Source organism: Teleopsis dalmanni, chromosome X (genome assembly GCF_002237135.1).
Source record: "Teleopsis dalmanni isolate 2A chromosome X, ASM223713v2, whole genome shotgun sequence".
Taxonomy (NCBI): Eukaryota; Metazoa; Arthropoda; class Insecta; order Diptera; family Diopsidae; genus Teleopsis; species Teleopsis dalmanni.
Genome location: NC_051848.1, coordinates 13,051,391 through 13,180,723, shown reverse-complemented (window position 1 = coordinate 13,180,723; position 129,333 = coordinate 13,051,391). Strand labels below are relative to the sequence as shown.

General features: G+C 32.9%; 6 protein-coding genes across 11 annotated transcripts; 3 read left to right on the top strand and 3 right to left on the bottom strand.

The window, feature by feature from the left end:
- Positions 1-868: 868 nt before the first annotated feature.
- Positions 869-2,521, bottom strand: LOC119689586 (probable ribosome production factor 1). The gene has a single exon (XM_038104453.1). The coding sequence runs from the start codon at positions 2,432-2,434 to the stop codon at positions 929-931; it is 1,506 nt and encodes a 501-aa protein (XP_037960381.1). The 5' UTR covers positions 2,435-2,521; the 3' UTR covers positions 869-928.
- Positions 2,522-11,287: 8,766 nt separating this feature from the next.
- Positions 11,288-22,327, bottom strand: LOC119687201 (multiple epidermal growth factor-like domains protein 8). Its single transcript, XM_038101454.1, has 7 exons — positions 21,650-22,327; positions 21,347-21,580; positions 20,736-21,279; positions 20,470-20,683; positions 19,035-20,415; positions 14,129-18,968; positions 11,288-14,004 (listed from the first exon to the last, which is right to left on the bottom strand). Exons 1-7 carry the CDS (start codon positions 22,070-22,072, stop codon positions 12,917-12,919), a joined length of 8,724 nt encoding a protein of 2,907 aa, XP_037957382.1. The 5' UTR covers positions 22,073-22,327; the 3' UTR covers positions 11,288-12,916.
- Positions 22,328-27,472: 5,145 nt separating this feature from the next.
- LOC119662266 (medium-chain acyl-CoA ligase ACSF2, mitochondrial) lies at positions 27,473-30,320 on the top strand. The gene is made up of 4 exons (XM_038071858.1): positions 27,473-27,947; positions 28,526-29,824; positions 29,880-30,021; positions 30,078-30,320. The coding sequence occupies exons 1-4, from the start codon at positions 27,838-27,840 to the stop codon at positions 30,297-30,299; spliced, it is 1,773 nt and encodes a 590-aa protein (XP_037927786.1). The 5' UTR covers positions 27,473-27,837; the 3' UTR covers positions 30,300-30,320.
- Positions 30,321-36,731: 6,411 nt separating this feature from the next.
- LOC119688100 (serine/threonine-protein phosphatase 6 regulatory ankyrin repeat subunit B) lies at positions 36,732-84,165 on the top strand. 3 transcript variants are annotated; one of them, XM_038102746.1, is made up of 17 exons: positions 36,732-37,118; positions 44,147-44,248; positions 53,198-53,299; positions 57,259-57,375; positions 64,675-64,767; positions 66,060-66,273; positions 66,330-66,625; positions 66,721-67,023; positions 67,090-68,517; positions 68,575-69,111; positions 69,169-69,375; positions 70,062-70,755; positions 71,284-71,376; positions 77,101-77,327; positions 82,604-82,732; positions 83,382-83,490; positions 83,834-84,165. In XM_038102746.1, exons 1-17 carry the CDS (start codon positions 36,732-36,734, stop codon positions 84,094-84,096), a joined length of 5,301 nt encoding a protein of 1,766 aa, XP_037958674.1. In that variant the 3' UTR covers positions 84,097-84,165. The 3 variants fall into 3 exon arrangements, with proteins under 3 accessions (XP_037958674.1, XP_037958676.1, XP_037958675.1); XM_038102748.1 differs by lacking the exon at positions 77,101-77,327 and adding an exon at positions 76,372-76,583; XM_038102747.1 differs by lacking the exon at positions 71,284-71,376.
- Positions 84,166-87,663: 3,498 nt separating this feature from the next.
- LOC119689579 lies at positions 87,664-89,041 on the top strand. The gene is made up of 2 exons (XM_038104440.1): positions 87,664-87,757; positions 87,849-89,041. The coding sequence occupies exons 1-2, from the start codon at positions 87,704-87,706 to the stop codon at positions 89,016-89,018; spliced, it is 1,224 nt and encodes a 407-aa protein (XP_037960368.1). The 5' UTR covers positions 87,664-87,703; the 3' UTR covers positions 89,019-89,041.
- Positions 89,042-126,249: 37,208 nt separating this feature from the next.
- On the bottom strand, positions 126,250-128,168 carry LOC119662375. 4 transcript variants are annotated; one of them, XM_038071978.1, is made up of 4 exons: positions 127,737-128,168; positions 127,265-127,685; positions 126,902-127,207; positions 126,250-126,826 (listed from the first exon to the last, which is right to left on the bottom strand). In XM_038071978.1, exons 1-4 carry the CDS (start codon positions 128,086-128,088, stop codon positions 126,289-126,291), a joined length of 1,617 nt encoding a protein of 538 aa, XP_037927906.1. In that variant the 5' UTR covers positions 128,089-128,168; the 3' UTR covers positions 126,250-126,288. The 4 variants fall into 4 exon arrangements, with proteins under 4 accessions (XP_037927906.1, XP_037927909.1, XP_037927905.1 ...); XM_038071981.1 differs by having other exon boundaries at positions 126,902-127,685; positions 127,737-127,931; positions 128,029-128,149; XM_038071977.1 differs by having other exon boundaries at positions 126,902-127,685.
- Between the last annotated feature and the right edge of the window lie 1,165 nt (positions 128,169-129,333).

The following is a 129,333-nucleotide window of genomic DNA, read 5'->3' as shown; positions in this document are numbered from 1 at the left end:
TCACACGTATTCGAAACTGTATACTTAGCAGATCTACGTAAATGGTCTATAATAGAAGCAGATTTGAAAAGTTGGATAATGCTTTTAGGAAATTTGAACATTCGACATCTAAGTCGTATATTCTTCGCAGTTGGCTGCAATGCATCATTAACATATACAATGAGATTTTACAGCAGCTTTTTTAAGCATGTTCTGCGAAATAGGGAAAATCAACAGGTAGTGTATAACAAATTAAATTTTACTTGGAACGCAGAATTATTAAAAAGAAGATTCTCTGCGTAAATCTAGCGTATTTCTCTAACTAGTGCATTTTATGTACTTTGGCAGTAAATTATATTTATGCTGCAAATCCAGTAAATTATAAGCTGTGTTTATATGTGAACTGTCATTAGTTTCCTTAGGCATTTTATTATATTAGGCTTTTTAGTGATAGAGTTTAAACACTAATTTATTTTAGATTCACGTACTAACCAAAGTGAAAATTTGGCAACAAGGATATCTAAGGAAACCTTACGGTACATATACATATGTACAGGTGTACATAATATGGATATTAGCGTATTTTGAAAAGAAATAGGATAAATACTTGATTTGTGTGTGTGTAAGTTTTTTATATATATTATGTTATCACAAATATAATCTACATTTAATTATTAAATTATATAGCTGCAATGAAAATTGTTCTCGAAATCTCTGATTTAGTTTTAAATGGATAGTCGGTGTTATCGTTGGGTTTAATTAAATTTGTACTTAATGTAACCGATTTCTATAAACTAAAATTCAATATGAAGGAACAGGTATTTTAAAGAATGCTATAAATCAGAAGCTCAAATATTGAAAGTAATTTAAAATATAGACAATATTTTTATAGCGAATACTTAAATAAAGTTAATTTTATTATAAAACAATCTGTAATAACAATCTGTAATTATAAAAAGAAACGACGTCTGGATTCCATAGCGTGCCGTTTGTTTGTTATAATCCACGTGTAATCACCTGTCTTACTATCAAACGTGCCCTCCTGCATCGAACGTAATTTCAGTGTGAAACGTGGTCCCAATTCGCGAAGCTTAACGCGTTTACCTTCTTTTGAGAACTCGTAGCGATGGTGTCTGAAGAATATGTAATCGCGTTGATTGTGAAAAGTGACAGCACGACGACCTTTAAATTCGGGATCATGATGAAATAAGGCACCCAACATCCGGCCAACCGATAAACCTAGACGAGTAGTGAAATTGTTGAGTATAACTTCGGGTCTATGTTTGGTGATCTCCTTATGATTACGTTTGATGTCACTCGTTAATTTAACATTTGACAGTTTAAAGTGTGCTGTAGGACCGTTGGGTAGATGTATTACCAAAAGACCATTGGGCTTGCGTCTATCTTCATTAATAATAACAACATCGGTATACGCTTCACGTGTAGCGCTTTTGCAAATGTTCTTCACCGAAGATCGATTCCGCACCTTTACTAAAGCATTTGGGAATATGCGTGATAATTCCAAGCCAAATTTACGCGTTTTTGTCACAGGATTGTCAGCAAATGTAATCAATACTTTTGGCTCATAAGTGCCTTCGTAATACGAACTAAAGTCGTCAAGTTCAAGCTCTTTGCGTAATTCCTCATTGTCAGATTCGGCCAACTCGGTAATCTGAGTTTGATCCTTTTCACGTAAGCTTTCAATAGTGTGTCCTGGATTTGCAGGTAAACCAGCTTTACGTCGTGCACGGCGCTCTTGCATTTTCTTTTTATGTTTCTCTTTCTTCATTTTACGATATAAAGCCATCCGCAAATCTTTATTACGCATTAAACTCAAAGGATTTACAACTGGCATGCGGACTTGAGGTGGCTTATCAGTTTCATCATTTTCATCATCATCGTCATCATCAATCTCACTATCGTCTTGGGTACCTTGCACATTTATTTTAGCTGTTTGCAGAAGTTTTCGTTGCTTTTTTGGTTTGTCGTCGGTATCTAAATCGCTGTCACTTTCATCACTATCGACGTCATCTGCATCACTATCGACATCATCTCCAGCATTATCGACTTCATTTGCTTCCATGTCGTCCTGCTCTGAATCACTGTCGTCACCCGATTCACTAAGTGCTGCTTGCATGCTCTTATAAGTTTTTGTTTTAGTTTTCTGGTCTTTGTTAGATGCTACTTGATCTTCCTCTATTTCATCATCACTATTATCGCTACTATTGGCTTCTTCAACGGCTTCTCTTTTGCTTGATTTAATACTTTGTTTGCTGGAATTCGGTTCTGCTTTGCGCTTTTTTTGCTCTGACTTGTTATTCGATTCTTTTGGATACTCCTCTGCATCGGTATAGCTAGAATCGGAATCATTCTTAGCTTCATCATACTCCTCTGCGTCCTCATATACAGAATCACTATCTGAACCCTTAACAGGGTTTTTATTTTTCGCTTTCATACCTTCAACAATTTTCTAATCTACTCAACTTAAAAACTCTTCCGCAGAGCGCAAGCAAAACTAAAACCGCACGTGTTGATGTTTTTATTTTGACAGCTCAAATGCGAAGGCAGTGCTGCCAGCGTTCTTAACGCAAAAAGTATTTGTTGTAACAGAATTTTTTCATTTTAATTCCTTTTCATTTGCTTGGCGGTTTGTTAGGAAAACTTGGCAATATTTAAAAATTTCTTTACATTAGGTTTATTTTATATATACATATATATATATATATATATATATATATATATATATATATATATTTAACATGTATAAAGTGATTGACACAATAAAGTTATTGTTGAGCATTTTGGCCGTGTGCTAGTGCGAGTAAATTGAAATTTCCAAGGGTTTTTTGCACTGCATTTATGTTAATATTTATTTATTTATTGAACTTATTTATTATTTTTGGTACAAAGTTTTTAAATTTATTTATTTATTTATTAAACATCTTATAAAATATTCACAATGGTAATACCTAATTAATCTAATTTACTCTACTCGAAATTCTGGTAAATACGTTGCCATACCGACATAATTTACTATTTCCCACAATTTACCTTCAATTTACTTAACCTTTATGTGCTCGGTAGTCTACATTTGTAGCATTTTGTGCGAAAAAGTCTTATAAAAACGAATTTTGCACAACGACAGGGTGCGAGATTTTTAGTAGTTTCCTAAAAATCAATTTTAAGTTAATTTTAAACTTAACAACATCAAAACAATAATTTATTTAAGCCCTAGACCCAACTTTTCAAAATGATCACCTCCTGGCCGGTAGTCTACATTTGTAGTCACCATATAATTTATATGAAAATTCATATTAAATATCTATGTAGCTCAATATTTTTTAGTTCCAACATGCAGAAACATGTTCCTTTGTAATTTATTTTATTCTCTGTTTACTTGTACATACTTGTGCTGCATATTTGTACTTATATGCATGATTTTATGGTTTAGATCGCAATAGTAGGAGGATTAGGAAGCGCAGTTCATACTGCTGTAATCAATTTTCTGCTTATGCTCCATCTGATTACAGTGTAATGCTTTCGATCCGCTTTCGATTGGTAAATTTGGTAATGAAATAGTTTATTTGAAACATAGAGCAGTAAAATAAAATGAGAATATTGGAAAATATGATTGAACGTGCTTCAACTCGGCCACTATGAGTTGTTAAACAGTAAGTGTGTTTGCAGTTTTTCCTTTTTTTTGAAGTGGCTTATGAAAAAAGAATGGCGACAATATATTGACAAATTACTGAGCGAGATTGATGAGGAGGAAGAGGAGGACTAGTTTTTAGCGATGAATGGTTTGATGATCATGTACCGCTTGACCATCATACATGTTCCAGCTCAAGCAATGTTTTTGTTGGTGCTGTAAGTGTTGCGATTGGTTTCTATTCTAAAGAATCTGACGCCGAGAATGAAATGATACTTGGTGATTCAGAAATATGAGCAAGAATAAGGTATATTATTCGAAATAAATTTTGATTATGTGATGAATGTCAAAGAGACATCGGTCGTTATGCAGCATCTTGATACATTTGTGTCAAGAGATAATACTGTCTGGTTCAAAACTATACCTAATCAAGTAGGTAACACTACTGCTCACAATGTGTTTCATGACACTACTGTTGGTCCAATTCGAGCGACTAAAGGTCTAATTTTGTACACCGTATTCGATACTTGAATAAATTTTGAGAGGAACAAACTAAAAAGCCAGGAAAACTTTTCAAATAGGGAATGAAAAAAACCCTAATGCAAAGGAGAGAATGTGGAATACTGTAACCGGCATGAAATCATAATCGTTAATTGAGCTTCTAGTGCTAGGTGGTGTAACCAAATCAAGCGACGAGGATACGAATATGTTGTGGAGTAAGGAAGCAGTTTGTTATTACCGTGCAACAATGTAAAAACCCATTTCAAAGAAATTTTACATTTTATTCGGTTTGACATTCACCGTACTAGAGCTGACTTGTTATTGATAAGGCTGCTCTCATCTCTGAATTGTAGGCTGAGATGAATAGCCATCTCCGTATGTACTACCAATCTTCCGGAGAAGTAACAGTAAATAAGCATCTATTTACATATCGTGATAGACTAGATTTACCCATTATATTCCATCCAAAAGTTTGGTTCGCTTGTGATGCGAAGTCGTTTTATCCTCTCAATAGTGAGGTTTATACTGGAAAGAACTCAAATGCAAATCAGGCAACTATTGTGGAAGAGATTAACATTTGAAAGAGAAAAACTACGCGAAATATTTGCAGTTGGTGCATAAAAATCAGTGTGTGACGTACAAACAGTCACATATTCTTTGGGTGAATGTTGTTCCTTAAAAGCTACTTAAAACCTTTTTTACCCAAATTTTGTATAATAATTTTCATAATAAATATGTACAATTGTCTGTAAAAGTAAAATAATCTGCCTAAAAGTGTTTTTTTAATATGTTGGTCTAGATTTCTTCATAACATACTTGCTTGCTACAAATGTAGACTTCCGACCGGCAACGTAGGAAAAATATCCCGAGCACATAAAGGTTAAACTCGCACATGCCATGCTTAGATAAACCTAGACTCCTAGGTACTAAGCCTCCTGCTTATATCTCTCTCTGATTATTGGAAAGAAGTTTCCACATTGTCATTGAAATTTTCTCCATTCATTCCTAAGAGTTAGTTTTAGTGGGTTAAAGTCTCACACTGTGACTGTTGATGCTTTCTACCTACCACTCAAAAAAAACCAGTATTTTTTTTCAATAGGACAATGCAGACTAAATAGAATAGATCTGTTCTACGAGGTATTCGTAGTAAGACTCATGTAAAACACAAGTAAAGTACAAACTAAGAGCGAAACACAAATAAAGTGCCGAATTACGCTCTTTACACAGATTTTCATGGAACAGCTTTGTGTAAAGTCTGGTTAGAACATCATTGCCGCGCAAATAAGCAACACCAAAATTTAAATTTTAACAAAAACAGCTGATTCATACATTAACACAAATTTTACTTGAAATAAAATGTACGAGTAAAGTCTGTGTAACACTTTCAAATTTCGACAGGGATGTTACGCTCTCTCAGATGCTTTCATTTACTTGAATATTTGCTGGTGGAACGTACTTGTGTATACACAGTGTTACTCGAAATTACTATGAGTAGCTCGTGGAATAGACCTAATATAAAAATTTTGTATATTATGGATAGAGATGATGCATAATATAGCAATTTTCAGCTATATTCTTAATATTGGCATGGCGAATTTATTTCTCGAAATGCCTTAAACTTCAAATAATATAAATCAGTCTAATTGGTTTAAAACTGAATTTAGTATTTTTATTCTTCAATGAAAAACTGAAAAAAGAAACAACTTATTTAGTGTACGAACTTATTCACAGTTACGAAATTTAAACGATGGCAATAGCGGACTGCAATATGTTATATGTATGTATACTCCTATATGTATGCATATAAATATGTGTGAGTACAGCACAGGTATTCGTCGTAATGTCCAATATTTTGCAAATGAGTCTAGTTTTTTGTTTAAGCCACGGATATGGACATAAATAAGTGTAGTAAGCGTGACATCATTGCTGCAATCCAAAACGAAATCGCAGAGATAGGTTTGACGTTGAATAAACTACTTGCAGAACCGTACATCAACCAGACTACCATATGCTCAGGAAATTCATATACCTTGGTACCGCCAAATATAATAATAAAAGTCTGGAATCAATGGCGCAACTAAGAACCTAAAAACCGAACTGCAAAAAATTATTTATTTTTAATGTATATTTATTCCATAAGTAATTAATTTATAAAATTAAAAAATATTTCCAATCTATATAATTCACATAATAATATAATACTGAGGAATTGAATTTAAAATTGAATATAATATTTTAGTTATGAATTATACAAATATGTAGCAGAAAAATAAATATACTCGCTTAATACTCGCTAAATTTATATAACTTACTTACTTTATTGAAATCCATAACTGTACATAGCTTTGCCATGCCTGTGCGTTGCCAATAGATGATATTACTATATCTTTTGTAAACAATTTGAATGTTGAATTCAAAATTTGCGCTCTATGGATCACTTATTCTAGCTGTGCTTTTGTATGGTATAGAGGCATATGGACGCTATGCTTCATCAAACAATGATGAAGTGCACTGGAAGTATTAAAGAGGAAACTTCTTCATAAGGCTATTAGTTCTATACTAGTGCCTAGAGACTACCGCAATCAAATGAACTATACAATCTGTACCGTGTCTTTGACATTATTTACGGAGTTAACATTCAGCTGTTTTGCTGGTTAGGTTAGGTCACGAGGATAGTGACGATTTTTCAGCGAAAAATCAAGTAGAAGCAGCAGTCGAAACAAGAAGACGTGGGCGAAGATTAATTGGTTAGTATCCACGGCTCTGCTGTCTTTTTCATAGTATCGGGGCGGTGGTTGACATTTTACTGAAAACAATGTTTGACGCAGCAGTCAGAGAAGGAAGACGTAGACGATGATTGTGTGTTTGGCTGTGTGATTAATAAGACTGCTTGATTTATTTGAGTGAAGTAGATGCGTAAAGAGTAAAGGCGCCTGCAGGTGAGTGCTGCAACAGGGCGGAACCCGGCAATGGCTTGTTAGAACAAATAATATTCCAGAAATATTTAGATTGAAAACAAAAACGATTTATTTATAAAATAATAATAATATACTTGAATTTTGATCTTTATTTCAGTTCACTCTTTTATAATTTTACTAATTAATCTTATAGTTGTTTTTTTTTACAAATCCAATATACGTTTAAGTTCGATTTAACGAATTTATCAATATCAAATGCACTGGCAAATTTAACTAATACAGTTTGTTCTTAATTTATTTTAATATTTAATATTTTACTATGTAGCTTTTGGTAAAAATTTCACTTGTATATTTTTTTTTTTATATTTTTACAATCAATGTTGTAATAATTGGAGTACTCAGACGTGCTCGATAACACTATAAAATATTATTAAGATTTGTTTTTGTAAAAATTATCAGGTCTGATAACTTTTGGTGATTTCTGGAGAACATTAACTAATTTTTATTATTTTACAAAAAGTAAAGAAAGCAAATGTATTTATGTATTTTTTTTACTTTTTTTTAAAGTTTTTCAATTTTTCCTAGAAATAATTGAAAAATTACGTACAGATGTTTATCATGTTATCACATTTTGGGTTAACGGGTTAACGGGTTAACGAGTTATCGAGTGAGACGTCTGAATATTCCTAACATCTTAATTTCAGTACATTTTTTTTTTGTTTTTTAATTTTATGAAACATTAAAATTGATATAACTAAACACTAATAACACCAAAAACATATACATTTTAATTAACAAAAAAAAAAAAAAAAATTTACAACAAATCATAACATTACTAAATAAATTTCTAGTAGAAATACGATGAACGTTTAAAAACACAACCATTGAATTACATTTTGTCTTTTTAAAGAATTTTGTAGTAAAATTATGTAGTAGAATTATGTAGTAAATGTGCTAGGATATCAGTGATATCAATGACAGGATACATATTCGCATGCATTGCAGATAGCAGATGACAGATAACAGAGTAGAGTACAAACTACAGAGTACATACAGATTAGAGTATAGAGTACAGAGTATGGAATTTGTAAACTATTCGATAATTTCGCATTAATAAAGTGTTAAATTAACTAGTGATATGTTAAGAGCAAACTATAAATACAATAGAAAATAATCACTAATAAGTTATTTAATTTGAATATATAAAAAACAAAAAAAAAATACAATTAACTAATATTTGAGATACATTTTGGTTTTAGATTATTTTTCAATATTCGCTCGTTTATATAAATATACATGACACCTTAAAAATAGGATTTATAACAACATTTGAAAATAATATAATCTTGAGCAAATTTTTACTAAACTTATTTATCTAAACACAGTTTTCAATATCCTTATAGATTCTAGTAAAATTTCGGTTTTTTTTCTTTTTTTTTATATACAAAAAATTTTACAAAAGTGGGTAGTAGTAGTTGTTTGATAAATACAATATAAAAAAATTATATTCAATATTCATAAATCAACCTGCTACTTTTATAATATATATTAAAATGATGTCGTTAAAGGACCTCAACTATATATATTGCAAAAATTGCAACTCACACAAGTTACGCGTAAAAACGTTTTAATTTTAAAAATTTTATTTCATTTACAAAATTTATTTAAGTTTTTTTAATAAGAACACAATTCATAAAAACTAAGTTCGGAACGCACAAGCAACACTGACACAGTGATAACGGTAGAAGATAGATTGCACTATTCATATCGATACCCAAAAATAATGCAATCTATGGAAGAATTCAATGACAATATATATACACATACAAATTATAACAGAAGTGTGAGAAGAATACATGGTATTAGGATAAATTGTTGTTGTTAGCAACTCGACTGATTAAGTGTAAGGTGGGTGTGAGAAGACATCCTTCTTCTCTTGCGAATGTTGAACCTAACCTGGGGGTCCACAGATAAAAAAATCTTGCTACCATTGTGGGGAGGACGGAACTATAAACATTAAATTAAAAATTGTTTGTGTGTATTTGAACATGAAAACAGATGGACATATTAATCGGGTGAGGCCATTAAACAATAAGGTAATGCTTTAATAACGTGTTCAATTTTGTGTATGCACATGGAAATAAAAAAGAATGGGGTCTGGATCAGTGATTTTCAATGTTTTTTGACCAAAAACCACAATGACATTTTTGTTTTTAAAATAGACCACACAGTTTAAGAATAATAAACTGTTTGATTATTTTAATATAAAGCATATTAAAACATTTCTGGTATATGGTAAGGGCATATAGATACATTATATAGGCTATAATATAAGTATATAATTACTTGGAAAATTTTCAGTGGAGAAACTAAAACTTATTTATTCGTACCTGTTAAATTTGATTCACGTACTATTTTTAATAATCTCGCAGACCACCGGTTGGGAATTACTGGTCTAGATAAAAGAACCTTTAAAACTCAATGTAGCAAACACAAAAATTAAGGGGCTCAAATTAAGATTCAAATTTATTTGTCGACATGAAAACAGATTGAAAACGTTATGCAGTTTAGGATACAGTTGGAAGAATCTTATCATCTAAATAAATTAAGGTATAGATGGAAAAATTTTAATACCTTAATGTAGCGGAGAAATAAATCAATAGACCTCAAATATGGATGTGTACAAATGAACAACGTTATGAGAAAACTCGTGATCACTGTAGATTTGAACAACTCAGCTGAGTTTAATGAGTAAATAGTGCATATGTCATTGATCATGGTTTTAAAAACAGTAGGGAATACAAAGAAATGAAATTGCAGATCAGCGATCAACGACACATGAAATAATGATATCTTTAAAACACATAACCAAAATAATTTTTTAAGATTAACAGAACATATATGAAATGTTATAGTTGACTATGAAAAATTTATATTAACATGACCAGACTACCTGAATAGAGTCCTATCGCTAGAAGTGATGTTCTGCTTAGACAGAAGAACCAGCCAAATTTACTAATGCAATTTCCTATGCCATCGGGCACTCAACTGACCTTTGGATCCGCCTCATAGAAGTGTTTAAGTTTCTCCTCTTTGATCTTGATTGACTTAAGTTAAATTTCATACATTTACCAATCAATTCTCACTCTTAAATAATCACCTCTCCTCTCACACAACCAATTACCTATCCACATCCTAACTTATGTATTCGTCTTGTTATTCCTTTCATGTTATCATGATCCTTTACAGATCCTTGCGGGCTACAAAAACAACAACTAATACAGTTTGAGTAAATGTTTGGGGTATCGCAAACGTTTGAAGTATGTATGTAGAAAGTGACTATTTTTTAATATAAATCGATGTATATATATATGTCATTTAGTTTTTAATTAACTATATTGCTATGTGTTATAATTATTTAATCTCTTGTAAAACGAAAGGTATAGATAATATCTACAGTATGCCGAAGTGCTAGTTGGGGAGTTCCGAAGTTATGTTTTTTATTCTTTATAAAGATGTAATTTAAAAATCGATTACTCAAAATAAAAAACCCTTTCAAAATATTCACTTAAACTTTTTAAATTCAATGCACATTTGTATACGACCATATAGAACCCTGTTTAGTTCTAATATACGTATCAATATATTAATAGTATTATGATTACAATAAGAAAGGTTTGCTTTTTATATGTATGTTGACATGTATGTATATATATAAACTGCACTGGTAAAGTAATACTACGGGTTTAATTGTACAACAGATTCACTCAAAATTCATAATTACATAAAATTTTTACAAAATTGACGTTTTCACATTTTATACGAGTAAATATTGCGTTCGTTTTTCTGTTTATGGTATATACTATGTATAAAAGTTATAAAATATTACGTATATTAATACTTAAATATATGCAAGTGTATAAGTGTAGCTTTGTTTATAGTTATTGTATTTAATTCCTTAGGTTTCTTTTGGTTTAGGTTTCTTCAATTGTATTGAACTTAATGGGAATTGATCTATTGACTTTTTGGATAAACACATACAAATATGACTAATAAATATACGAGTATCTATATACATTATGTATTTTTGTAAATAATTCGAACTATTTTTTTTTTCTTATAATTTAATAATATATATGTATACATATACATATATATATATATATGTATATTTATGTATTATAATAAGTAAGCATTTAATTTTCTAATGAATATTTAAGTAAATATTCGTGACTTTGTTTCTTTGTTTAATAAAAGGTAAATGGTAAATGGTAAAAGGTAAAAGTAAAAATAAAAGATTTGTTCGCTTTGCTAAAAATGAGTTATATTGACTTGGGTTTACTTCACAACATTTACTATGCTCTATGTTTCTCAGATATTAAATTATCGTATAAATAAGAATTTGTTCTATAAATTTCAACAAGTTTATAAACTAAAGAAGTAATATTTTTGTAAAACAGTATAAAGTCTTGAGAGGTTCTTCTTCTATAAGTACATGTTTTCCAATAAAAGAGTATCTAAGTAAGTAGAAAATTTTCGAAATATCTAAAATAATTTACACTAGTGCTTCAAGATTTTCGACAATTACAATGCTTAATTCAGATTTAATTTTTAGGCAAATGATTCAATATACAATCTCTCTCAGAAAAATCATTTATATCGATGTCGATTAAAAAGGATCAGAAATGGGAGCTGCAGACGCGTTATTCCAACTACCTTTAAATAGATCAACGCAAATAGAGTGATTGTACTATTAACAGTTCCATTACCATTAGATAACGTTAAAGTCTATTACCATTAATAGATTAGAAGATTTTTAAGTTTATGTGTTATTGTATTTTAAATTGACTAAGTGATATAAAATATATGATAGTATAGATACAAAACATGAAGCATTTGTAGCTATAGTACAAATGAAGAAATAATCACGTTTTTATGTGTGGGGCCGTATTAAAATATTTGTTAAAATTTTTTTTTCTAAAAATCTAAAATTATTGAAATCACATTGTGCAGGTACCCTCAATCAAATGAAGGTGTTAGGACTGCAGTGGGTTTAAAAAAAAGCCTAACTACTACTGTCATTAACAATCACTTAACAATAAATTTTAAGAATTACTGGATACTACTATACTACTATACTACTACTACTATACTTTGTGAACTTGTTAAAAAATACATAAAAATAGTTTTTGAGCAATTTTTTTTTAAGCGAGTGTAGGTTGAAAAATTCGAACTCAACCAAACAGTCTGAGTCAAAAGCGTTTAAGTACATATATTTATAACAGTTTCCATGATCACTTGGAATGATAATTAACAGTCGATAAATGCGTAAGTATAAAAACATTTGTGATCACATTACATACATGTACATAAGATTCGAGACATGGGTCAATTACATACCTAATTACATAACTAGCTATTAAGTACCGATTATTGGTTCCTATCTTAAAACAATCAAATGAAACCGTTATATCTACCAAAAACAAAAACAAAAACAAAAACAAAAACAAAAACAAAAATATAAATAAAAATATAAATAAAAATATAAACAAAAACAGAAACAAAAGCATAGTAAATGTCTATGTTTCGCCTGCTAGTCATATCAGACGCAATTAGTTTAATGTACACATAAAGAATTCAAAAGATTCACTTTCGCGAATTCGAATTTGCTCTCACATGAGAGAGCTTGCCTGATCTATTCACCCCAACTACGTCAATTCCTTAAATATATTAAGTTTTACATTTTCCTAGTTACTTACTTAAAATTAAGTATTTGTTCTTGCAATTCGAGTTAAAGTTTTTAAGTTATTGAGTTTTTTGTTTTGTGTGTTTTCGTAAAATTAATTATATTCACTATATGTATATTCACTTACGTTGGCTGATTGCCGGTGTTTAGAGCTGGGTTGGCTCGTTGTGCACGCATGAAATTCCTAGCATTCAATGGGAATTGTCTTGGATATGATATTAAAGCTGATCCTAAAGCTAAGCTTAGTGGTGCTCTATGACGTCCAGGCAAACTTACAAATACAGTGCTGACGGCAGCTAAATTATCGTAAGTTGGTTCAATAGCTATGAGTAGAACCTCTGGTAATTGTGAGGCACCGGCGTATGTCAAATGTCTCGATCTAGCACCAGTTGCGCTGCGTACGGAACGTGTCGATGGTGCTGGTTGTGGACTGTCTACATCTAAGGATCCAGTTGTTAGAAATACACGTGCAAATGGTCGTTTAGCGAGATGTAACATTTCAACTACATGTTGTCGACGTGCACGTCTCAAGTCTGCGGCCTGTTTTACTTTCCAGACAACGACACAAACAGCTAAGAAGAGGAAAAAACATGAGAAAAATACAGAAAAGAACACGAATAAATCAATGTGTAATTGATCTTGACGGAAAACCACTGATCCATAGCTGGGATCGGGACCTGAGCTGGCTCGTAAAGCAATAAAAAATCTTGTAGCGCTCAGATTATGTGCATTTTGTGGCAAAGTTAACACCAAACGATTTTTTAGACCAAATAAACGCAACAGCGTGTTACATTGATTCAAAGTTACATGTGTGCTTAAATCTTTTGCGTGTTTATCCTTAACAAAGAAACTGTGTCCACCATGGCTTTTGCACTCCTGTAGATGTGGTACGTAGAAACTGTTACGTTTGTCAGACATAATATGCTTAGCAAGAGTAATATTATCGGCTCTAGGCATTGCTATATTCAATGGATGAGCGCGTTTTACTTTTGGACCCCAATTGTAACGATTGTCTAAAAATATTTCATGGAATCCTGTGGTATCATTTGTCTCAACAATGAACGAGTCGTCTTGTGGTGACATGAAAACATCTAGTTCGCCTTGAGTTACATCGATTGTTATGCGTATGTCAACATTCATAAAACGTGGTTGAATGACAAAGAAGACGGTTTGGCCTGGTTTAAGTGCAGCCTGTTTTGCCTTACATTCCTCTGCAAAAACGATTAAATTTAATCTGTACTTAATAAAAGCATAAGCAGTGAGTAAAGAAAATTTAATAAACAAAAGATTTCAATTTACTTTAAATACACATTTTTAACATTTTCCAATACATACCAATAGGTTTTGCGTCAAAACACATTCTTGATTCAACTGTTATTTGCTTGTAGCACTGATGGCCTTCAATTGGATTACCTGCATACGAGTCGCGACATTTTGAACACTGAACACTCCAACAAAGTTGTGCTGAGTTTTTGCCTCCGCCCGCAGTACACGTAGCGTCACTTTCGGTGTTATTACCACAGTTACATTTTTCTCCTGTTACTGGATCACAGATATTTCCATGGCCATGACATTGACAGGGGCGGCATTCTCTATGATGGTCTTCACTGCCACGAAAATATCCAGATATACATGTATCGCAGCGCTCTCCTGCCGTGCTGTTCGCACAACGCAAACAGGTGGCGTTACTTTGTGGACCTTCGGTAAGAACAGTCTCAAGATCACTACGAGTCATATTAAATAGAGCTGGGTCAGAATAGGGTGCGACACATACATCCGTATGACCATTGCAGTACTCCAAACATGGCACACAATCTCGACCTTCTCTGGGATCACCAACGAATAATGGTTGACATTTTTCACATTGTTTTCCCATAGTATTATTGTGACATTTTTTGCATTCATCTAATCGATCTGGACCTGCGCAATTAGAGTGACCGTTACAAAGACATTGTATGCTGCAATTCGCACCAACGTATCCAAAATCGCATTCACATTCATGTGGTTTAATACATTTACCACGTACGCAGCCCTGATTGCAAACTGGCATACATGTACCATTCTCATCACGATAACCATCACTGCATATGCACTTGTAGCCAACAGGAGAGTCAATGCAAAGTTCAGATATTGGATTACAGTTATGATGTCCGTTTTCACATTCATTCTCTGGAGGGCACTTCACGTAATTCCAAGATACAACATCAGCTGGAGTTAACTGAGTATCGTTACGCCATGACTGATAAATTAAATCACAGGTGGATCCAGATGGATATTCTTGTTTGTTTTCCAGCGAGCCTTCTGTACAAATACCATCGCCATTAAAATCCTCGCGTGCACACCAACCACAATGAGCATGTTCCAAACAAGTAGAACACTGATCGTAGACGTGACAAGGTTCGGGGCAATGGTTTGTTTCATTACTTTCAAGTACTAAGCCACATACTCCACCGGCGCATAAAAGAGGTTGCGCTTTTTGGGAAAGACAAGTATTTAGCATAGTTGACCACTTGCAATCTTTTGGATTTTCTTCATCTATACTTAAGCATGTTGAGCAATTTTTAAAAATGTTGCATGGTGGAGGACATTGACCAACAACTCGGTACTGGTTCTTTTCAACCAATTCTTTAGAAATACATTCAATTATTCCTAATTCGTTTTGTGCCCATTCGCAGTTTTCATTTGTGATGCAAGTTTCGCAAGATAGTGTATGGCATTGTGGTTGTGGACATAAGTTAAGTAAACCAACGCTCACTTCTTTTCTACACCAAGCACTTGCCCTTTCGCAATCAACTCCAGCGGGTACACATCTCCCTTTAATGCCACATTCGTCACACCACTGACATACTGGTGTCGTCTCTATATGTGTTGGCCAGGACGCGAGGCAAGAACTACATGTAGAAAATGTCGAGCAATTTCTTCGTGACATCCATACATCATCACATGCTGCGCCACCATTGAATATTGTACTAATAGTGCCGTTGTTATTTTCACAGACCCCAGTTCTACTTTGTGAAAAACAGTATGATGTTGAACTTTGTTTGCCTGAGACGGTACAAAAGCTACAGCCCATAAATGTACGACATAAATGTTTAGCAGAGCTCCATAACTGACATATGTCAATGGGTAAATTAATGCGAGTTACATGGCTTTGAGAAGCACTTCCATCCCAACCTCCAATCACATAAATAGCTTCACTTTCGTGATCAATAGATATCGCTTCTGCATAAGTAGACTGCTGTAAGTTTCCAATTATGTTTACATCCTCTGTTAAGCGTATCCACTGGTTACAGTCATATATGTAAGCTATTAATACATCACTTGCATTGTATGGATTAGTTCGACCACCATATATGATCATATAATTTTCCGTAGTCACTGCTGAATGAAAATATCGAGCACGCGGCAATAACGCATCTGGTCGATTCAGATCGTTAAACGTAGGCAATTCAGTCCATGTCATTTTTTGCAAGTTCAACGCATAAAGTTTGTTCTGAGGCTCAGTGAAGTAACCGCCAAATATATACATTATGTGTGATTCTGCATGAAAGACTGCGCTGTGGCCATACAAAACCGGCATACGAACACCAAGTGCTAACAACTGCTCCCAACGGGATGTTTCTAAATTAAACTCCCAAAGTTCCAACGGACGTGATTTATTAAGCGTCATTCCTCCAATTAATATCAATGACTCTCGCTCATTATATCTGATTTGCGTTAGAGTATGTCCAGCAAGAGCTGGAGGCCTCTCATGGCTTGAATTGAACTCTTTTTCACTCCAGCGCTGATTTTGAATGGAAAATTGCCAAAAATCGTCTAACAGCTCATTTGAAGAACGTTGACTCTTTTCAGTTGAAACAGTGATACCACCAAATATAAAAATGATTTGCTTTTTTAAATATATTTCTGAAGCATGGAAGTAACGACCAAGAGGCATTTTATCATCAGGTGTGGACTCTACAGTCACTTGTATCCAAGTACCATTTTTAGTATCGAACTGCCGGAAATCATTTAAAGGACCATGCGATGGAGAATATCCTCCAAACATCCAAAGCGATCCACGTCTATCAGCATTAACCGAGTGACCAAAACGAGGTATAGTTTTACGGAGATGCTCGTACGACTCGCTAAGCAGTAAGGTATTAAATAGTTCAGTTACAATGAGATGATTCGTTTTCATAAGAGTACCACAATCGGGCCCAGCATAGCTTCCATTGCATATGCAACGTCCGTAATCAGTGTCGCAGTATCCTTGCATGCGCTTTGCATTACAGTTTTTGGGGCAAATTTCAATTTCACAATTAGGGCCAACATAACCGGAGGGGCACACACAGCGCTGCTGTTCATCACAAATATGTGGATGTATACAAGTTCTTTCAGCACAATTCTTAACCGAATACAAAGCATTAAACCCGAAGTTTTTACGATCCCCTCCTTGCTTGTAGTATACAGTTACATGGTTTGAACGTGCTTCTATGATTCGAGATGATGTATATGGAGAACATACAACTGAAATTAATTGATTCTGTTGAGTAGCGCCAGTGAGATCAGGTAAACTATCATATACATATACGGCATTCTCGTCACAATCCATGGAAAGACTGGGCCATTCAAATTCTAATTGTAACAACGACTTTTCAGCTTGGTGAGTTTTAGGTGAAAGAATCCATAAACATTCACGCACTTCCAAACTTGAAGCACCCCATGGACTCTTATATGATTGATATGAACCAATTGCACTACGTCCAATATCTGATAAAATACCACGCGATTCGCATTGAAAGTAACACTGGCCGCCATCACGCGGATCTCCGTAATAACCTTGACCACATTGATCACACTTAAGTCCTACTGTATTATCTTTGCAGTAACATTCGCCATTGCTTACATTACATATACCAGAATCTTGATTTCCATGACCATTGCATTCACAGGGATGACATCCTTCCGGAGAGGTTGCATTTCCATAGCTGCCTTGACGACAACGTTCGCAGCGCTCACCTTCTGTCCATGCCTGACACTGGTCACACTTCCCTACACGATCTGTGCATGTTGAGTGATTGTTGCAACCGCAATTAATAGAACAATCATTTCCAGTCCATCCCAAATCGCATTTACATATATACTTAGGGTCATCTGAGCAGTAACCATGTACACAAGTTTCATAGCAAGTGCGAATGCATGACAAACGTCCATCACCTACGTAACCGCGACGACAATGACAGTTAAAGGACCCATGGGTGTTAGTACATTTAGCTTCTTTATGACAATCATGTAACTTCAGACCACATTCATCGACATCAGGACATTGTGCGTATGCCCATTCAGCGTCGTGCACAGTGCTATTCAGCGCTAAAGAGCAATTTCCAAAAGGACTGCTGAAATCACCCTGCATACAAATACCTTCAATTGGTTTTTCACGATCAAAACACCATCCACAGCTTAACGTACGTAAGCAAACAGAACAATTGCGATATTGCGCACAAGATTTACATTGTTGCTGAGGTTGAGGTGTTATATTTCCGATATTTCTGATTGTAAGACCATATTCAGCACGAAGGGCATCATCTGCATTTTGGGGTACATGATGTGTGACAGCTTGGTCTAACCATTCTCGACACATGCCAAACTGATATTCACTTGTATATACTGCAAAGCTAAAACATTGTGAACTTGCCTCGCACCAAACGCAACGTCCCTTTTCATTCAAACAATCGTAACAACTGTTACGCATGCGACAGGGTATTGGACAACTTTTGACATTACGTACACTGTTTTCAGATTTGCCAATGCGGGCGCAACGAGCATCTTCAGTCCACCATTCACATAGACCGGAACTGACGCACTCTTCACAAGAAACATAGTTGGAGCAATTCGCGCATTGACTAGGTTGATTTATTAGGTATTCCCAATATCCTGGATTTGATTTACCTGCACAAACTTCTGTTTCATTAACAGATTTATCAACACAAGTAGAAGTGGCACCACACCAGCCACATGTTGCATCAGTTAAACATAATAGACAATTTGAATATTGCCCACAATTTCCAGAAAAGTAAGGCTCGAGATATTCAAAGGTAAAAGCATTCAAATTGCCATGATATAAGTGCTGCAACTCCATTTTCGTTTTTTGATATGTGTTGTATATGGTGTTGAGTCCTATTCGCCGCTTCGCCTAAATTGGATGGAATACATTAAATTGAGTTACTTTGAGTATGAAAAGAAAAATAGTTTAATTTACCTGAAAATCTATGAGAAATGGATGCTCAGTGCTTGGTATTTCGACATTACTGCAAAATGATTGATTTGTAGATTGGCTTACTAATTCTTTCAGGTTGTCTAAGCTTTTTCCTAATCCAGCACGTAACACAGCAGATGAGTAACTAGTACAGACTTGTATTTCAGACGGCTCTTCCCAACTTTTTTGTGGTCGTACAAATCCCAAAAGTCTGGCTAACATTTCCCCTTCTAATTTTTGTTCAAACTGCGTTGTTGGAGTTGGAGAAGAAAAGTCAACCATTGTTGCATTTACGATTCCAACAAAATCTGGCATTGTCAAATTGACAGGATAATGATATTTTATATATGTAAGGCCAGGACGTCGATCATGATTTGTACATTGTGAAGGATGCCGAATTTCAGTGCCTTTCTCGCCCCACCAACCAGGACTGTGAGAAGGCGTATCTTCACCACAAATACCATAATTATCATCACGATGATGGCACTTTGCATTTTGCACGCACCAAGTACACTGGTTCAATCCTAGTTTGCTTGCCACTGAAAAGTTGTCTTCACCTTTACTCCATTGAGTGCCATGCACTAAACACGAATGACAATCACCTAGCGAGGGACATATTCCTGGACAGCGTGTAGTTTGTAGGTTTGTTGTACAATTGGCACCAATTGTCCGTCCATAACAACTGCTGTCTGCGGAGCACCAACCACATTCTGGGTTTGACAGACAGGCGGTATGTGAGGAATGTAAGCGACAAGACATTTCAGGATTATATCCTTGGTTCTGAACTCGTAAAACCTGTGGCAACTCATAAGCAAATAAGTCAGAATTAACATTGCCGTGATATCCACCAGCTATAAGCAGCGTGTTATTTCTTCTTAGTGCAGCAGCATGTGCAAACACACCTTGTTTTTTAGGATATAAACTATCATCGGCTGACACAACTTGGTTTATCCATATGTTACAGCTCAAGTGGTACCAATACATTTGATTGTCATAGCAAATTTCATCTTTATTATGACGGTGTGTATAGCCACCAAACACTATCATATAATTACCGGATATTGTAGCTGTATGAAAGGCACGTTCACGTGGTATATTTGTATCACGTAATGCTGTGCGGGGATATAAAATTTCAGTCCAATGTAGTTTGTCAAGTTGAAAGGAAAAAATGCGATCTGATAATTTTGAAAAACGAGCTAAACTTGTCATGATGCCACCAAATACAATTAATGAATTTGTAGCCTTATAATAAACAGTGGTGTGTGCAGCAAGTCTTACATCAAGTGATTTACCGCCTCGTGGATGCACCAGCTCCCATTCACATTCCTCTGCAATAGTTTTCGTCATTTCTGTTTTGTTTGATACTAACTGAATACGATAAATACTGAAAGAAAAGGTATTGGAGAAATAAAAGAAAACAAAATTTCATTAAATTTACTTGGATGAAAACTCTCCTGTTTCTAGGCTTCCGCCAAATAAGTATAAATAGTTATCTGCAAGCGTGATTGTGTGTCGTGCAACTGGCGGAGGTTTTAGTTTTGACGCAGCCGCTAATTGTTTCCATTTTCCACCACTCTCTGTGCTATTATAAAACCACAGGTCATTATAGAAATTACCATTTGCATGCTTTCCACCAAACAACACAAAACCACCTAAAAAGTTCTTTTAAATAAGTTATTTTTTGTTTTTGTTTAATTAAATTACCAGGCACATTTTCAGCTGCATGTCCATAGCGTCCCGAAGGTTTGTTATCAGTCACTTCCTCTAATATATCTTCTAAATATTCGGATAGTTCCTCTACTGTTGAATTCAAATTAACTTTTATTAATTGAGAAGAGCGAGTACGGCGCTGGTGTATATTAGATTCGGCTAGAGTATATAAAATATTTCTAAAGAAAGAAACATCACTATTTAATCCCCATAATTTTGCTTCGTCTTCGTTTTTATGCTGTAGAACGGCTTTAAGTAACGTCTGATCTATTTTTGGAGGATGATAAAAATGTCGGCGAGACTGTAGTGGTATACCCCATTCATCCTCCCATTGACTAGTGGAAAAACGATAAACTTGGAGTGTGTTTATAACGTTGTTTAAATCATAGCCACCGAAAATATATAATGAATCTTCTTCCTCAAGGTATATGGCAGTATGTGCAGCTCGCGCAGTCATACCCTCAGCATCCGTTGCCAACCAACGCCAACTGCTTCCATGTGGGTTGATAAATAAATCACACAATCTGCCACTATATCCCTGTGGAGTATATTTTAGTAGAAGTTCACTTATTTTATATAAAAATTTAATATGTCTTATAAAATACCTTTTCACAATGACAAATGCCTTTTATACATTTGCCACGTCCCTGCGATTCACCACATTTGTTTGGACATGCTTCATCTTCGCAATCTGGGCCAACCCATTCACCGTGGCAAACGCACTGATGACCCACACATTTACCATGGTTATGACAATTATTTAAGCAATTCGATATGTAATAGGAAGCACGGAATCCGTCGAGCACATAATTTGTGTCACTGTACATTAATATTAACATCTTAAATAAAAAAATGAATATAAATTAAGCTTGCTACAAATTAGTATTCAGCAAATGAACAAAACTTACACTTCCACTATGCGCAACCAAGCGTTGTGGTTGCGTCCTCCCACTAAAACTGCCCAAAAGTGTTGAATTAAATGAATCTCCATCATAAACATATATATAATCGTATGAACATTCCGTGCCCATACTGTGAAAAGTTAATGTAATATATTGACTGTCATTCCTTGCCTTTATTAACCATTCGCAGTGCGAATCCTGCGTATAATTGAAGCCGGCAGGTCCATCACTTATTTCGCCATACGGATCTGTAAATACTTTTCGACTTCGATCACAGGGAGCTGGAAAATGTAATTGTGGAGCTGTAGGTTTAAGCGTTATACGCTCAGCGTATATAGTTTTAGGTAAGTAGCAGCAACATGCCCACACGCAGAGCAGCACAAGTGACCCAGTTGTTATTTTAAAAACTTTTTGTTCACACACAAACATTTGCTTTTAGGTTTTTAAATATTATTTCTATAACTAAAGATGTTTTCAACATTTAACTACAAATATATTACACATAAACGCTTTTATCTTCATCGTATCCAGTTTTTCCATCGATGTTGCTAATAAATGCTGTGACCCTAAAAACTGTTTACTTTTATTTCCGCCCTTTTCATTTGGTAAAACGCTAATATTGCACTTAAATTATATTTATTACACTTATTACGAGTTAAACTCTTATCATTTATAATACAATTCTCATTTTATGTGGTTATTATATTTTCTCAGTGTCTGTCAAACAAGTATATTAAAAAATTTCCACTCTGTACTATTATTTTGCAGAAAAACAGCATAAATAAGCTGCTTCTTATTTGACAGCTGCAGTTAATCTCAATGTGCAATTCACAATAAGTTTTTTGGAGGTTTTTTCGAGTATTTTTCAAGTAAAAAGTGGGATCTGATATCACCATATTTTCGCTGAAAAAAACTACACTCAATCACAAAAATGCTCATAAGTATATTAGATGTTATAGACGTCTAATATTAGACGGCGGATTCGAAGGGTGGCAAAAAACAATAAGTTTCTTTCTAAGGTCGCTAAGTAAATAATTGGCATAAAGCATCTGTCAAATGTTATGTTTCCCAAAGAGTAAATCTTATACGGCGTTTACATTGGCCGAAAATGGCTCATTTTGGTCAAAAATCGAAAATGAGTATCGAATGGCTCATTCTTGCATATAATATTTCAAGCACAAAAATGAGCAATTTTCTCACATTCTGTATGAATGACGTTCGAATGCATTCCACATACGTTCCAAATGCAAAGGAATCCATTGAACATACCCTAAATGAAAGCTCTTCATGGCATTTTGACATTTTGAAAAAGCTGTTTTGACATATTTACAAAAAAACGTAAAAAAATGTTTGGTGGTTGCATTTTCTTTAAAACGATGCACCAATTTTTGGAACTTCTACTTCCCAAAAATAAATAAATCGAATCTAGAAACAAGTTTTCAGTTTATATTGTAAGGTTTGAAGGCATATTTAACCTTCATGCAACATTTTTTTGGCACAGGCCAAAAATCAAATCAACATGCAAGTTGAAAAATTAGATGTTGAAATGAGAACAAATGAAATAGAACGAATGTAAACACTTTCAAATGGCTCATTCAAAATGAGCCATTTTCGGCCAATGTAAACGCCGTATTACATATGTGCACAAAATGCAAGCAAACTACATTTTGTATAAAAATAAATAATTAATATAAAATTGAAAATTAAAATGTAAATAATATATAAGCAATGTTCTGAACATTAAGTATTAATTTTATTTTAATTACCTTTGTCGTATATGTTTCTGAAGGTTGCAGTAATATTTTGTTTTGTCTCGTTTAAGGTTATCACAATATCAATACACAATCATAACGGGCCTATTTGATGGCAGCTCTGGAAAAATTGGAAATTTTTGACTTTTTTTATTTGATACCTGACAGGTTTATTTATGCAAATACACATATTTGCAAAACTCATAAATTTAAAGTTGCGAATTTTTAAAACTAAAAAAAATAAGTAAAAAAATAATAACTACAAAATATGAATATTAACTACACGAAATACGAATAATTAACTAAAACACATGACACCAGTAAACTGGAAATTTTATACGGACTTCCAAAAATCATTCACGATAGACGAGTTTTTAGTCTTGATAATTAAACCATTTAAGCTGCTTATAAGTAAAGCGATTTCAAACAAGTTGGACAAAATAAGCTAGCAGTGTTGTTATTTCATATAATTATTAAAATAAGCGGTTGTTTTCTTTTGCGATATGCTTACAAAGAAAAAAGGTCTACTATTGAAAATTACAAATTTGATCCAACTTGATTTTATTCAAATTATAACAATCTAATTTTAAGCTGTTGGATTATTGTATGATAATGGATTGTAATTTCAACGAAGCAAATAAATGGTATTCTTTGTGGTTTTGATTTGGCTTGAGCTTCAAACTAGAATTTAATCAAAAATAGGTAATACAAATACGTAAAAAATATTCACTATCATCTGTACCCAAAACAATGATATCTTCTTGACGTATGAATTAACATGCTCAAGTTCAACTCTAAATTATGCATTAAACTCAAGTAAAGTTAGACAAGCAGCAATATACGTATTTCATGTGAAGTTAAGAGTTTGGATGAGTTTCTTATAAAGGTATATTTTATTCCGTATATTTTGATTCCGTATAAATAGAATATACATGATTATGAATCGATTCAGTGACTGAATCTCTGGTTCAGTTAGTACTATGTTTACTGCGATTTACGATCGTTTCTCTGATTTCATATTTCACACAAAACATGATATACATATGTATGGTAGAATAATAGCTCTTGGTTTAGACTGCACTGAACATATAAACCAAATGTAAAATATGTAATTTGGATCAATATCTAATAATATGGCGTGTAATTCGAACGTAGCAAACGATTCAGTAAATTGATTAGGAATAATTCGTAAGTTTCGGCTTATAAATATGGAATCATACTTATTTTCAAATCTTATAATATTACTGTAAAAGATGCTTTACGTCTTTAAGCGATAATCGAAAGAACCATTATTTTTGCTGGAATTAAAGTTGGAATCGAAGCCATTCATATGGAACGAACAATTTCGGTTTAAAATTTTATTTGTAACTTTGTTATTTGGTAAATATTTGCGTTCTAACGTTATAATTATTAAATTAGGATGTTGTAGTGTTTAATGGAAATATAAGAAACGAATAGACATTTGAATTATTTTTATAGATACTTGGAATACAATAATTCTTTTAAGAATTTTTATTCATGAATATACAATTTATGGCAACACATTTTTATTAGTAAATATTTTTATTAGTTATTGTATACGAAAGCAAGCTAAGTGTTTAATTAAAATATATTATATTATTCAGAATATGTCTTTGCTTCTAATAAAATATGTTGTAATATTACTTATTTATGATATAATAATATATTTGTTATATTTTAAAACACGTACAATATGTGTTTATGTAGTTATGAATTAAAGGTTTGTGTCTTCGCTGACAATCAGGATTGTGTATAAAATAACTTTAACTTTGATATACATATATGGTATAATAATATATTTTAACAACAAAATAATTTCAAATATAAATTTTGTGTTCAATGTATATTTTGTATTTCACAAGTAATATATAAAAATAAATTAAATAATTTTAGTTTATAATGACAGTTGAATCTTTAACTTAAATCGTTACTAAAGAACCTGTTTATTGGATAAAATTATACCAGCAGATTGGACTGACAGACTGATGAGGAACTGAATATGATTTCAAGTAAGAAATTTTCATATGGACAATAATTTTTTACATGTAATTTATTACCTACAGGCAGTGTATGCGGTCTGCCTATAGGTAGAATGCAACAAGTAGGCTTATGTTTCCGCTTTTGCGCACATCGTTTTTGGGGTAAATTTAACCCTGAAGTGCAATAATATTAACATAAACTATGCTTATGTATATACAAATAAATAAATTAAAAATAATTATTTAGAAATTCGTATAAGAGAAATTTTATATTGCATATATATTTGGTAATGCATATAATACGATAATAAAAGTTCACTCTGCACATTTCATTAATTTTTTATATATATTTTCACAAATAATAATTATCGTACTATGGTACCTTGGGGGAACGTTGTGAGACCCGTTGGCTGACTGTGTGATCGTGTTGCGCCGTGTTGTGCAGAATCTGTTGTTTCCTATACTGAATTCACTTGAGTGTTTTGTTTGTAATTTTAGCTGTCAAAAATTTTCATTTTGCATTGAAAGCAACAACAATTGACAGCTAATATCACAAACTGACAGCTAAAATTACAACCAAAGGTCTCGCTTGAATTGAGTGTTACTTAAAAAAGTTGGCTGATTTGAGCCACTCTATAAACTGTCTACTAAAATTTATAAAAAACTTCAGAAAAAGATTGACTCCAGAAATAAATAAACTGTACTGACAGACATGTTTTGATGTAATTGTTCAGTTAATTACAAATATGTATATATGTACATTTTGTTCCATTGGAATTCCAAAATTTTTTTGAACAGTATTCAATTATGAGAACCATACCACACACTTTTTATGTAAGGAAAGCATTTGAATAAGATAAAAAACTTGTTCATTTTTAAAACGATTTTTTAGGACGTGTGTTAGTTAGGCTAAGTTGCGTTCTAAGTGAGGGAAATTCTAAGTTGTGCCGATAATGTAGTGATGTTTCGATACGTGTTGATAAATGGCTAAATGTGTGCAGTGCAAAAAATCCCAAGAAAAGTCCCATTTGGTTTAGAATCAACAGCCTAACTCGCACACGTCCTTACATAGCAGAATCTTTTTGTATATAAGCATCTTCGATGAGAAAGCAATTTTAGAGAAACAAAATGGAGATACAACTAAAAAAGTGACATGGAAAGATACAAATATTTGTTAGGGTCATGTTATACAGAGAATTATACGACGAATGATAACGGTAATTTTACGTATTTTTCATGTTGGTACTATTTTGTAGCAATCATTATGGTACAAATGATTTCCTTCAGGTCAAGGGGATGTTTACTCGTTTTTTTTTAATTTTATATAACTTTTTTTTACATTTTCATGTTGCTGACTTAAATTTCGTTTAACTTTAGTTTTTTTAAAACTTACTAAAGAACTTGTTGCAAGCCTTACTGTCGCCAGTTTTCTTTTTATCTGGGCTTTACCTCACCATTTTCCAAATTTTACTATTTTAACTTTTGAATAATCTTTATTTTATAATTATAACGCTTTTCTTTAATCGTCTTTTCCTTTTATAATTTTTTCCTGTTTGATCTCCTTCACCTCTTCTTAGCATTGCAGCTCCACCTCTTTGCCATTCTTTTTCGTCCTACCATTTTTATTAAGTATTTTTTGTTTCATATATGACTAAACCTTTCTTCATGATCTTTTGTTTCCTTTCATCATTATTTTCTTTAATCACTTTTTTTAGTCACCTTTACACACCTTTGCAGCACTAACGGTATATGATTCCATTTGCTTGTAATTTTTTTATTTATTTGAATTTTATGGTCAGTTTTTTTTCTTCATCCACTCTTTACGTATATTTTTGTAGTTTTCTTTACTTTATCAATTTCACCTTTTGTTACTTTTTTTTTCTAATTATCTTTCAACTTTGTTGTCTTTCTCCATACCTTGTTTTTACTACCCTTTTAATTGATTACTATTTCCACTATCGCTCTTTTTACTATTTCTGCCCACCACTCTCTTCTTCTTTCTAATTTCTCATTTTCTTATACCAACACAATTCAAAATTGTAAATCTTCAGAAGATTTGAATGCGGTGTTTGCATTCAAAGTCCAACAATTCCGAAGTTCTCAAGCTCCAGTACGTGTGCGAAGTACGCATGAATGGTGCCTAATACTAAGTGCTTATCAAGAGAATGAAAAGTAGTTCGTCGTTTGGTAAATATAAGCAATTAAAAAATTTGTATAGCAATTATTATACACAAAGTCGGACATAAAAACTCACCAGAACTCACACAGAGCGCTCACCAGAACTGTAGGCGCTGGTGCTCAGAGTTTTGCTCAAACTTGGGTCTGCTTGTGTTTTGATTATGGAACGCAACTAGAATACTAAAGACGCGTGTTCTAATCGGACTTGATGAAGCACTGATCTATTTGTTGCTTTTTGAAGTAGTGAATAAATTATAATTTTTAAATGTTGAAAACATCGCTGGTGACAAGATTTGTGTTTCAAGATAGTAAATATGCAGGAAAACATAAACAAATACTTTTTAAACTGCCAAATAATGCAGATTCAAGAAAAAAGTATGTAAAATTAAATTGTATACAAAACACTCATAAATACATAAATGTATATGATATGTAAATATATATGTATATATGCAATTATATAAAAAAATTTATATAAAATATCGCTTTTGTATTATTGTCAGCTATAATATAAGAGCTATAATATAATAGCGGTCGGTATTCACTCTGTCTTCCAAACTCATTGCAAGGTGCACGAAATGCACAGATTGCGCGATCTGTTTCTTGCAATTGCCTACAATTTTGTTATACCTAAACCCATGTATATATGTATGCTTGCAATTTAACAAAAATTAAAAAAAAGCTGTTTTGGCAGCTGTTGTTTCCCATGTGGATGTGGTGTGCTGCAAAAACAGCTGTTGTATTTTGTTGTTGCAATTCTGCAACAGAGGTATTTTTACACACTTGTAATTTTAGTAAAGCACTCTTGCATTTCGTGCACCTTGCAAAGATTTTGCAAGACAGAGTAAATACCTCTAATATATATAGGTTGCTGACTTTGAATCATATTATACCTATATATGATGTGATTAAAAAAAAAAATAATATTGGTCTAATGCGTAATACCGTTTCAGTTATAGTCAACGAGCTTATGTTCAGAACATTGGTAAGGAGCCATTGATCTATAGAAATTTGGGTGAGCAAATTTATAGAGCTGCGGAAAAATATGGCAATAGGCCAGCGGTAATTTCTTGTTATGAACATCAGACGCTGAGTTTTATTGACGTCACTAGAGAAGCTGAGAATTTAGCTGTTAAATTAAAGGATTTAGGGCTGAATAGAGGTGATCACTTGGCAATTTGGGCACCCAATACCATCCAATGGTACATCACCTTTCTTGCAGCAGGCTTATCTGGTTTGCCTTTGGTATGCATGAATCCAGCTCTTCAAGCACCAGAAGTCGAGTACGCGCTGAGAAAGGCAAAGGTTAAAGCTATAATAACAATGGATTCATGTGGTAAACAAAATTTTTATGACATATTAAAAACAGTGTTATCAAAAGAAAATTTGATTGAAAAGCAAATAAAATCGGAAAAATTTCCTTTATTGAGAAATGTACTGGTGAAATACGAAAAATCTCTGGAAGACTTCATTAGCTTTGCAGAATTATTAGCTCAACCAATTAATATAAAAGAATTTGAAAATTTAAATAAACTCGTAAAGGAGATTTCCCCTGATTCTATTTGTAATATACAGTTCACCTCTGGCACCACAGGGCAGGCGAAAGCTACACTACTTTCACACTTTAGTCATGTTAATGTTGGGCATCTATTCGGACAGGCCCTCAGTATGCACGAAGGACACAAACGAATTTGTTTAACCGTGCCATTATTTCATGCATTCGGATTAGGCATACTTACAGGTTCTTTAGATTATGGAGCCACTCTTATAATGCCGAGTCCAACATTTAATGGAGCTGCAGCAATAGATGCCATTGAAAAAGAAAGCTGCAATGTAGTGGTGGGTACTCCAACAATGTTTGTTGATATGTTGGAGAAGCAACAGGACATGCAGAGATCTATGAAAAGTTTAGAACTGGCTTTAGTAGGTGGTGCAGCTTGTTCACCAGAAGTGTTTTTAAACGTTAAGACAGTTTTTAGTTTAAAGAGGATGCGTATAGGATATGGTTTGTCAGAGGCAACAGGGGCTATATTTGCACAAGATGACACAGATAGTTTAGAATCAGCAGTATTATCTGTTGGCAAACTTTTTGAGCACGGTGAAGCGAAAGTAATCAATGCGGAAGGGCAAACAGTCGCATATGGGGAGTCTGGCGAATTGTGTGTGCGTGGTTTCTTTACTATGCTTGGATACTTGGATGATGAGGTTAAGACTAGAGAGATATTATCGTCTGATGGTTGGCTTAGAACTGGGTAGAAATGTGAAATTAAAAATTCAAAATATATTTTACATTTTTAATACTTTCAGTGACGAATTTGTAATGGAACCAACAGCTGTTGGTCGCATTATGGGACGCAAGAAAGATATAATCATTCGTGGTGGCGAAAATATATTTCCAAAGGAAATTGAAGACTTCTTGGATACACATGACGATATACTTGAAGCACAAGTACGGAATAATTTTATTATTTGTTCCATCACTATATATCTTTTCTGCTTGCTTAGATTATTGGTGTACCAGATAAACGAATGGGTGAGGAAATTTGTGCATTTTTACGTTTAAGACCCGGTGTAGCAATTCTCACAGTAGACGATATAAAACAATTTTGTAAAGGTAAAATAGCCCATTTTAAGATCCCCAAATATGTTCAAGTCGTAGATGATTTTCCCAAAACCACTTCGGGCAAAATACAAAAGTTTAAGTTGTCCAGCATGTTTAATGTATAAGAATTATTAAAAATACAAAAATGCAAGTAATTAAGTAATTAAACAAAAATAATTTAAAATTAAAATCTTTTAAATATAAATAGAAAACAATCTTTTTTGTTTGTAGTCAAATTTCTAAAAATACTGATAAAAGGGTTTATAATTTTGTGATCCTCGACACGATTACAGTAAGACACTCAAGACTTATTGTACGTGTACTCGATTTTTATAAGTTAATAATCTTTATTGTAGTGTAACAAAAACAAATGAATTATATTATTTAATTATAGTGTACGAGGGCTATAATGTAAGTCAACAAAATGAATAAAGTTTTTAGTTTAGAGAGCAAAGTTTTTATAAAATTGGAGAGCTTAGGTCCATCATTTAATTAGTATCAGACGCTTCGAAATCAGATATATAAAATAAGAAAAAGTAAGATTTGAGTTTACCAAAGTTTGAATAACAATACACGTAGTTATAAAGAACTTACTACCAAAAGCTTTTATAATAAATATGTGAGTTTACGTATTTATATACTGTCCAATAGGTGTCCGAAATATATGTTATAATTTATTAGATATATATACACTCATATCAATAATAATGTATTTCTTCATGTATTGCACGGGTCATGGCTAGTGCTAGTGCTAGTACACAGTTACTATATTCAGAGTATTTCAATCTATATACATTATCGATAAAGCAATGTTGGTATCAATACATTCATATTCGAAACAAATTATTCTTAATACTGAACCTCGTCGAAGGGTATTGCGTTCTCATACTAAGCAGAGTTTAGCAGAGGGTACTCCGCATAGAATACTCTCTGCGAACATGGTGGAAATCTACACGGACGGGTCTGAACTAAACGATAGAGTGCGAAGTGCAATACTCGTATTTTCTAACAAATTGGATCATAGCTTTTCGTTTCGATTGCCTGATCATTGCAGTGTCTCTCAGAGTTCTGAGTCTTATATAATTATAAAGCAATTAAATCTTTGATAGACGTTACAGCTGCTTATTTTGTAGTTCGAATTTGTCGAACTTCTCTGAATGAGTTATCTGGTTTTGTTGATGTTAAACTTATATGAATGCCTGGGCACAGAGTTATCTCGGGCCACTATAAAGCAGACGAACTTATCAAAGAACCCATGCTGCTCTACAATATTCACTTTCTGAAATATGGTATTGCAACGGTTAACCTCACACTGAAACATAAATACATAGGGTTGACAAAACTCACCTGATCCCAATTGAACATAATTTGTACTAGCCACTTCTTAAAGGAACGCTGTTCGTGCATTATGAATTTGAGACTTCAAAGGTGATTCTTCAGGTCTGGCATACGGTTGGTGTCTTGTCCGTGATAACACAACAGGCCATTACTTATACTTAAGTGAGTTTTGGTGCACAATTTTCTCACTCTAACTTAATCTAATATTTTTGTTTTTATTTTAAAAATTTGTTTTAACTCCTTCTATCAAACCAAAAATTAAATAGATATTTCATGTGCGAGTCAATTATATCACAGTTTCCGTATACTTTTTGAGCAGAACGTATGTCAAAAAATCTGATTAATATAATTTTTAGTGGCTTTAGTTTTGTCCACAAATAAATTTAGTGAAATAAGATCAACAAATCAATTTTCTTGTGACAATGTAAACCTGTGATATTAATTCCAATGATTATATCAAATTCTGAAGAAATCAATTTCCATTTGAATAGCAATCAAAATTTTGTAGATATATTACAAAAGCTTGCCATGTAACAATTAGACATATACAAAAACATACCGCAGAGTATATAGAAACATAGACAATAGATAGACAAACAAATGGATAGACAATAAAATGAATAGACAAAAATATTGCATGATCGAATTTTCTCGTCAAACTTATAAAGAAGTTATGAAGAAGTATACTCGTATACTTTATATAGTAATCGATATATGCAAAATGTATTTTTATTCTACAACAAGTAATTTCGAAAAAATAGATATATTCTATGTACTCGTATGATGGGCTCAAAATTATACTTAAATACAAAGCGCATTGCGAGGTGTACTTGAAGGTGAAAATGACTATAACTAGGCACTGCAATTATTCAAAATAAAGTTAATTATTCTTTGTATGAATTTTTATTTAACATAAAAAAAAATGTTAATATGTATTAGTTTAAATTGCATTTCCAAGTTTTTCATTCAATAAAACAGAAAGTCAACAGCTTTTGCGTCTTAAATAATGAAGCACATCCAATAAATCTGATCTAAAGTTAAGAACAATTTCAAGTTTGAGTTATGATCACAAAACAGGAACTAATCAATTATAAATACCTATCTATTAAGATAATATATATATAGATAATAGTGTAAGATTTATGTACTCATATTTATTAATATAACAACAATAAAGAGATTTTTGGAAGAGTATTGAACTACAACAACAAAAATTCATTATATATTATTTTAATTAATTGAAGTTTTGGCTGACCATACAGCTGTTTCGAGTATTGCCAAATACCCACAATCAGTGGTCTTGGAAATAATTCTTATATTTAATTTTTGGTAAACATTTTTTTTGAGAGTGCAAGTATCAGGAATCGAACTCGTGCCCTGCCAAATTTGAAGCTCAGAGTCAACACTCCTTAACCAACTGACCTAATGCCGTACTTTTTTATGTTCGCACATTTTTCTGAAGTTTTATGAATTTGCTGTGAAAGTTTTATTAACAAATTCACTTGCTCTGTTTATATTAGAACGAACTCATAAACCAGCTGTAGAATAATTAAATTAATTAATCATTCTTTTATTTTTAATTATTAAATTTCTATACTATTTAATTTCTACATTATTTATTGCATGAGTTTATTTCTTTCTTTGTGTATAGAACCTAATCTAGGAACGTAATACTGAGAAAGTCATGCTAAAGTTACTCCATGGGTCGTATGAGCGAGACCAATATTTTGTGAATACAAGTTGTATTATATTTAATATATATATATATTTTAATTAAGAAATTCATATTCAATTACATTTTTGTATAAGTTAAGAACTCACAGCAACTACAGGTATAATCATCTGTCGATTAGAGGCTGACTTATAATTTGAGTATTTGATTTAATTATTTTTAGCTCCTTTCAGATATTTAGATAATATTAATTTACTAGCAGTCATTTTTAAATTTTTCCAAAATCATTTGCTTATTAAGTGATATAATACTGATATGATATAATCAAAAAAAAAACAAAAATGTTCGTATGAGCCAAGCATACTAAAAATTATTGCAACCGTCAGATTGTAAAGAAAATCCAAGTTATTGAGCAAAATGGAAAACGAATAAAAGCTAACCGCGATATACTTGTCGGATAACAAAATAAAAAAACTAATAGCATATACCAAGAAGTGGAATATTCTTTTTATTAAAGTTTAAAAAGATACATTTGAGTCCATCAGGTTTTAAAGTGATTTGAAATTTAGAGTATTTTGAAATTACGCTCAATGTATTTTGATTATCGATTGCAGTCCGTTTTTGTGTATTGGTTGCACATTCTCAGTAATGGTCCTTTTGTTTGTCGATCGAGTGATTAAGACGTGCTATATATTAAGAAGGTTAGAGTCGATTTATTATATGACAATGTTCGTGTCAATAAAGTGTTGAATTAAAACAGAACTTAGTTCAGCGAAGCATTCTAATACTATGTCCCAATCACAAGTTTATGAATGGAATAAACACTTTCAGAAAGGTGGAGAAAACGTTGAAGATGACTTAAGATCTGCACCTGTTAGGATGTTTATCAATTATAATAAGTCTGACTAAATAAAGTTGCTCAGATTATGCTTGCTAATAGAGCAATTATCATTATTGGGGCTCCTGGATCGGAAATGGTATACGTTTTATGTAAAGCGATCATTACAAATGTGCTTTTTTTATTAAAAAAAAACTTAATTAAACAATCATGATCTAAAATACTGAATATATGCTATATATATATGTGAATATTGTCTTGTAAATCGTTTTAATGAAGATTTGGTTCGTTAAGCTCTCCTCTTTGTTACGTGTCTGAAACCTTATGTTTTGCTATACTCAATTGAGATTGTAAAGTATTTTCTGAGAGTTAATTTCAAGTTATATATTTTCACATATAATGTTTTTAAAAATAAATAAAGTAAATAAACTAATAAATCGCTTTTTATTAAACAGTTGAGCTCGTGAGCTCTCGGCTCGTGAGACCTCATGAGCAGCTCTTCAATATGAGCAACTTGAAGGATCACGCTGGTGAGCAGCTTTTCAATATGAGCCAATTTTGGGCTCACGCTCATGAGCCAATTTTGGGCTCACATAAGAATTGGCTCTTGGTCGTGAGCCTGAGCTGCTCATGAGTGAGCAAATACGAACCCTGGTTTTATTACAAGTAGAAACTAAACAACACATTATATTCAGAAATGATAAAATCAAATGGCAATCGTGATCGTGCATTTTGACTCAACTGAACTTCTTTGTCTGGGGTCGTGGTAACATAAGCTCTATGCTTATAAGTCCATAACATAACACAATTATGTGCGCTATTATTCAGCCTGATATAGGCTGAATTCTGTCATAAAGATATGAAAATCAAATTGTGACATTTGTTTTCTATCAAATATTTCTATATCATACCATATTTATGATATATAAAACAAAATGCGTCATAAAAAAATATTAAAATTATGTGTTATTATGAAGGCAAATATTGGATTTAGTTGAATCACCCTATATTTGAGAAACTTTCAGGCAATTAATAATTGTTATCGTACAATAAAATTAAGATGTGACCAGTGCTGGTATTAAAGCAGTTGTCCTTCAGTAGGTTTCACCAATTTATTCGGTATATATTTTTATTTGCTCTTATGTAACTGCCGATACTCTGCTTGAGAGATTTGAGATATTTTAAGGCAATACATACTTGTATTCATACAGCAAGAGTAAGATGTGACCATCTCTAGTATTGAAGTGGTTGTCCTTCAGTAGGTTTCATCAGTTTCTTGGTTATGTAATATATACTGGCTCTTAAGTAACTGATTTTTGAGATTTTCAGACAATAAATACTTGTATTCATACAGCAAGAGTAGGATGTGACCATCACTAGTACTGAAGTGGTTGTCCTTCAGTAGGTCTCATCAGTTTATTGGCTATATAATCATGTTTTCTCTCAAGCAACTGCGGTTACACATCTTCCAATCAAGTCTTAAAGGCTGTTTAAAGTTTATTCAAATATATATTTATCATATTAAATTTTGACATGCCATATACGTAACCCCCGTACCCCCACAAATGAGTGTTGTGGAAATCAACAATTGTAAACAAAACAAGAATATTATATGGAATGTATGTGCTCGTGCTTATGATGTCTCTAGCAAAAGCGCGCCAAAATTAGGCGTCTTTGGTTGCGCAGGTTTTCGTTAGGTTGCCAAGGTGTCCTTCCGGTCACATGGCTGAAGAGCGGAATGAAATACGCTAAGTAGTATAAGTGAAGTTTTGCTAGCTAAGTATAAGACGAGGTGAAACTACTATAAATTTCTGCACTTTAAATCAGAAACTCGCAGACATTCGCCGATTACGGTTGGACTTAAATGTGGGCAAAACAATTGTAATATTTTGATTTGATTAATTAACAAAATTTAAATAATTCGAAGGAAACTAAACTAATGTGATTAAGAAAATTTTCTCAAAAAAAAAGAAAATTTCCAAAAAAAAAAGAAGATATTTTCACATTTACAAAAAGATAAATATAAAAATAAATAAATTTATTGTGCATTCCCAATACAATCAGAAAATTATATATGTAATTGGTTGAAAAAATTGCAAATAATTTAATTGTTGGTTTTTATATACATTTGTGAAATAAATAGTCTTGTGCCAATGAAATTATGTACTATTGGTGAAAAACTTCTTTGAAAAATATTTCAAAATTCTAAGAAAAAAATTGCTAATTTTATGGTTGTGTCAAAAATGCTGCAGAAAATTGCATAAATCGGAGAGTGCAAATGTTCGATGATTGCATGGTCCGAAGTCCCGTGAAAAATTTCTACGGCAAAGTGGCAAAGTGCAATTTAAAATATTTTGCAAAATTGTTAATTGCCAGGTTTTAAAACATTTAAATTTAGAGAAAATTGAGACTTTTATTTGAATTCCGCAAGTAGTGGATTTTCAACCGAAATCGCATATGAAGTTCTCGAGCTTGTTGTGTAACCAAGTGTGGTGCCTTGTGATGATTGTCTGCTGATTTTGCTATCGAAAATGCATTCGACTTTGTGACACAAAATTGAAAATTTGAATAAAAAACAATTTATAGGGCACTATAATGTAAATACATACAAAATGGCTATGTTAGTGGTTAAACTATTAAGTAAAAATAATGCCTTGCGTATATCAATAAAAATTCGAAGTCAAATCCTATAATTACATATAAAACACAATGTCACAGCCAGGGAAACGTGGTGGACGTGGCGGTGCTGGGGGGATTGGCCGCAAAACGCCATCAACGGTTTCCGGTAGCGCTGCTAATAATACACCAGATGACTCTGCTACGCCCAGTGAACGTGCCACACCTGCGAGTAAAGCAGACTCTGATCCGAAGGATGATAGTTCTAGCAATGGTGACAAAAAGGAAGCTGAAGGTTTTCCAGCACCTAAGCCACCAAGTGCTGGTGCTTCAATACGTGAAATTGCCAATAAAGTTTTGGCACTTGCAATGAAAAGTGAATGGACACCTTTGGAAGCAGAATTAAAAAAATTAGAAAAATATGTTGCTAATGCTGGTGAAGATGGAAATCACATACCATTGGCAGGTGTTCACGATACGGTATGTAGTTAGTATAATATATAACAATTTAAAGTGACACATTATAAAATTCAGTAGATTTTAACAATATGTTAGTAGGAAACTAGAAGTAGTAGGAAGAAATAAATTGCTATTCTGAAAATATGCGGGTGATTACAATTTTCTTGAATAAAATCTATTATTCGTTCATAAAAAAAACGAAATTGACATCAATATTTACTCTTTTTGTTAAAACGAGAAGCTTTACATACAAAATATAAATCGGTGTTCAACAAATGAACCCCACTAAAGTGATGTGGTATCTATTACTTAGGTGAGACTTTTTAGACAACTGTAAAAAGCAAAAAGCTTGGTAGACTTTCTACAGGACAACACTTACTTACTAACTTACATATAAAGATATATATTATTGCATTATACTTATTATATGTCAGGCTATAGCAACCCGATATTGAGTTTTGGTGTGACGCAGTACACTGAGGCCACCAACGGCCTCTGTGGTGTGCACGCCTGCTATTGTCTCATACTTCAAGCGCCGTTAGTGATTTCGTAACTTGATCACTCAATCGGAAACATAACCATTCCCTATTTATTTCGTCTAACTAATAGGAATAACAGAATATGTATTACAGGCTGTGTGATCTCGAATAATAATAAATATTTATTATGTTAGTGAAGAGTGGTTTTACTCGAGCCCTCTGTTAGGCTCAACAGGTTATATTAACATCAAATTTTTCGTATTTTATTATACACTTCAACAGTTTTCACATATTTGATTTTCATTGTATAGATCAAAAGGTAAAAACCTTTATCTGTATAATATATTTTTTTTGTGCACTTATATATCGTCCATGATCATGACAAACATTGTAAAAGTAGGAATCAGCTTGTCTTGGAACAGTGTGTATACCGCGATCTAAGAGATCACTTGTGCTAATTTACTACATCAACGCTTTATCAATGATTGAGGAAAAAAATTCAATATTTGGCTTGTTACATATTTTCATCAGTTTCGAGTTTCATTAAAGAATTATGTTTTCTTTCAGTATTTATACTACATTATTTAAATACTATTTTTTTTAATAAAAATAATGCTGAAATAGAATAAAAAAAAGTAAGAAAAAAAATTTTAGCACATTTCGAATAATTTTGGGATTATCAGAGCAATAATAGGTTATGATTAATAATTCAGACCTGTAGTTTCATTTAAATAAAAGATTTTTAAAAATTTATTGCCTATAGCTGGACCCAGAGTAAGAGAACGAGAACTCTTTATAGAGGTTTATAAAATCTAACGGATATAGAATCAGCGTATATGTACAATGTATGCTTTTCTCGAAATATAATACAAAAATGTGAAAATAACAGTAATAATTGTGAGATGTGTTTTTATAGCTGTGGTTTATGCGTTTATTCTAAAAAAAGCAAAGCAAGTTCCCTGTTTTTGCTACTACATTAACTCAGTGGTATAATGCGTGAGTCTGCGTTTAAAATTCAATAAGGTTCAATATCTTATAAAGACTCCAAAATATAATTTCAAAGACAACTGATAATTGATATTTGGCAATACCTGAACATGCAGGCGAAAAGATAGGTCCTTTTTAAAAAGGGTCTTCTTTATAACTAGAAAGCCAATTGTTTTAATAATGATTGTCTGTCTGTAGACAGCATGTAGCATGTAGACAGATGCTATCTGATTGTCTATTTGTCTGCATATGGGTCATTCTTTTATAAATCGGACCAATTTTGGCAAAAAATTACCTCATCAAATGCAATGTAGTTGAAATTTTTTTAATCAACTCCTTTTATAAAATAGGAAGACACGTATTTCGGGATAAAATTTTGAATTTTTTTTGCTAAGAGTTAGAGACCCATGGTGTTTTGACAATTCGATTTGTAGAAATTTTTTTCTTATATTGATGAATTAAAAAATTGAGAAATCTGCAGGACATAAATACCTACCTACATTTTTTTCGTGAAGTGTTTTTCTGCACCTATTGAAAAAATTTTTGTCAATAATATATTTTTCGAATTGGGAATAGAGAAGTGATATTTTAACGTGCCCTTAACTGATGTAGCTGCTTAAACGCGGTGTTTCTTATTTTCTTTAGATTCGTAGTCGTTTAGTGTTAAAAAATGGCACACTTTAATTGGTAAACATTCCTTAGCCCAGTTAAATAGCTCCTTCGGTGTTTGGATTGGGTTATGTATTCGTTGAAGACTTGCTCTTGCAGCATTCCTCTTTAAGGTTCCATCTAAGTCGTTGCATGATCATTTGGAAAAGTTTTATTCTGTGTTAACTGTGATCAGTTAAATTAATTAAATTTTTTTTTATTTTTATATTGTGAACCCGATCCATCGGGAAAAAAATAATTTTTCATTTTAATTTGATAGTATATATTTTGGGAATAAATGAACGGCAGTTGTGTTATGTTCACATTATACATAATCATATCATTCAGGGATATCTGACTGACATCATCAGTCAGAGATGCAGATAAAGTTATTTATATATAATTATTTTCATTATTTTCATATCTCATTTTCATCACTATATCTATAAACGAATTTGTCTAAACCCTCTTTACGTCTATTAGATATGTCAAAGCTTTTAATGTGTCTCTGTCTTGATGAACCCATTATTTGTATGTAATAAATTTAATGTTATTGTCGTCAAAGATCGGATTCAAATGGTTGAGTTTGAAAATAGTATCCAGCTCCTTCAGATATCTTAGAATGAACCATTTTTGCATATGTGTCCTTTTTGCATACATTTTCATGGATCATAGCTTTTTTTCCTAGGCATTACTTGACTGTTTTCATCACATTCGTAAAAGTTTGAAACTGCATCTTTTCCTGAAGGATTTACTTTAAGTAGAGTAATCATATCCTTCGTTTCATGTGGGAATTTTTCCTATAGTTGTTTAAAATTGATGCGGGTCATCTTCTTTATCGTTATCGCTATTGTTGGAGTCATTGGGATTTAAAAATAGAGATGATAAAATAAATATTGATTACTAAAGGATGTTTTGATTTTTTTTTTATATACCTGGAAATTTTTTACACAGAAGATATAGCTAGAAAAAAACTTGTGAGCAAATATTAATTAATTAATTAATTAAATAATTTGTGAATAATTATCTATATGCAACAATATGGATATAAAAATCATCATAAAATGCAAATAATAAATAAATTTTTAATCTGTAAAATTTATTTTTTATTGTATTTTGCATTTATAAAATTTATTATTTTTGATAAAAAAAAATACAAAAGATTTTGGCGGCAATCAGAACTAACTGTTTGCTTTATACTTGTATTGCATAGTTTATTTATAACATATGCCCGTGTATTTGTATTTACAAAACCAAAAGTATCTATAAACAAATTCTTATTCTCTAGATAGAATATAGTAAATATAGTGTATTTGCAAAGTTATAGCGTTTAATATGCCAATAAAAAAATCGAAGGTTTAATTTACTATAAAAATGAAAATAAAAATAAAAAAGTTATAAAAAAACAGTGGAAGGAAAGTAAAGTTTTGTTGTAGTTACAAAATCAGGGGAAGTCAATGCGAGTATTAATAAAAAATAATAAAAATCAAATATCTATAAAGGGTTGTATGTACTCAAGTCTTGAGATACGGATATTCTGTTCCACACAGCACGAAATAAAAATTAAAATAATTTTAGCTTCAATTATTGGTGGATTCTCTCTACAAAAATTCCATCATTCCATCATTCCATCACAATTGTAATTCAATATCTCGTAAATAAATAAATATCTCGTATATGTAAATATACATATATATTTATGTATATACATATAAATATATATATAGAAGGTATATAGGTATATATATATATATGCATGAAATTGCAGACTAATAAACAATTTGGTGTGTTTACTAAATAAATAGATGGATAGCTTGGTTTTGCCTGGTAGAAGTTCTCAAGTACTCGCTATGTGACAAAGTAATGAGGGGTAGGCATGTAACAGTTACTAATAGTAACTGAAGCAAACTACTTTCGTCTGGAGTTTGTTATTTTTAGACCTTTCTGTGCTACAACTTGTTTTTATTTTATTTTGAGTCTATTATATTCAATACGCTCCATTAAATTGTTTTGGGATTCCAATTTGAATTCATGAAGGTAAGCAATGTGTGACTGATTTTGCATATCATACTGCAAAATGCATTGAAATGCTCGGTTTTTGTTGCATTTGTAAACAAAATAATATAATACTCTAACAAAAGTGTATATGCATTGATATTAGTTTCTGTATAAATAACTTTCATGTATAAGACAATGAATGGGGGAATGTTTAGTAACAATAACAACAATACAAATAACAATAACAAACGTACTCATAATAACCAAATTCAAGCTAAAAAGATACAAAAACTTCAATATACAAACACACAGATACTATATAAGGTAATAATTATTATGATTATAATGTAGGTCAACAATTTATGCTAGAAACGGGGGTACCTATTCCTTTATTCTTTTGAGTATAAGTTAAGAACTATTAAAATATGGCATTTGAATAATGCGAATGTATATATAATAAATACATATACCATTGTATATAAAGAACATTTTACGAAAGACAAATGAAATTACGAAAGACACCAATTACTATACGAAGTGAAAACTAATCAAACTGTTGCGAATATGGATAGAGCAGGTAATCAAATTAAATAATATTAGAGTATACGAGTAAGTTGCTTACAGGCGACTATATTTTTGAAATTGTCAAGGAAGAGATCTTTTCTAATACATCAATAATAACAAAGTCAAGCTGGACGTCTTGGGTATACTTTTCATTGTCAATATTATATTAGCTCAGTAGGGAACATGGTTGAATACTTCTCTTACATTCTATATCTTCTATTTGTTCTCTTGTGTTTTATATGGTATTAATCTTTATTTTGTGTGTACATGGAGTAGAAGAAAACTTCTCCTCACGATTTTATATGTGGACGCCAACTATCGCATTCGAACACATTAGTTTCATCTCTGCATCTACATGAAGCAGAAACAATGGAAATGTTCGAGACATAAGTTCTTCATTAGGTATTATACGTTAGTTTTCTATCCATCGAATTTGGATACATAAAAAACCGAAAATATTAATCCTACCTTTGCGACTATATGAACTAGAAACAAAAAAAGTTTTCGAGAAAAAAATTCTTCGCCGGATTATATACGTGAAAGATGTATATCTAAATATATTATAAACAATCGCAGTTGTTATATGAGACTAGAAAATATACGTATTAAAATTAGATGCATAGAGAGAGTTTTGTGTTAGGCCAGCAACATGCCTCCACGTCCTTAAGTGAAAACTTGTCTATTGCTTGAGACGCTGGGATCTAAATAAATAAAACTGAAGTTACCTTACATTCATTCTCTGTTATACGTGATGTAGAATAAATCTCAGTTGTGAAGATGAACCCATTTTTTTAGTCTTCCTTGCTATCAATCGAAATCGTTTGCGGAACTTTACTTGTATATATACTTGTATTGGTTAAAAGGCACATTTCCTTTTCTCCAGTGTTGCTTGAACAATTTTAAGTCGATCTGTTCTGCATCTTTTGATTGAGTTGGACTGTCTTCTTTTATTTATTTAAATTGTTGATCATGACTCCAACAGATTCATTTGTGCTTGTTTCATTACTAATTTTAATATGTCGACCACCAATCGGAGTTCTTTGTTTCATAGTACTCCTTGTACACTCAAACAATTTGATTAATGTTTATTTAAGAGTATCTTTATTATATGGTTTATAATAGTTTTTATTTAGTTTTTGCATATTTTTTTTTTAACACTATAATCTGAACATATCGCCAGAGATTCTTGATAGAAGATTGTAAATACCTGAACAAATATTCTTAGTATAGGCTTTCGGATCTTTTTTTCAAGCGGAAGTGCTTGCCATTTGAAAAGCTAAAGCTTGTCTGAAAAGTTTAGTTTAAAGTTTAGTCATCTAGGACGGTTTTTGACTGTTACACATTTTTAAACGAGATGACAACGCAGCTCAGCATATCTCTAATCTGGGTTCCGGTCATAGAGATATTTTCAGCAATTGTAAAGGAGACATGCGAGCTAGAAGGGGCTATGCATATCGTTAATATCATGCAAATTGTTACTGAATTCTTTCTATGCTGAACTGTTTAATAAAATATGGGAAGATTCAACGATATGTAGGTATCTGTATGTCATCTGGTCACTTTCCACTAAAAGGAAATCCAATTCTCATTGACATGCCTCGTAAGGGTGTCATTCTTGTGGTAGGTTTACTTACAGGTCATTGTAGATTAGACAACCATGCTAAAAAATCGAATCTGTCATTTAATGATATCTGTGGCAGCTGTGGGGAAGACAAAGAAAGTGTGTCTCATCTGCTTTGTCATTGTTCAGGTCATGCACGGCGGTGAGTCAATACCTAAGGAGACCCTTCTTTGAGGATCCTGATCAACCTCAAGACTTCCCACTGAACAGCATTCTGAGTTTTGCCAAAAGTTCCAGGTGTTTTTAAACACTGAGTCTTTCCATAATACGATAACACAATGGGTCAATAGAGCTAAGTAATTCCCCTTTGGATCGTCGGTATAACCTAACCTAACCTAAGTTTAATATTTCTTGGAAGTTAATTAATTATTTTGAAATGGTTTGGCGCAGCACGGAGTACACATTTGCTCATATAACAATTTCTTCAGCATAAAAATGAACTTATGGTAGAGCTTATGTTAATCAATTTATTTAACTGTTTGTGGAATTAATACTCCCCTCTCTCTAAAATTTTGAGAAATAGGGAATCAAAAAAGCTTTGCAAGTATTTGAACCTTTCGTTTCTCTTGCCTTGCTAGCCAAAATAAGGAATTAAATATATAGTTGTTGTGTTATTATAATAGTTAACTACCACATAGTATAGTATATGATAGTATATGAAAAGTGACGAGATTATAATACATCCACTTCTTTATACTAAACTGTAAGGAAAATATTTGCAATTATTGACTATTTATATTTTCCATTTTCAGAACACTGGGATGACTCCATTGATGTATGCTACAAAAGATAACAAAACTTCGATAATGGATCGCATGATTGAGTTGGGTGCCGATGTGGGAGCAAGAAACAACGTAAGTTCAGAAGTAAAAGATTCCACTTATAAACACATATAACTTCATCTTGCGACACAATCAAAACCATAAGAACTTAATTTAATATAAGAATGCAAAAAGTCTAAATGAATGAGAATGAATGAAATTAAAGTAAAAATAGCAAAGCAAATGTGAAATTCTGAAATTGTGTCAAATCAATAAAAACCGCATAAATCTAAATCTTAAAGTGCGTAATTTCGTTTTGAAAATGAAATTCAAACTTGGTCAACTTAACTTGACTTATCGTTGCCTTTCAGTAAATTGTTCAGATTTCCTATTGAGGAACAAACAAACAATAACAGCCAACGTCTGGGAAATAGGAAGTGCACAACTCACGCAATAGTTTTGCAGTCATCCAAGCTAAACGTCATATCCCTGCCGGACATAAAAACTAGAAAAAAGGAAAAAAATTGCCGCACTGCTTGAGAGTCTTTATCAACCAAACTATGAACTGGTTAATCCTTGAAACCGCTTACCGTTGTGTCCGTAGTACCTGGTGACCAGCGGGGTTTGTGCAATTGTGAATACATTTTTTTTATTTCAATAACAGTGGCTCATGTTTTTCTGGTTTTTCGAAACTTATTTGAATAAAAATAACTAACACAATTTTGCCGGTGCTTTTCAATGACTTCACTTGTACAATCACAAACAATGTTTCCGAGCATTTCAATCAGGCTTTTAGTCATCCTAAACACCTAAGATACGTTAAAAATTGATTAAAACAGGGTACCATTTGTTTCTTTATGGATACATAAAAGTGACGTAAATAAATTTACTACATCACTAAACTAATAGATGATCAATTATAAGCCTTATATGTTTAATTTGATGTTAAAGCAAAACAGTATTAACCATCAGTACGACTTATTTTAAATATATTCAGAAAAATAATACTCATATTGTTCAAAAAATTAGAAGGAATATATACATATAACATACATATACATTTGCGATGGTAGATATTTGTTACAACCCATCTTGGTGGCCAGTTCACATAAACATTTTCTTTGGATCATCTTTTTAAAACCATATATCATCCGAATTGAAATGATATAATCAATGCCCCAAAAATTAGTTAACATATATCGTTATCATTTTTCATAGAGAACAACTACAATACCATTTTTATTTCTAAAAATTTTCTGGTCTAAAGGCATACGTATACCATAAACTATAATTGATTGTTAAATTTTATGAAAATTCTTCTCCCACCAAATGCGGTCATTTCGCTTATTTATGACGTCACTTTATTAGAAAAAAGCCTCTTAAAGATGATTCATACATTGAATTCTTCGAACTACTGAATTTCATACGTTTCGAAACGTAAATATTTATAAAATATATTTCATCTGATGCTATAAGAAGGTCCAAATTCTGAAGAACGGTTCTTGATTGTTCGTGATTTTCATCCACATTATAATGAAAAGATTCTTCAATTCTATACTACATTTTTACAATATTTAAACAACATGTATATAACTTTTGGAGGGAATCTCAAAAAATTGGTCGCTACAGTTCCTTCAAATAAAATTCGGCTGTAGACAATCTACAAGGTCTTAAATGGAACATGAAATCTTTTGATTAAAATAATTAATAAGTAGTTAGGCAACAAATTAACCAAATCAAAACATCTGTATCTTCAATTAAAGAGAATTATTAATAAAAATTAAATAATTTCAACATAAATTTTTGTTAAAGAAGATTTTCGAATAGTAATAAACTACAACAACAAATTTTTGTTAAAAAAACTTATTCGTGGCGGTGATGTTTTTTTTTCTGTGATGTGTCATTTCTTAAATATTCTTAAATGAGATGAGATTTCTTTTCATTCTTAGTAATCATTTTGATACATTATGTTACTTCAATTTAGCAATAATAAGTTAAAAAAAGTTCGAGTGCCAATATAAAATTTTATACTCAGACCTGAGAAAAGAGTTATTCCTTAATTCCAAAAATTTTTTAATTTTTAATTCTATACATGTTATTATATCATATATATATATACACAATGAGCATTTTCGCATATTTTCAGTCAAAAAAATGATATCCCATAAAAACAAACATTTGCACAGATTTGTGTGTTGTTGGCTACCTTTCAGAAATCCTTGACCCAAATACCAAAAGTCGTTGCCGCTCGAAAAGTCCAAAAATTTTGAAACGAATACGAAATCATGCAATTGACTAGGAAAACCCAAGTCTCAGGCACATTAACGTATTTTCCAGACTATCAAAAAAAGCCATGAAAATAAATTAAAAGGAAAATACTTAATGACGCAAGAAACTTTTACAAGGACTCATTAAAAATATTGACCATATCGCAAAAATAAAAAAATTATTAGAAGTGAAGTGTTCATACGAAGCTCAGCAAAACGTTAAAAATAAAATTGGAAAAAAAGCAGCTAAATTTTAAAAATTTTCTTACGATTTGTGATTTCAATCGGTTCTTATTTAAAAACTCAACGAATCGCATGGCATTGATAACAAAATGAAGATATTTAAAAGAAATAAGTTCAGTCAAAATATACCCAATAGCTCAAAAGCTTTATATATATATATAAAATAAAGAGGTTTTTTGAACAGTAGTAAACTAGAACAACAAAAATTAATTTTATATTATTTTAATTGATTGAATTTTTGGCTGACCATACAGCTGTTTCGAGTATTGCCAAATACCCACCATCAGTGGTCTTGGAAATAATTCTTGTATTTAATTATTTGTAAATAATTTTTTTTAAACTACAAGTACCAGGAATCGAACTCATGCCCTGCCAAATGCGAAGCTCAGAGTCAGCGCTCCTTAACCAAACGACCCATAGTCGTATTTGACTTTTATATTCGCAAATTTTTCTGGAGTTTTGTTAAGTGAAGAGATTTAAAAAAAAAATTGATTCAGCCAAAATATACACAATTTGAGCTATTGGGTTCATAAGCTTCATATATATATAAAATATGCATATATTATATATATATTCGACTAAGCTACTGATCTATGGAAGAGGTCTTAAATAATCATTGTACCAGATTCAAACAGCTAATAGTTCCTTTCAATCATATCAAACACTTAATACTACCTCGTTTGTCATCAATCTAGGATTTATAGCCGTTTTTAGATGGTCACCGTCCTTTGGCTATAATCGTAAAAGTTTGCTTCAAGGTGATTTGAAATCTCTATGTTTTTCCAACGTTTCGTTGATGATAATTTAGTTAATCAAATTTTTTAGCGTTAATTTATGTGGGACACAAACATCGTACGTCTTTGCGTAGTCTGCGCTTTTTAAATGACTTCATTTATTCATTGCCTCCAACATCTATTGATAGCTAGTGTGCCGATTTTGCTATATAGTTGCAGAGCGAGGTGTGTCTGGCTATGGGTCGGTATATTAAATATTTTCACAACTTTTTTGAAAGAAAATATATGTGCATTAGTGGAAAAATATTTGTGTTCTTTATACACAAATGCATTTATAATAGTATTAGGAAAGATCCATGATACCTTCTGATAAAAAAAGAACGAGAGGCCTATTTTTCGACTTCTTTGTATAGACGCCAAACAAAAACTAATCGTTCGATATGCGTTAAACTTTGACAGAATGTGTAGAATAGTGTTGCCGGCGTGAAAATAACAAAAATTTACCGATTGGATAAGCGCGGGAATTCAAAAATTAAAAATTAAAGTTCTTTTTGATCACAAGGTATATATGTTTTATATCAACTTCGTATATTTAAACTGATTTATGTTATATGTTATATGCTTTTGCAATGTTTATCTATGCTTTTATATCGTTTGACTATGAGCATTTCTTGATGTTTGTTAATAATATATTCCTATACTATATTTCTAGTGTATTTACATCTGTTTTTATAATAATACCTTTAAGTGCTATGAGAGTGTTGTGCCGGCGTTGTGTTTGAGTTTTATGCAAGAAATGTGGAGAATGTGATTGACCATACCCACGTAATACGAATATGGCATGGAATGACTTTTTCAGTTATGGTATTGGATCTAAAATTATTACTTCGTGGAAGGCGTTTAAAGTCGACTGGGTACATAAAAGAAAATTAGTTGAGGAAGTTGGAAGCTGTACCTTAATCAGCTTACAAAATATTCTATTCTTTTTTAGTTACCAAAAATATTATATAATAATTTATGAGCGGGTCAAGCGACGACATAGTTATATTGCACTCAATGGGGTCTACTTTAAATGTACAAATGTATTGATTGATGATTTTTTGTTTTATTTAATAATTTCGAGTGGTTTTTATATGAAATTTATTTATGGAAGTTACCATTAATAAAAAACCACATTAGCTGTGACCTAAAAGATCTATTGTATGACCATGAGTTCACATATGCAAATTCGTCACAACGGTCGTTGTCAGATGACTTTTTAGGTTCACTTGCTTTGACACTACATTCGTTGATTGTGTCCTTAACCACTTTAGTTTTCTTTCTTATTGGAGTAAGCCCATGTGCGTGTTTAGAGTTGCGTTGAGTTCCTTAAGCAATATTAAGAAGCAGCATAAATCCCTATTATTTTGATGAACTTGCATTTTCGTTTAAAAATGAATGAAGTTCCGTATTACTTTTTCATTTGTAGGTATTTATTTTTGTATCCTTAATTATATACTTAAATCCACATTAAGGTGGGCCAACTGTGTTAAGTCAGGTTGCTCTAGGTTTTGTTTTATTGTAAACGGAAGTCGTATAGCTTCCATTTCTGTTGCAGTACTTATATGTTCGGTGGGTGTATTATCATTAAAATCGTATAATAATTGTAATGACGACCAAAATAAAAATTCGCTACTCACCGTGCACTTAATTTCGGCAACAATTTGTCAAAAACTTACTTATATTTAATTTTTATATCGGCGTTGACATTGTAAAAAATGATACTTAATTAAGGAAATGTTGTTGAGTTTTTAGAGACGATTTTTTATTTCATTTTGTGCTAAATAACAATTTTTCTCATTATTTGCTGCATTAAAGGTAGGTCACGAGTACGCCTATGTTTATTATATATAGTTTGAGAATGATTTAGTCATCACATACTCGCAAATTGCTTTATTATTTTATTATTTTAGTCACAGCATGTAATATCCAAGTTGGATCTCAAATCAGGCGGACATTGAAATATGTCAAAAATTAGTCCTGTCAAACATATGTGACATCATTGTTATAATAAAATTCAACTGATTTGAAGAAAGTTACTGGGTTTGTTAAAATTTAAACTGAGTCGTATTTTCATTACAAGGTTTGGGTTGTTGAACCATCATCAGTAAAATCACAAGCCATTTTGATTTCCCTTGAAATTGCATGAGACAACAGTGTATAGACAATGAGTCAGTTCAGAACAATAGTGCTGAGCCTACCAATAAAATGACTCCATCTATCGCATAGAACAAAGCGATCAGTACAAAACGGTCGGCACAACCTTTGCGAAGCAACGTAGAAAATATTGCGCTTCCGTTGCTTTGTTTCCGGTACATGTTTTTGCAAACCTTTTTCTATGAAATTGTTGTTACTTTATTTGTTACGTTACGAATGAATCGCTATTGCACCAAACAACTACGAAACAAACTTTTTTCAAATGTTTGCAATGTTTCCAATGTTTCTTATTGCGGTTTGCAGTGTGTCATGTGTGAAATATTATCTGTCGGCTGGAAAAGTTTTTAGAGATTCGCACATTCACTGCTCGCTTTGTGGTGAACCTAAAAGCCAGGCGAGAATGGTTTTAGGCTCATGGTCTCCTCATTGTCAATGTACAACAACTAAACTGAATATAATAATACAATTAAGCGATTGTTGTGGTCCAATAAATTGTTCTCTTGTTCTTTAGCTCAAATATTATGCAAAAAATATTTAAAGGTGTTGGTTGTGTACTTTAGTGTCTCACTTAAGGCTAAATTTAGGTAGCTCACTTCCGGTTCGAGGTCATATTTGTTACCAACAATACCAGCAATACCAACAATACCAACAATGTGAAATAATGGAGTTAAATAAATTTGTTCAATAATAGAATAAAGCACAGTTACATGTAAAACACAGAAACGAGGCATTTGGCAGTGGGTCATGTGGCGTATGAGTTACTTTAATGTTTCTAATACATTCTTCTTACTACTCATAAATTTACTGTCACAGATTGTTAGTTAACTATTTTAAATAATTTAAGTTCATTTAGAAAGGTGAAAATCAGTCAAAAAAATATCAGTCGTTTTTATATAAACATTTCTGTGTATATTAAATTTAAATATTAAGACAACGATATAAAATTGAGATAACAATTGAACTGAATTTAAGTATAAAGGAGATAAATTAATAGATTTAGCAATAGATCAATCTATACAGGAGTTTCATTATATAGTGCATTATATATTACTATATATGTAGCAAATATATAAAGTAAAAGTAATTATTAGTAATAAAACAAACACCAAAATAAATACCAAGACAGCATTTATAGTTTAATGATTGTATTACTCAAATATCATCTGCATTTATTTATTGTTGAAAAATCGGTTTCTTAATATTCCCCATAATATTCCCCAACTACAGTGAATTTATTAACTTGCCTTGAATATTGACGAAGAAACTTCAGTCTATGATGAAGCGATGATCTTCTACTTAATTCTTTTGGGTATTAGTATGTTTTGCAAAGACTGCTACTTTTTATTTCCGCTGCTGTCTTCATATAGCTCAAAATCAGTTTTCTAAATTCTAACTTACCTTTTAATTAATTCAAATTAATTATCTGTAAGTTATATTTCGATTAAATTTTATATCAATATATTATTTGGATGAGAAATACACGATTATTCAAATATTCTCTACAGTAGGTCTTACAAAACTGTTGAGATAATTCTTGATGATGTGCCGGCATATATTTATGAAAACCACGACCATAATTTGACGGATCCTCTACGCAACTCCACGAAAAAATGTTCAGCAGTGACAAATTGCATAAACTTTATTGTAAGTGCTCATCACTCAACTGTGAAGGAATGTGTTCTAAAAATTTTTTGGGATATAAAGTCAAATAATCTAGTAATGTTCAAATCACTTATCTTCCATATCCATACCTTGATTTTATATAAAAAGAGAAATTTGATAATCATGTGCTTACAGCGTTTAGAAATGGTGATTTCTGTGAATAATTGAGGTACTTTCATAAAGGTCTATTCATAAGTCTATTACACCTTAAGACTTAATGCCACATTATACAGTATATTGTTGTGGTTGCAGTGGGTTTTTTTACTGCAATTATAGTTTTTCTGAAAATTTTGAAAAAGCAAGGGTTTAGTTGATTAGCTGAAATCACTCATAAACCGAATAGATCTGCAGTGAAACCAGACAACAGTTGTTGAAGGCAGTTAATAAAGTACACATTAATACTTGGGATAGAATGTACTATAACATCAGAAACTGGTAAGCTCTAAAGAATATTATTGGAGTGTTCGAGGGAGTTACACAGAAACAGAGAATATGATCTCTCAAATCACGGTCACGAAATGCATAATCCCTTTATATTATCAGTGTTGTATGATATTTTCATTGCGATCATGTATATTCTCACTTTTTCATTATTCATAATCGTGTGAGATAAAGTATGCCTTTGTCAAATACTAAAGATGACTTAAGTGGTTAGATTTATTTAGCACTATAATTACCTCTTGCCATTAAGCCTATTTCTAGATAAACAGCTTCGTAAATAAGTAAAATGATTGCAATTGGAGGGAAGAAAAAAGACATCATCTTCGTTGAAAATATTCAGATCCACACTTATTAATAATAAGATGTGATTTATGGTCCGGAGGTGCAATTGGATCGCAAGAGATGACTATAGCATTGCATTTAATATAAACTTGAACGATATGTTGTTAAAATAAGTTGTTGTGATAATAATACAAGAGTTTAAAATATAGAGCTCTTATTTGATTACTCACATACCGGACTCATTAAGTCCAGAATATTTAGTTAAATGAATATTATCTTTTTTTTGCAAATTACATCTAATTATGGCCAGTTTTGGTTTCTAGAGTTTGAAATTTCTAAATATAATCCATTCTGCTTGAAATTTATCTGCATCGATTATCTTGCTTATAAAAACATGGCTTATTTAAGTCATAAGTGATAATATAGAATGGCGATTTCTAATAAATTTTAATAATCAGGCAATAAAATTTCTAATAAATATTATTAATCATCTGTCCATCAGTAAAATAAGATTTGTCAATACTATCTCTTAATAGGAATAGGGAAGGAGTGCGAAGGAGTGTTTAAGCTTTACCAGTGCATAATCTTCTTTATTTTCTCGTGCTTTCCAATGTTTTTATTTATTTAAAAATCAGAATATTATTTTAAAGTAATTAGGCTTCTTTCTGTAAATTTTATTTTCCTGGAAGTCAGGGTCAGATATGATGCATTTGTTGCATGTTGTCGACAGGTTGATCACGTAACTTCGAGAAACTCATAGAAATTTTGTACTCACCTGCGGTTTCGTTGGATTGTGGCAGTTGGCAGTTGACTTTATTACACGAACAAAAAGTGCACATACGGGTGCAAAGGAAAAGTGTAATTACACAAGAAAATATTATTCCGTGTTCGTGTGCCCGTGCAGCGCCTAATCCATTTTTGATTGAAGGCAGGAGTGTTTGATTGTAAAGTGGCTCGATGAAAACTCATGTCGATTATTGGGCAGAAACTTTTATTGCTCATATTTTCTCAGTTGGTTGTTGCTATTGTTGTTGTTATTGTGGCTGTAGAAATAATTGAAAGTTGTGCACTTTCGGTTTCACAATTCGGCCACACCTTGAGATTGACTAACTGATTGGAAAATATTTAAGGATTTCATTGCTAATTACATTTGCGATTGCAAATTACATTTGATTTTGAAAAATTTTTTAATTTTATAATTGTTCTTTTATTTGCAGGATAATTACAATGTGCTCCATATTGCCGCAATGTACTCACGGGAAGATGTGGTTAAGTTGCTGTTAAATAAGCGTGGCGTGGATCCATTTTCCACTGGTGGTGTAAGTGTCTAAATATACATTGTTTGAAAGAAACTGAGAAATATTTTTCATTTATTTCATTTATTTTGTGTTCCTAATTAGTTTCAAATGCACTGAGTTGCATGAACGCTTGCCGCACTTATGCGTGTCACTGTGCAAAGGTCAAATGTTGCACATAAATTAAAGCACACGTGCATCATCCATGGTGGGCAGGTAGCAGCTTCCTTTGTGCTGTGATTGTGGCGCACTGTTCAACGGTCACATCGGTGCATGCAACCATTCCATTTGTTATTTGAGTATAGCGTGTCAGTTTTACTTAAAAGAACAGTGTCAAGTGTGACCTATTAATGGTATCAAGGCCAGAAACCAACATATCGAATGGTAAAACTTGTTGGATTGTTCAAGGAATTTCACTAAAATAAAGCCAAATTTAACATTTATTATTAAAACGTTGGTGAATGTTAATAATTTTTTTTTTTATTTGGTTATGTTATATATATGGTATGAAGAAGAAAAAGCTCTCTTTTGTTTTCCCAAAATCAAAAACCCGTCAAATTAACGCATATATTAGAAATCAAATATGCATTAAATAATTAAAATTACAAATTTTTTATTTAAAGACTTTGGTTTAATTATAAAAACAACACTTCAAATACTTTTTAAATTTAATTGTATTTCTATAGTCACCTTCATCAAGTTTTTGACCTCTTCATCAGTGTGGGATGATTGAGTTGTTGAATCATATTTATTTTTATAAATAAAATTAAACCCGAAAATTATTTATATAGCTTTTATTATAAAAGTTTACAATAGCAGCTTTTAAATAATAAATAACAAACAGAATAGTATTGAAATTTAACAATTAAAAATAAATATATAATTAATTAATTCAATTATTCTACAGCTGGTTTATGATTTCGTTCTAATATAAACACAGCAAGTGAATTTGTTAATAAAACTTTCACAGCAAATTTATAAAACTCCAGAAAAATGTGCGAACATAAAAGTCAAGTACGACTTTGGGTCAGTTGGTTAAGGAGCGCTGACTCTGAGTTTCAAATTTGGCAGGGCATGAGTTCGATTCCTGGTACTTGCAGTCTCAAAAAATTATTTACAAATAATTAAATACAAGAATTATTTCCAAGACCACTGATGGTGGGTATGTGACAATACTCAAAACAGTTGTATGGTCAGCCAAAATTCAATCAATTAAAATAATGTAAAATTAATTTGAGTTGTAGTAGTTCACTATTGTTTGCAAAATCTCATAATAAATAAAAATTTAAAATAAATATACTCCTAACAAAGAGGAAAGTTTTTAAGTTATACTTTAATCTTTTATTTTAAAATTTTTCAAATATACCAGAACTATTCGGAAAATCAGTGATGAATAAAGGACAAAATTGAATATTCTTTTACTTTACACTCCTCTTTAGGCTTATGCCTACTGAAAAATAGAAAACCTTGAGGCTATCAAAATATTTATATATTCTTTCAGAGTTTATATTCTAGTAAGTCAGTTAGTTCTGGTGGAGGGACGAATGAGTCCTCCTTAATTAGCTAAAAAAGCCGTTTTGAATCCACAAAACCTCGTAATAGTGGGTAGTAGTGCGAAGATCAAGCTAGAACCAGGTAGAGGCATTTATATATCGCCGATTGTGTTGAAGAAGGGGGCCCCCAGAAAGATTATATCCTAATTGAATGAATTTTGCTGATTTTTACAACAAGCGATTTTTTTTAAATGGAAAATCACATGTAACCAAAACTACGATAGATGTGGTAGCATCTCATAATGTAATTCGATCAATTTTGCTTTGTTAAATAGTGATCAATGAGGTCGTGATAGTCGCAGTCGTGGTAGAATATGATTTTTATAAACGTAGTTTATTTCTTTTATTTCTGTATCCAATCAATTTAAGAGCATCGTTAAATAGTGTTCTGATATGTTTTCTCTTTTGAGGTAGTCAAACATTATTCTGTCATGAATGAACTTAAAAACAGAAAAAGTAATTGATGAACCCGCTGATGGAACTATCTTATCGTCTCTTTACGCATAAGCTAAAGTGTTATATCCATGTTTTTTCTGTAAATATTTGTAGATTTAAAGATTTTATTAAATTTTTCGTAATAATACTTTTTAATTAAGATAAATTTATCTTTGTGGTTCAGTTTGAGGCACTGAAAATCAAAAGATCTTTTGTGTTTGGAATTTCAACTAAATTTGATATGGTCTGGTATGCAACTATGAAAGCTAAGCGATTACTTTATTGTATATAACATATCATCTCAACTATCGCGCCGGACTAAAATACGAATATTTAACTGCAACATAAAATCTTGCCTGCTATATGGATGTCACTCCTGGAGTACTACGAAAAACGGCATCAATGCACTACAAGTTTTTGTAAATCTGTCATTACCCAAAATTGTTAAAGTATTCTGGCCTATGGTCTCTAACTCAACAAACACTTATAAGAACCGAAATCCAAAAACGCAAATGGGAATGGGTCGGTCACACTTTGCGTAGATCGACTGGTGACACCACAAGAATGGCGCTTGAGTGGAACCCGATGGGTAGCAGAAGAAGGGGGAGACCTGCTCACACCTGGAGAAGGCAAATCGACATGGAAATGTTACACATGCGGAAAAGCTAGGGACAGTTTTAAGCTATTGGCCACCAATCGTACCAAGTGGAAGTAGCCCTATGCTCATCCTAGGAGTCAAAGGATTAAATATATATAACATATAACAGTAAATACTTAATGTATAAGTCAAGGGAATGCATTGCGCGTGCTTATCTGCTGCACCTTCATCACAAGATGATGAGTACTCGAATTATTTAACATATCATTCGGAAGTCCTTTCCATTCAACACGTTAAGAGACCATTCAGCATCTCTGGTGCTCATAAAATAATTGTTAATTTACATTCGAATCAAATTATTAAATGATATGAAGCCTTCATATTGATTATCGAGCTTTCTTTCTTCAGCAGATCGAATCGCACCGTAGGAGCAAAGAGAAAGTGTATTGTGACGTGTGAATAGCAAGCTTTTGTACTTGTATATATGTTATGTATATATATACTCGTATATGTGTATATGATTGAAAAAAAGTGAAAATATAATGTTTTCTAATAAACAATAAAAGAGTTCTACTAAATGAAACTCAATAAACTATGGGAATGTCAGTTGAGCTTGACTGACTGATTTTTATCGGGAGAAATGAAAATAAATAAACCGTGCGAAAGTATCGCATTTCAACACGTCAAAATATTTTCCACATTAAAAATAACAGAAATTTAATTTTATAGCTTGTGATGCACCTCTACCCCACAGGCAACCCTTTCTACCCCTTTCGTTTTCCGTTTAAATTACTAAATGCTATGAAAATGTTAGATTTTATTACATATTTTATTATTATTTTAATATTTTTGATGTAAAATTTTTTTAGCTCTTTAGGGGCGTTCCGTGAAGGCAATAAAGTGTACGCTCTACTGAAATTACAAATTTTATATTTTCAACATACATTTTCCTTACTTTCGACTTTCGACATTCCGCATTCAATGAAACTGGAATATTCGGAAAATTCAACTTTCGGGGCTAAAGGCTGAAGAAATGTGTTCAGCAGAAAATTGCATTAAAATTTTTGTGACTCTCATAAAAACTACTACACATGAGCGTGTTTCACAAACTGATTTCTTGGGTACAATACTAATACTATTTTTAAATAACATTTACTGAGGTTCAATCAATCTCAGATTGTACCAAAACATATGCCAAAAAATATTGCATATTTATAGATTCGAATTTGCTTGGACTTTGTTCAGTTGCTTTTTAGCATTCAACGAAGTTGCAGGATCCGTAGAAGTCGTAATTTTTTATTGTTGTTTTTCTTTAATTATTTTAAACAAAAATATATATTTTTAATATTTAGAATGCATGTTCAAAATTTTATTAATTAAAATATCTTTTATTACAGTCCCGATCGCAGACGGCAGTGCATTTAGTCTCTAGTCGACAAACTGGTACAGCGACAAATATTTTACGCGCATTGCTCGCAGCCGCGGGAAAAGATATTCGTTTGAAAGTTGACGGTGTAAGTTGCTAAAAACTGAGTTTTATTTAAATATTTTATCACATTTACATTGTAAAAATTATCACCTTCAGATATTCAATATCATTAAGTATATATTACTTCATATTATTAGTGTTTACAAGGTATGTTCTCAAGAGTTGTTACTGACTGCTTGAAAGTGTGGATGTATCCTGTCTCCCTTTTAACTTTTTGCTTGACATCTTATTTTCATATTCACTGATTTGAGTTTGAAGCAGTCAATAATATTTAATATTTCTGTGATTGTTTTGAACTAAAACTTAACTCTAATAATATAACATATAATCATCTCAGCTATCTAACTATTCTTACTCGAAATATTACTAACGGCAATTTTTATATCCAAAGCTTAAAAGTTATCAAATTTGCTTAGGATTTTTGTACCTCATTTTAAGTCCAAGTTTCTTTCTCTATGTGCCTCCAAACAATATTGCCAGTAGACAGTTGACGGTAGTTCTTCACTTTTTCACTATGGGTTTCATTTATCTAAAAAAGTAGTATAGTAGTGAAAAATAGCATAGAACCGACTTTACAAAGTTTCATTACCTCTTCCGTAAGGGTATACCTTCCCAGGAGTCTATTCCACATGTGCATTAGCGCAGGGCATTCTAACAGCACATGTATGTCTAACTCTTCATTCTCTTCGCAGAATCTACAGTTTTCATCCGCATATGTACTCAGGCTCGTAAGATGGTATTCTATTTTATAGTGCGCTGTTAAGATTCCTGTAATCATTCTAAGCTTCCTATTGATAAGTCCGTACAATTCTGGTAGCTCCTATTGTTATAGGTACCAATAAGTGATATGGATTGTGTTAATTCCAGTAATCCTGTTTCTTCTGGTTCTGCTTTATTTTTATGATTGCGTACTCGTTTCCGCATACGCCAGTATGTCTCGGTACCCAAAGAATCGACACCTTATTTGATTTGCCGAGCAGACTTAGCTTATCAAGGCATTCGTGCACCATTCCTGAAGTCACCTGATGCAAGTTTAGTGCCTTGACTGCCGCTTGGCTATCTGTTAGTATTGCGATATTTTTTCCGTGTTGATTCCGTTCAATATTCAAAAGTACGCATTTAAATATTGCGTAAATTCTCGCTTGGATGATGCTAGTGTTTTTTCCCAGCGCTTCCCAATGATTCTTGCCCGCTGCGCCACCTTCTTCCGTAAGCGAGTCGTCAGTGAACCATGCATTTAAGCTGAATCATGTGGTTGTGGTTCTATATAAATAATAACGATTTATTATAAAATAAAAATATGTAGAGGTAGTTAGTAGTGAACTGCAGCAATAGTAAGTCAGATATGATCTAGATGTTTTTAAATTGATTTGTGTAAGGCAACCGACAATCAGCCTACGTAATGTCTTTTGCTGAAGTCATTTATGCAAGTCTCTGATATTGAGAGTTTCCTAACAATAAATATAGTGTGAGACTTATGGGTCATATGACTGTATAAGTTTCAATTATATTTTAAATATCACTAAAAACTGTAATTTCGATGCTGCAGATTTGGTGTGGGGTCTAATGAATAGAATATATAGTTATACACACATATTAATAAAACGTACTCCTTTCCTACTAGAGAAAAGTCTCAAACAGACTCAAATTTATAGTGAACTTGCAATTTATTGAATTAATTAAATAATTGAAGCATGAAACCTACAGATAATACTCTATGTATTACATCCTGATTAGAATTTATTCTATTTACCGGTGTTTTAATAGTTCTGTAATCTAGTAATGCATTAGAAAATGTGTCAAAATCGTAGTAGAACAGTTAGAATGAAAAACAGTCAAGCTGCTACAGCAACAAGAAATTCGCAGGATATTAAACTGAACCCCCAAACTTTCGGTAGAAAAAAATTACTATTTACCATGCCATTACCAGACAGACAGACAAAAGAAAAAGTTGTCTATATATTGTTACCAAAATTTTATGTTTACTAATTTATTACATACCGATACATATAAACATATACCGAGCGCTACAGTTATGTGCATACTTATGTATAGCGCATAACGCATAACAAGTGCCGAAAGAATGATCTATGTAGGCTGGGTCCCTAATTGGTGCTAGGCAGTGCCAACGTAAACAAAACTGTAGCCAAACAAAAGGATATTTTGTGCATTCTATCAAGCCCACATATAAATATGTAACTTGATATTCAAATATGTGTGTGTTACTATACGTACACGTATGTGTTGGTGAAATGTGACAATCCTGCTGGTTTTCATAAATTTTTGCTGGTGAAAAATGTATTTCACGAAATTTTAACGAAAAAGTAAACAATCGATTGTTGCCATTTGCGGCAGACATTAGAATTGCATTCAAAAAATGAAAACAGGAAACAAAGTGAAATACGCTAATAAAGGATGTACGGCGAGAACTGCTAAAGTTTTCCAAAGTCAACCTAGTGATGGAATGTAAATTCTTATACTCAACACGATTGCATTACATTGAAGAAGGAAAAGAACCGTAGTAGACGCAGTAGTAGTCGAAGTAGTAGTAGTAATAAAAGTAATAGTAGTAGTAGTAGTAGTAGTAGCAAAGTCTAAGTAAGTCGAAAGAAATTCGAAAGAAAATCGCTAAGTAAAGGAAATGTGAAGACATCGCACTTCTCGAACCACGGGTGTAAAACGAAATTTCCGATTAACACGCAAACAGTTGGTTGGAAAAGGGGTCAACTATGGAGTAACAGTAACAGTAATAGTTACAGTAACAGTAACAGTTATACCTGGTAATAGTAACAGTGGCAGTGGAAAATTGATTGTTTATACACACAAATTTACTGGGTATGGTATCCATTTAAATTGGTTCGAAGGATGTTGTTAGGTTAAAAAAGCAGAAATGCAAATTTGCCAAAACAGACAACAGCAAAGGAATTCATTGTCGCTTCGATTATGGCTTAGATTGAAAACAATCAACTGCTTGAAAATATCTATATTTAAAGAAGAGTTGTTGCACTTGCTGTCTCCGTAAAATTCTCTGGCATTAATTTATTCTCGAAAGCTTCACAGAATATAAGAAATTGGTTTCCTATGTGTGTTCAGTATTTTAGAATTCAAACAAATTGTAATAAAAAATATAGAAATATATTTTGAAATGACTGAAAAATATTACTTGAACGCAGTATTCTGTGTATCGTAATTAGATGGAAATTCGATTATATATTTCGTGATCCTGATTTGACAGCACTGTTTTAGTGACACATACCAAGTAGAACTTTTATCATATGTTCAATATGGTTGGATGTAGTGACAGACCATTGGATAACTTCCGTGTAACTCTATTAGCGATTATTCACCACATATCTCGCAAGAACCCTAGTATGGAAGAGTAGAGACTAAATCCATTCCACCGAATTTAGATAACTTAATAGTCTTTCGTCTTCACCGATATACAATCTGATAAACTTTCAAAGAAGTGTCTTCCTAAGAACCTATATCTTCTGGACGCCAAAGCCGGACATTCATAGCGAATACTATCAAATCAGTATATTATCATATGTACTAAATCATACGGAATTATATTAAATATTATTCCTGAATACATGATTCAAGGAATCATATGATTAGTTTCAGGCTTACTGTTTTATAATATGAATTGTTCAATTTCATGAGGATTCACCATATCGAATTTTTTTAAGTAATGAGATTTTTTTTGCTTTGCGGATGTGTCCAAAAACAAAGTTGTCACAACTGGACAGTTAAAACTCAATAGCAGTTATCGGAATCGCATGGGATAGCATTTAGTCCGGAGTCACGCATTTGAAAGTGAAGAACACAATACTATCTTATTTTAGTTTGTTGCGCTATATATTTCATATTTCTCATATGTATATATGAGATACAGTTGTGATTAGAGGTAAATACAATATTTACAAATGAAGTTTAAAATGTATTAAATTTGAGCAAATCATCATAAAGATAACAGCTTTTTGTTTAGCCAAAACTCTGTTAGAACTCCTAGTCTGGCTTCTATACTTGGGGGAAAATACGAGTAAGTACAAGTATCTTTCTTTGCAAACTTTATCGCCATAGAAACGAGTAAAACATGAAGGACCTTATGGATGCTTTTATTTTTATGATAATATGGTGCTGCAGTGATATCACGGAGAACCTTGTTCTGCAGTCTTTGAGTTTCATCAATGTTTGATGTGCATGTAAATCTCGATAGTTCAATACCTAGGTCCAAATTAATTCGTTAACTGCATTACACCTACTGTGAAACTTTATAGTCAAGGCTGAGTTTAAAGTCACCATTTAGAAGCTAATAGAGCAGTTGACACCTTAGTTTTATACAGGAGTCATTAGAGTAATTTAAATTATATAAAAATTCCTCCTACACTTTTCATTTTTATAAAGTAAGAATAAAGTACGTCTAAGTAAGTTCTTTAACCATGGAAGCCTTGCACTTTTCACCAATTTTTCAACTCTTACTGAATACTACATTCCGTTGCGGAGTTCAAAGTTCGGTAATTACTTGGAGTAGAATTTCACCACTGCAAAAGTATAAGGAAGTATACGTTGATGGGTAAGAGTAAAGAATGTATGTAGAGTTGTACTAATATTCAAATATTAGTAGGTCATGAAAAGTTTGATGCAGTGCTAATAAATTTGAATATAATGCAGTTAGCAATTTTTGATTTCAATTGTTGGAAATTTACTATTGCAGTCATGAAACGATGAAAAATAGTTTAATATTTGAGCACTTGACGGATGCAATTCTGTTCCTTAAAAACACTTCATGTAAGAAATATAAATAAATCAAGTTCAAAACTAATTAGAAGTATAAGAGCAATTTGCTTACGATCTTGGTTTATTGAATACCCATTAACAGTTATTTAGATTTCTCAACACACCACACTACACACGGTTACGAAACATTGATAAACCTTAAGGGTTTTAAGTGAAGAAACTACATTCAATCTAATATTTTTTTCGATGCACACCAGATTGCATAAATATTTTGAAATATCAATTACTACACATATATAATAGAAATATAATAGAACTGCTAAAACCTTTTATCGTCCACGTACAAATGAGCTTCTATAAACTCGAGACCCTTCTATTAGTTATCACTATTGCAAAATGACATTAAATGAATTGGTAGAACTTGGAAATCCCAAAATTGATATTTCAGATATCTTTTTAAAAGGACTGAATAATAATTTAGACTAGCTTTCATTGATCATCAGAAATATGTTTGAAAAAGTGAATCAAAAGACATCGTTGAATATATTAATAGTCATTGCATATATCCGGGTTAGATTAGAGGAGTTTTACTAAAATAGTACAATGGACTCGATAAGTTTTTTCATAAGATAAAGTATTTTCAGACATGTAGTACTAATCATCATCCCCGTATATAGAAAACGAGTTCGTTGACTTTATCTTTCTTTGATTGAAAACCAAAGTTTAAAGAGCCGAACCAAAATTCTTAAATAAGGCATATAATAGCAGTAAAATGGTTCAAACCTGGATAAGGGGAGATTTTGTAATGTAATAGAAACCCAATAAACATAGTATTTCAAATACACATATTTATATTAATTTATGTTTGCAATAATAATATCAGCAAGAGTATCAATAATATTAGTAAAGAAATATAGCGTTGCTTGTTGCCCTAATGCATATTTTGTATTACAGTTTTTTTTTAAACTAAGTATTCAAGTAATATAACTAAACACCTATATATTGTGTTCAGTTATATCTATTCCAGTAATCAGGGGAGAGAGATGGGAACATATAGGTAGGCTTAATACCTAATGAGCTAGGTTCATCTAAGCCAGAAAGCAGCGGCGTGATATAGGGAGATTAATAATGGTGAAAGGGGTGGGGTAAAGCGCATACGCGCGGGTGAGACTAGTAAATAATTTTGTGACTATGGTTACAAAAGCCGCAGGTATAAAGGAAGATCACGGTCGCACTCATCGAAGTAGTGGAACAAGTATTAGGGGTATTTGTAGCGCAAGGCTTGGATGAAGTCTTCAGGAAGGGTGAGGCACCTACGGGCGAACATTCTATTTCTTGCTTATAATATAATTTTTATACCGTTTTTTTATAAAAATATAAACGATTACATATTTTTTAAAATCCCCTTCTACTCTAATACATAGGTAACATACATACATACTTTTTCTAATACATATGATTATAAAGCGTTAATCATCTTATGGTTTCGAAAAAAAATTAAATAAAATTAGCAGTGATTAAGATTTCGATCAAATTTTTTTCCATAAATTATTTTGATCTTTATAATAAAGTAAACTAAGGTGTGATTTACAACATTATTCAAATGTCTTTCAAAAAAAATCTCAAAGTAATGGATCCATATTTTTTATATTCATTATTCTAGTTAATTGCTCTTAATTAAAACACAAACTAATTAGCAATATTTATACATCGGGGACTCATGGATGCTTTTGATATAATTTTTATTGACTTGTCATTACATTGACTTGTCATTTACGTTTTCAAAGCGTCGACGTCATGTATTGAGTTAATACTTTACACTTATACTTACTTGCGTCTAATTGGTTAACAATAGGTAGACGTATATAATATCTTAAATAATATTTTATCAGTAAATGGTGTAATAATTTAGAATGCAAGTTAATTGTGTGATATGTGTGGTCTTATACCCATAAATAAAACCATCATAACTACACAAATAAAAATACAGTGATGATAAATGACATCCTCTTGGTGACAACCTTACCTTACCAAAACGTCAAATTACACTTCCAGAATACTAGCCCAACATAAACCAAAACAGGACGAGATGGGCACCAAAATCTCTAGCAGATGAAGTGTGCTAGAAAAAAAATGTGATCATTTGGCTGCAGTGATAAGAATTGAGGGTTTGTCTACTACTAAGAACTTTTAAAATTCATGCCTTTTTCACTCCAACTCCTTGGTACATCGTAACTTTTTGCGGATACAATTTTGTTTTGACGACTACTTGCAGATTTCCACTGCCTCAGTTGCACCAATATTATTCTATGATATAACATATCTACCAAGTGGAAAATCAGTCTTATCATTGTAGAAAATTAATACGAAAAATGATAAGTCTTGAACTAGGCGTGTGATGCCTTGGATGAGAGTGCTGTTCGATATATGTGTCTCTCAGAAAGCTTTGTCAAATTAGGTTTATGAAATAAAAAGCACTTCAGATGAAACTCGTATTATGTACGTTTATAGCTCTATTTATAAATAAATTCTTATCTTTTACTATTTCTTATAATAATTTCGTTTCATTTTTTCTATTTTGAAGAGAGGGAAAATACCATTGCTGCTTGCTGTGGAGGCGGGAAATCAGTCTATGTGCAGAGAGTTGCTCGCAGCACAAACGGCGGATCAACTCAAGGTAAAAGTTCGAAAGTAATACGTATAAATTTACTCGAAGAATAGAAAATGTTACATGGTCTATAAGTAAGCATTGCACTATAAAAATTCTGTTAAGTCCCAAGGAGCACAAACTTTTGTACTTGAAAGAGCTGAAGCTTTAAATAAATTCGTTATGAAAATGCAAATCGATTCAGAAGTTTAACAGACATTTAATGAGAACAACAACTACAACAATAATAATAATAACAACAACAACAACAACAACAACAACAACAACAACAACAACGATAACGACAACGATAATAAAACAACAAAGTAGACAGAGGAACAAAATGAAAAATAATTTTCGCGGCTGCAACACGTAAATCATAATCAAAGTACTCCTTTTTGAAGCGAAGGCGAAAACTGTAATTCTTAACCTTGATATGCCAAAAGGAATAAAGAAACGCCACCTCTTCTTCTCCGTGTTTGTTTACAAGAAAGTTGTAGGCATAAATTAAGTTCAGAACACATTGCATGTGGTGCGGTGCTTCTACGTTAACTCGACCTATCTCTCCCACTCCAACGTGTGCATATGCGTGAGGAGGTTTAATGCAACACAACTCTGTTGGAGCCGACATTGGAGATACTTAACCTCTATAGGCTTTCGTTAAGTTTCCTTCGGTCGCTTAAATGTTATTCGCAAGTTGCGAAATCGTTTGGAGAAATTAAATATTTCACTGCAAACGTGTTAATTGTAAAATTGTCAAAGTCCTGATGCACCCACAGCACCCACGGCACCGACGGCACCCATCGGCAGGAGCGTTGGTAACCGAAGTACTTTAAAGTTTCCTGTAAGCAGTTTGCTACACTTACGCAGTGCAAACTTTTCATTTTCACTTTTCCAAACTTTTGTGTTGATTGAATTTGCAGTGAACATATTAATGTGACAAGAAGTCACGCAATTGCGGTACCCATGTACACATGTACATAGGTACATACGTACCGTAGAGGTATTGAACTTAGTTAATACTACTACTTAGTCAGTTAGCACTACTTGCATCACCGACATTCTATCAAGTGCCGCTTACGGTATTCAGAATATATTCATGCTCATTGAAGCAGTAACCGGCATTTCAAGTACATTTGAAATTAGGCCGAACTTCATTGTTCTATGTATGGCATATGCATGTTGTTATATACAATTATATATATACAATTGCCATATTGTCGTCCTTAAAGGAGCTGATTTGCATTTTCAAGATGAACACTTTTGACCTCCGATAAAAAATAATTTACGTGGAAATTTTCTCATCGTGACATCTCTTGTAGGCTACTACATCTAATGGAGACACGTCCTTGCATTTAGCGGCTAGAAGGCGCGATGTTGACATGGTGCGAATCCTGGTCGATTATGGCACCAATGTTGACACGCAGAATGGCGAAGGTCAAACACCGCTGCATATAGCGGCTGCTGAGGGTGATGAGGCTCTATTGAAGTTCTTCTATGGCGTTAGAGCATCAGCCTCGATCGCGGACAACCAAGGTAATTATTAAGTTGTCTTTTTGTAAAAATAATTAAATACGCATTCTTATCATTAGACCGCACACCGATGCATTTGGCAGCAGAAAATGGTCATGCACATGTTATTGAGATCCTGGCTGATAAATTTAAGGCGAGTATATTTGAACGCACCAAGGATGGTAGCACGCTGATGCACATTGCTTCTCTGAACGGCCATGCCGAATGTGCTACAATGCTTTTTAAGAAAGGTGTTTATCTGCATATGCCAAATAAGAATGGAGCCCGTAGTATACATACTGCGGCAGCTTATGGTCATACGGGTATTATTAATACGCTGCTACAGAAGGGTGAGAAAGTGGATGTCACGACGAATGTAGGTATTCGGTGTAGATGGCACCGTTTTCACAACTCTACAACTTATGTATATAATTTGTTTATTGCTTTGCTAATTTATCATTTATTTGTTAGGATAACTATACAGCGTTGCACATTGCTGTGGAATCGGCGAAGCCTTCAGTTGTGGAGACACTATTGGGTTTTGGTGCCGACGTTCATGTCCGTGGCGGTGATTTGCACGAGACACCGTTGCACATTGCTGCACGAGTTAAGGATGGCGATCGTTGTGCCTTAATGCTCCTTAAGTCCGGCGCTAGTCCCAATTTAACTACCGATGATTGTCTGACGCCGGTACATGTTGCCGCGCGTCACGGGAATCTGGCAACGCTGATGCAACTCCTCGAAGATGGTGGTGATCCCCTTTATAAGTCCAATGTAAGTACAGCCACTTTATGTAGACATATAGATATATTGAATGTTGAATAATAATCTATATTTCAGACCGGCGAAACACCCCTACATATGGCCTGTCGCTCATGTCATCCAGATATTGTACGACATTTAATCGAGACTGTCAAAGAAAAACACGGTCCGGATAAAGCGACGACTTACATTAATTCAGTCAATGACGATGGAGCCACAGCGCTACACTACACTTGCCAAATTACTAAGGAGGAAGTTAAAATTCCAGAGTCCGATAAAGAAATTGTACGCATGTTACTGGAAAATGGTGCAGATGTCACACTTCAAACTAAAGTTGCATTGGAGACTGCATTTCATTACTGTGCTGTCGCTGGCAATAATGATGTGCTAATGGAAATGATTTCTCATATGAATCCCACAGATATACAAAAGGCAATGAACCGGCAATCGTCGGTTGGTTGGACGCCTTTGCTAATAGCCTGCCATCGTGGACATATGGAACTGGTCAACAATCTTTTAGCGAATCATGCCAGAGTAGATGTCTTTGATATCGAGGGTCGCTCCGCCCTGCATTTGGCCGCCGAACGAGGGTATCTGCACGTCTGCGATGCGTTGTTGACCAATAAAGCTTTTATCAACTCAAAATCGCGCGTCGGTCGCACGGCGTTGCATCTGGCTGCGATGAATGGCTTCACACACCTCGTGAAGTTCCTCATTAAGGATCACAACGCTGTTATTGACATCCTGACGTTACGCAAGCAAACGCCACTCCACTTGGCTGCAGCTAGCGGGCAGATGGAGGTATGTCAGCTCCTGCTTGAACTTGGAGCTAACATAGACGCGACCGACGATCTAGGCCAGAAACCCATACATGTTGCCGCGCAGAACAACTACTCGGAAGTGGCCAAATTATTTCTGCAGCAACATCCATCGCTGGTGAATGCCACAAGCAAGGACGGCAACACCTGCGCTCACATCGCTGCAATGCAGGGCTCCGTTAAAGTAATCGAGGAGCTGATGAAATTTGATCGTTCTGGCGTGATATCTGCTAGAAACAAATTGACTGATGCAACACCACTACAACTGGCAGCAGAAGGTGGACATGCGGATGTAGTAAAAGCACTTGTACGGGCAGGTGCATCATGTACCGAGGAGAATAAAGCAGGTTTTACAGCGGTGCATTTGGCGGCACAAAATGGTCATGGTCAGGTATTGGACGTGCTGAAAAGTACAAATTCTTTGAGGATAACCAGCAAGAAATTGGGACTGACACCGTTGCATGTGGCAGCCTACTACGGGCAAGCGGACACAGTGCGTGAGTTGTTGACTAGCGTGCCAGCAACGGTTAAGTCAGAACCGCCAACTGGACAAAGTTTGTTCGGTGACTTGGGAACAGAATCTGGTATGACTCCACTTCATTTAGCTGCATTTTCTGGTAATGAAAATGTGGTGCGACTGCTGCTAAATTCGGCTGGTGTACAAGTTGATGCTGCCTCCACAGAAAATGTAAGTATCTTTCATTTTTCATAAAAACTTTCCGCAAGTTTGACATATTTTTTGTAGGGCTACAATCCGCTTCATTTGGCCTGCTTCGGTGGTCACATGTCAGTGGTTGGTTTGCTTCTGAGTCGTTCAGCTGAACTCCTCCAGTCAACAGACAGGCATGGCAGAACCGGTTTACATATCGCTGCCATGCATGGTCATTATCAAATGGTTGAGATTCTGCTGGGTCAGGGAGCGGAAATTAATGCAACTGATAAAAACGGTTGGACGCCACTGCATTGTGCTGCCAAAGCCGGTCACTTAGAAGTGGTGAAGTTGTTATGTGAGTCAGGTGCATCACCAAAATCTGAAACGAATTATGGTTGTGCGGCAATTTGGTTTGCCGCTTCGGAAGGCCACAATGATGTTCTGCGGTATTTGTTAAATAAGGAACACGATACATACGCCTTGATGGAGGATAAACGTTTTGTTTATAATCTGATGGTTGTGTCCAAGAACAATAATAATAAGCCCATACAGGAGTTTGTATTAGTATCTCCGGCACCAGTAGATACTGCAGCCAAGCTTTCGAATATATATATAAATCTATCAACAAAGGTAACATCAATAGGTGCCATAGAAACAATTTAAACTTTCAGTTGATGTATTTTTTAGGAAAAAGAGCGCGCCAAGGACTTAGTAGCTGCCGGAAAACAATGTGAAGCTATGGCTACTGAATTATTGGCACTAGCAGCTGGCCCAGATTCTGCTGGGAGAATATTACAGGCCACCGATAAACGTAATGTTGAGTTTTTAGATGTACTAATAGAAAATGAGCAGAAAGAAGTCATAGCTCATACTGTGGTGCAGCGCTACTTACAGGTGGGTGTCAAACGCAGTTCAAATTTTTCAAATAAAAGTCTTCGTTCCCTTATAACTTAGAATTATAAAAATCTTCGTTCCTTCTGAGGTCTATACTATAATTCAAAGTTATGACTCTGAAATAAGTGTATAAAATTTGTTAAAGGACTATGACATAAGAACAAAACATTATGCACTACATAAACATTTATATATATGTGTCCTATATTATATATAATATATATTTTATTTATATATGTGTCCCATATTTTATATTTATTTTAATATCCGTTATTATATGCATATTATATTATATATATTATTATTTCCTTGGTGTACTTTGGGTAAGCACACTGCTCTTAGTAAGAGCATAGGGCGGAATATATTATATATTAGATGCATATTATTACATATATATAAATATATACTTTACATATATATGTATACATATACATATATATGTATATATCTATTTTCTTTATTTACATATATTATTTTATTTATATATTTATGTTTTTTTTAATTTAAAATATCTATTTTATAAAAAATATTGCATTATACAGGATATTAAAGTAAATGTTTGTTTGGGATTCTTTAGAATTTAAATATATCTTTATAGATAAACATATGTACATATGTAGTATATGTAAAGTTGTATAATATATAACAGAATAAAAATTTATTGAATAAAACGTTTTTAATTTTAGGAACTGTGGCGAGGTTCGCTTACTTGGGCATCTTGGAAAATTCTTTTGCTGTTGGTAGCATTTATTGTATGCCCGCCTGTATGGATCGGATTTACTTTTCCAATGGGACATAAATTTAACAAAGTGCCTATAATAAAATTCATGTCATACTTAACATCGCATATTTATCTTATGATACATTTAAGTATTGTGGGCATCACACCCATTTATCCAGTGCTACGCCTTAGTCTAGTGCCATATTGGTACGAAATTGGGCTATTAATATGGTTGAGCGGCCTACTATTATTTGAGCTTACAAATCCATCAGACAAATCGGGTTTGGGTTCAATTAAGTTATTAGTACTGCTGCTAGGCATGGCTGGAGTCGGCGTGCATATGGCTGCATTTGTGTTTGTCTCTAAGGAGTATTGGCCAACGTTAGTCTATTGCCGCAATCAATGCTTTGCCCTAGCGTTTCTATTAGCGTGCGTACAGATACTTGACTTCCTCTCCTTTCATCATCTGTTTGGACCTTGGGCCATCATTATCGGTGATTTGCTTAAGGACTTAGCACGGTTCTTAGCCGTGTTGGCAATTTTCGTTTTCGGTTTCTCAATGCACATAGTCGCATTGAATCAGTCGTTTACGAACCTGACACCTGAGGAAATTCGTACCTTCGAGAAGCGAAATCGTAATCGAGGCTACTTCAGTGACGGTAAGTTTGTAGTTTGTTGAAGACATAATATAATATATATATTCTTCTTGTTTTGTATGTGTTTGATTATTGTTTTCTGTTTTCTGTTTTGATGTGAAGAAAAAGTTTGCATGATTTAGAAGCTTGAAAGTATGGAATGCTTCCGTAAATCACCGGTTTTTTCTTCACCGTCAACTATTATATATAAAATTTTCTTTTCATAAACCGATAATGTCTTGATAAGTATCTGTTTTCAAAATATATTTGAATGTGTTTAATATTTGTGTAAATTACTAATTACTAACAATAAGTTACGAAATTATGACATAACTTTATCATTGCATGCCGAACAATTACAGACCAATTGTAAATTGTCCTTGATGTCCTTACAATTTTGTTCACATTTGTTTGTGTGCGGGTGTGGGTGTGGGTGTGAGTAAGAGTGAGAGTGAGAGTGAGAGTGTGAGTTGTGCAACTTTTAGTTTTACGTTCATCTCTCTTTTATGTATAATTTCTAATGTTTCCTTTCTGGTACGGACTTAAATGCAGATGACATGCCAACACCACGTCCTCCGCTATCTGAAAACTATGTTGACAGTCGCAGTTTATACAGCGAGTTTCGGCGCAAACATAAGGGCGATCGTAAGTTGTCAATTTATCCGAAATTCCTTATCAAGCGCCTTTCTTTATTGAATGATTGCGATGTGCCTTCGGTGTTGTGACTCAATATTTTCAATATTTTCAATATTTTCAATATTTAATATTGTTTTTTGTAATTTTGATTTAATATTTTAATTTCTTAATTTCAGTTTGTCGATGTTTGCCTTTTGAGATCAAAAGGAAGCAAAGCTTTGTCCTCACAACACTTTCTTTACGGCATGATTCCAATCGAGTGAAGTTAATATTTGATTCACTGCATTTGTGCATCCTTGATGTTGTGGATAAGTGTTCTTTTTTATTTTGGGTTTGTTAAATATATAATTTTCTCTTCTAAGAATTTACCCACAAATGCAATATGTAAATTTTTTTATTTTAATTCTTTTTTTTTTGTGTTTAAGGACTCTCTGGAAATTATTTTTCAAGCACTCTTCAGTTTTTAGCATGAAATTCTTAGCAACCGTGAACATTTTTTGTTTTGTGGCTTCTTTAAAATGTTGCACTTTTGTTTATTTTCTTATTAAAATTTTTTAAAAAATTAATTAAGGATAATAGTTAAGTTAAAATTAATATTTACAATGTTTTATGCTAATATTCTCTCCGAAAATTTATTAAAATGCATTGTTTCCAATGTCTATTGAAAGCAATAGGAATCGAAAATAAATTGGAAAATATATTGGAAGGGTGTGGCAGTCTTTAGAGGTTTAGATTGAGGCGGAGGCTTTGTCAATTATAATAATAAGTAAACGAAAAGGAATATATATCTAACATAAATGTTTGGCAATGAAAATCAGGAATATTTATAATTTGAAAATAAAAAAAAGCTCACAGATATGCCTTGAGGCTTAGTTAGGTGAGAAGTAGTTATAGTTGGGCTTAAACCTATCGCATTACAAACCGTTGTGGTAAAATATTATATTAGGTTATGTTACGATATATTTCATAAAATCTGTAATTAGATTAAAATCAGCTGTAGTAGGTTATATAGTGATTATATTATAGTGATGATGTTATATATTACAACCTGTTCTCTCCTACTCAATTTAAAATACACAATTTTATATATTTTTTGCTTAAATTGTTCTATACATATAGTTGTATTACTACTTCTACCTAATTTCACCTTTACAAAACTTTGTTTTATGTGTATGATATTTTAATTAGTGTTTTCTGAAAACATATTCTAGAACAGGAAACACTGAAATTTTCAATAAAAGTCCTAGAAAATTATTAAGGACAATTTTTAAGTGTTGACACAAATTAGCGAAAAGTATCTCTTGACTGTTTACACGTACAGAATACTTAAAAAGTGAAATACATTTCATATGTTACATTGCATAGAACTACATATTAGACCCTATTTGGTTTTTGAGAACACATTCTTAAAATGTACTACCAACGCTATGTAATACTCCCTGTTCAGATTTTATCAATATAATCGATGAATATCATACAGTATGGATATATATGATGTTAACGTCAGTTATGATGGTAGTGACTATTTAATTAATAGGAGCTATTCTAGTTAAAATAAAATCCATAGTGTTCTGGGTCACAACGGAGGTTGGTGCACGTACTACTAAAGCAGATTCCGTGCTAACAAATAAGCTTTCTGAGTTTGTCCACACTAACAGTGTTATGATAGATTCTTCTTCAGGGAATGCACTACTAATAATTTAAAAGGAACTAGTAAGTTTATTAATTGTGAGTTTTTATACTATTTTGGTAAAATTACTTGAGTTCTAGTGGTTTCACATTTCGTAACAAGTTTTTCGTAAACGTTGTAAAGAAGCAAATAGATAATCCAGTTATTCTGTATTTCGAACTCCTTCGAAATTACAATTATAACCTCAAGAGACAAAGTAATGAAGGTATTTACTACACGTTTTAGCGATTTTTTTCAAATATTTTCTCAAAAGAAAGCCCTTGTCTTATAGAAAACGTTCTAATATTTTTTTTAAATTTTTCAATGTAGATTTCTTCAAAGCATTTTTTAAAATTTTTTTTTTTGAATAATTTTCCTAAAGATTTTTTATTTTTAAATTTTGGAGCACCACAAAATTTTTTATCTTTATTTATAAATATTTTTTATGTGAAATTTTATTTAAATATTTCAATGTATCATTAATTTATTCGATGTTGTATTAAAGGATATAAATTATTTTCAAGATAATTTAATTTTTAACTGGCGCATGTTGATGTTTGTTCAAAATGTAAAGAATATGAAATCGTATATATACTATATAAAATATATTCAACAGAAATTTTCGATATTTGTGAATATCAAATTTTTAGCTTTTCATTGCTTAACTGACACCTAAAACAATAAAAAAATAATAATATTGCACCAATAATTGAATTTTCACATTAATTAACAGAACAAAAAAATTTAGATAAAAAGTAAAAACGTAATTCTATTTTTCGTTTATACATATGTATATACATGTAAGAATAATGTTACATCTATATGTAAATATGTATATATAACGTATATGTCATCAAATAATTATATGAAGCAATAGTAGTTATACATATATGACTTAACATACATAGTCACACTAAAAATTTCTATTAAACATGTTAAATATCTTGTGAGCTTCCAGCGCCATCTACCAGCAAACTATAAGACTACTTAATGAAGAACATTTTAAAAATTGAACAAAAAAAAAGAAAAAGTAAATTAGTATAAAGTCTAATAGTGCTGGAAAGTACATACAAAACTGTCACATTTCTATATTTATTTCTAAGTTATGGTTATCTTTCCATTATAACGAATTCTATTCCAGTGAATAAATCGCAGTTTCGAATCGCGTTACAGAAAATCAGAAATAAAATATACAAAAGTAAAAAAAATTTTAAACCAAAATCGTCTATATTGCAAAATATTATATATAAGGGGTTTATATATATTGTATAATGAGAAATTCTGCTCCTGCTTGCTTCAGTTCGCAATTTCGGCTTTTGATCACCTAAAAAAGTTTACTCCACCTCCGATTATATTAATTATTATTTCCAGAGTGCTGCCAGACAATACTGATTAATATTGATCTGCAAACAAATTTGATAATATTTCTTTATCTCTTATTATAGTAATATAATGTAAAATAGCTACGTTCTGTGTTAAGAATTTGCTGCACTTTAGTGACGCATTCGCTTTATAACATGGCTCTGGTGTATAATAAAAAGTTTCCATAAACTCAAAACAGTCATTTACATATTCTGTAACATACATTTTTGCATTTCCGATGTTTTTAATCCTATTATGATACTAAGCAATAGATTTGATTACGCCGTCTTCCTTTTCAAAAAACACTACAATCAAGAAATATGCAATATTATAAAAAATAATGATACTCGTATAGCCTCATCAGATGCAAAAACTAATCACGATTCCAGAATTTTGATAACATCAGCTATTTAAGAGAGAAGAAAGAAAGAGAGAGAGAGAAAGGTGCATAAAGACAATGAGGTTTTGATTGACAAGACTGACTCAACACATATAAGTATAAAGAAGGAAGAAGAAAATCATTTTTTTAAAACCACTTTCGGTAGATTTAAACAACAACTTCATTCAGATCAACAGCTATTAAAGGTTAAATCGTGCCATGTGATGAGGTTCTGACAGTTCCATTAGCTCCAGAACTAACAGTACAGCAATCTTTAAATGATTTAACATATTCTACAGTAGGGATCTATCTATCAATGGTTTAGAATGAGTGTATTTCCAATTTCTTCAACAATATTTCTAATATTTTTGACATCCTTAATCGTGCTTGGCTCATATTTCATCAGTGTTTTATTGTTAATATATACATATATATAATAGTATTGTCTAATTCTTAATTAGTTGTATGTTTCTTCTGGAGACCAAACAATAAAATGGCAAGTCTCTTATCAAAGTGTGGATGTAATGTATCGATTGACTGATATGTTCAATCTTTTAAATATTATAAATTGAAGGATATGGAGTTTTATATAAAAGTCATAGTAAAAACATTATATGTTAATATCTTTTGGCTTTCCTTCGTATTTCTTAAATTTGCGATCAATCGTGCGAAACTTTTTGACTCTTGTATATATTTTTGTTTATACACAACTTTGATAGATGTCTGTAATTTTCGATCACACCCTCAATGAATATTCACATTGCAGATTTTTCTACTGGTAAATACTATAAGTATTTTGTAGCCTATTCACATGGCACAACAGAATTTCAATTCTGTTTCAAACTTCTGTTTGCGCTTTGGTGTCTGTTCAGACCGGGAGTTTCATTTAATCTTGGTTTTGTCTTTATAGTTGAGTTTGGATGTGAGCTATGAACATAAATTTAACTTAATTTTGTATAAAATCAAATCAAATCGCTATTTAAGTTATGACATGAGCAAAATTTTAATTAAAATTATGTTTATGTATGGTGTGTAAATAAGTTATTAATTAATTAGGGATATGGATAACTAGTCTCTTGCTTAAGAGACTATTGTTTTTTATTCGTATGCTGTCTTAGAGACTATAGCAAGAGATTTGTAGTTTTGTTGCATAGTTGCTAGCAAAAAAACACAGTTGCTGTTTTAGTGTACTTTACCCCTGATCTGTAAGATATAAGAAGAATTAATAATGGCTCATAAGATGTTGAAATGTTTTAGAATTTTTGGGAGAACTGAGAACTGGTGTACTGATGATGTAACCATACATGATGTACATGACATGTAAAAACGAACAATTATTTCACACACTCCTCACTTTGTTTCTATGCTGACCAAATCAAATAAATATACTTTAGCAGTTTCACGCTTCTGCCTCAGTGCAATAATAATTACAGTTATTTTGATTAAAGAAAAGCAATTGAAAACAATTTACTAATTCCTATATAATTTCCAATGAATTTGCACTAAAATGCAAATTTATAAACACAAAAAACAAAAAAACCTGAAAAAATATATGCGCAAAAAATATTCAAATTGAATATGTGAAAATGCTAAGGACCAATGACGCCATTTCTGGCATTCGAGCGTTTATTCTTCGCTGTTTTTGGACAAACAACAACTTTGGACATCAATCCGATGCGTCATTTGCGTCCCGAATGGACCGAGGTCCTCTTTAAGTTCGTTTTCGGCATCTATTTACTTGTGTCTGTGGTTGTTCTAATAAATCTGCTAATTGCTATGATGTCGGATACTTATCAACGCATACAGGTTCGTATCCCAAAATCAACTAATTCATATTTTCTTTGTTTTCTTTGCGTTTTTTTTGTGTATTAATTTGTTGCTGTGCATGTAAACAAATTGTGCATACAACAAAAATAAATAATATTTATAACAACAATAACGAAAACTACGTTCCAACATAAAAAATCACAACAACGATTACTGCAATCTTTCGTACGAAATAAATATGATGACAACAAATACAACTACACCAACAATAACGACAACAACAACACCAAACAACTATGCAAATTGTTGACCAATTAACGCGTGCAAACAAAATGGCCGCCATTTGCGATATTTTAATGCGTGCACTGTGTCATCTGTTGTTGTCTTTTCCGATACGTCACTTCGGTTATGACTGTATGACTGTATGACTGTATGATTGTATGACTGTGTGCTTGTGGTTGTGCCGAGTGTATGTAATAACATATCTGTGTTGTCTTTTTTTTTTTTTATTTTTATTTATTGTGTGCTGAATGGTCGTGTGATTGATTGGACACAGTGCGCATGCATCCAATTAATTCGTTTGAATTATTATTCTTTGCTGTGTTCGGTCAGACGACAACCGAACAAACGCAAGTGGACAAAAACGACGGCAACAGTCCAACGCAACCGTACTGGGTTGAGTACCTGTTCAAAATAGTCTTTGGCATTTATATGTTGGTGTCTGTGGTTGTGCTCATCAATTTGCTGATTGCTATGATGTCCGACACGTATCAAAGGATTCAGGTAGTATACGAAGCAAAAATGAAATTATTTAAGTGCCTCACAATTTATTTATAAATTACTCAATTAATAATAATAAATAATATTTGTTTTTCAGCTTTTGAAAAAATTTGATTTAAATAGTTTTAAGGATGAAAATGGTTTTAGAAGATACTAGATTTTTCAAATTTGTTGGTGAAATGTTTTTTATTTAATATGAAGAACCTCCCTATCCCTTAATACTAATACTTCCCTATCCTTTTAACTCTCTGAGAATACTTGACTGAGAATACTTTTTTCCTACACGTATGGTGTTATTAGCTGATAATGGATTCCCAGATCTGCTACTTTTACTCCTTAGAGCGGTTCAACTAAATTAATAGTAATTAATAGAACCTAACTGTTATAATACTTCTTTTAATTTTATTAACTCCTACTGGCTCATGCTACACTTGAGTTATTTTTGATGCATTTTGGATTAATTTTGGTGCATTAGGTTTTAACGCTTGCTACACTTGATGAATTCAGCAGATTGAAAATTCGTACACATGAACTCTGATTGCTTATGTTGGGTTGTGTGTGTACAGAAAATCAAAGAAATATTTTGACAAATAATTGAATCTTTAGTTTAGTATTCGCAAATTAGACATAAATTTCTTACTTTCACTGTTCACTGTTTCGATTCGACATTAAGAATAAATCGTCCATGCAAATGTGAAATAGAAAATATCAAAAAATGACAGAAGATAAATATTATGTATGTTTTGGTTTAATCACCTCTGAAATCATGAGTAAAATTTCGACCCACTGAATGCAGTAAACTGTAGAGTAAATTTTTATAAAACTAATTTTGATTTAGAATTTTACTCTAGTGTGGCATGGGCTATTGATAAAGTTGAAGAAATGTATTTGTCTAAGCTGTTTGTAGCCCAATTCGTGATTTTTGGAAAACGAATTCTAGAGGTCGCAGTGACGAAATACTTAGCATAAATAACTTATTAGGAGTATTCACAAAATTGATTGATTATGCAACTGTTTTAGGAAGATAATATTAGCATTGTTTATTAAAGATATTAATGTGCCGCAATGCGTGTTAGTTTACTAAATTCAATTTGTGCAAACTACAAGGTTAATCCTTTCAACATACCCACGCAAATAGGCAATGGTCTACTTACCTCATGCAGTACGTTTTCAATAACTCCATTTCAAGTATTGTCTGGATCTCTTAATTACTGAGAGGTTTTTATTTTAACCTTTGATATAAAACCTAAAATTTATGTATTATATAGTTAACAATTATATATTATATACTCGCAGTCCAAACAAATTATATACGGACTTTAAACTAATCAAAATATTCGAATATTTCCTAAGACCACTGACGATGAGTACTTGGTAATACTCGACACAGCGCTGTATGGTCAGCCAAATTTCAATAATTTAAATAAAATTTTTGTTCTTGTTTCTTCTTTGTTATGCGAATCCGTCCAACTTTTTTTTTTTGTTGAGGTAGTATTCCAGATACTTTATGTACCGTCAAACCGCCCATTGCCTGAACAGAGTGCCCGATGTAAGTCTATACTGCAAGATGAATAACTGGTATCAACATTCGAGACTATTAGAATTGGTCTCCTCTTCTTATTCCACTTTGATATAATCAATGTGAAAAATTCGGCAACAAATAAAGTACAACTCAACGTACTATCTACTTTCGGTTTTTTTTTCTGTTTTTTTTTGCTATTCTATCCAATAAATGAAAAGCATCGAAAGATTCCATGTAAGACTTAAACAAAAATCACTTTTTAGAAATGATTTGTAGAAAGAAATATATTTTTTAGACTGGAGATTTATTGTACTATGAATCTCATTCCAATATATGACAATAATTTTCGACTTGTTTCAAGGAAATGGAGTATGTATAGAAGTAATTATATGAGTTCCTCATAACTTCAAACTCAAGGATTTTGGTCTGAGTTTTGAGAAGGTGGGACAAAAGTTAGCATCGAATATAAGTTCGTTTCAAAGCAACACGTTTTCGAGAGTATTTCTACTATTCCTCGAGAGAGTCATACTTATTCATATTAATATATAAAATTTTCAAGGAACAGAAGTAAGAAGTATCTAAGTACATAACAATTTAATCTCAATAACATTTTTAACTATAATTTTTAAGTGTATAAAGACTTCTTTCATTTCACAGCAAAGTGGAACTCTTGTAGATCCATCAACTGCCCAGACTTGTAACTTCAATGTTTTTTAAGCAAACAATTTGTGAGCAAAAATTTCATAAATTACTGAAAACCCAAATGATGTTAAAAAAAACGATCTTAAAGTTACAATAGATACTTTGTGTCTTTAAGATGCTTGCCGCTGTAGTGTAGAAAAAAGTGACTGAGTTTAGAAAAAAGTTTGTGTTTAGAAAAATGCTTGACAGCATGTAAATGAAGGCTTGCGGCATTGCTAAGCTTTACTTTGTTGCATAGAAAACGCCTCATAAAACACATTCGATAGATCTATTCAAAATTTCGGGGTGGTTCCAGTCAATTCGGAATCTTCCAACGCTTGCTAGAGGAGCTTGTTAAACTGTTTTTTGTATAGAAAGTTTGTTTTAATCTCACAGTGAAGGCTAAAATAATGTGTTTGTCTGTTTGATTGAATTAGCTACACTTGAAAAAATATTTGTACATGCTGAAATATTGGAATGTTCTATTAAGTTATAGATTAAAAATAGCTAGATGTATATTAATGCATGTATGTGTGTAAAATTTTTATTAGTATTTTTTTTAACTTTTAGTATTTTGTTTTTATATCTTATGCCAAAATTATTTCGACTTCAAATAACAATAACCTTTAAAAGTTGAAAAATATACACAAGAGACCTCATTTTCACACTTCAATGTTCTAAGGCATTTAAGTAAAGCAGCTGTAAGTTAGGTCTCTTCATTTAAATGTTTATTTATTTACAAGTGTTACATATTATTTTATATAAATATGAATTAAGCATTTAATTAAGATTTATAACCTATTAAAATATTGAAAAATCTGGAAAAACCAAGCGAAATTTTTTTGCCTTCTTAATGACGATTTGCTCATTTAGTTGACCGAATACCTATAATAGGTATAATAGGTATAATAGGATACTTGCAACACTACGAGTGTTACACTACAATAATCACACCGATCAATTGTCTAAACAGTTTTTGAGGAACTATTATGACTATTTTGAGAGAAACCCACATCGCCATGTAGTCAGAGAGCAGTCAGAAGTCAATCTGAATTAACCTACATAAAAAATTAGTGCAAAATAACAAACAAATGTTTTATCCTAAAACTATGGAATATAATGTTTTTTTATACTTTTTGAGACAAACATTTATTATTATTATATCCCCGCTTCCTCAGAAGTTTGCAGTTTCTATAAATTGTTTTCGATTCCCCTTACGGGAAAGAGGTTAGCATACTTTCGAGGTAGGACATGCCTGTCATAGAAAGCAACTAAGACTCATCAGGCACCACGCTATACTGTTTTGAATTATAACTATTAGAAAGTGGGGTTTTACTTGCGACACTCTACCAGAAATATAATCTGGTAGCACGAGATCCAGTTGCATATAACTTCGGTTGCTCTAGACATTCGGTTGACTCTCAAAGGAAGTGTCATGATGCTTGTGGCAACCATATCAATTTACGCAAGAATAGTGTCAGTATTTATGTTTTCACTTTTAAGCGTGTGCTGTGCCTCAAAGAACAGTAAATATTTAGATCGGCGTCGCTCTTTAACAAGGAGAAAGTTATATTCAAACATATAACTTAACGCATTATCTTGATATGTGTGCAAACAACAACATGAAGTTGAGCTGGATGGCTCGACAATCATCACAGTTTTTCATTACAGAAGAATTGTTACATCGGGCACCAAAATCGGTCATCCAAAATTAGCCACTGACTGCAATTTTGATTTTTGTTTTTATGCACAAATGATTGTCTCACTAGATTTTAGATGTTGAAAGTAGAGTGTATGGACATTATAACATAATGTTTATATAAGTCTCTTTTGACTGCGTCGGCCGACAATGAAAAAAGGAGACACCTGATCATTATATAGAATTATATATTTTTGTTAAGATCTTGTATCGCATATGAGTAGTATACAAAATGTACCTATTCCACAGGTAAGAAAAGTTCAATTTCGGTTTTGGATATAAGTATGTTTCAATACTTAAGATTTTGAACTTAATATATGTTACTTTAATTGTTCAAAGTATTAACTATTACCTAGCTGTATGTGTTTTTGGACTGCTACAATTTTATTTTCCCTGACAATTAGCACCACTCCGAGAGATTCGTCTACGATTTCGAATATGAATAGATCTACATCCATGTACATCCATTAGTTGGACATATGATGTATTAAGTTTTCGTACGATGTATTCTGAGTCCCATTAAGAAAGAACTTACTTATCAATATAGCTTTATTTATTCTACAGTAGTTTAACTATGTTAAAAGATGAACCTCTTCCAGAATTCAAATATATCGATTTTGAGTCTATTATTTTCTCTTAGATGCCTCTTATATAGTGAATCAACATTTCATGTGTTGGTGGCATGTTCCTGATTCATTACTCATTAGTCATCAACTAAACTAAATCATTTTCTTTAAGGAATTTGTCCAATTCCTGAATGTTTCTGAGAGTCTTTTTAGATGGGTTCTTTAAGGATGGAAGCCTTATTATAATTGTGAAAGCACAATATGTAACAGATTGAGAATGCAACGATAATCAGTTAAAAATCTAAGTCCTGGCACTTATAATTAATAACTTAAGTGACAGATCGGTCTAAAAATTGGTGCTTGTTAATAACAGTCCTGCCAATCTCAACTTGATTTCCAAACAATTTTTTATAAAAGAATTTTTATTTTACTATAATTTTCTTAATGTGTTTAGTTTGCAAAAGAAATTGTAGTTTGAAGTTGAAATGACTTTGGAATAAGTTTAATATTTTTGGTTACAGCCGCTATCTATGTACATAGAATAAATTAAATATATATATATATATATATCTGTTTTAATAATTGTTTTTAGTATTACTTATTTGTAAACTATAATTTTTTATAAAAGTTTCATTTGTTTTCTCTATTTACTTTTCATAAAAAATTAAACATAAAAAACTTTCATCATCATATGGAATGCTTAAATACTTCAAATCCTCATCTCTGAAATCTCATATACCATATTGAAACAAAAAAAAAATAAAAAAAATAATGAAAAACTCGTACGAACCGAACAAAATAAAAAAAACAGGCTCAATCAGACATCGAATGGAAATTTGGTTTATCAAAGCTTATACGCAATATGCATCGCACCACCACCGCGCCATCGCCGCTTAATTTAGTTACCACATGGTTTATGTGGATCGTCGAGAAGGTCAAGGTAAAATATCAAGTGTGTATAACAGCTGCTCTCATGAAAATCAAAAATAAAAAATATTTTAACAAATATTAACAAAAAAAAAAAATAAAAAATGCAATTACCGCCAACCACACTGACCTTTTCCCCAACCCATTTAAAGCAAAATGGCAACAAACCCATTTTCAGTTCTTCTTTTTATTTTAAATACTTTATTTATCTACTTTCTCTGTAGACTGTGATATTTCCAATTTTCTTTTATTTAAATTTCTTATCACTCCCGCACGAGTTGAGAGCACATCTAGTATTAATTTTTAGTATCAGCGGTAGTAACGCAAAACTGTTGATGTTAAGTACACTTACTCTCTCTCTCTCTCTCCCTCACTCTCCCTCACTCTCCCATTTGCACTTACTAACTTTCATTTCTCATTTCTCATTCGTCATTACTCATTTATCATTATCCCTGTCTCTCCATTTACACGCACACACCTAACATTATCCAAACTCATTTTGTAATCAGTAATCAACATAATTCAACATAATTGTAAGTTTGTCTTTTACATATACATTGTGTTTGTTGTTGTCTTTTGTCCCACTCTCTCTGTCTCTCTCTCGCCACGTACATACACCACACCAAAATGCTGCAAACGCTGTGCGCTGACTCGTTTATCAGGCACGCATGAAGAAAAAGAAGCGTCCAAGTCTGGTACAGATGATGGGAATACGCCAAGCCAGTCCGCGCACAAAGGCTGGAGCCAAATGGCTTTCAAAAATCAAGAAAGGTATGAAGTGAGCGTATGAAATGGCGCGCAATTTGAAATACGTTCAATACAGGTAGAAGAGAATCTGTGCTTTGTAAATTGCTTTGAGCGTCGAAGTATTGAGCGTATTTCAGCTGAGCGCATTTCAGTGCCTCTCAGTGAAATATATGTTACGTACTATATATATTATTATAATTAAAATAAATAATACAGCTCAACTTACTGACAATCTTATATCGGTACTTTTACTTTATTCCTCAAACTTCTTTTTCTTCTTTAAAATAAATAATTCTCAACATATTTGAAACTCAATCCTGCTCATATTAATAACTGTTTTCTATATGTTTGTGCTCTGCTCTCTTAGACTCTGTGGCGCTCTCTGCAGTGCATTTATCTCCACTTGGCTCACAGACGAGCTTCTCAGCTGCCAATCAGAATCGCATTGAGAACGTTGCGGATTGGGAGGCAATTGCTAAAAAGTATCGTGCTTTAGTGGGCGATGAGGAGGGAGGTTCACTCAAGGACTCAGATGCAGAAAGCGGCTCTGCGGATGGGAGCGGTGGCGGCGCTCTTCCGCCGCCCGCACAGGTGGGAAATAATGTAGCAGCTTTACCACATCTCATCTAAACAAGTCATAGAACAAGTCATTCGCTAACTTAAAGATACTAGAAAATCTAAAAAAAATATACTTTATAACTTAAAACTGAATATAATTACAGGTTTAAGCCGTTCTAATTGGAGTCACAAAAATATGAGAAAAAGAAAAAAAAATTCAGTTCTCAAACATTTAATTTAGTTCTAAATTAAGTTTAAATTAAAAGTAATTTTCCATTATTGGCTTTTGTAAATTTTGTTATTAATTAATTAGAAAGATTATGATTCAAAATTTCATTATTTTTGATTCATAATATGATTCAAATAATTTCCATTGATTTAGGGTCAACTCTCCAACGCACTAAGAAGTTAAGTAACCCTTAAGTGTTCGATATTGGGTACGAGAGTGTTATTTAATATTCAAATAAATGTGTGTGTCACTTTAGTGTTAAAGCAAAACTTAAGTGCACATTGTAGACCCTTAAACTATTATTTCTCACATGAAATCTATTAAATTTATTAAAAAAAAAAAACCACAAAACTATTTAGATAGAGAAATTCATTAAAAAAACATTAAAAAACATTAATTTGTATATTAAAAAAACGAAATTTGTAATAATTTTTAAATGCGAAGAAAAAAAATTTAAATATATGAGAAAATGATTTAAAATAAAATTAAAATAAAAATAAAAAGAAGTGTAAAATACTGAGTAAATATAAAAAATATATTTAAAAAAAGTTATATGTAAGAAGGAACAACAAAAAAAGTTTTCCAATATGAATTAAGTTTTTATTATTTTCTTTTTTACAACTCTAGAATTAATTTTTTTATATAACAAAAGATTTCTATTTGCTAAATTTAAATATTATTAATTAAATTTCCCAATATTATTAATAATTAAGCTATTAAATATTTTCTACATAAAAATGGAAAAAATGGAAAAACTGGAAAAAATGTCTTGCTACATTTATAATAAAATTATAGAAGAATAAAATAATAAATAGATTAATATTTTTTAATGAAGTGTGTTTATTTCTAATTATATTTAATTGTATACATATTATTAATTTATTGAGAGGTTAAATTTATACAGATAAAAATTTATTAATTGATTTTGTTTTTTTAATATAATAATTGTTTTTTTAATAATAAAAAAATATATATAATAAATGTATTAATAAAGCAATAAAGTGTTATTAATCGACGGGAGTAATCTACTCTCTGCATTATAATCAAACAAGAGAGCTGGACCAAAAGCATGGAACCTGGCCTTTCGACTTACCTATTGTATCTACACTGACGTTTCAAATATGGCTAATCTGTTGTGCAGTCGATCAGTCAGCAAGTCTGCTACTTATCTCAACTCCCTGGACATCAGAGTATTTTTGTGGTGTAAGGCTTTTGGAAAGAAAAGAAAGCCATGTTGCTAGCTCACACTAAAACAAAGAGCAACTCTGACACAAACACCTACGTAAATAGTTAACAATAATGTAAGTCTAGAGATCAGACGAAGAATTTTACTATGGGCTTAGTAGGCAATTGGGATGTTGAGTTGTCTATATGTCGCTCATTGTGCGGAAGTAAGGACGGTATCATACAATGATGAAGCAGCAATATTAGTATTTAAGAGAAATGTTCGTTAAAAAATGTTTGGTGCTCCATGAGTTGGTGCTGAGTTAGATGATTACATCTAGTCTAAGTGAGATTCATACAGCTACGAATCACGAGCTCTATGAACTTTATCACGTTAGTTAGCATCATATATTTCACTGATTTGATCATGTCGTAAGTATAGATAATAACTCTTCAGTGAAAAAGATATCTGATTCGGAAGTTGGAGGAAGCAGACTGTGTGTCCGGTTATGTAATCAAATTGTAGGAGCTCTACAGCCCTAACAACGCTTGATGTGCGAAATAGAAAAAGAAGCTTCCGCATGACTCTGAGAGCGAATACACGTAACAGATTGCTTTTTATTTTAAAAATGTTATTCTTGTCGTCTTCAAGCCAAGTTGTCACACAGTTTCCAAATGGCAGCCCTGGACAGTTACTTGGTATCAGCCGAGTTATAACCTGATAAGGTGCGTACAGCGTAAAATCAGTCGCCAACGAAATACGTGAGAATGTCTCGGATTTAGAAACCGAATGTTAACGTACCCGGATATGCACTTAGAATATCTGAAAAATACGTGTGTCTTGAAGTACGACACGCTTCTAGAGTGCTGAACGTACGTTTGGTTCGTAGTCCAAATATCGACTCGGACTATTACTTTGCCGCAGCCAAGGTACGGAATTCGGTAACGGGTTCTTATGGCCCGTCTTATAAGTAATATTATGTTTTCACTGTAACTAAAATAACTTTTGTTAATCATATTAAGGTTCAACTTTTGTTTCCAAAAGCAAAAGTTAAATATTGCATGTGTAAGAGCTTTATGTGTCAGAAAATTCTGTGGAAGCTCTACGAAATAGTGGGAAAGTGGGAAAAATATTTTGCGATTATGCATTCGATATTTTTGTTTTGATTTATTCTTAACTAAAAGCTGAAAAGCAAAATAACTCTTTATGTGGTTACTCAAATTTAATTAGCGGCCTTAATTAAATAAACTGTCTTAACGAATGCGATGGGAACATACTATTAATGCCAGTTTCACTTAAGTTTTATAAAAGATTTGTGCATAAATTAAATGAGGAAAGTGATGACTTAAGAACGACTTAAGTCAATATTGAGATTTGGCTTGCAATCCTGCAATCAATCTACAGTGTTCACTGGAATTCAATGATGTTTGTGTATAGCCCAGCCCATATATGTGAGGTGTTTGCATATTGCCGTATATCAGTTTTATGATCGTAAATTTAAACGTGCTCTCCGATCTTGGTAGTTGTATCTGCTTTATGTTTAAATCAAAGACCGTTATTTTCTATGGTTATCAACATTAATAGCAAAGACCGTAATAAATTTTTCTTCACGAATACTTACATGTGACCGTATAAAAGAATACGGTCTTAGTGTGGTGTTAATCTGATATTTGATTTTATCGTATGATTTCCACTCTTTTTTAGTGGTTTGAAACGTAGATAATATCAAATCTGTACTATCGACAAAGTCCTCCTTCAAAAAATCGAAGCCACGAACCTGCTATGAAACTATGGCAACTGTTAGCAAGGACGACAATTATATATGTGCACGGTTCGTGCCCTGTAACTTTGACTTCAAAGTGTGTTTGGTGGAAATGGTGAGATTTTACTTTTGCTACTGACCGCTTGGTATGATTTGACATCAATGTCATTTTAGGAAGTCTGGCAGTAGTTATGCATAAACTTAATCGACATCTGTCTCAATAAAATATTTTTCAGATTTAGTTATATCTTTGCACACATATGCAAAATATTAACATTTAAAATATATGGACAGCAAATAAATCTTACTTAACTGAGAGAATTTCTTTGGTATTCTAGGTCTATCTGTGTTGCATTACACGTTGCAATACATAGTCAGCATAAAAAAAATTGATCTTGGTAACCTTTCTAGTTTGTTTCAAATGTCCATATAGACATTTTTGACATTGGAAAAGTTGAATTATTAAAAATTTTTAAAAATTGATTTAGATTTTTTCATTCCTGACAAAGAAACGCTTGTCAACATGGGTAGGAGAAGAAAATACAGAAAAAAAGCAAAACTTGAACCGGAAAAAGAGGTAAACCTAAAAATGACATTTGAATATAAAAAATTATTTAATTTTTTTAATCAACTTTCTTACGTAAACGCCAATAATGACCGCCTCATAGTCCGAGACAGAAACTAGTAGGAAAAAAGCTTGTTTTGATGAAGGCATAAGTGAGAGTTCTAGACTCGGGACTTATACTGGTGAGCGTATCATCAAGCAACCTGCAATTATTACTTCAAAATATGGAGACGAAAACACTGAAGGCGATTTCATGCTTAGAACTGCGGAAAATGAAACCACATGTGAACAAAATATCGTTTTAATCCAGGCACAAGGCGTTCAACACTACACGGAAAATGAACTAAACCATACTGCAAAATATTGCGATGGATCATCTGTGCAGAGGATCACCGCAGAGGATAAGGAAAAAAGTATAGATAGCAAGCAACATTTTATAATGCAGCAAACACAAGTTCGCGAATCAATGAGTGCAGATGAGTCTATTTATACAGTAAGGAATTATCGCGCATCTCCTGAGAGTCTAATAACAGAGAAGGAACACGAGCTGCAGAGTACTGAAGTTCAGAGAGAAAATTTTCGAGAACAGTTACAAGATTGCCAACAAATAATTCAAAATGTGTCCAATGACATCATGGCATATCACAACATATCAAGCGGTTATGGAGGAGCTCATCAACAGATTGTAGTTGAAGTTCAAAGTTTTAAGCAGCAGGTAGAGGGTTCTCAAGAGATAACAGAACCACCAAACACCACTAAATATCATGCAATAGTGTCCAAAGTAACAAAGAAAAATGAGGATGCACATCCATCGTATGACTTTGAAATTATGCTTCGGAATTTTGATCAGCGAGTTCAGGGTTGCCAAGTAACCGATGCGGATGATTTCATCGCAAAATATTATGCAACTTGTGAAAAGTTAGAACAAAAGAGTGGTGAAGAACTCTCCTTCAAGTTAGAACTTGAACTTCTAGGTTTTGGTAAACAGTCGTATGCCTGTGAAGAAGTCAATGAAAACAAATCCTTCAACACCGTAGATTATGATGAGTCATCTATAATAGAAGACAAAAAAGAAAGTGAGAAAGAACACAAACAACAAAGCTCTGAAGTGCAGACACAACAAACTCAGAAGGAATCTTTCAGTTCTAGTGGGCAAGCACAGCATTTCTTAGAAGTTAATGAAAATATGTCCGAAGGTCATACTCAGCCAGTTGAGAACCTCGCTCTGGTAGTGATAACTGATGATGTAATAAGTATGGAAGGTGATAATTAACTTATAATTAACTAAAATATAACACAAAAATAAAATCATTCAACAATTAATTTTTTTTTCCCTTGAAAGTATGATCCATTGACTGTTTGCTCCAATTTTTAATTAATTTTTTATAAGTATGGTAGGTGTGACCCTCAATATCTTTATTTTTTTTTTTAATAATTTCGGATAATGTTTCTACAGAATAGAAATATGTGTTCCGTTGTACTTGTATGTAACAAGTATACTAAAATAAAAACAAGAGCGATAGACTTAGTATAAATCGCTCATATCACTAATATACAACCTAGATCTGTTATTTCAATAAACGATCTCTTAGTGCTTTGTTTTCTTGAGATTTTCTGTAACGTAGAGGATTTTCGAATAGCAAAGAAAGAAAGGACAAACACAAAAATTTATTTAATTTATTGAACTTTGGGTGACCACACAACACTGTTTCGAGTAGTGCCAAGTACTCATCATCAGTGGTCTTAGCTAATAATTAGAATTAGACTAATTAGTTTATAGTCCGTATATAATTTGTTTGGACTGCAAATGCCAGACTTAGAACTCGTGTCTGAAAAATTTGGATCGATGATTAATCGTGTTTTTCCACAAGTAGCCAAGGCTGCACAAATTTGATCAGCCAAATTTCAGAAAATTAACTAAAATTTTTGTTGTTGTCTTTTCATTTCTATTTGAACTCTTCTAACATTTAAATAGTTTCTTTATGTCATAAGACGCGTCATTGTTGGCAAGAAAAAATTAAGAATATACACATTTATATATGACGATTTGGACTAGTATGTCCAAACACGTGGTTTTTGAGCTTTTTTTTTTATCATACAGTTTCAATGGCTAAATATTTGGAACTCTGGTATTAGTAACGGGGCATTTGGAACGAGAGTTCTTTGATTAAAGAATTTGTAAAAAAATAGATGAATATCAAATCCGAAAGAACTTGAAATATCACACATTCCAGTTTGTCTAATCTTTCGAAAACGTACTTTTCATCTACTGGTAGTTGTCAAACGAAGCAACCCATTTACATCCTTCAACTTGTTAAGAATTTCCAACAGATAACATATGTTGCGAATTCCTCTCTGATATACTGTAAGCATCTTCTCTCGAGAACCTTTGACTACAGTATTTCCAAAGTCTGTTGAATACAGTAATACCTTTGTAAAAAGCACCACTTCCAGTGCATAATATAATAATATTCTTTATGGTTTTAATAAATTCTTCTAGAACTATTCCAACAGTAGCCCATTTCACTTTAGGATTTCATTAATAATTGCACCATGTTTTCTCTTGAGTAACGATCTCATTTTGAATTGGAATGGCAAGGTTGTTAATGTCTTTGTATTAGAAGTTTTTATTCGTGGGAGTTTTTTGTACTAAGGTAGCCAAGATTAGGATCGAAGAGTGGCAAATGACCTGAGCAGCAATAGACCAACGACAACAACCAAAGAAGAATAAGAACATTAAGCTCGGAGTCACAAAAAACAATTTGCACTTCGCTTGACAGAAAAATATGTGACGTAATATTTCTTCAGGCCTCAACTAATTTCCTTAAGCGTTTAATTCCATTTGCATTCCCCGTTTTTGCCTGTAAACTAAAACAATTTCAAGCAAAATTTGAACTGAAACAACTTCACAGTCCATCAATTTGCGGTTTTGGCACGTCAGCGAAAAGCGTATAAAATGCGCGAGACGTCTTTTTTGCGCAACACTTGCCTGCGCTGGATGACGACGTTTAGTAGAAGTTATGCCGCAGTCCGCACTCCACTCGTCCATTGGCTGGCGATTAGCGCGGTCTGTTAAGAATTCATTTGTCTAATTTTTTCATTAAGGCTTGAGTAATTTTTCATTGAGTTCGCGGTTTGTCTTCACTGCGTTTTTGACTTTTTGTTCTTAGTGGCATCATTCGTCATGAGTTAGTGAAACTCACTCACCTCCTTGTGACCTCGGGGTTGGAAAAAGGTGGTTTCGCTGATTGTTTACGTCTGCGCAATGTGTTGCTCATAAAATTTCAATTAATCTTACAATGTTGTTTTTTGTCCATTTTCTGCATCAGATACTTTTTGCTTGCATCTTATTTTTCTTCAACTGCTCAACTGCTCAACTGTACTTTAGTACGATCATCCATTTATCAAATGATCCGTTGATCCATTCCGCTTAGTGTTTGTGATTGCTTTATGTCCTGCGTTTTCTGTAAGCGAATATTTAACATTTTTTAATTTAAAATTAATTTGAGATTTTGCTTTCCGTGTCTACTAAGACATTTCAGTAAAGAGGATTTCAGTTCTAATGCATTCAAGTTTTGCATTCTTCCTTCTTGAAAAATCGGAATACATCGGGTCGATTTTCAACGTTACTTCACTCAGCTGATAAGGAGTTTGAAAGTGAACACTTTGTATATGATATTCATTGAAAAATTACGAACAATATATTGAATCCTTAAAAACAAAGAAATACTCCTTCAAATTAACAACGATTCATTAAAAGGTTTTGCGTTCCAAAAAATATATTAATCAGTCATTTTCCAAGCTTTATATTTTCATCGGTATATAGTAGCAGTTCTGTAGTATATTGGCGAAAGACTTGGACAAATCGTTTTTAGCGGCTCTTCGATCGGCGAATTTTATACCTTTCGAAAGTTTTACAGAGACCGAAGGAATTAGTGAACGCATCAAAAGTTCTCAACCAAGTCAACCTAAACAAAATACATTAGCCAGGTGTCATATACTGAGGATAATACTTAGCGATGAAGGTGTGAGTAATTGAAGCATTGATCATTAGTCTACTTATGAGTTTTATATTTAGGTTCAAGGTAGTTTCGTTCCAGAATGTTATTAAGAAGAGTCAGCTTGGATTGTTTTTTTAAGAAAAAAATGAAAAAGTAATTAACAAGGTGTGCGTTTCACAATCGGGGAGATCTGGAATTTCGTAACGCGACTTCTGAAACTAGCACAGTTACATATGTAGTAACTTCCCATGGGTACACGAATAATCCAGTTATAAGCGAACATTTTACTTGGTTACCTTCCATCGTGGCCTAACATTACTGTCTGTCAAGATAATGCGCTGATAAATGACTCACAGGGTAGAATCCACCAAAACAAATTGAAATCATGTGTTTGGATATAACATTTTTCTTGTTGAGAGACGATGCCATCTAAACCTTTGATGTACCTAAGACACAGCACACGGTTGAAAAACGTAACTTCACATTGAGTGGAAGCATAAATGCAAACACTTTTCCTGCGTAACTTTAGGTGTTAAGCACAGCCATCGTTAAGAAGCCCATCCAATCCACAGGTTGATTTAAGTTGCAGGCACCTGTATCTAATGGCATCAGATTTCATCATTGGTGTGGTTTGCAGTTCTGTGTAAAATACTATTAATTACCAGAATAAAATAGTGTTCACTTAGTCTATTTCTGGAGTTAATTATTTCACTGCTATATTTCTAGTTTTGATTTGCAATACACTAATGTGTGAGCACAGTGTTGAACGGTCTTTTGACTCACTTCTGTGGTACAATTAATCTCCAGTTTTCAGTAAATGTTCTAAGCCATTGTAATAAGCCATGAAGTGTATTCATATTAAAATATGAATACATATGATCATAATATTAACAAAATTCATGAGTGTGTCTTAGTTTTTAGGTTTACGTTAATGATTTTTTTCCATTCTTTAACATTATATGGTTTAGAACAAATTAATAGTAAGAGTAAAAGAGTAAGAGAGTAAGAGTAAGAGTAAGAGTAAGAGTAAGAGTAAGAGTAAGAGTAAGAGTAAGAGTAAGAGTAAGAGTAAGAGTAAGAGTAAGAGTAAGAGTAAGAGTAAGAGTAAGAGTAAGAGTAAGAGTAAGAGTAAGAGTAAGAGTAAGAGTAAGAGTAAGAGTAAGAGTAAGAGTCAGTGTAATGATTTTAATTGACGTGGCTTTATATTTAGTAGTTCTAACAGTTTTAAAGCATCCCAGTCGGACGAAAATTTGTCAAGTTATGGTCCCGAACAGTTATGGGAAATGATAGGGATAAACTGCTGATAGGGATGAGAGGAAAACAGATACTAAAACTTTATGGTGACATCAAGCCTTTCTGTAAACTGTGATTTGAATAGATTTGTAGTAATCGCGGAAAAGAAGAACATTGTTTGTGAAATCAAAATTTAGAATTAGAATAATCAAAAGAAGGTGGATAAGTTGATTTTCATTTAGTTACTTCATTTCTGAATTTCTGGTATTTTGTTTGATATAACATCATGCGATATTATTATAACCTTATCGGTTCGCTTAATTTATAATGACATAAAAATTTTTACGCATAATCGGAAAGCAGGTTTTCTTTAGAATAGAAGAGATAAGATCATTATTATTTATATAAATACTAATATTAATCTTCTTCAAATTCGCATCTTGATAATGATAATCATTAAATAAACGAGCTCAGACAATAAACCATAAACCCAAAGCCATAAGCTATGAGTCAATAGCCAAGAGCCATGTGCCTCAGGCCAAGTTTCCTATAAAAGTCTTTGCACAGACTTCAAATGGAGTAGAAAAAAAAAGTACTTACGCAGTCTCATGATCATTGATCACTTCTGAAATGTTTCAAATCGAAAAACAAACAAACAGTCCAGCAAATAATAAAAAACAACAAGAACGGAGCGTTGATATGATTACAATAATTAATCTTTTTGTTTTAATATAAAATTGTTTTCATATAAAGAGACAGACTGCAAGATGTAAGATACAAGTGAAGAGAAGACCGTGTCCATATTCCAGAAAAAAGCAGGCAGTTCATTAAAATGCAATGCCGTGCAAATGTGTCTCACGGGTGTACTGAGTTGACTGCGATCGAGTCAACAGTTATGGCACTGAGCAATAACAGCAGCAGAAGTACTCCGACTCCTAAACTGCTTCCTGCTGAATGGAACGACAAAACGTACAGAAAAGTGACGAACTTCGCTCGCAGGCGCCTGCGCTTGCGTCAAATTAAGTGTTTGTGTCGTTCGACATTAATCAAAACATATCAAAAATTGTTTTACATCAAGAAACATCGAAATTGTTGTACTAATCCCTCGTAATGCAAATCTCAAGCAGGCAGCGGCGGGAGAGATAAATTATCATTGGCATAAGTAAACGCTCGTTTATACGCTAACATGTGAGTGTACTTCCCCAGCGATGCACAATTCTGCGTACCAAAAATTTCAGGCATTTCTGATTGTTATTGGTTTTTGTTGGTTTTTGTTGGTTTTCCGCTGCACCAGCAGCAGTGATCACCTGAAGATGTCACCTGCTGCGCGAACACACATGCTGCACAACTGCATCAGCAGCATCAGCAGTTTCCCAGTTTTGGATGAGCAGCAATGATGAATGATGGACAGATTCACATCACATCACATCCCATCACAATGAAATTTACAAGCGCACATGTGGGTTCAAGAGCTACACAACATGTTCATGTGAGGTGCAAGGAAAAGGGCAAGGTGCTATGCTGGGAAAGTAAGGAGTTGAAATCGAATATGTACAAAAAACTCCAGTAGCTTCCAGTTAAGGTAATTTACGGACATGCTGGAGACAAATGATTCCAAAGAAGTATGAGAAATTTTTAATGTTCTGAGAAAGTTTGAAGTATGCAACTAACTGAAACGGTGGTTAACTAACTCAGCTTCAAATAAATGTTGTGGATCCATTCACGTGGTTGAAAGTTTTATTATAAAAAAGGGAAAACGTGTTAAAGCAAAAAAAAGTTTAATATTGCCTTATAAATTTTACTAAGAAGTTGGATAGGTTTTCCTCTTCGGAAACATTAGCAATAAGAACTTTAAATAGTTCACGACCCCAGTACTAAGACTATATTTAACAATTCTTTGTGTGTCCCAGAAAATCATTTGTAATTAAATTCTTGATCGACTAAAAATTGAACATGCACAAATTTCGCTCACTTCTTTTATAGGTCTGGAACACTTTTAACGTATATCTCATATATTAGAGAGGTAAGCGGCGTTTCTATATAATAATGTTATCAAGAACTAAAGTGAAATTATTCACAACTTTCAAAATCTTTATTTATTCTTCTAAATCTATTTCATTGCTTTCAAAGCACTTCCCTCCCCATGGAATACACTTATGTCTACGTTTTTTCCAATACTGGAAAAAAAGTCGATTTTCGAAAAGGCTTTCAGAGGTCATTTAGATTTGGTTTTTATCTCTTTAGTCGTGTCTAAATGGTTTCCACTGAGTGATCTGCGAAGCTTACCGAATAGTCAAAAGCCACACGCTGCTAAATAGTTAGAATAATGTGAGCTGAATTTTTCGTAAATCGAAGAACTAATAGAGATACCGCGGTGCAAAAAGCAAGATTTGTCTACGCCTGATGATTTTTGACTTCAACACTTCCTCTGCTTCCTTAGAATATATCGAGCGTTTTTTTGGCTGCAGGAGATAATCGATAACAATGGTTTGAAAGCTGAGAATGTCAAACTATGTTGAAATTTCTGTTCAGTAAGGTTTCGTAATTTATTATACATCGTTTAACGCTAGAAGAACGTATCCAAATTATAAAAATATACTTCAAAAAAAAAAAAAAAACAAATCTGTTCGGGAAGTTTATAGAGCATAAAACTGTCGAATGAAGGAAAGACGAACTTCAAGCCGTTAATGAATCACCTTACATCCATAAAAATTGACTGTTTGGTGCGGTTTACACGCTGGCGGGATTACCGGTCCTTATTTCTTTCGAAATGAGGAAGGAGCTACCGTTACGGTGAATGGCGAGCACTATTAAGCCATGCTGAATCTTGGTTCTAACAAGATTCGCCGGTTCCACTTGTCATACAGCGCGCTTAACAATCGATTTACCAGAAATTAATTTGTAACAACTTTATTTCCATAACTGGTCCTGTCGCATCCTCGTTTATGCGATTTAACGCTTCTCTATCACTTTTCATGGGGCTATGTTAAGTCATTGGTATGTATGTTGATCCTTTTTTAGAGTCAGCACAACTGGGCACTTTTACTCTTTGATAGCTGGGGGTCAATTTTCGCATATAACTTGAGGGCTCTGTCCCTTATATATTTTTTGATCGGGTCTATTCTAAGGTCTCTTAGCATGTCGTTTGTGCGGATGTACCAAGGCACTTTGAAGTGCCTTCGGAGGGTCTGACTACAAAGCAGCAGCTCTTGAGGCCGTGAAAGTCAATGTTCATGCCACCATTGACGCCTTTATGTACAATTTAAATGCTATAATGAATTTAAAGGGATTTTTCGCTCACAAACAGATAACACGAAAGAACGAAAGAATTGGACGAAAAAACTGAAATACATGATCCCATACTCTGACGTAAATGTTATATTAAAGGATATTGCAATGATAACCGAAGTTCAAACCCATTTCTAATATCACTGCCGTATTTATACTAAAGAACGATTGAATTTTAAAAATAATGCTGTTAACTAGCTTAATTATGCTTATGATGTTAGTAAAAATAGTGCTGCTATTTTAATTGTGACATGAAAACGGAATAGCAAAATAATACATAACATAACATGGTCCTTAGACATATCAAATGTTGATGAAATAATGACAATGAATTGCTCTATAAAAGGTCATTGCTTTGATGATTTTTGAAACAATATATACAATGAGGCAAGGTAATAGTGAAAGTCTTGGGGTTCATAGACTCATTCTAACAGACAAAACAACTTTCAGGTGGTAAATACACTTTAAACTGCGTCTGTGTTTGGAAATTCAATACAGGTATTATTAAAGAGTTGACTCTGCTTTAAAGTTGATAGCAAATGAGTATGTCAAACTTAACTTATGATGATTTACAGAATGTAATATAATTTGACTCGCATAGAGTAGAACTCATTTTAATTAAGTTTTCAGTGATTTGTTCATAGTCAGAGCACAATACGCGACTTTTTGTAGAGAACATAGATGCATTTTCAATTGCAAAAAATTGATCTACCTAGGTTAGAACTGTGACACCAAAAGCTTAAATATATTGACTGCTCTAACACATTTCGAAAAGTATTTTGTACGTTGAATTCAAAAACTTTTATTTCAACCTCTTAAATCCTCCAAATTTTCTCAGGCGGCTATTAAGAATATATGAATCTATAAATACATTAGCAGACTTCCAATAGGCGTGAATGCAATACAAAGAAAACAAGTGTAGTGAGAAAAGGACTAAGTTAACTTATAAGAATGAGGTGTATTCGATTACCTAACTATCCTGATTTCAAGATAAGCAACGTACACATGTACGAATTTGAAACGATCTGTGTATATATCACAGTAAAAAGCAAGAAGAAAAAGAAACCATTGAACACTTTTTAATTGATAGCCTGTCTGGATTACTGCATCCCAATGAAACTTATAGATATCCTGAATATTGACCTTAAGAGAATAATCTTGTTTGCTGATAACATTGGTTGGCTTAATGACGGACTAATATGAGTGGATGAGCTTCTACATCGCTTCAGTGGTAAACGATTCGAGTCCCAAAGCTACGTTGACAATATAATCATCCTTGTTAGAGATAAATATGACGACACGATCTCATGTTAACTACAATAAGCTCTGACATTGCAGCTAGATAGTACAGGAAAGAAGGAGCTTAATTTAACTTAAAATTATTAAATGGTTGAAAACAGCAGCTCAGACTGTTTGGGATAATGATTTGCTTGCCTGCAGATAAGCTAAAGAAAATACGCTAAAACGCTCAAAAGCCAGAACTAGGGAGCTACGAATGCTGAGCAGGAAAGACATTCGGCAATTACAGAGTTTCAAATTCGATATTGCGGAGCTAATCAGCATTTATCTAATCTTGGTATCATAAGGGGCGATAGTCGGAAATTTTGTTACGAAGAAGAAGGAATAGCAGAACACATTCTATGTCACCGTGATAGTCTCGCTAGACTTAGACTTTGGCTTTTATCAACAGCCTATCTACTTATAACGGAAATAGGCAACATTTCTCCAAGGAACATAATAGTGTTTTTAACTGTTACGCGTTTATGGAACTAAAATGGGTGTATCACAATAATCCTCAAGGATGCAGTGATACGGTGTCAAAGTTTTCAGCTTCTGAAATCTAAACAAATCTAATCGGAATCTTCAAGCATTTACATTTAATGTATTATTATTCCAAACCTGCTCTACTTATTTGGTACATACTTGGTAAGAAACGGCTCTTTCGCGGTTTTTGGGACGAGAAGTGGAAAATTCATTGCCGTCATGATCAGATGTAAATTGTCTTAAGCGTGATGATATCAAATGGGTGTTAATATCCTAAGTGATCGGTGTGTTACTCTGAGGCATGTTTTCTATCATGAGACAAGCTATAGTACCAGCATCAGTTTGAAAAACGTCAATTTATCACAAATGCGTTGCTTGCGTTAACGATTGAACGATGTTCATTTAGCTTGGAACGGTTGCACAAACAATTTTGGAAAGCTAGAAGAAGTTAGACAAGATGGCAGACCATAAGGACTTAAAAGTGTTGCCAGCTGAGAACTGTGTATTGGGATTGAAAACGATTACTATGAGACAGAAATGAAGTCGTTAAATGAAAGTGGCTGCACTTAGTTGAGTTGATGGTGGTACCAATTTAAATGGCAGTGACTTTCAGAGTGTTGAAGTATACCGTGCAGTGGCAGCAAATCCAAAGAACTGCCAGCAATTAAATCAGACAAAAGTGCCACACAGAAGTGAGCATAGCTTCAGAGATGCCTCCATAAAATGATTTGCGTTTATTTCTCGATGCGTAGACGCAAGACCGGCAAGACCGGACATACACATACTCGTGCGTTAGAGAGGCAGCAGTTGACGCAGCAGTAGGAAGGAATATGCGTTTCATACGTTCAAGGAAAAATTAAATTTAAATGATGCCAAATTGTATTTTTACGGCCTGTAAGTGAGTTTAACCGAGGGCAGTTTTCGCATGTTGGCATGTCGTGTTGACGCTTGTTGCGTTGCTGGACTATAACTGCTGCAATTGCCAACACTTGCCACATTTGGTGCATATGTTGCGTGCGTGCTGCACTCCCATTTGCATTGAAATACCAAAAATTATTAAGTTTGCAGCTTACAACATTGCGTGGCATCATTAGCCTCGCCGCAAGCTTTGATTTCTCGCCCGGGTACGAGTATGAGAAATTCAATTAAAGTCCAAAGCCCAAACAGATTTTTCAACGCAGCTAAAAACTGCAATTTTTTCAAAAATTTGCAATGATTTTTCCCACAATTGCAGTACTCGCAATTGCAGTACTCGTAGAGGCTATAATGCCGCTGCGAGTATGAAAAAGTCCGTCATTTTATTTAATTTCAATGCAATAAAACAATGCAGATAAGGAGACTTAATGAATTTCTTCTAACAAATATTCAGCAAAACAAATTTGCAAAATTATTGGCACCTGAGCGGTTATAAAACGGCCGCTTTAACAGCCGCCTGCAACAAGCCACAATTGCCGCCTGCTGTTTGCATTGCGGCAATTGTGCTTTTGCAATACGCTGGCTGTGAATTGGTAAGCGCATTGGTCAAGCACTGGTAACTGCAATTGGAATTGCAATTGCAACTGCAACTGCAACTACAGCGGCAACTGCGCGCCACAGCAACTACAGTGTCGGTGTCAGTCTCAGCTTTCACAGCTTCTGCAGTGATTTCTGATTTTTGTTTTTTTGGTAGCAAATTTCCCAATTTTCACATAAGTTCTAGTCACACTTGGCATTTGGCGGTGGTTTGGTAGTTTGGTAGCTCATTGCACTCCAATTGCCGCACAAATCGCTACCAGTGTACACTGCGTTCTGCACGTAGACCTGCTGCATGCAAAATCCACGCCGACTGGCTTCGGTAGCGGTGGCTCTAAAGCGTTTACTCATTTGTTTTTGTTGAAAATTGGCGAAATTAGAGAATTTGCAACGCTTGCTTAAGAAATTCTATGCAAAGACAATGCAAAATTGGCTACAAATTGCAACTGTTGCTGCCGTTGCTGCTGTTGTTGTCGTTGCCGCCATTGCTGCTGTTGATAATGTTGTCTGACTTGGCGCTGGCAACTGTTACGAAGACGTAGCACTGAAATGCAGCTTGCTGATTGCATCAATCGAATAGCCTAGTATGACAGTCGTACTCGAATGCAAAACCCATTCGGTTTTATGTTTAAATTGGCTTGGCTTTTAAAAATTTTTTACAGTGTAAATATAATTTCTATTTTTCTTTGCATGACTTCTGGATTTGACTTATCAATAACATCACGTTTTGATGTCATAACTTCTAGTCCGATGCATAAGCAGAGTGTGGGATTTGCATTATACGGGTATGGAGAGTCTATATGGGGTTAGGTTTCACATAAGCGTGTACGTAAAGAAGATATGTTTGAAATGGTAGAAATGGTAAGGCAAATCTAGACTTATAAAATTGATAACACTTTAAAGAACAAAGTTATTTATAACAATTAATTCTTCCACCTAAATATTCTACCGAAAAACATGTCAACTTATACAAACCTAGTCAACATTCCGCTTTAATGACTCATTGCGGTGTGCCTGGTTTTGAAGACAGTCCCCTTAAAGTTTGGCTTCTTAGTAGGCGATGGTAGTTAAAAATTTAATCAAATATAAAAACATATAACCTGTATGGTTGACTGCTCAATATTCTTTCTGAAACTATATTGTATTTCTTTCCAGAAGTCAATTTGTCTGTTTTAAAATACAAACCCAAAATACAAAATACTATGTGTCGATAACTGATTTCATTGTAGCAATTACTTTAAACATTGCAATGGTTCTGGGTAAACAATTTTTGATAACTTCAACATAATGGATTACTACGCTTTCGTACATTAACTAAATACTGTTTTCTTTTTTTGCTCAAGAAAATACTGCTATAGTAAAACATTGTTCTAATATGCACTACTGATTCCATTTCTAACGAAAATTGATTGTGTGTAGTTACGAAAGATAACTAATATCGTAGAGGAATCAAAAGTACATCTAATACTGTGTTCCCACTGTATTCGTTAAAGCAGGTTAATTGATTAAGGTCACTAACGAAATTTTTAACTTAGTTCAAAATAAATCGAGGGAAATTACACTGAAAATGTCCAATATATATACATATACATATATATATATCATATATATCATTTTGATATATATATATATATATCAAAATATATTTCCAAAAATGATCGAAAATTGATATATTTGATATTTTTTTCAGTAGGTGGAAACCATTTTGGAAAAGACTTGAACCTACTAAAACCGCCACTTAGGATTGAATGGAGAGAAATGTCCATTCGACACCAATGTGGAAATGTGGGTGTGAGCGAGAGGTTTGAAACCTATCAGAATAGATTTATCTTAGTCAGAAAATATGGGCGTTGTGCATGTAGAATTGATCTAGTGGAGGGGACAAGCGCGTGTGTTGGGCTTGAGTAATGTTTTACAATAAGCATATATGCAAGCATATATGAAAATTTGAGTTGCTATTTCTTTGTACTTTATTTTAAATAAGTGCTGTCAATAAAAAATAGCAATTAATATAACATAACTAAAATCATGTATCGGAATTCAAAACTGACTTCTTATAGAAGATGCAGCTTTATTGCACCCCGAGAAAGTGGATATAACTAAATATTCCAGGTTTACTGTAATCAAAAGCAGTTGTTCTTATTATGGAACTACAACTCTTCAAGCTTGTCTTGAGGTGGTCAGCATACTGAAAAGAAATACATTTATTCTATTAGAGACTAACTATTTTAAAAACCTTGAGTTTGATCCACATTTTTAATAGAACAATTTTTGCTTGTTAGCATCTCCAACGCTGGGATTATATGTTCAGTTATCCAATTTACTCTCAAAGAAGCTGTACGTGAGATCGTATTACCCAGATCGTTTTGTTAAAATTCTGTTCGTGAGAGACAAGAGCAGTTGGAAGGAAAAAAGAGTTCCTTTTGTCAAAATGTGGTAAGAAATGTGGTAACAATAAGAGCCCACAGATTTAAGACGCTGTCTTTAATTGCATATTGCATATTCATATGTTGGCAATACAAAATGTTGGTAATAAAACCAGCAACAATAAATAGCAGCGACAGCGGCAACGGCAATGGCAAATCCGCATAATTATAAAGTCAGAAGCGTTATTTCGTTAATTAGTACGAGGGCAGTAACGCGGTTTGCGCGCTTGTTGATTACCTCAAATGCGCATAACAACAGCAGCAATAAAATCGGCAACAATAAAACATTGCCAGCAACATGCATAAACGTTGTTGTGACTAATTGCCATTGCTGCACGTGGAACGCTGAACACTGAACACTGAACGCTGAACGGTGAACGATCAACGGTGAACGGCGAACGGTGAATGGTGAATGATGAACGTTGAACGGTGATCACGGAGCGGTGAGCGGACAACACCGAGTGCAACGCTGAAAATGCTGATCCGCGTCAAATTTAATTGTTTTTTATTTGCACAAATTAAACGCATCTGAAGGCATTATTCCGTGTTTGCCTTCGTATCTTTCATTAGCGTTTCTGCATATTTAAAATAATTTAATTAATTTATTAGCTATGAATATGTAGTTGGGCGTGGACAAGTAAACTTGACTGCTCGCGGTGCGTGCAGCAAACAAAAAAGCAACAAATTACATTTTTAATTAGTTAAGTGAATTAAATGTGGAAAAGCGTTTAAAAGCGTAGAATCGAATTATCGTGATCACCAGGATTCCTTGCAGAGTTGAAATCCATCCTTTAATGACCATGCTAAAAGGACGATCGGTATCTTTAATTTTAGGGGTTTCATTTACCAGATACGAGTATAATTTCAATACGTACTGTATATCAAAGAAGACATAAGATGAAAATATACTGCAAACAAATATTAGGAATCTCTCATATTAATGGCAGAGATGAAAATTAGAGACGTATATTCTAAACAAGTTCAACATAAAGTCAACTGAGGTGTGATAATGGCATGTTCTTTAACGGTTTTCATTAATTAATTATTTTAGGAACAAATTAAGGTCAATGATAAATAATATCTCATGATTCAACTTTATCGAACTCATGAAGTTCAATGAAAGTCGTAAGAAAGTACTATACTTATTGCCTGGTAATCATATGGTTCTCATATCTGTAGGTGTCAGTCCGCTTTGATCTCATTTTTGAAAGAAATTAATAATTGATGAGTCTACTCTTTTTTATTACTGACGTGAATGAAGGAAGATATATATTAAAGGAAACACTATGTATGATGAACTCTGCTTTTATAAATATACGATTCAATCAAGTGAATTGATTGGGTGGAAGAACAACAATTGTAGAAAATATTATATCGATTTATTTTAAATGATAATGTCAGAGACAATAATTTTTCTATTAAATTTATTATGATGAAAATCAAATAAAATTTGAGAGTACTGTGGGAAACACCATTAAGGTTTCTAAGACGTCAATCGATTACAAGAAAATTTTAAAGAAATTAAACATATAAATTTTTTTTAAGTTGAAACCAAATATAAAGCGATAACTTCTAATTACTACCTGAGAGGAACTTCTGAAGAAGAATATCTGTCGTTGAAGCGAATAACTGTTTGTGATATTTGAAGAACACAGTAACACTTTTTTTTTAGAAAGACCCAATAAAGACACTCTGATGTCCCACGGTTCACCCTCTCGGCACCACTGCTTTTTTTTTATTTAAAGGCCTAAAAGTCTACTTTTTGTTGTCATTTAGTCTATTGAATTATTTTTTCAGTCTGCGTGTTCTCAAATGTCATCGTTTCACTTGTGTTACTGCAGCTGTTTGCTCTTAGGAACTGCTATACCTTATGAAGTATCCTTATGAAATTCTTGAGGTCGAAAAAATCAAATACGTTCTGGAATCATGTGGAAGAGAATTATATATCGTTATTATATATCGTTGTCTTTTAATTACTGTTTTAGAAAACTTTTAAAAATATTTGGTGGTTAAAATGAAACTTTAGTAAGTTCTTGTGCCATCCTAAAAGTCAGCCAAACATAAAAGAGGAAATAGCAAAACTTAAATGTCATTAGTCGGGCTACATAAGTGATATGCTTCACCAATCTACAGAATGGAGTTCTCAGGAACGGAGAAATTGAAGACGTCTCCAACTATATGGAGATGAATTATATATACAGAGACATACAAATGGCTTAACTGAGAAGATTGTCATGTACTAGTTAAAGAGATAATGTGAATAATAATAATAATAATAATAATAATAATAATAATAATAATGATAATAATGTGAATAGTTTGAGTTCGTAAATTTCCTATTTTGTAATAAAGTTCAAGCATAGAATAAATAAATTACCATTATGGATAGAGTGATTATCAGTTTTACGAATTTTTGCGAAATCTTCTCTAAGTAGTATACGGCAAAAAATGTTCAATGCACAAACAGCCAGTGATAAGGGTAATTTAGCTATTACATGTCAGAGAGGAGTTTGGGACATTTCGTTTTTGAGTCTTCAAATTGTAACTTAAGCCTAAGGCCACTTGTAGCTATACTAATTAATTCTTATGCTTAAAGGCTTACAATTATTATTAGATTCTTTGTTGGTAATTTGGTGAAGGAACTACACTCCTTTCTCATATCTTAATTGGAACACTTATTTTCATACGCTGAGATAAAATATATTTTTCCCCTTGTGAAGGTTTTTTCAATACAATAACTTTCGTTTTCGATTTTCTCATTTCAACTTGCAGCAATACTCGTACCAATTACAGACAAAACAAAAGTGACTAATCAGATTATTTTTTCATATGCACCATATCGCCTAAATCAAAGGATCAACAAGCAAACAAAATTCTTTTGTTCTTTGCCGTCAACACTAAATACTCACGTCAACTAATAAATCCACTTCAACCGTGTTGCCACATGATCCGTTTCTTCCTCACACGAATTCAATAAGTACGTGTAAACGTGTGAGTGTCTCTATATGTGTGTATGTTTGCGTGTTTGCTGGCTTCACACATTCACATGTTCCCTTAATAATTTCAATCTGAACTTATGATCTTCACAAGATCGTGCAACACCAAAACCCACCCCGCATTACTTAATTTCATCAGCATCCACTTGAATGTCTTTGCCATTTCTATTACTTCCTCCTTTGCCCGCTATCAGAACGGTTAGCGAGGTAGTGTCTTACCTCTGTTGTGAAATCACAACACCGCAGACCAATTGCCGTCGTATTCGTTGGCTTGAACGTCTGCACTGTCGATCAACTGAAGAAATAAGTAGAAGATGAGAGAAAAACGAAAACAGTCAAACATTATTAGCTGAGTAGCAGCCACAGCTTTGGACCCTTTAGGTGTCAAGAGCAATAAGTTGCCGGCCTGTAATCAACGCGATCCTAAATAGGTGTACAAATTACACCAAAGTCCTTAATTATACTAAAACCGCCGCCGCTGCAAGAGCAACACTGCAGTCGACAAGAGTTTCTCCTATAGTTGCTGCATTTCCAAAACAGATCCGCGAAATTGCCATATCGCAAATATGCTCAAGTGCAACTTTTGAAACACAAAAGGGAACTCGTAAGCACGCCTGCCACCACTGACGTCACATGTACTTAATACAAACCCAGTTACATACATATACATACATATATATACATGTGCATATACATTCACCCACAGTCATACGCATCAGTAAGGCAATAGTGGAAGATGTGGAAGTGGAAGTTGCAGAGGAAAATGAAATCATACTTGAACTATTATGAATTTGGTATGGAAACTTAGACGCATAGAATGAATGCGAAAAACAGTTCAGGCTGTGCGCTCTGCACTGGGAGAGATTAACAGCCATCGATCGTTGATGGATCTTGGCAATTGGTGCCAAAATCGGCATTGTTTGCTTGCTTGATATTGCTTACTTGAGCACAACAGTGCAACGGTGCAACAGTGCAAAAGTGCAATGTGGTAATTTTCGTATTATACTGACTTACTAACTACCTTCCTTGATGCTTGCAGTGGTAGCACCTTCGCTGCAGCAATAGTTGCGGTACGGCTATGGCTATGGCTTTGTCCCTGGCTCTGTCTGTGGTTGTGGCTGTGGCCGTTAACTTGTGTTTGCTTGCCACGATCTCTTCTTCAGTGTTGCTGTTGTAAAAATTGCTTTTGATCGATTTGATCGGCGCTTTAAGATCAAAGACTTTGCGGCGAAGCACGATCACTTCACTATATTTTTTTTGCATATCTTTGCTTTTATTATTGCTTTTTAATAATAATTTTATTCTTCATTGAATTATTTCTTCTAATATTTTCATTATTTATTTTCAGATCTGATTTTGGGGGGAGTGAACTAAGACTTTATTTGATAGATAGTCACACATACACAAGCAAAATTAAGTTCAATCAAACCATCGCTTCCGCTACTAAAGTATACGGGATTGGAGACAAATCATAGACAATTTCCTTCAGTTACTGTTATAAGCTCCATTACGAGTTGAACTTTAATATGGTTTTGTTAGACAGCTGGAGCAATGTTTCTGTTTTTTTGAAGTTTTGATATAAACTCTGACGGTTTTCTTTCACATCTTACTTTATTAATGCTTTTAGTTCTTATCACCATACTCTGTCTGCATCACTTATCAAATTTGAATTTTGAAACATTTTTTTTTCATCATTTAACTTTAAAGTTATTATATTTCCTTTATTATTGAATAAAAACCGTTAAGAAGAAGTAAAAAGTAACAAAAAGGATTTATTAGTCCCAAATCAGTTGTTTCTTAAGTGAATATTGATTATGTTCCAAAGATTTTTCTGGACTTCTTAGTGGACATAACCTTGACATTTATTTAATTCTGAGTTATTGGACCTTATTTAAACTAGCATTTTCATTCGCAAAACAAATCATATGAACTGTTCAACTTATGTAGTACAATATCTGAACTTTGCAGATATCTAAGATATTGCAAATTATAAAGGATACCTACAAAAAATGACTTACCAAACGGTTAGGTTAGGTTATGCTTGCAGACCGAAAAGGTCACGCGTAGAAGAATCTTATTTTTAGCGATAGTATGCATCACTCAGGATGCACGTGTTTTTTGCGAATTGTATTAAGAGTTCAATAGCAATCTCAGCTATGTACTCCAGACCTGTAAAACTTTTAACCCCGAAGTATTTATGTCAAGTTCTCGAGGGAGCCGGACAGTTACATATGTTAGTAGAAGCTAAAGACAAGTGCATGTGAAGAAGTCTTGGGGATCTGCCTTTTGTGTAACCGTGTTGTGATTTTGACAAGAGTTCAAAATTTAATTGACCCTTTATAGATACTGCCAGCATTTTTTCGAATATTTTTCAATGAAAGTAGTAAGACTAATCGGCCTATAATCTTTAGATATAGGTGGCCGAATTTCTCTGCTTTCAGAATAAACACGACCCTCACTACTCTTTAGTTCATAGAGACGTAGTTAAACTTCAAGCATCCCTCATAGATATTTCTCAATAATTTCTCAGTCATTTCTTAGAACTTTCCCGCAGCCGTGCTTCGTTGCCAACGTACGAGGGTTTGTCTAGTACGTACGAGTAAATTGTATGCTTAAAGGATATGTTGGATAGAGATACGGTAACCAGACTGAAATTAAGTCCTTCTTAAATAATTTAAAGAAAGACTGTACGACTGAAAAGATGAGCGATATATAAGTCTGCGTTAGTAATAACTAACACATCGTCGCAAGGTGACATGTCGTATATACTGCACAAAACACACTCCGAAACAAAGCTCTATATTTGAGCTAAAAACTATAAGCGATTATTATCAAAATCTAAAAATACTATATCATGAATATATCTGTTACGTATCGAACCTTAGCATGCTAAAACGACATTAATAGTGTGGCATTACATTATAGTCATGGTCGAAAAAAAACTGCATCTATTGCAGAACTGCTGTGTACTTCGATATTTCAATGTCTGAATTAAATCCACGCAGTAGCAGAAAACAAACACTATTCAGATAGTATATATATAAATAAAAAGGGTCACTAGACTCTTTGACAATGGAAAAATGAAATTGCCAATAAAAAACAGCATCCTTTTGAAAATATAATATTAAACTAAGTACAACAACTCAATAATATAGAAACGTTATATATTTAAAACTCAAATTATAACAAATGAGAATTATAAGTGAACATATTTTATTTATAATTCTGTGTATTATTATTACTTATAATTATCGTTTGACATTATTTTAGTTGTCAATATATAACGTTTTTTATTCAATATATAACGCTTATTATAAGAAGAAGTGGTTGAAAGTTTGATTAAATGTTTTCTAAAAATTAAAGCCGGATATTTGCTTAATAGCAGTCTTTAATTAGCATGGACTCAGTTTTGTAATCTTTTCGTAAAGGGATTTTTCTATGGTTTTGGACATGAAAAGAGAATTAATAAAATTAGCTTTTGTTCCGAACGTTTGTAACGACACTAATATCCCTTTATTGCCGTAATTAACCTACTGATATAGTTTTTTGCAATTTTTTTTTATTTTTTTAAATCAAAAACTTATTCAAAGGAGATTGACTTTCAACAATAGATGAGATAAGGCCTTCTTATGTACCTCCAACATTGTTTCTAAAATTATAAACAACTATATCAGAAGTGCATAATATCTCAGAATGGCCGCTTTAGAGGGAATGGAAGATATGTTGAAAGAAGATTAAATAAACATTTTTTGAAAAAATTAAAAAGCGCTATTCAGTTTTAAAGAAAAAAAACTATTAATGGCATATGCATTTCTATGATTACTTTTGTTGGAGATACCAGCAAATTTTTGGATGAAAAGGCTAGAAATGTTGATAAAAAGAAGCTAGTCAAGCTTTGATTTGAGACTTTAAAACCGTAATAGAGGACTTAAAGTGAAATACAAAAAAATAATTTGTGACAATTGATTGTCTTTAGGACACGCTGATATCTAACTTGCTGTATTAAAGCTTGTGTGCCCCTGGGTAATCAAAAAAAAAATAAACCTCAAGCACTACTTTCGTGGAATAAAAGAAGAGGAGGAATAACTTTCGCAAAAATCATGCAAAATCGTCATGTTTGACGTGATGAATTTAGTTTCGTTTTGTGAGTTATTTTCCAATCTTGCAATCGGCAAGTGAATCATAGATTGCGATAAATGGCGTTCATTTAAATCAAAAGCAATTTCCAAAAATAATTACTCATAATTTGGAAAAATAATAATTCATTCGCTAGCAAATTCAAGTTTTCACAATTTTCGGAATGTCGGTATTTTCGGTATGTGAGCGCAATAATTTGACTAACAAAACTGAAATTGCAAAAATTGAATAATGAACGAATTTCAGATAATTTAAATAGCTGGAGAAGTATGCATACCCAACTAAATTCTTCAGTCGAGACTTCAACTCATCTCATTCATATTATAATTAAATAATTGTAGTGGTTCTGCTCACATTTCTGCAAGTCCAAGCAAACATTACTAACATTTTATATTGGCTGTGTGCATTTTAGTTTTCTTCTTTTTCGATTTTTCGATCGGTTAATGGCGGATTTTGTGGACTTTCAGTTTCGATGTTTTAAAATTAGAAAACTGTGAACCGAACCAAAAAAAAAAATGTGTTTCAATTGTCCAATTAACTACACCAATTTTTAATAGATCACCGATTGTGTTGATTAATGCGGGCTTTCCAAAAATTTTGTCAGCAAATTGCCACAATTTGCGCTTTAATTATTTTTTTGACGTTAAAAATTATTGAATTTTTTTTATTTTAAGTTTCAGAATAAATTTTTGGGTTTTTAGATTGAAACGAGATTTCTATCTTAAATAGCAGGTAATGAAAGTGACTTGTCAGCAGTGATTTCCCATAGTTTTTCACAGGTTAAGCTAAAAATGAAAAGAATTTCATGAGCATATAGTCGTCCTTGTCCGTTCAAAGGAACTTTGCTTAATAGCCGCTGTTTTTATGGAGAGTAGTCCGAAATGGACTACTTGATATGCTTAATGGATGTATATGTAAATGAGATAACGTTATTATCAAAAGTTAGTTATATACTCGTATAGATACTTAGTTAAGTTCCGAAAAGAGGTTTATTAGTCACGCATCGAATGTTCGAACAGATAGTTGACTTTTGACTTTTTCTTTAAACATTTTCAGAGCACATATTTTACACATAGTTGTCTTTAAATTTGCATTTGCACATCCTATGGCACAAGACTTACATCAATAGTATGAGTGACCTCCTAAATTATGGTATATCTAAACACAAATTAGTGCCTGCAGATATACGAGTACTAAATCAAAAAGTATCTAAATAATGTTAGAAATTGGAACATTTATATTTATACAAATCGCATACGAATGAACCACAAGCTATAAGAATTAATATCTAGCGACTTCGCTGGTTTGGTCATATCATGACCATGATTAAGCTGTAGTTAGACTAGGAAGATATAGTTAGACTAGGTAGTCCCTGTCTTCAGTGGAGTGATCAAGTTGAGGAAACATTAATCGCATTGCATAGAGAGCCATGAGTCCATGAGGGAGTCCATGTTTTCAAAAATTCTTATAACAGTTTTTTCTAATTTCCGCAAATATTAGTCGTCATGTTTTAGAAACAAAATAAAGAAATATATTTGCGAATTGGAAAAATCGGAAGAATAGAAAGAATTCCTTGATACGCCCACTACTACTTTTATGATATACGATTCATTGAATAAATTAATAAAATATTTCTCTCGTACGTTAGACTGAGCTCATCGTTTGTTCTTGTTTAACCAATATTAAGGACACAATAAAATTCTACGAAATCTTAAATGATATTTGCATGCCACACACACCACCCCCCGGAGTTAACTGAATTGATACGCAAATTGTCTCATCCTCTCCAAAGAGTAGGAAAACAAAGTGTCATATTAATGACTTTGACACTTTTTCCATTGAAAATATAATCGTTCCACACATACTCATGTCTCCACTTGCTGGTGCTGCTCTGAGCTCGGATATTCATCTCTTGGTTTGGCTGCGCTGTCGCTCTGGTGCCAATAAGAAATATTTACTAACATCAAATTTGTTAGCAATCTTTGGTGCAAAGGTGGACGAACACCGCAGGAGGTCAGGCTAAGTGCGAAGCTCAACACTTTTTATTTGTGGTCAATTTGTTTAACCCAGAAATTGTGTGTTCGATGCTTCTGCAATTTCTCAATATTTAATCGAGCTCCAACAACAACTTCAGTTCAAAGCAAAAAAAAATATATTCAAAAAGTTAAAAATGCCAACAACACAATATAGTTGCAGCAACAACAACTGCAACAACAACAACCACAATTACAACAATACACGCCCTTAAGCCAATTTGGAGCATGAAAAATTGCGGATATGTCACGTGATTTTGTGATGGTATGGTTCTGTGATTGTATGATTGTATGCTTGTCTGACTCTGTAAGCTTGTGATGTTGTGATGTTGAGATGTTGTGCTTTTGTGATTTTGTGATTTTATTTTGCATGCTGCATTTCTGAATTGCTTAATTTGCTGCTGTCGCTGGTGAAGTGTCCAGTGTTGCCATTGTGCGAGTGCGGCGGATACAAATCGGATATGGTAAATCATCATAAAAATGTACGAAATTTGTACTGAATATATGGAATACAAAAACAAAACAACAACACCTTAAATGTTTTTGTTGTTTCTTTGCGGGACAACAGTGGTAAGCTGCTGAGATCATGTCATGCTTTGGCCAACCACAATTACTAAAACAACTACAACAACAGCAACAGCACCAACTGTAACAACAGCCATAACATCAGCTAACATGACACTTTGGTGGCTGGTCTTGTGCGGTGTAGTGATACTTAGCTTGGTTTTACTTTTTCTTGCCTCAGTTCGCTTCAGCTGGTTGGGAGTGATTTAGTTTGACTTCGTCTTTTGTCCCAAGGCGCTGTTGTTTCTTGTAAGGTGGCTTCAATTTGGCTTTGCTTGTAAATGAGCTTGAACGCGCGCCCATTCAAATAAACAAGACAATTTCACACCTCAGGGAGTCGCGTCTTGTTGTTTGAATGTCATAAATACTTGACATGCTGGAAGCAGAAATAGCGGAATATTCACGGGTACACCATCACAAGATTACAACTCCCAAAGCTGGTAAATATTCCAAACACCAGGCGAACATTGTCACGGAGCAATTCATAAACAAGATCTTATGCATCTTCTTTTTCATATCCATTACTCTTCTCTCATATCTCTTCTTCCGTATATTTATGCAATTACAACGAGTAAGTTAGCTATTTAGTACTGTAAGAAGGTGCGGCAATCATTTTTGGATTTGAATAAAGCTTGCAGGACTTAATGTGCTTAAGTGAGATGTATAGTACTATATCGAAACTCTTGTATCGTTACTGTATGTAATAAATTTCTAACTGAACGTACTAAGTAGACATTTACCACTATTTTCATGAAGTCATATAAGAGATAGTTTAATTTACCTATTTAAAAAAAGGAATGCAAAAATGTCACACGTGAGAGGAAGAATTCATTTCTATATTCTTCTTAAGTTTTTATTACCAGCCATAGCTATGGTTTGTTTTCTCCTGAAGTCTTGTCCTGAAGTAGATTATATATTGAATATAAAAATTTTTTTATAATGTTATCGAATATTACAACTGTCTTAAAATCTTAAGATCGATTCACATTTTGTGTAGAACAGTTTTTGCTGCATACGTCTAAATGATTTGGATTCTGCATCTCTATTCTCTGGATTTTCGAGAATACCGCAGTCAATTGCAAGATAGAAAATCGAGTTAGGAACTCACATGAACATATTCGTTATTAAGATAACGATGACCTTTGTCGTTGTCCAAAGAATGTTGAAGACTCTTTCTTATTACACAATACCATGTCATCAAATTACCAGGAGGAAGTTAATTACTAATTAAAACAATTTCGCATTCTAGATAACGTTTCTTCTACCAAACTAATCAAGAAACGATCAACTTAATTCTTCAGTCGGTTCATGCATTGCCCAGAACAATGACATAAGATGCGATTGATAGATTTCACCATCTCCTCATAGTGGCTACTCTTCCAAAGTTCATTTGTCAAAACACGCCAACATTGAAGTCTTCTCAGAATAGTACTTTAGTAAGGATACGAATTGCAGGCTTGTTGGAGACCAAAAAAATTTGTTACTTTCTTAATCAATTTAGACAATTGAATTCTAGTTACCTCTAGTTACATCCAATAGTGTAGTCATTTATACTCCTAAAGATTTCACATATCGGGTAATATGTTATAATTAGATGACTGATGATGAATGATTATATGCAAAGATACAAATATTAAAAGATCGAATTAATGTCATTTGTATTAGCCATTTATAAGCCATGTATTAGCATATTTTCATTAGAGTATACATCCGCCTGAAAAATATTATAAATTTCAGAGAGAAATTAAACACAATTGGGAACTTGCTCAAATGGAAACTAATTTTTGAAGGTTTTGTAGGGAAGAGAATGTGGCATCAAAATACGTGCTAGGAGCTTTTCTGGTATTGATGTATAAACAAAACAGCTACATAGGCATGCATACTATCTCTATGTTATTTAACGTAACATACTATGCCTTGGCGGCCTTATACGAGTATTACGGTGTTCAAAAACACATATACTGATGCAAAGCGTTAATTAACGCTCCATTAGAATCTCCTTAGTAATTCCGCCGGTACCAATGAAGAAATGCGTGCAGACATAATTTCCATCTTGGTGCAATGCGAGCCCTATCCAAAACCTCTGCTACAATGAGGATTGTAGCACCCTGTGGTGAATACGCAACTCCACGCCGAATGAATGACAAACAAATACCAGAACATTCTTCCCGCGTAAGTTTGGGGACCCCCGTAGTACCGGATTTACACCTCCGGGTGTTGGAAGTGCCATATCACTTAATACCATGCACATTTCCGCACGAGTGTCGGCATAGCGTCGTGATTTTAGTCGCCTCCTACTGCAGGCATGTCTACCACGGGAATATTCTAACCCCTTCACCGCAGGTTGCACATAGGTGTGCATCTCATATGAGGTGAAACAGTTAAACTACACAAAGTCCATGAAGGGGGCACAATGAATCTGTAGTAGTAGTTCATATTCCACAAGTCGAATAATAATAATAGTTAGGGAGTTTGTAAATGTTTATAATTTAAGTTTTCTACGCTATGTGCTTGTAGTGGTAATCACTTAAGATACGTGATTTGGTTTCTAGTCAAGAATACGCTATTCGGTATTCTAGTAAATGTTTTATCTCTACACTCTGGTGGCGCTCGACTTTTGAAATGTTTTAAGTGATAATGATTCTTAACTTTTTAGCTGTTCTCTGGTTGAACCATCGACAGAGGCAGTCTTGCGTTATGAAGGCTCATTAGGGAAACGTTATTAAAAAATTTCGTTCACTTAATTAGGGAATTCATCGTCAAATGAGAGTCATGGCAAAACGACTCACTCACACAAATTAACCTACTCGCTTGAAAATCGTTAATTTCTTTGATTGCGGGCCAACCAAAGTTAAGCGTTGATGGCAGTGTGGCTTCCATCTTGCACCACTTGTAGCTTTCGCAGCACTGGCAACACTGGTAACACTGGCAACATTGGCAATATTTGCGAGACACGACACACAACACCTAGCAAAATAAAAAGATAAAATAAAAATTGAAAGAAATTGCTTTTAATGATTTTAACAAATATTTATGAAACTTTTCGTGCGGGTTGCGAGGATGTACCGATACGACGATGCGACGATGCGACGATACGACCATACGAGAATGCGAGAATTTTGATACATTAGTCCACTTCAGTGTCCATCAATTCATTCAAAATCTGCGCGTAAGCCTTAAACCCATGTAAGTTAATGTATGTAAGATTTTGTCAGTGTGTACACCGCGCCGTTTAATGGGTGCACTCATTGATACGTAGGCCGGCATCCTTTGAGCCTTTTGCCAAATTATAGCGCATTTAATTTAACTTTGATGTTGCATGCGGCAAACACTTTGCAGACAATGTGTTGAACTTTTACGCCACCAAATCAAGAGCAGTGCCAGCAGTGCCAACAGTGCCAGCAGATAGGCTAAGTCAGTGTTGCCAATAATAATGAATAATTGTCGAATAATTTTGTGTTGTGTTTTTTTTTTATTTTCACTTGGGCTTCGTCTTGAATTCGTTTAAAGCAGCAGAGTTTTTGGTTGAAGGCAGCAAAGAAGAAATTTGGACTCCGATTTGATTGATATGCAATAAAATTATTATGAGCCACAGCACTCAAGTAATAAGCCATTATATAGTACGGATGAACACGAAGCGGAATGGTGTCTTCAATACCTTCTTCTTCAACAAAGCGGTATAGGTGGCAAGTTGCGCGGTTTAAAGTGATCAACATGCAAATTTGCTGAGTAATTTACGCACAATTAGCATTTTTGTGGCAGAATTAGTGTCGAAAGGAATTATCACATAGCAAAAAAGGGAGCAGTTAAATGAAATAAAGAAGGAGAAACACAATTAGAAAACCCATGCAATATAATACAACATCTCGACGATGGTGCGGGGATCGATGAGATTCCTCAACTTGAACATTGATGGTGGTCCTAAAACAACAGAGTTGATGCAAAAATGTGACTTTGGAATTATTCACTTTGATTGAGTTTCAATTAAATAAGACTACGGTACATATAGATTTATAGATGTGTGAAAGCATTAAAAAATGGAGTTAGAATTAAGTAATGCAAAGCATTAATCACAGGACAAATAAGTATAATCACTAATGTGTTCATATGTTATCAACTAAACACATCCTTTTCATGTGGCTCTATAAACATTAGATAAAATCATACCAATCTGTCATCTTATCTTCCATTACAAGCCAGATGATTGTTAGAAGTGAATAACGAAATTGTGTTAAGCTATAATTACATTGACGATGCGAGTCATCTGAATCAATGACGTTTATAGCAACCAAACAGAGTATAATACTATAAGTACGTCCCTAAATTGTACCATGGGGTAATAACAACTTACCTAGTTAAGCTGTATTAGAATTGTCTGAAACAATGCAATTTATCGCAAACAGACAGAGTAAAGCCTTTACATGGAGAGAATATGTCACGTTTTCGTCTGCGAATTGCAGGAATAAGCCTTTATATATAACTGTAAGTTCACAATAAAATCGACAAAAATAAACAAAAAAAAAAATCAATGAATTCTATTTAATTACACCATAATATATCATGAAAAATAATATCGATTTCATTTAAAAGTCTTTGATTTCATTTTATTGACAGAAAACATTTTGCTGATTTCCTCCAGTGGATTCTATGGTTCTTCACTTGACTTATCCGTATGGTTTGTAATGATTCTATTACTCATAATATATCACTTATGGTTGATAGAATTATTGTAGTGTTGGGGACTACGTATACACATGTGGATGAGTTCGCTAACTGCAAGTACTACAATATTATTCAATGATCTCCCTACAGACATTATCTCTGTTTGGCAAGCGGAGTTATTTCTGGTTATCCCTGCTTTTAGTTAGGGGTTTACGTTTTGGTTTTTGGCGGCTTGTTTTCTTTTTGCACATTAGAAAATAATTAAAGTCTTTAAATATAATTTAAATAATCTTTAAAAGTGTGAAAACAAGATGCACCGATTTAATATGCTTCGGTACAAATCATCTTTGTTAGGAGACCAAGATATTTATTCAAGAATGTTTTCGTATAAAGTAATGTTTGATAGTTAATGGTTGATATAAATAGTTTTCAATGTTTTTTTTATATAAACTTATAAAGTATTTCATATATTATATTTTTAATGTCATATCTGTACTCCTATGTAGCCATATGGGGTTCCCATGCTGTTCCTAATAGTTTTGAAACTTTTCGACTGTTTTTTAACAGTCAATCTACAGTGTTTCATTGATTTTTTTTTAATTATAATTTAAATGAAAAAAGTTTGAAATTTCTTAGCGTTTTACATATATGTTTGCTTTCTCCCAGTGAATTTTGCTTTAGTATCTCATGAATTACAGAAGCTATTCCTTATGTGGCGTTTGTCTTTGCCATAAATCATTCATACCGAAAGAGTTCAACTCGTTTGCAATTGTTGGCGGTCATTAAAGTGTCAATTTGTCTACTTTGCAGTTAAAAATGTCACAATAACTCCCCACTTATTCGATAAAACGACAAACGTCGTCGTCTTCGACATCGTCATGTAACCCAAATTACGGATCTCACTCAGCGAATTAAATAAATAACCGACAAATGGAAATGGGAATCAAATTGGTATTGGAAACTAAGAACCAGTGCTATTCAATTAAAAATTTTTCAATAATCGTCGTTCTCGTCACGATTTTCAATTTTGATTTTTCAGCGCTGGAACACACCTTCGAACGGTTAGGCTTGCTGGGCGCATACTTCCCGTGCCGACAGTCAATTGTGCTCGTGAATGGCTGCGAATAATTTCAGACATTGATATGACAGCATGGGGCGCTCATTAACTATTGACAAAAAATTAAATGGAAATAAATTTTAAATGAAATTATTAAAAAAAAGTGAAACAAGTATGTAGTTTGTGTTGTGTGCTTGACACAATGCAATTGTTCGTTCATTTGCTCACACTCACTCCCACTTAATCGTTCGCTCATTGACTTGTTCACTCACATATCGCCGCAGTCGCTTTTGGCGTTGGAGACCGCATTGCGCCGTGGCGTTGGCCGTAATTTGACATTTAGGAACATTGTTGAAAACTCGTAAATTGCGCATATTACGAGTCCAAACGCTTGCAGATGTAAGCCCGTTGGTTGGCACCAAATACCAAATACCAAATACCAAACACCGTACACCGTACGCCTAACGCCGAACATTGAACATCTAGCACCAAGCAGCAAGCGCTGAACGTCTAGCAAATAACACCGAGCGTAGTCAGTAGGTCGGCGGGTTCCATTGTGTTGCCGTTTCTACCTCTTATCGTCATTGTCAGCTATTAGCAATGTTATTACTATCATCAAGCCGCGTCAAATCCACAATTACGGACGACCAAATTCACAATTTTTACTCGAACTTAGTTTTGTTGTCAATTGTTGTCTCTTTTTTTGGCTTTTGGCTTTTCGTTGCTAGTTGCTCGTTGCTCGTTGCTCGTTTCTGTTTATTGTTGTATTTTATAAACTTTTCCTTTTCTGAATTTTAATGGCGGTTTTATTGTAAATCATTTTTGGGGTTGCGTAGGCTAAATTTATTGACATTTTGATTGGTGAAGCGGCGCACCAAATAACCAAATATGCCTTGCGGCCAAAGCGTCATCACCGATGTTGACAACACTGTTTTCACTCTTTGGATGTAAAATGAAATAATGAAAGAAAAATTATTCTAAATTATCGAAGTGGGCGCAAAGTGCTTATTACGTGCAAAATGTAAAATACGCCAAATTACAGGCAATACCTGGCGGTAATTGTTTTCAATTTTGTTGCCTCAAGCCGGCGCTATGCGTTCATGAGCCAGCAAAACTATGCGTTCAGTCATAGACGTCAAAACCTGAGTAGATAACATATATATTGATTAAATGAAATATTCGGAGACAACAATTATCGACTGCAATACTACTCCAAATAAAATAAAATCAAATATCTCATAAAAATCTTTTGCGGAAGTAATTTTGTTAAATATTGAGAACGTCTTCAGGTTTTTATAAAAAACCAAATTTTATTTGGCAAGAGATAATTTGAAAACATTATAATTTATAAAGAGGTTTTTCAAACAGTAGTGAACTACAACAATAAAAATTTATTTTATATTATTTTAATTAATTGAATTTTTGACTGACCATACTGCTGTTGCGAGTATTGCCAAATACCCATCATCAGTGGTCTTGGAAATAATTCTTGTATTTAATTATTCATAAATAATTTTTTGACACTGCATTTACCAGGAATTGAACTCGTGCCCTGCCAAATTTGAAACTCAGAGTCCACGCTCCTTCACCAATTGACCCAAAGCCCTACTTGACTTTTCTATTTTCACATTTTTCTGAAGTTTTTTGTTGATTTGCTGTGAAAGTTTTGTTAACAAATTCACTTGCTGTGTTTATATTAGAACTTATTATAACTTATGGAAAAATTTTTAATTTATTTTTGGATATCTAAGCACCCACCCATAGATTTAGAAAAGTGATAGTTTGATGCTAAACTAGGAATACCTCGTTAATATCGATCTATTTGCAGCTTATTAATCATAACTCAAGCTACAATAACAACAACAATAATGAAAGCTTCAACTATAACAACATTTCTGAAGTGGTTCAGTACAGTGGTCAGATACTCAGATGCTGATTATGAACCTCGTATTTCATCTTGCAAAATAGTGTGGTAGGGCTTACAACTCGGATATATGAATTTATGATTTTCTATATCCGCCATCATCTACAGTAATTCTGAATATCTTCTTTTCTGGGTGATTGTGCGGAAATAGCGCATATCGCAATATGCGACATCGTCCAAAAATAAAACACGGTTAACGGTTCAGGTTAGAAAATAGACGAAAAAGGTTTTTATATTGTGTTTTGAGGTTTTAAGTATATACTTGCGGAGTTAAGTGTATGCCTATTAATTAAAAAAAATATATTTTAGAATGAATAAAACGTAATTATAATATATTCAAAACATATTGTCTTTACAAATCTTTCCAATTCAGGATAGTTCGATTCAATTTATTTTATAGTGATATTTATATAATAATGATTTTATTTTATAATTAATACTTAATGTCTAATTCAGTATTAATTCATGCAATAAATCACATTGTGGCTAATATAACTATTTAGTTATACAAATTAATTTAAAAAATAATTTAGTTATCTTATCAGATTTAAGACTGATTTTGATTGACATTACTTTTTCTCATCAGGCTGAATACATTATTTAATAAATATTAAAATATTTGGTTAAAAAATAGAAAAAAAAAAGAATAATAAAAAATAAGTTAAAAAATTATCAATTTAATTGACTTGAACTATTTTTTTTTTTTTATGGTGAGGAGGTAGAATGTTTTATGCACCGTCAAACCGACCGTCGTCGAAATGGTGTGTCCGACTCCCTAACATTAATATGTAGTATATGGACTAAAACACACCCACTTTTTTTAATTTTTTAATCAAGTAAATTCTTGGGCTGATCTAGAGCTGTTTCAAATACCACCAAGTATCAATGATTCCATTTTCCCGCTATTATATTTCTTAAAGATTAAAAAATAATTAATAAAACTTTCTAAAACTAAATTATATATGTAGTTCACAAACATAAATCTACTATTTAACACAAGGTCTAACAGATATACAGATTTGTAAAGAATAATGAATGAGGGCTACACATTATAATTAATAGATACCTTTAATGTGACGTGTTGATTTGTTGGGATTTATAAGAGATGGTTGTGATGAAGCGGCAGCGGAAGTGATGGATTACAGTGGAATATTATATACTAGAGGTACAGCAGTGGCAGATGTTGAACTTGAGATTATGAAACTAAAAGTTGTTGTTGCATTTTCTGTCAGTTCTAGTTCGTTTTCTACAGCCTTATTTATTGGAGAGGTTTTAGTTGATTTAGTTATTGCACAACAGAACCGATAATTAACTTAAACACTAATTAAACACTGACAGAAAGATGGTCGTCACTAAGTCCATTTGTCTGTAATGTTGACCACGTTCACATAAATTATTGTTTATATGGTGTCCCACATATGTTTCACGGAGTTAAAAATATTTTGAATAATTTAGTATATATACATATATATTAAATATCATATAATACACTATGTAATATATATATCATATTTATTACTATGGTATGTTGATCTGTGTTGAGCCTTTTCCAAGTTAGTGCAACTGGGCACTTTTACTCTTAGGCAGCTGGGGGGTTTCTGCAGAGTTCCACCCATCTCACTGACTATTTTGTGTATCCTTCATAAGCTTCGTAATTATTCAAAGACTGATCTAAGATCTGCGTACCGATAGTGTTAAGTAGGGCAGCCTGTCGGTTTTCGCATATAGCTCCAGGGCTCTGTCCCTTATGTATTTTTTGACCGGGTCTATTCTAAGGCCTCTAAGCATGTCATTCGTGCAGATGTACCATGGCACTATGAAGAGTCTTCGGAGAGCCTGACTTTGAGGAACTTGTAACATAAAATAAAAGAAGAAAAAAATTATAGTGTTTAATTACGTATAAGATTTTTTTCAATTTCAGTTTCTTCCGGCAACACAGATAAGAAATAAGGACATTTGAATACCTTATTGATAAATAAGATATCAATTAGACATACTGTTAAAATTTACTTAATGCCATTTAAAATCGTATATACACGGTGCATTAAAATTAATACCATAGAGTATTCAATAGTTAATATATAGAGTTGTTCCAGTCTATTAAAAATTTATATACAAAATTCTCCTTTATTTTATTTTTGGACAAAAAATCACCTTTAAGCTGTCGACAATACTTTCTTGAAATTCTCAAATGAGAATATGTTCTTCTTGAAATGGAAGAAGAATGGAACAAAATTTAAAAAAGAACTGCTTAAAAAACGAGTCGATGCTAACTAAACCTCCTTTAGTTCAGATGAACGGAGTTGTTGTGGGCCGTACTTGATGCGCATAAATTTCCACTCAAGTAAACTAAGCAGATTTCGGCATCTCGCTTACATTGGCTGCTGCTGCCACTTAAGTCGGTAAAGAGTTGCTGAATGCTGAACGCTGACTGCTTAAGCTGTTGATGTTCTTTTTAGTCACTTAACGCGGATTGCAGACTGCGAACTGCGGATCACTAGATACTAAACAACTTCACGAGACCGGTGAGCTAAAACCAGTTTGTGGGTTTTTTTTGTGTTTTCTTGTTTTTGGCCAAGTCAAAGTAAAGTTAACAACTTTGCGCATCTTTTTGCTTGGGTGCTGATGTAGCGTCTAAAGACGAATCAGAGTCTTTTTTCAACATCTTTGGAGCACAATAAATTATTGTGTGGCAACGCCTCCATAACTACGAGCCAAGGAACTTTTGTGCCATTACAACCAAAATGGCTGCTTCGAAATTTTATTAGTCGGCAATTGCCGATAAAATAGTCATTTTAAAATTTTATATTAGTTGTAATAAGATTTTAATATTGTCCATACTTTAATTTATTTATGGTACACCGTTATATTGATAAATAAACAATAACGGCAATGCCATTTTTATATAATTTTCTTATTAGAAAAAAAAATGAATTTATACAAAAGTATTATGATAAAAAGAGAGAGATACTAGAATAAACAAGCTCTAAAAAAATATGATTGTCTCGGATATCATTATTGCAGACTATATTTAAGGAGTTATTATAATTCAGTAAATGTATTAGAATGTTTGCATTTGACTTCAGAAATACGAGATTCGAATCCTTTCTTCCACAGGGATCTGCTGCATATTGAATATTACGATATTTTGATAAATATTTTAATATGATATATTTAAAGACATATAACATGCTATTTTAATTATGAATAAGAAATTTTCTTAACTTTCTTTATATGGATTTATTTAAAAGAATGAATGAAGTGAAATCAAAAATTATATAAAAATAGTTATTATTAAAATTGATAATCAAAAGTATCAACCACTATAAGTATATAAAGATGTGATGATAAGTCAATTACCTTACCTTGGAATATAAGTGCCATTTAATACCATTTTAAAATTTTTTTGAGTTTTCAGCAACTATGCTTTTAAGTCGATTTTTCCGCCCCCATTCAAGCGGTCTGCTCCATTACAGTTCGTACATGTTTTTTTGGTAGCCTACATATTTCTTTGGGTTTCACGTGTAGCGTGTGTCCGATCCATTTACAGAATTCTGTATGGTATGCAGATATCTTTTTTAAGAACGATTGTAACTTGTTGTTCAGTTATTAACCAGATCTATATAGCAGTATAAGCAGAACTTTTGATGAAATCATCACAATCTTAGTTTTTTGGTGACTACCAGTGGTCTAGACATTCCACATAGTTGTGCAAAACAGCACCTGTGGGTTCGTCTTTTATTGCTCAGTTCTCTATCGTTATTATACTGTCCAGGCGGACAAAAAGACAATTGGTTTTAAATATTTGTTCTCACTGTTTTGCTTATTTTCCTTTAATTCCTTTCTAGACTTTCGTAGTTCTGCATTCATTGCTAGTCTGCGTGTACGTGTTGTTCACTAGTGTTAGGTCTACATAGTCTGTGTATTCAATTTTTTCGAGGTGTTCTTTCAAACAATATATTAATAACTGGCTGTAGCATATAGTCTTGGGTCGGACCTTCATGACACTGTCGATTAAGTTGAACTTCAAAAGGAATTTGGCATAATTTATGAAAAGGCTTTTCAATTTTTTGAAATACTTCAAAAACGTCTGTAGGAAGAATAATGAAGTTCGGGGAACAAAAACTTTGTGTAATATTACTAAAATTTTAAAATTTTATAATAATTTGCCCACTGTGTGTGCAGTAACAACTCCCTGACAAGATTCTCGTACAAAAATTTTGATTATATGTATTAAAAAATATATAAATATATAGAATAATATAAATAAAGAATAACTATCAATAAATTATTTAGCATTATTCTGTCCAAATTATAAAAATATGACCCTAAGTGGAGAAGGAAGAATTTCGTTACCAAACAGAGAATAAAATAAAGACAGTGTTAGAAGTTGGTGATAACGATAGCCAAATTATACCACTCACTTTAATTATTGTTCCTCCAACCAAAGCCTTTCCAAACTGGGCCACCAGCAGTGAGGCTACAAAACCTAAGAAGAATTTTTGATAAGAAGAGTTGGCAAGTGAAAAGATAGCTATTGAAGCCACTTAAAAATAATTATTTTTGTTTAAATGTTTTACTTGCTTAATAAACATTGCTGTGTCCCATCTAGGCTTTCTCAACCAGAAAAAATTTTTTTTCATATTTTTAATTTTTACGCATAGAAAAACCACTCATTGTCTTTAATCCTACGTATTTCCTGCCATCAGTGAAAGTGTTTACTTCTCACACCTAAAATAGCATAAAACTGTGAAAAAATTAAAGTACTCAGCCTCATTTACACGTCGCTATGCCTTCTAAACAATTTTTAAAATTCGAAACTAAATCCGAGTCCGAAATCAAATCCAAATCCACTTAATACTGCTCTTCGTCAAACTTCAAACACTTGTGCAGTATTCAGAACTACATGAGCAAGTATGTAATATGCTTTAATCTCTATATCCTTGAATCCTCTTTGTCTTATGTGTCTTTACAAACACATCCTGCTCTGCTTTCAGTTCACAGCTATTTTCACATATGTTTTCTTATTAAAATCACAACCAAATGAACCATGGCAATCGTACAGAAGTTACGCTTCTTACGGAGTAATTAATTTTACTACTATTTCTACTACTTTTTGCCTTTTTACGTTGATATTTATTGCCTATCTGTTTTTTTATTTTTTTATTTATTTTTAATTCGATCTTAGTTTATAAAGAATAATATCTTATTGAATGAACTGGAATTTTAGTCCTCAAATTACTTGTGCAACAGCACAAGAATTTGTCCACCTCTGCTTCCAAACCGATTCCTCCTTAAGTCTCTTGTGTGATGCGTGAGGTTTCTATGCATTTCTTCAAGGCTTGTTATGTGGCCCAGGAGGCGCGGTGTTGTCTAAAGTGTGATGTTAGTAGGCGTTTCGACATGGCGTGTCATTATGACAATTTTGTACGCATCTCAGAAAACTAGAAGAGTAGACACGAACATAAAAAAAGAGTGTCGAACACATAAAAATTTCTTGCACATCAACGAAGTACACGGAGCAGAAATCGGATTCCCGATTAAGCACGGTTTTTGGTTCATTTTTAACACATTTCACTTGTCTTCCATGCAACACCACATGTTCAATTAAAAGGTATTAATTCGGTATTATGAATGCCTAGGAGATACGAGTATGTAATATATGCAAATAGAGAAGTTCATGGATGTACGAGTACACACATTTGCTATAGGTATATATGTATACGAGTATATATGTATATCTGCATATAAAATAATAAATGTTATGTACATACTCCTATTTAAAAAAACACATTCAAGATATTTATGTCTGTTAATTCTTTAGTAAACAGCACTATATCTCTTTCGAAAAGCTAAATGTTCTTGACTAGTCGTGTACGTACTATAAATTATAGTTATTAGCTTCTTAGGCTTGATTTGTGGCATTAAGTGTAGCTGTACTTTATGACACAAATCGTCAATTTTGATAGCTACAGCAATGTGATTACACATTTTTTCAAAGTAAATTTTAAGGAATGGATGAATAAGATATATAGTCTAAAATTTGACCACAAGTAACATAACTCATCCAAAAACGTGAAATTCGTCTTCACAGAATTGTCATTTGTGGGGCTACACAAAGAATTTATGTAAGCAATCCTCACACTCAAGTTATGGCGAAGCTAGTCCCAGTCATCAAAAATTAGCTCGAAAGTATTGAATTATATCCTGTGAATGATGTTGGGTATCATATCCAATGGTATGAATCTGCACGAACATACAAACTGCATGGCATTCCATCGATTAGGTGAGCGATGCAGTGGTCTGGTTTAGCAGGATTTGTGTTAGCGGATTCTACACTACGAAGATGTTTGATATTTAGAATATATCGAGTTCACAATGTTGCTTAATTGATCATTGTTATGGGGTATGTCTAATATAACCAAAACTATGGGAAAAAAACGCAAAGTGTCCATTTCTATATATTTTGGTGGTCTTCGCACAAACTTGTATCTGTTTCTTTTACTGAAATACTGACTCAGCTATCTGACTGTAAGCCATGCAAGGTTAAACTTCGTTCAGGAATGATACCGTCAAAATGGTATTGTTGTATTTATGAAGAAAGATTTGCTTTGAAATTTTTTGCATTCCTATTAAGTACTGCCTAATGTCAATCTTCGACTAATCAAATACCATAAAACCCAATTAACACTTACATATCTTCTCTTGAAATGGAATCTTTATAACTCTTCACTGTTTTACTTCAAAAATATTCAGAATAGTTAAACTCTTTAAAAACTTATATATGTTTTTGAAAAGCTGTTAATATTGGATGGAAAGACTTAATAACGAGAAGCGGAAGTATTCAGATGTACCACAAGCACAACTTAAAGGCAATACTATTTGTTTTCATTTTAGTTCCCAAATTTTATTCGCCAAAAAATTACAATACAAAAATACAAATTTTTTAATATTTGCTCCAAAATATATTGGGTGTTTTGAAAAGGTTAGATTTTTCAAAGGATTTTATCAAATTTTTTACATTTACTGTGTTACAGAAATTTAGAAGATGCTTTCCCAAGGTGTTTTGAGTTACAACAGAACTATCTGAAAGTCTAATTTTCTCTTCAAATTTAAAACAAATTGCTTTCACTTTGGGAACAATTTTCCGAAACTCTGGAAGGGAACTAAGTCTGCTCATTTGTTGGTTCTCAGTTTTTAGAGTAGAGTGTCTCATAACTCGCAGGAAAGTTTCAGTACTATTCTTTATATCATTCGTAGACATTTGTTTAGTTGTGTGGAGGTATATTTTGCGCAATTCTGCAACGTTGACATCAAAAGTTTGTGAAATAATACTTCTCAAGGTTAGATTTCGGCTTAACTTCTCCTTTGGATCAGTGGTCTTATCACAGTTATTTGGGTCAAGTACAATGTTTCCAAGTTTCTTTTCCCAAAATAAATGATGTTTCTTTAATGTTCCAACTTTAATTTCATTAATATAGCAGCTATTGGTTTAAACGTTGGGATTAAATTTAATTTAGTCTGACTTAAGAAAATCTGATTTTGTATAATTTACTTACCCAGATTTTTGAAATGATTTATCTGTCTTAGTCGTCGTTGAGATCGGTAGATTTGCTATATACTTTTTTATTTTAGCCTGAAATAGGCCGTGGTAGATTGAATTTAAGTCAATCCTATATTTTTTTGGCTTCGAACATATAACTTTTTCGACCGATCGTGAGGAAGTTGTGCTTCCTATTGAACCACTTCGATATTTTGGATTTTTTGTAATAATTTCTTGCTCCCAATAATTTTTAAACGGGCTATAGATGTGAACATTAGAACCAATATTAATGTTAGCTGAGCTTTGGTAGCCTGGATTTGTGCTATTAATTTTTTCGTTTATTGAAAATGAATTATCTATCTTAACTTTCCTTATATACCTGGAAGGTTTCACATCTAGAGTGGTTGGTATGGTCTTGTTTAAGCGCATATTTATGACTCCCATCGTTTGTTCAATTTGAAAGCAACTTTCTTTGATAGTTTTGTTATCTTTTGTTAGAGATTTGTCTGTCATATATGATGAAGAAAAAAGTTCAATTTCTGAATCTAAACTATAGTGCTTTCCATTGTAAAGCGAGTTCGATTGGTCAATTGTTGCAGTATTACTTCCGACGTTTCGATTAGCAATCGGAATTTCCATCATCAAAGTATGTTTTGCAGGTTGAATCATCCGCGTCATTATATCTGCATTTTTATGAGGTTCGTGAGAAATTTCTGTTAGTTTCTGCATCTCTTTCTTATCAACTAGAAATTGGGAAATTTTACCAGTCTCTGGGAGTATTGAAAGTTCTTCAATTTGACCTGAATATTGAACATTTTTAAAAATAATGAAATGAGTTCTATTTTATTTACCTTCATCAGACAATGTGGAGCTTTCAGTTTGTATGTTTGCTTTTATACCAGTATATTCTTTATTCCTGTCAGACCCAATATTATGATTACGAATGAGGTATTCGCTTACCGCATCATTAAGTGGTACAATCCTGAGATTAACCTTAGGCTGCTTGCAGGCATAACAAATTCCGGGTGTGTTAGAAACTACTTGTTCTATATATTTACCACCCATCAAGTTCGTTAAGTGGACAATATGTTCATTTGATTTATTGTGATTTATAGAAATGATATGTACTAAATCATACTCAACTTCTTTCGGCGGTTCTTTGTCGGTTAAACATTCCGAGGTATTTGATTTTACTTTCTTCATTGCTACTGATTGAACATTTTTTGTGGGAGTGACTGCAAATATTTTTATATCAAAATATAAAAGTTTTAAGTTAAAGTAGTTTTAAGGCTATATTAATATTTTTTAAAAATTTTGTTGTCCATCAGTTATGAAAATTTTAAAATTATATGAATAAAATTGTTAATAAATTCCGATGCCGATATCATTTTGTATACAGTTTTTGACAATAATTGCTAGACATATTTGAATAAATCGATTTAAGTTGATTTTAGTTTTAAAGTTTTATAATTATAAACCTTTAGAGACGCAACCGAGTCTAACTCAAACACAAACCCTATGGAAATAAATTCTATTCAACCTGAAGAAAACAATGTATATATTTCCATACATTACTACATCTTTTTGCAATATGGTTTGATATGTCATAAGTATATCTATAAATAATGACATATTCTTGAACTTTTTTTTATCTATATGCTATTCATATCGAAGTCGAAGTAAATTTCCTGTATGCGGAAGTAAGGCTTTACGATTTCTACTTTCTATCTTAATATTAGTTATTAGTGTAATAGTACCAACTTTCTACTGGTCTCATTTAAGCAGTTTTACTCAATAAGGCTGCTAATGAGAATAATTTACCATATAAAAAAAATCAATTCACCATTAAAAATAAATCAATTCATTAAAGGCGAAAAATATCGGATGCAACCCTTAAAAATAAATTTCCCAGAAGGGATATCACCAAAATTTGTAATATATGTCATATGTTTTATATGTAAAATGTAAACAAACCACCTATTTTGAATGCATAAATCAGTTCGTGCCAATGGAAACGATCGAATCATAAATTCATTAACATATATAGTTTTGAATGCAGTGGAAACATGATATAATCCTATTATATATTTCAAATAATAATCTCTTGCTTTTTATATGCAAAGTATATGGGAGCTGCTAATGTTGTTGATGAGTTGAATATTTGTTAAAAATCTTTGTGTGACTTAGATTACAAGATATACCAAAATATCTAGGGGAAGAAAAAGTACTGGCAACACATGTAATTGAATTTGATAATAAAAATAATAACAAAAATAATAATAAAATAATAATGATGTTAAGATAGTTTAAAGTAATATTAAATATTGTACATTTTGTGAAAAAAATTTTCTAAATGAGATTCAGACATCGAATTTTTACCAGGAATTTGTAAATGGGAAGGGTATTGAGTCCAAAATTACAAAATAATCACGAAAGCCGACTTTAAAT

What these genes read in the sequence shown, in the direction of transcription:
- LOC119689586 (XM_038104453.1), bottom strand. Translation starts at nt 2,434, where the DNA reads ATGAAAGCGAAAAATAAAAACCCTGTTAAGGGTTCAGATAGTGATTCT.
- LOC119687201 (XM_038101454.1), bottom strand. Translation starts at nt 22,072, where the DNA reads ATGTTTGTGTGTGAACAAAAAGTTTTTAAAATAACAACTGGGTCACTT. An exon ending in GCATTTGTCATTGTGAAAAG is followed by an intron (nt 21,280 to 21,346) that starts GTATTTTATAAG and finishes TATACTCCACAG; the next exon opens with GGATATAGTGGCAGATTGTG. An exon ending in TTTTGACGCAAAACCTATTG is followed by an intron (nt 14,005 to 14,128) that starts GTATGTATTGGA and finishes TCGTTTTTGCAG; the next exon opens with AGGAATGTAAGGCAAAACAG.
- LOC119662266 (XM_038071858.1), top strand. Translation starts at nt 27,838, where the DNA reads ATGTTGAAAACATCGCTGGTGACAAGATTTGTGTTTCAAGATAGTAAA. An exon ending in AATGCAGATTCAAGAAAAAA is followed by an intron (nt 27,948 to 28,525) that starts GTATGTAAAATT and finishes ATACCGTTTCAG; the next exon opens with TTATAGTCAACGAGCTTATG. An exon ending in ACGATATACTTGAAGCACAA is followed by an intron (nt 30,022 to 30,077) that starts GTACGGAATAAT and finishes CTGCTTGCTTAG; the next exon opens with ATTATTGGTGTACCAGATAA.
- LOC119688100 (XM_038102746.1), top strand. Translation starts at nt 36,732, where the DNA reads ATGTCACAGCCAGGGAAACGTGGTGGACGTGGCGGTGCTGGGGGGATT. An exon ending in TGGCAGGTGTTCACGATACG is followed by an intron (nt 37,119 to 44,146) that starts GTATGTAGTTAG and finishes TTCCATTTTCAG; the next exon opens with AACACTGGGATGACTCCATT. An exon ending in ATGTGGGAGCAAGAAACAAC is followed by an intron (nt 44,249 to 53,197) that starts GTAAGTTCAGAA and finishes TTTTATTTGCAG; the next exon opens with GATAATTACAATGTGCTCCA.
- LOC119689579 (XM_038104440.1), top strand. Translation starts at nt 87,704, where the DNA reads ATGGGTAGGAGAAGAAAATACAGAAAAAAAGCAAAACTTGAACCGGAA. An exon ending in AACTTGAACCGGAAAAAGAG is followed by an intron (nt 87,758 to 87,848) that starts GTAAACCTAAAA and finishes ACCGCCTCATAG; the next exon opens with TCCGAGACAGAAACTAGTAG.
- LOC119662375 (XM_038071977.1), bottom strand. Translation starts at nt 128,088, where the DNA reads ATGAAGAAAGTAAAATCAAATACCTCGGAATGTTTAACCGACAAAGAA. An exon ending in CTCCACATTGTCTGATGAAG is followed by an intron (nt 127,686 to 127,736) that starts GTAAATAAAATA and finishes TTCAATATTCAG; the next exon opens with GTCAAATTGAAGAACTTTCA. An exon ending in AAATCATTTCAAAAATCTGG is followed by an intron (nt 126,827 to 126,901) that starts GTAAGTAAATTA and finishes TTAAACCAATAG; the next exon opens with CTGCTATATTAATGAAATTA.